The sequence below is a fragment of the Marmota flaviventris genome, chromosome 20 (genome assembly GCF_047511675.1).
Source record: "Marmota flaviventris isolate mMarFla1 chromosome 20, mMarFla1.hap1, whole genome shotgun sequence".
In the NCBI taxonomy this organism is placed as follows: Eukaryota; Metazoa; Chordata; class Mammalia; order Rodentia; family Sciuridae; genus Marmota; species Marmota flaviventris.
Genome location: NC_092517.1, coordinates 6,047,204 through 6,191,382, shown reverse-complemented (window position 1 = coordinate 6,191,382; position 144,179 = coordinate 6,047,204).

Sequence of the window (144,179 nt, the reverse complement as noted above, 5' to 3'; positions counted from 1 at the left end):
AATGCATTCTACTGTCATGTATAACTAATTAAAGCAAATTTAAATTTTTTTTAAAAAAATTGCATCAGGGTTTTTGGATTCTTAACTTATGATTTCATCGTTTGCTTCCTGAACACTTGGCATGAGCCGTAGCCTGGCAGTGGGGACTGAAGTGGGCTGCCCTCATTCAGCTTGCATGGTGGTCATGAAAACTAGGACAGGATTCATTGCATTGGATGGAACCAGACGTCAGAATCCCCCAGCCATGCACGAGTCCATATGTTCCTTAGAGGTGCATTTATTCCAGTCCCTTTGATTAACAAGGTAGGACTCTCTCCAGCCTGTGCTGCCCTAAGCATTGCTTGGATCCAGCTAGAATTCCCACCCCACTTGCTCACGATTTTAAGATTTTTGTGTTGTGCGCACCTTTTGGCGGCTCGTAGGTCTCAGTCATGCTAACTACCAGTTAGCACAGAAGGTTCTATATAGTTCGTTCTTTACCCGTCTCAACGGAAATCTGAAATCATGATCCATCTGGGCCCACCAACCCACGGGGAATACGTCCCTCCTCAGAAGATACCTTACGTTAATGATTGATGATTTCGTTGTGCACACCTGGAGCAATAGGCCATGCCATACTAGCTTGTCAAAATAGCCTTGCACACTCATCAAGATTGATGCGGTGGGCCTGACTTCATTACCGGAGTTTCCATGGCTGTGGCCAGAGCATAGCAGGGAGTTGTGATGTGACTAGAATCAATGACTGCCTCAGACCCTGAGGCTTGACTGGGCTTCGCTGGGCAAAGACATTCCAGAGAATCTTGCTGTAGCTTCCTGTCAGAGGACAAGTGTGTCCTGTATGATCCCAGATACAGAAGGACCCCAAAACCGATGCCTGATTGGGGTCTGCTTGCTGAACCTCTTCCTGGCTAGCTTTTTCTGTGTGCATTTGCTGTGATAAACCTTAGCCATATGCATAACCTGTGTTGGGGACTTCTTTCATGCTTTTGGCAAGTTACTGAGCTTGGAGTGAGATGGCCCTATTGATACACCACCCCATGTTTGTTTCTGCCGATAAAAAAGCTGTAGGAACTTTTATGTTTGTTGATTGGGTTTGCGTCTCCTTGGGTCCCTCCAACGCCTTCTATTTCAATCTTCCCGATGGTTTATCACTAGAGCCAAGTTGCATGTGTAGATATTTCAAGGAGATACACAAAAACATGCACTCGGAATGGGTTTGTATTTACTTACACATGTAAATTCCTATTTCAGGACAGGCTGCATGAGAAGAATTTGGCTTTTATGCTTCTGAGGGGGAACTTTTACGTCCTTGGAATTTCAGGGTTTTTTTCCTTGGAACTTTTACATCCTTGGAATTTTCATGAGTTCATACCCATGAGATGACAGGCTGGGACCTGGTTAGCGGGGAGGTCAAGCATGAGATTAGAGAGTTGACTTCCAGGGAGGACAGAGGGAGTTGGAGATCGAGTTCAATTGTGTGGGCAATGATCCAATCACTGCCGCCTATGTAACCTAACTCTAATAAAGACCCTGGATGTCCAAGTTCAAAAGGACCTCTTAGCTGATGAGGTGCTGAGGGCGAGATGCATACCCACTCAGAACGCAGAATGGCTCTGCTCATGGGGGAGGTGATAGCCGGTGACCTTTACTTCTTACGTAAGCTGAATTACAAAGTCATTCTGTTGCCCTTTAAAGGACACGTATATAAGAGACCCAAGAAAGTGGTGGGTTCTTACCACCTCATTGGTGGTGAGTCTGGGTTGGCTTTCTTCTTACCCAGCTCTGTGGGCAGTTCAGAGCATCTCTTAATTGACACAGATTCTGAGCAGGCAAATCCTCCGGCCATGAAGAATTCCCTCCTTTCATCCCTGCTTTGGAAAACACAGTCCCCTCTGAAGAGGAGGACCCCAAAAGGAGTTGCTGTAGACACATGATGGAAATAGACTTGTCTGCATTTCTGATTCTATTCTATCTCTGACCCTCCACAGCCCAATCTCCAAGGGGAAACAAAGGTTTGCCGGCATTGGGATTAGGGATTTTTTAGAAGTTATTTTATAAAACCATTAGTGCTTCACCAAAAAATGAAAGGACGGGTATTGGAGACATGGGTTTTTGGCAGGGGGAAGGCATCTGGGATTTAGACACATGAATAGAAGCAGGGTGGTAAATTTTGACTAATATCTGGGGACGGTCTTTAGCTATTATTTGGAACAGGTTCTCTTTCTTTCATGGGCAAGGGGAGGGGGGAAGAATTCTCTGGAATTCTTCTGGCCCTGATTGCTTTCTATCTTTGGTGGTTTCAAGTCATTTGCATGACTGGCCCCGAGAACAATTCATGCTCCCTCTCTTACACATCTGATTTTCTAAAGGTCGCCTGGCAAGTCGAAGATGACACTGGGCACTTTCTCTTGGGTGTCCCTTGTAATAATCGCACGTCCTCCCCAGAGCTTTGGGTGTCTGGCACATTGGTAATTGACAGAAGGATAACAATGTAACCTGGCTGGTTTCCAAGGCCACTTTCCAAAGAGGACTGGAATGTGTGAGGGGGGCTAAGCTATCCACATCCCCACCCCTCAGTCCTCAGGAAGGCAGGATAAGAAAAATGGAAGAGAAAGAAAGGGATTTTTCTGATTGGGGCACTGCTTCTGTAATGTAAAGAATAGATGCACATATAATAAACTTATGAAGCTGGATGAGCAAACTGTGGACGGGGTGAGAATACGCACGCCGTGGAAATTCTCTCCAGCTACCTTTAGGTATGTGCCGCCTGCTTATGCCTCGGACACTCTGTCCTTTCTCAGCACTTTATCCTAAACACTCTGCTTACAGAGAAAAGTGACTGAACTGTGCCCTGGCTTCTCGGTGGTGCTTACCCAAGCTGATCTGGGTACAAGCGCCTGACTCAAGAATAATGCATGAATTCCGGAGCGTTGAGAATTACTCCTTTTACACCTATGACTGGAGTGGGGTGGGGGGGAGGATAGAGTCTTTTCCCTTTTGAACATGGATTGAACAGCAAAGATGATATTTCTTTAGCACCAGAGGTCAGCCAGGCAATTATTTAATTTATTTTATTTTTTTAGCAGACCCAGGACACATCAAGACTGTCTTTGTACACCCTTTAAGGGCCTTACATTGGTCTGCAAAAATAACACATGGAAGTCGGGCGTGGTGGTGCACACCTGTAATCCCAGCGGGTTGGGAGGCTGAGGTAGGAGGATCTCAGGTTCAAAGCCAGCCTCAGCAAAAGCGAGGCTCTAAATAAAATACAAAATAGGGCTGAGGATGTGGCTCAGTGGTCGAGTGCCCCTGAGTTCAATCCCCAGTACCCCAAAATAAAAATAAAATAACAAAATCACACGAAAGTTTTATGTATATGTATAGTATGTGTATTGTTATAATATCAAGCATTTTTGTTATTGTTTTATAAAAATGCAAGGTGCTATGATAATGATGAACGAATATGTATTGAGTTTCTGAAACAGAGCAGATAATTAAGCAGTATAAATCTTTTAAAAAATTGGCCTTTAAATTGCTGCTAATTAGGTAAGTACATTAATTTGATTAATTATGGTTCTTTGAAATTTGATTAATGAGAAAACACTGTCTTTACAACTTAGCAAAACACTTTTGTGTTTTAACTGTTGTCCTAACTATGCTCGATGACTTCAATGGTCCCAAGTCTCCATCCCTCCTGGGATGCGGGCTGGTATATCTCTCCTTTGCCGTGTGACTTTGAAGTGACTGTGATCTGGGCCATGTCATTTACTTTAACTGATGGATGGGGCCAGAGGGACTATATACCTAAGTGTTTAATGTTTCTCTTGCTCTTCTCCTTCAGCTATCAGCATCACCAGAAGGGCATTTCTCAGGCAAGCTGGCGGGTTCCAGGAAGTGGCTTAGAGAAGCATGAAACACCAGTGTCCCACAGAGCCAGGGCAGCCAAACCCAGAGTCCCCAGCTGCCCTGCAAATGCATGATTGCAATAATGCATAAGCACTGTTTTCAGCCTCCAGATCTGGGGATGCTCTGCTCTGTAGCAATAGGTAAGTGATTCAGTGCTGGTAATTCAGTACTAGTAAGTACTAGTGACTCACTGTTAATAGCAAGGCTAGTTTATTGCTTTGTTCATGGTTTACTAAAGATTGTACAGCTATCCTGGATGGACCAAGTGCTTGATCCAAATTACATGCAAATCAGCATTCCATCAGACTTTAAACTCATCTCAAGGTTTCCAACCCCTGTGTGCTTTAACTCCAGGGAGCTCATCTAGAAACCTTGTATGGGATTCTAAAAGTGTGATAGACCTCACCCGGGAAATCTGTGCTATGATCCAGCCCTTCCTGCTGCCTCAGTTACCTTGCTCATGGGTGAAAGCCGCTGCGGGATCAGCGCTGTATGAAGAAAGCTCCGCCACTGTCTGATTCCCTGGGTCTCGGGAATACGCACGCGTCTTGCTCACAGACTAATACACAAGATTTGGCTGCAACCCTCAATTTTGAAAATAGACACAAGAAGGGCAATGAAGGGTTCAAGCATTGCTGCTTTTACCCCAATTCCACAGATCTTGGAGCTGAGATCAAGAGCTGTTAGACCTGAATGGATAGATACCTCCTATTTAGTACACCTCTCTTCACAGCCTGGGGCTCAGAACATTCCACACAGCTGGAAACATTAATTAAGTCTGCCCTTGTCAGAAATTCCTCAGTACCACGTAGGAAGTTTTATGAGTCACAACTAAAAAAATACAGAGTTAGGGCAAATGGAGGCCGCCTCATTTCATATGTTGGAAGAAAGAATTTTGCCAAAAGAGTGCAAGAAAAGCGTCAGAATTCAACTTCTACTCCGATATCCTTTATGTTTGGCAAGGGAGATATTTTATTTTTATTGATGGCATTTTATTTTTTGCTTTTCTTTGGGTATTTGTGTAGGAGACTGTGCTACTATTTCTTGTTAAAATCATTGGGGACACATCAAGAGCCTGAGACCAATAGAGTTACTCTGCCATTTTGTAATATATTTTGCAGATTCAGCTGAGAAAGTCCCGGTGGCAGGCTTTTAATAATTGGGCTTCCAGAGTTGCAAGCACGCTGACAGGTATATTCATGCACATAAATTTGACAATAGCAGAGTCATTGTTCTCCTGCTTTAACCACCGCCTGCACACTGAGGACTCCTGACTTCTTAAGTCTAGCAGAGACCTCTTCCCTAGGTTTCAGACTGCAATGCTTAACTGCCTTTGGGATACCTGCCTGTGATTGTCTGAAGGCACCTGGGAATTAGCATAGGTAAATCTAGCAGGATCACTGTCTCCTTGCACATTCCCTGCTTAGATTCTGTCTCAGCTAATCGCCTAAACCACCTTTCCAACTTTATTTAGAGGGGGGCGGTGTCTCACTAAGTTTCTCAATGCCTCTCTTTTGCTGAGGCTGGCTTTGAACTCACGATTCTCCTGCCTCAGCCTCCCGAGCCACGGGGATTATAGGCATGCACCACCATGCAGGCCAACTCATTTTAAGTCTCTCTGTTTCACTTTCTGCTGGTAACCCACCCTGACAGTCCTACCCCACAAGTATTTCTGGTATCTGTCTCCTCCTTCGTCATCCCTGGTTTCTCAAGATGTCTCCACTGAAATGTCACACTCCAGGACCTTCCCCACAAATCTTGCTTTAAGGGAAAGCTACACAGATGGCTTCCAGTTGTCTGCTTACTAGACTCAGGCTTCCTAGGCTACGTTTGCAGGGCCTGAGTAAGGTGGTCACTGCCTCTCTCGACCAAGGCCACTCTGGAGACTGATTGTCCAGGATCCTATTCTGGCTTCAGGCCTCACTAGTTATACAACCTTGAAGAGGCTTCTCCCCAATTCTGTGCCTCTGTTTCCTGTTCTGAAAAACGGAATCACAGTATACTGCTTATCTCAAAAGGCCGTGATGGGCACGGAAGGAGTTAATATGATAAATAACTTGGGGTGCTTCCTGGTACACAGCAAACTCTGTACCTGTGTCTCAGACCCCCCCACCTGTCTGCTTCAGACCTTCCTGTCTCCCTGTTCTTGCCCACATGATCCATGTTGCTCTCTAGGTGAGCACCTTTCCTTAAACTGCTTCCTCTTGTCCGAATGAATATCGCACTCCATTTGTCAGGGTGCGATATTCATTCGGACAAATTTGACATTTGAATACTGGTGACGTTCAGACCTTGTTTATGTCAAGATTCTTCTTCTTTGCCTGGGTATCCCTGTCCATCCTTCACTGAAGCGCTGGGGGAATGGAGTCAATTTCTCCTGCCTTCATACATTCACTAAAACTGTAATTCACCTGTCCGCTCTGACTCATGGTGTGTGAGGTTTGTGGAAAAGGGACCACAAACAATATGGCACTCTGGCATCAAGACATTTGTGGGAGGACTTTGTGGAGGGATGGAAAACATGAAGGAGCCAATTAAACTTAATTAAAGGAAGATGTATGGTGGTGAAGGAAAGGCTAGCAAGTCCAGAACTATCGATAGCTCTGGGTGGGGAGGTACTAACTCAGGTTAAAGGAGATATTTTGGGGAACTCTTCATCCAGGAAATTTTCCCTGAAGCCCAGAGAAGGTGTCCCTCCTCTGTGTTCTCAGGGCATCTGAGTCTTAGTCATCTTGTTCCTCAACAAGATTACATGAAGAATGTGGTTTGAACAGCTCATATTTGTTCCTCACAGATTGTGGAAGCTAGAGATCCAAGATCAAAGTCATGGCTGATTTTGTGGCTAGTGAGAGCTATTTTCCAGATTGCGGATGGTGATATTCTCACTGTGTCCGCACATGGAAAACAGAGTGCGCGGCTCTCTCTCTTTCTCTCCCTTACAAAGCTACCAGTCTCATCATGAGGGTCCCATTCCCATGAACTCTTATAACCCTAATGGTCCCCTAAAGATGGCCCTATGTCCAAGTACCATCACATTGGGCCATCAACCTAATTACCCCCTTAATGGCTTTGCATCCAACTACAGGAACTTTGGAGGTGGCACAACCTAGTACATAGCACCTGACTAGCCTCTGCCCAAAATCCTCAACTTAAGTTTTTGAAAATATCTATTTCTTTTTCCAGTTTCCCTTTTGACCTACCGTCCTTGAGGGTAGGCACCATCTCTTTTAACTCTGCAGCTGCAAGTCAGATACACCTGCAGAAACACAGATGGTGTCCAGCCAATATTTGTTGAACCACACTGCACGTTCAAGAGCTCACTCTGTGGGATTCTGTGGTTGGCCAAATCGTGCTTTACCTGAAGCTAAATTACATGATATTTGTGTACGCTTTAGAACAGCCAGCTTACATAATAATGCAACTGCCCTACCAACGTATTATATTCCTCAAAAAGATTTTAAATAAATCATTTCACCCTCTTGAGCCTCAGGTTGGTTTTTATTCTGTAAGAGTCAGGATCTTTAAGCAAATGACCAAATTTTCTTCCACCTCTCTCATGTGTGACTTTACCTCCTGACCACCCTCCCTGGGGCTCTTTTGATGGACATTCATTCTCCTCTTGGCCATCTTTCTGGTCTCCTCCCTTCCTCAGTCTCCTTTGCTATTTTTCCATGGGCACCTCCACCTTCAGTAATGGAAAGAGTTTGACTACCTCTTGCATCTCTAGTCATTTAGCTCCCCAAGACTGTGCCTGCAAACCAGGACCAGAGGCCAAATCCTCCCCCACTGCCTATTTTTGTAAAGAGAATTGTATTAGGATACAGCCAAACCTATTCATTTACTTTTTTTTCCATGTTCCTTCCAAATGACATTGCCGGGGTTGTCCATGCTGCTTTCAAACCATGGAGACAATATGGTCTGCAAGACCTAAAATATCTGACACTTTTCAGAATAAGTGTCTTCAATCCCTGCCCTAGGACATTGCATCCTGCCCATGGCTTTAAATGTCACCCACTGAATGATTCCTAAGTTTATATTGTCAAGATGTTCCTCTCCTGAGTTCCCTCTGGATCTCCACACCTGTCCAATCCCTGTTGCCTCTTGGTATTTGTGCCATCTTGGAATAGTGTAGTGGTTAAGGTGACTCTAGAGGCAGGTGTCCAAGTCTGAGTCCTGCCTTTGCTGAGTGCTAACAGAGTGGTCTCAGTAGTCGCTAATCTCCCTGTAACTCGTGTTCCTTGTTGGCACCATGCGGGTAGTGATGATGACAGTAACGTTTCATAAGGCTGCCAAGAAAACTGTGTGTGTTAATACGTCCATAGCACAACCCTGTTGGGGTTTGGGGGTTCAAATTTTAGGAGTTATCACTGAATTTCTTTCCCTTGTACCTCACATATAATTTATCACCAAGTTCTCTCATGTCTGTCTTTAAAATATTTATCATTGAGCTTGGCCTGGTGGCACATGCCTGTCATCCCAGTGATTCGGGAGGCTGAGGCAGGAGGATTGCACGTTTGAAGCCAGCCTCAGCAATTTAGTGAGACTGTCTTAAAATAAAAATGTCGGGGGATATAGTCCAATTGTATAGACTGCTGGGTTCAATCCATAGTATCATTTTTTTTAAATAGAAAAACAATTATTGAGCATCTCCAGTGCTGCACTGTTAATATCCTGCACCAAGCTACCAGGATCTATCACCTAAACCACTGGCTCTCCCAGTTGCTATCTCTGCTTCACTTTTACACAAAACCTTCTTCCTCTGTGATCAGCCAGCAGTTAAATAATCTTTTAAAAACACACAATGTTACAACCACACGGTGTCTTTTCCAGTTTGCTCTATTCAAACTCTACCTTTCATTACCCTCTCTTTGCACAGCCCACTTTTGGGTCCGTAACATCTGTCACTGATTGCATCAATTATTGATGGAATCTACACTTGTCTCTCTCTTTCTCTCTCCAGTATCCTGTAATTTCATTTCTTTTTTCTGCTCAAAGCTTGAGACAAACTAGGATGCCAGTCATTTTAAGCCTTGCATCTCCGCATCATTCCAATTTTTATCATGCTGATCCTTTCACGTCGTTTCTGGAACCTTCTTTATCTCTTCGTTGCTTGAGAGCTTCTTCTCAGTCTACAAGGAGCTGTTGAAGCTTGATCTGCTTTGTTAAATCTTCCCTCCATACCTCTTAAATTCTTAAATACTACTTCCTGGTTACTTAGAAATCTGAAAGGAAGTACTCAGTGGTTCACCTTCTTGCGGAGAAATGAGTGGTCACATAAAACAGGCCAGGCCAGCGAGTTGACCCTAGGCCTCGATTCCTCTCCAAATCCAAAGGCTGAAACAAACTTTGTACACTACAAAGTTATTTGAAAAGGGATCCCAGAGATAAGGAGTGTATTCTTTAGCTGGGTGGAGTGGTGCACAGTGTAATCCAGCATCTCAGGAAGCTGAGGCAGGAGGATTACAAGTTGGAAGCCAGCCTCAGCACTTTAGTGAGACCCTAAGTAATTTAGTGAAGCCTTGTTTGAAAATAAAAGACAAAAAGGGCTGCGGGTATGGCTCAGTGGTTCAATCTCCAGTACTAAAAAAAAAAAAAAAAGGAATAAGTTCTTACTAAATCTTTCCTATTCTAAGTGAAACTATATTTACCTTTGACTAGGAAAACTTCTTATCATCAAAACCCCCTCCTGATCATGTATTGGTATTCTATAGTGTCTAACTCAGTGACATCATAGAAACTCAGTAAATATTTCAGCGTTAGAATCATCTATGGGGAGATTTGCAAAGGCAGATAGGATGATTCCATCAATATTAATAATCTCTCCCTTTACAAAAAAATTGGATTACTACAGTACTAATGTATGTACATCCTTTCAAACCTCCACTGGTATGTAGATTTCAAAGCACCATACTGCAATGAGAAAGTTGGAATGTTCATACAACACGACAGAAAAGAATCAACAGCCGTCTCCCAGCTGTGCTGACAGTCGCTTTCCCCGAAAAGATTATTTTGACCCCCCCAGACAAAATATTAAACTTTAATCACTGCCGTACCTACCCCGAATATTTTCTTGTCTTGTTTTCTCCATCTGTTTATTATTGTACGCACTAGATTTTGCTGAATTGGGGATTCTAAAATGACAAAAAGAACATCTTTATTTCCGTGGTCGAAGAATTCTTTGAAAAAATGTTTTGCAGCTCAAAATGAGAGAGTCCACATTGCAAGAAGGTCGTACTTGACCCAGTGAAACCTCTTTTAGGCAGGATTCTAATTCTCCTGGTATCTCATCTTGCAATTTCTGAACGATGTGGGGAATCACAGTGAATATAAACCTCCTCAGGGCTCAGATCTAAGGGCAGAAAACTCTGGGATTCTGGTGCATCCGTGAGAAACTACTGCGGAGAGGTACCATGGCAACATTATCCTTTAGAAGTAGACCTCAACTCCGAGGTTCACATTTTAACAGGCGATTCTTTTACCCTGAACTCCTAGGTTTGTATGTTAACAAGAGAGCTGCTTTTCCTTCCATCTCACAAGTGACATCTTTCATTTTGAAAAGTACCTAAAGTAATTATGCAAAAATAAGAACAGAACAGCCTGATGATTTAAACTCTCAAAGACGGTCACACTTTATGGGTTGGTGTGTCTGCTTACACTAGGGTTCCTCTGCGTGCAGACCATATAGAGTTTTTATCTTGTAATATCAAAATGGGGTCCAATAGAATCTCATTGTATCAAGTGTTTAATATACAACTTTTTAAGCATAGACATTCACTGGGAATATTTTCCATCCTGTGACATATTTCTGGCAACATAATTATAATTTCCTTATAGGGTGTTTTTGTATAGCTGTGCCAGAAATAATGTATCTGCTGAAAACTGATTGCCTCAATGTTATTTGTCCTGGTGTGCAGAGTGGGTGTGCTGGGCTCTTATTTTTTTTCCCTAGCATTCTTTTTTTAAGGATACTCCTTATCCCCTAGGTACCAGAGAGAAATAAGTCACAGTACCCCATATTTTTCCACTATGCAGCTTTGGCTTAGCTAATATTTCATCCCTTCCCAAAAGAGATTGGTCTAAAGAAGGTAGACAACAAAGAGAATCAGAATGTTCCTTAGGATTGATAAGGAGATGTTGGGGGCAGGCAGCAGAGAGAACTCTAGTTTTTCCTTAGTGTTATGTTGGTAAATTGTTTTAATCTGAGCCAGGAGATCCCATAAGCTTTCTTCCAACATTTTTTAAGAGAACCATACTGGTAGTTTGGGACTATAAAACAACAGCAGAGACAGGCTGGCTGAGAAGTTAAAAAGAGAGCAAGAGTGTTAATTTTCTGGATCAAGTTGTGCCTGAAGCTGTCCTCCTCAAATTTTGCAGTTATATCAGACAATATATGCTTTAACTTTTCACTGTTATTATTTTTGCTTAAATGAGTTTGGCCAGGATTTCTGATAGCAGTTAAGTAAGAATTCTAGTACAACAGTCAGATACATTTTCGATGAACAAAAGATGCTGTCTTCATCTCATTTTCTCAGCGTAATTAGTTAAATGCACAATTGTTAGCTCCATATTTTTAACATGATCATGATGTCCTGAAAGAAACCTGGCCAATACTTGGTGCATGAGTTACATCTCCTTGATATTGACTTTTCCAAATGGAATAGGTTTACTTCCTGCAGACCATTATTTTAAGAAGCTATTTAGTTCCTTGACATGAGCCTAGCACATGGCAAGGGCCAAACAGAAATGTGACAAGAAAGTGAACAAATGCTTGCATGTGCTGCTCGAGGAGCCCCAAGAGTCTCTTTTTAAAGACATGTTGGTTGATTCCCTCCGGTTAGGACCAAACACCATATCAAACTCTGTGAAATATACACTGTTCTCTTTGGTCCTTCAATTTTATGTAACGGTAAAAACCAAAAGAACACAAAAGACTTCATTGTGTTTATCACAATTTCCCAACATCAAATGTAAGTTGAACTTTAAAAACACGAAGTTTTGCTCCTCGGGAAACCCTGGAAGGTCCCACGGAGATGGACACGTGGATGATGGAATTGTTGACGAGGTTTTTGGTTTTGGATTCCATGACAGTTCAATGAGCATAAACTGAAGGAGGGAGAAGGATCTTGGGCCACTCTTTGGCTGACAGGATCATATTTAATGCCCTACTGATAGTGTTTCAGGCCCAGAAAGAGGGATCAAGGAGAAAGATGTCACGTTCCATTTGGGCACCTGCATCAAGGAGCAGAGCTTATCACCAGTTTCTTTTCTGCATCACCCTTGGGTCTCTGCAGTTTCCCCAGGAGGGCTCGCTCCTTCTCTGTCTCCTCCCTCTCTCTCTCTCTCTCTCTCTCTCTCTCTGGATTTACTAAGAAGCAAACAGAAAAACCTGCATGAAGTTTGATTCTAATCACCATGTGAAGGTCCTTTTTTTTTTAACATCAGAATGACAGGTGTCAATCAATCACAACCGGTCATAAAGAGGCAGGTGTCAAAAACAAAGGTTAATCAAATGGCTAAGCAACATGGCTGGCAGGACTCAGCAAGCTATTAAACTCAGTGCTGCTTCCTTTTGTCAGGGGCCTGTCGGCTACAACAACGTTTTCCTTCTTGCAGTTAGTTTTTGGGGGTTATTTGTTTCTTCATGAAGCTCTGAATTTCTCGGATGCTGGACTACCATTTGTTATAAGTGAGTCAAACACACCATTGCTACAAGCAGCCCCATGCAGGATGCCCTATGCATAGGTCCAGAGTGTCCATGCTTGAAGGGAAATCCAACCCCGGGAGGCTCCCTCCAGCAGGGGCCAGGGGGGTCCCTGCCACCTCAGAGTGTAGTGGCACCCCCTCCTCTACCGAAAATCTTAATTAAGCTTCTCCAGGGACCCTCACCATAACTGTTCCTTAGACTATCAGCAAGAATTTTTTGCAAAAAGAGTACAATGCAGTTAGGATTCCTATTTCCTGAGGCTCTATCTTGCAATACTGAATTTGGCCAGGGGCCCAGAGGAGATGGGCACTCCAGATGCTGAGCACCCCCCTTCACTAGTCTTTCACCACATTATGGGGCTATCTGGTGTCACAAATTATCTAGTCTAAAATGATATATGTTGGTATGGGAGAGTTTTCAGGCCGGATGTGTGTTTAGAGAAGCAGAGTGGCCTCTAGCCTTGGGGCTTGGAGCCTTCACAGGGGCCTTTACACTTCCAAGGAAAGTGGTTAGATCCTAGGGAAAGTCCTTCAGGATCCAAAAGGTAAGAGTGAATGGTGCTAATTAGGTTCCTTGGAAACCAGCTGCGGGGTGGCAGAGGTGGGGAACCCTCTCTTTTCCAAGCACTAATTTTCCAAACAGAGTGTCCTTGGTTTATTTTTGTATTCAGGCCTAGTTAACCCCTACAGTTAAAAAACAAAAACAAAAAACACAACTATTTTTATATAGACTTCTGCAAATTGTGAGCCTCTGAGTCCCACTGCCTCTACACACTGGGTTAAAAGTTCTAAGAATTTCTAGACTCGGGGTTCAGAGGGATGAATTGATTTGGGCGAAAGTCCCCCTTTGAACCAGATGCAGCCCATAAACCTGCTTCCTGCTATTTCCTGGGTGTCCAGCCTCATCTGTCCCCCATCAAGAGCAAGACGCTGCTTCAGCCGGATGTCTTGCCTCCGATGGTACCACCCAAGGGGAACCCCAGAATCCAACTTCCCGTGGCAGGAGTCACCTCCTCCTCTTCCCGCTCAATACCAACGACCTCCAAACACCCTCTGCCTGACGTAGGTTGGCCATCACAAGGTGGAGAGGACTTCTGCATCGCTGCCCGCCCTCTGCTCCAGACCCTTTCCCGATTGCCATTTCTGAGCCCTGTCTCTCCGTCCCCATCGCTAAAGTCCTTCCATTGGAGAAGGAGGTCAACCAGCAGCCAATCCACACTCAGCCTCCTCAGCCTCCTTTACCTCCTGCTCTGATAATAACATTCTTCTCACTGAGGCCATCTAAGGGCTGGTTCTTTTCTCTTCTGTCACTCGTCACTTGTGCATCATGGCACCCGGTGACAGGGTAACTATCCCACCTCTTCGCTGCCACCCACAGACCATTCCTTCCTGCGGCCTCCACAGTCTCACTGTTCCACCCAACAACGGATTGCACCACCCGCTTCCTCTGATTCCCATCCACCTTCAGGTTATCCTGCATCATGGTCTGTTCTTCCTCCTCCTATTTGCTCAATTTTTTGGACATTACCAGTATCACAATTCTTATTAGTGTCTGTAGCCAGGATGACGTTTCCTAGGTACATCTCTTAATTCTGTGGCCTCTTCTCCATCGGCCTTGTTCTACTCTGTCTGGGGCTCTCCGTACCATGTTCCATGGACATAGACTTGACCATGTTATTTATCAAAAATATACCACATTCCATTCTCCAGCCACAAATGTTACTTTCCAGCTCCTTCTGTGTGGTACCCAAACCCCAGCGACACCTCAAACCCCCTAAGAATATCTAAGGCACCAAAACCACCAAGAGTTTACCATTCTTCACTGACTCCCCGGTCCTTCTCTTTCTTGTGTACTTTTTCTTAAATTTTATATCATTTACTATTTTGTTGTATTTTACGTATTATCATAGCCATTGTTTTGTAACTACATCATGATTCTCTTGGCAAAACCACAACCCGAGTTACACTCACATCTGGATGTGGTCGATGCTTCCACCCACACCACTGAAATTGCCTGGAGAGGACGCAAAGAGGTCCTGACTGATTTGATTTGAAATTCATCACTAATCTCAAATAGGCCTTTATTGCTTCCAGCCAAACATCCTATATATCCTTAATCCCTTCTCTCTCTTAGTCTCTTAGTGCCTCTCAAACAGTAATAGGCAAAGTGCACATGGGCACTTGGGTTGGGGATATAGCTCAGTCGGTAGAGGGCTTCCCTTACATGCTCAATCCCAGTACCACCAATAAAAAAAAAAAAAAAATCATATGAGCACTCATTTTTATTATCATCATTTAAAAAAAAAAAAAACTGGGAATTGAACCCAGGGGTTCTTAACCACGGAGTAACATTATCAGCCCTTTTTTGTATTTTATTTAGAGACAGGGTCTCCCTGAGAGCTTAGGCCCTCACTCAATTGCTGAGGTTGGCTTTGAACTCTCAATCCTCCTTGCCTCAGCCTCCCTAGCTGCTAGGATTACAAGCGTGTGCCACCGTGCCCGACTGCAGGGGTGCTCTTGATAAAATGCACATTTGGATTTTGCAGGTATATCTGGGAGACTATGATTCTGCATTCCTAACAAGCTCCTAATAAAGCCAATGGTGTTGGTACGTGGAGTTCAGTGTCACAGTCTGAATGCCTACTATAAACACTCCTTCCTACCTCAGCCTCTGTTATGTTTTTCCCCTCATCATTATTCACAAATGTTGACCTTGATCCCTACTTTTCCTAGGAAATAGAAGCAATCGAAAGACACATTATATAAATAGCATCTACCTTATATGTGACCTTCCTGCTCTTGGACCATGACCTCACCTTCTTACCTATTAGCAAGGACAGGTGAATCAAGTTTCTCGCCAAGATGAAACCTTCTACTTACTCACTAGATCCCTTTCTTCCTTCTCTCTTCCTATATCACCTTGTCCCAGCAATACCCCTCTCAGTGTTTCAAAAATATCTACGCTAACGTAATTGTGTTCTTCCTCCTATCCTTATTACCTAACCTCCCCTTTCTTTGATAGGACTGTTGACCTTCACATTTCCAGCTGTTGTGCCTCCTTGATGTGATTCCAGTGAGCTTTTTACTATTCTCTTCACCAAAATTGGCCTCTTTGATGTTAAGGATGACCTTGACGTCCCTAACTCTACGGAAGGTCGCTTCACATTCCACATATTATTGAACTGCAGCACTCAACACCATTGATCTCCTTCTCCTGGAAAACTTTGCTTCCCAGATAGCTAATTTCTCTCCTACTCTTCTAATAACTTATCCTCAGCCTCTTGGGCTGGTATGTCTGCATTTCCAGTCCTAAGTCCTCTCTGCTTTCTATTTACAGTCGCTGCTAGAGGACTCCAAGGGCTACCCCTGTAAGTACCTCTCTGCCCTCTGATGTCTCCAAAATTCCACTTTCCATTACAGCCTCTTCCCTGAAACCCGCATTCAAAGTCCAACTGTCTATTTGTTATTCCTACCTAAGTGCCTAAGATGCAACTCAAGCTTGAATGTAGCTAAAACTTAGATCACTATTTCTTCTTCTAACTCTTCCTTTCCCCTGATCAACCTTCTCATCCTACAGGACTTCTCTCTGGGTTAATATTTATTCCTTTGGTTCAGTTCCATAAGCTAATATCTTTTGTAACTCGCCTCTTCCACTGTCACTCCATACAGAGACAGTCATCAAATCCCTTCAATTCTAACTTCAAAATATATTCAAAATGCATCCAGTGTTCCTCTCTCTCCTAAGGCCACAGTTCTGGACCCAGTCAGCATGCCTGGACTATTGCAATGTCACAGTCCCCACTTATCCTTAGGGATCCATTCAGAGGATGCCCAAAACCGTGGACAGTACTGGCCCCTAGAGACACTGTGTTTTCCTGTATGCACATAGCTCTGATAAAGTTTAATTTATAAATCAGGTACAACAAGAGATCCACAATAATAACTAGCAATGAAATTGAGCAATTATGATAATACATTGTAATAAAGGCTACTTAAAACTTAGGAATTGTTTATTTATGGAATTTTCCACCTGCTATCTTCAGACCAGAGTGGACCGTGGGTAACTGACACCACAGACTGTGAAGGCATGTTGGGGGTGGGGCGGTCTACTCTCATCTCATTGATCTCTCTGCTTCTGCTCTGCAGACCTATTTGCCATAGAATCTGGAATGATCTCCTTAAAAAGTAAGTCAGAGTTGGTGCAGTGGCACACTCCTGTAATCCCAGCGGCTCAGGAGGCTGAGGCAGAAGGATCTCTAAAGCCAGCCTTGGCAAAAAGTGAGACACTAAGCAGCTCAGTGAGACCCTGTCTCTAAATAAAATACAAAATAGGGCTGGGAATGGGGCTCAGTGGTCTAGTGCCCCTGAGTTTAATCCCTGGTACAAAAAAAGAAAAAAAAAAGTTAGTTAGATCCTGCCAACCTTCTGCCTGTGCTCCTCCTGAGTTCTTACCCTGGACTGCGGGATGGGTCCTGTCTCCTGCTGTCTTTCTGATGGCACCTTCTGTTCCCCTGCAGCCCTTGCCCCAGAAGGTCAGCCTTTGATGCCGACATAGCTCAGCCCTTGGCCCTAGTTATCCTTCTTCCTGGAATGAGGTTTCCCAGACATCTGTCTGGCTGGCTCCCTCCATTCCTCCACAAATCTGTCCCAAACTCTGTTCTCAGTAAGGCATTTCCTGATTAGCTTGTCTAAAATTTCTTCCAGCCTGTTTTGACTTAAGAAGTCATTATTTTTTTATTAACCAATCCAATACAGTGCACATTTTATTTTTAGTTAATTGTCTTTCTCACTACTAGAATGTGCCCTTTAAGAGGATGGTGATATTTTTTTGTTTGTTTGTTGATTTGTTTGGGTTTCTTGCTATTATTCCCTCTATTACTGCTTCCTTGACACTCAGATCAGTGTTTGACACATACTATGAGATTAAAAAATGTTCATCAAGGGGCTGGGGTTGTGGCTCAGCAGTAGAGTGTGAGGCACTGGGTTCAATCCTCAGCACCACATAAAAATAAACAAACAAAAAAAGGTCTTAAAAAATTCTCTTAAAAAAAAAGTGTTCATCAAGTGAATAAAATCACCCCAAAACCTCATGACATGGTGCCAATCTACAGCCCTTCCCCCATTTTCTCTGGAAGATATGTTTTGAGACCCCCAGTGAATGCCTGAATCATTGGCCAGCACAGAATTCTATATATACCATGTTCTTTTTTTTCTAAGCACAAAGACCTATGATAAAGTTTAATTTAGAAATTAGTCATAGTAAGCAACTGATAACGATAATAAAAAAGAAAAGTTGTTGCAGTGAAATCTAAGGAAAGTTATATGCACATGAACTGTCTCCAAATATCATATTGTATTTTCCCCTTTTCATCAAAGAAAGCACTTCCTGACTTCTGCTGTAATATCACAACTGCTGGGGACATGCGTTTGCATTTTTGGGGCACTATGAAGTGTTACAAAACACAAGTACCACAATGTGTGCACCATCCATCAGATGACTGAGATAACTTGGCCATTACTAAGTGGCCGAGGAGCAGGCCCTGTACCCGGCATAGCTCTGCTGGCCCAGAAAAGATTCTCACCTTGGCAGGATGAAGAGGGACGGTGTGAGATTTCATCATGCTCCTTAGAATAGCACACAACTTAAAATATATGTATTATTTTTCTTCTGGGGTTTTCCACTTAATACCTTGGGACCACAACAGATCTGTATAACCCAAACCAAGGTCAAAGAAACTCCAGATAAGGGCATTGCTGTAGCTAACTTAAAGCTGTCTCACGTCTCTTTTGGGTACATGTTCAATAATAGCTTGATAACTGTTAAGGACAAAAAAAATAGGGTAGCTGTCTGACTTGAGCCAGGGCTGTTTTATGCATAACTCAAAATCACCCTTGTTTCTACTTTTATTTTTAAAATTTTTGCCTTCTAGAAAATGAAGGAGTGAACAGGGTATCAACCAGGGGCAGACAGACCTGCTGGGAGAAGGGAGGTGTCCGTGTCGTGGATTTGTGATTTTCCTAGCTTAATGCCAACTCTGTCTATCTTATGTTGAGGTTCCTGATATAATTGTAATCACAGACTCAAACTCAAAATCGCCATCTGACCCTGACAGCTTCCATTCTCATATATCAAGTTTACTATTATCCAACAAAGAGATCTGCTCTGACACGTTCCCCCCTTGCTCATGGCCCCCTGGACATGGTCCTCATCCTGGTGGGATCTATGATAAAGACAGAAGCATGGGATCCTACGTTTGTAGAAGCTCTTTCATAGTTAAAAGATTCTCTATGAATTTTATTTCCTCAAAGAATCATTCATATGCTCATAAACAAGTCTCAATCGTATGAGCCTTTCCAAGTGAAAAATTCGTCGGAACTTTCTCAAGTCAAAGTTCTTATTCATTTTTTTGTTTCTGGCTCAGTTGCTTAGCATCCCCATTATACCTTGCTAAGGAGACGGCGGGGTTCTCAAATGGCTGCTGTGTGCACAGTGTTTGTATAATAAATAGCGCTCGAGCGCTTCCAGCGTGCACTGAGTCATGGCACCTGAGGTTGTAAGAAACATTAAATCATTTACCTGACACTCCCCCACTGTTTTCTTTCTCTGATGTTTCCTCTTGAACATCTCCTGAAACACAGTACACACTGCCTCGTGAAGAAATGCAAAAGGGGCCCGCTAGAGAGTTCTTCTGTGTTGAGTGGCAATCTCTGTCCCTTTCATAGGACATCGATTCCAGGGAGATGCGAGAGAAAAGACTTGGATTCGAATGAGTTGACCTGGGTTTCCAACTTGGTTGAAGCACACCGCGTGGTGTAGTTGCTTTTGGACTCTCCATGACCAGCTGACTTTGACTTTCATAGTCTGTGGCGTGAACTAAGAGGCGTTAGCTGCTTTAGCAACACACCTCACAGCCGAATGGCTCAAACTTAGTCAAAGTTGAATTCTTACTACACAGTACTGCCAGGGTGGTTAGCAAGTTGGGAGGGTGTCCTCCTGCACCTGGTCAGCTTAGGGACCCAGGCTGATGGAACCACTGTCATAGTTAACATGGGTTTCCAAAATGGTGCTACACCTCTTCATTCTTTCTAACAGAGGGAGAAAGGCATATGGAATCACATTTGTAAGTTATTTGTGTGTGTGTGTGTGTGCGCATGTGTGTGTGTTTGTGTGTGTGTGTGTGATGTGTCATATGTGCAAGTGATCCCCTATTCTTTCATGAATAGTCTCTTGATGAGGCCTCCTTCAAATATCCACAGCTGATTGGGGCTAGGAGGTGCAGTTCCTGGTTTGCAGACCGTTCTCAGATATAATACCAGGGAAAAGGGAAACACAAAATTTTGGTCTCTGTCCAGCTGTCCAACAGGACAATAATTTCTCTCAAAGATGGGAAGTATTTGTGTGTCAGTGTGACATGCAATAATGGGGTTTCTGTTTTCTGTATTTTATGTGCAAACAAATAAGCCCTTTTTGTCTGCTATATACTCATCTTAAAATGCTCAACGTCATGCACCATGTGTCCTTTAAGTACTCTGTTCTCCTGGTTAAATAACTTCTGCTCAGTTTGCTATTCCCTGTTGGGCATCGTTTCAAGCCACTGAATGGCTACACTTTCTTTTCAGAAGCTTCAACTGTGCTGTACGCACCTGGTATGATACTTCAGGTATAGTGTGAGCAGCCCAAGAAGAAAGTGCCCCCCCCACTTTTTCCTAGTTGATGATTCTATGTCTCTTTTAATGCAGTTAATGATGAAGAGAGCTTTACAGAAAATCTCATCCTAGCGTTGATTCATATTGACCTTGCGCTGAATAAAACCCTTAAGTATTACAGTTAAGTTGCTTTGCATTTCAAAGATGTTCTCCTCCCTTTTGTCTGACATATATCTGAATTTCACATCCATTAAGAAAACATCAAATGATCAAGAGAATTGGGGGCTTAGGCTTTTGTGGAAGCATGCAGTCCTACAGCCTGAATATCCTTACTGAATATCATTGTTACTGAACAGACCTTTTAATTTGTCTTAATTTTTAATTTTGCAAATGTTGTACTAATACAGTATCATTTTATAATAATCAAGGAAGACAGGCAAAGTAAATGCCCTCTATGGCTTTGGAAATCCTAATATGTCTTGGCTCCTGCTTATTATAAACACGTATGTAAAGATGTGTATAGTTTCATTTTATAAATATAATTTCTATATACTGAATGTATTTTCAAGTATGAATATGTTTTAATGTCCACATACGTTGGTACACATAAATGCATGGGTTTTATTTTTAAATTAGGATTGCCTACTCTATGGCTTCAGATAGACCATTGAATGAACGTTGTGTTAAGAGGCATTTAAATTGGGTCTGGTTTTTGCTGTTATCATAGACAATACTCCAGTGGACCTCCTCAGTCTACCTCATTGAACACCTCTGTAATTTGCTTTTTTTATATTTAAACGTGTATTCAATAACTGAGCTGCCTAATGGAATGGTTTTAATTTTAAGAGATATAGAAACACTTTTCTTTTTTTCCCCTGAAAAGCGAATACCAATTTCCATTCCATTTCTCCAACAATGGTAGGAAATACCTGCTTTCTTGCAAACTTCACTGACGTAAGTTTTGATGTCTCTCTTTAATGCAGTTAATGACTGAGACAGCCTTTCAGGTAACCTCAGCACACCATTAAGTTTTACCATCAGCTTCTTAAAATCCGCACCCCCCCCAATTTTGTAGAAGACAGGCTTTCTTATAGTTTGGATTTGCATGTCTCTGAGAAGGAGTGCATTTAGGTGTCTTTTCCCAAGTGTGTTGATCATTGGTTTGTTCTTTCCTACTCACAGCAGAACCCTGGGTCTGATAGGGGACAGATATGAATAGTGGGAACATGAGGTTAAGGGAATAATTCTATAAATTTGGCCAGCACAATTGTGCTCACCCCTGCATGCTCTCACTTTTTAAAAAAGCAATTGACCTGCAGTCCTGCCTGGCTTACGGTGACACACTGTGTCACATTCCTCAGAAAACTACCTGTCATCTGCTGGAGAAATGTAGGCCCCCAAATGCCAATGACAAGGACACAGTTACCCAGACACTTTTGTGACTCTTCTACAGACCAGATTCCAGAATTGGGGAGATAAGGATAATTCTCCCTAACCATAAAATCTCTCATATCAGATTCCAATTACAACCATTTAGCATGGCCTAGAGTGGCCTAGAGTGGTTATGGCTATGGGGACTTAAAAGCCTAATGTCATCCTGCTGTCACTCAAAAGTCAAGAGGTGCACCTGGGCTGGATTCTCTGTACACTTCTCTAGGACATGCAATAAAACTGGACGGCAGGAGAGGCACACAGTTCCTCTCCTCTCTGAGAGGACCCACTCTCTCCCTTGGGAGTGTCCCCTTTCCCCATTTTATACCACTTCTAATAAACTCTTGCCTGTTACTCTGAGTGACATGTCTGAAATCTTTCTGATGTGTTCCTTCAATTTCCCAGAAGACCCCAGCCATGTAATCCCTCTGTGTTTGCTCATGCCCTTCTGGGTCTCTCTTTTCACCGAGCTCCGGTCACTATGCGGGTACCTGGTCTCTGCCTTGTCCTCAGCACCTCTGCAGAGCCTAGCACCTTGCATCACACAGCAGATGCTCAAGTAAAAGGAATCTCCCCACTTCCACCCCCCACCTCCCTTCGTATAAGGATCAGCAAGTTCTGTTGGCCCAGCGCTTGAAAGTAGCCACTTCGTTGTGTTCATTCTGTATCTCTCTTCCCTAAGAATTTAATTTCCATGCGAACAGGGGTGCTGTCTCTTGGGCTCATGCACTTATTCCCACCAAGCAGCATTTTTTTATGCTTTTAGCAACATTTCTCCTCCCCTTTGATGGATTTCATTCCTTCTCTTATCCTACCTTCAGAGTGCAGAAGCTTTTGGATTCCAATTTCGAAAGCATTGTAACAAGAAAAGTAAATGGATTTGCTTGTGTCGTCCAAAAAAAAAAAAAAAGTTCTCAATGTTCCTATGAGCCATGATGTCCTGGGAGGGCCACAGGTCCCTGCGGGGCACTCTGGAAGGCCCCATAATGCCTATGCAAGGGACATCTGAAGTGTGTGTGATTGTGATGGTGGGGACTTTGCCCATGAGAGCAAAGGAAGGGGTTTGAAAGGAGACCTTCCCGGATCATCCATGTGGGTGAGCACAGAGTTCCCGCAAGAAGGAGGCAGGAGCATCAGAGGCACAAAGGACAGGTGGCACAGAATGGAGGCTGGGAAGGCTCTAGGAAGGAGCTGACGGATTGGAGGTGACCTCTAGGAGGTGGACAGGCAAGGAAAGGGATTCCCTACTGGAACTTCCAGAAGGGTTAGGGTGGAGCTCCCAGAGGCCAGAGAGGAGGGGCTGGAAGAGAAACCCAACAAGAGGGATGACCACTGGTTGCATGACCATTCATTTTCTCCAATGACCAACAGTGTGTGGTTCTTTGCTTTTCTTGCTTAAGAGAGTGGTGCCTGACCCAGACTTTTCTCATTATGGCTTCTATGTAAGCAGACACAGAGTCTCTCGTGCAAACACCTTCCTGGGACAGGAGGTACACCAACCAGTGGTCACCCTCAGACATGTCTAAACTGTGGTGACACCCAGCACAGGTGCCCTTTGCCCCTTCCAGCTGTATTTTACCTTTCTCTTCATGCGTCCCATTTCACCAAGTGACCCATGTATGCCATCCCATTAGATTCTCAGCCTGACTCTCAGAGGAAGGCAGGCAGGGAAGATGGCTTGACCTCTGTTTGACAGACTCCAAAGGTACATCTTATGCAAGCTCATGTAGCCGAGGAGCAGTCAAATTAAGCTCTGAAAAAACTCTGAACTTAAGTGTTCTTTTTGGTCCACCCTATGTTCTTTAAAAGAGGCATGGATTCGTTTACTTCCACATGAGAAATTATCAGGACAAGGAGCAACCAGATGATAAATTATGAGGATTTGCTATTTATTATGCAAGGAAGCATAGCATTTTGCTGAAGGAACAGCAGGACTTCAATGGTGGCTCATTTCAATACGATAGTAACTCAATTTTTCTTTTTTAAAAAACAATCTTAAATAATGTAGTATTTTTTTAGCATATATACAAGGACAGTGTAATATTTTGGCAATTTGTAATAACGTTTCAAGTCCTACTCATGGCTACCTAAGGAACGGAACTGCAAACACTGGGTCTGTATTTTGCACAAAATCCAGAGCCAAGAATTCTCCAATGGATGCTAATAAAGTTTAATGAGCACAGCAACCAAATTATGCACCTAGATACTCCCATATGCACAGTGCCAACAGACAAAATGAAATTGACAATATTGTCATTTTTATTTATTAGCAATAGCTCTGGGGTAACAGGAAAATTCTGAAATAAGTCCAAAGTCTGCAAATTGAAGTTGTTTCAGGGACCATCTCCCACCTATCATTTAATTTTTTTTTTTTATTTCAAAGCATTTACAGAAAAGGCATGGCATTTTTCATCTCTTTCCTAACTACATATTAGAGCCCTTTATTATATTTCATGAATGGTTCAGAGTCTCAAGAGAGTGAAGCGGTTTGAATGGGTGAAGGCAAAGATACCAAGCCATTTGCGTTATGTTTGAGTCACATTACCAGCCTACTTGGTGAAGCCATGAGAAGGGCATTGTAGGTGCTGTTCAATGAGTGGAAATTCTAAAAATGTAGAAAATCGTGTTTTCCACATTTATACAGACTTGCATGACCTTGTCCTATTTCACATCAAATCCAAACCATCTTCTTTAATGATGTATATTTTAAACTGTAACAATTTTGTGTGTGATTTGTATCTTAAGGTCTTTCCCTTGCCATTCACTTTCATGATTATTGCTACAATTCCTTTCTTCTTCCTAGCCATACTAAGAATTCTTCCCATTAACTTATAGATTCTTTTTTGGTGGGCGGGGGCAGGTAACTGGGGTTTGAACTCAGGGGCACTGACCACTGAGCCACATCCTCAGCCCTATTTTAGATTTTATTTAGAGACAGGGTCTCACTGAGTTGCTTAGTGCCTCGCTTTTGCTGAGGCTGGCTTTGAACTTGCAATTCTCCTGGCTCAGACTCCTGAGCCACTGGGAAGACAGGTGTATGCCACCACGCCCAGCCAACTCATAGATTCTTATTTCTGACTTTGTCTTATTGTTGGGTGATTTACAAAGAAGAGTGCTTACATCTCTGCATGCATAATTAGCTTTTCTGATTTTCATTCAATTTATTATTAATGCTACTAATAATAACAACAACAGCAGCAACCAAACATGTATTTAGAATGATGTTATGTAATAGAAATTGAGCCCAACTACCTGTAGGCATTATCTCATTTTATGTTTAAGGCAATCTTATGAGTTGGGTTTAATGATCTTCTTTATCTCCCACAAATAGAAAATTCATGCTTTTAAAAAGCTGCTCAATTGGCTCATGCTGACATAGCTTGAACCAATATTTGAACCCAGGTGATAGGACTAGATTCTGTACATTTGCATCGAATATGCTGCACTTAAAAGATGGAATCTTTAAACTTATCAGATAAGTTTAGATATCGGGATCATTTAATAGAAAAGACAAAATTTAACATTAAAGTTCTCACTATTCCCTACCCTGAAGTGTTCAATGATTGCTCAGGATAAGGGGGTTCTTTTTCTTTGCAGCTCCATCAGTTATTTTCCTGAACAAAGATCATGCAAACCCAATGCATTTTCTAGCAAATGAAGACTTAAACCCAAGCTGTGCAGTGACGGGGTTGTCTTTAGATGGGAAGAAAGAACAGCATTTAAGCAGTGGAATGTGGAGTTTCACGCCTGGTATAATGAAGTCTGTGGCCGAGCAAATCTACACTCCTCCCAGCACTTGAGAGTTCCATACATGAAATAAAGGGGGCCTAGCTACCACCTCAAACCCCTCAAAGCTTTGGGAGTCTCTGTTTCTCTCTGGGTCAATGGTGCTACTTGCTTTTTCATGGGGATCTTTATGGTAGAAACAGTATATGTCTTTGTGTGTGTGTGTGTGTACCTGGGATTGAATTCAGGGGCACTCGACCACTGAGCCACATCCCCAGCCCTATTTTTTATTTAGAGACAGGGTCTCACTGAGTTGCTCAATACCTCTCTGTTGCTGAAGCTGACTTTGAACTCACGATCCTCCTGCCTCAGCCTCCTGAGCCACTGGGATTCCAGGTATGTGCCACCGCACCCAGCTGAGACAGTGTATGTCTTAATCTTCTCCAAGTCTTATGTTTTTTCCTCATGTAATAATCTAGAGCAGAAGTCCCCAGGGGCCATTTGACAACATCTGGAGATATTTTTGATTACTGGGAGTGGGGTGATGCTCCTGGTATCTACAGAATAGAGGATGCATCTACAGAATAGGTATGCAGCTACATACCCTATGTTGCATATGACAGTTCCCCATATGGAAGAATTATCCAGCTCCAAATGTCAATAGTGAAGCTACTGAGAAACCTTGAACTAGCTTGGAGTTTAATATCACTGCACGTTGCAAAGTGCTAATCTCACATTGCTACACCAAGTCAATGATTGATAACCCCGAAGGCCTCTCTTTTTCATGCTCTCTTTTTCTATTTGTAGGATGGTGCCAATAATGCTATGCAATTGGCTATCCCTATTGACAGTGCTAATGTGTAGCACTTGGTCATATCATTACCATTAAGAATAGAAATGCAGAAGTTGAACAAGTCTATTGCTGCCAATTTTATTTTTCTCCTAATAGTCAAAAGAGCTAGTTATAACTCTCTTTGCACCTGCTGTTTTCCTAACCCTGAATATATTTTCTTTTGAATTGTGAATTTGTGGTCAAAAACTACTGAGGCTTAAATATTCCACACTGCAAGATATCATGATGGTCTGGATCTTAATGACACCTCATTCTATCTGCACACAACAAAATGAGAATCCCGAGTATAAAGTATTGTTAAAATAACCCACACTTTTCAAAGTGTCTCTCCATTTTTAAATTGGCAGCTGAAGACCTGCTGTGGTTGTAGAACTACGTAAATGCTTCCAACATGAAATAAATTTCAAATAAGGCCTGCTTCTCATGGAAAGCATACTAAGGAAATGGAGATAGCTCATCACTGCTAATAAAAATGAGCTTATGGTAGAGTGAGAAATAAATGTTTGGCACGTTGGCCAGGCTGTGCAGAGAAGAAAAGCAGATTGAAAAGAAGCCATATTCAACCCGTTGGGCTAAACACGTTGCTTTGTGCTTTAAATTTGAATCAGAATGGGCACAACAAATATTTCAGAGATTTCTGTAAAAGCTGATATTCTAAAATTAAAGTTGGTACCCTCCCCAACTCCACAGAAAGGCTCATCCGTCAGTCCCCATCAGTCAGCCGGCTCCTCTTTGTTTTGTTATGAATGACTACAGTCAGGCTATTTAAAGCAACTGATGCATTCAGTTGTCAGTTATAAATGTCTGCAGAGAGTCCCACAAATGAACCACAATTTGATTTAAATCTTTTTTTTTCCTTCTTCTTCAGCAAAATGGCAGAATTTGAAAGATTCTAAAAAAATGCATCTGTTATCACGACAAAAGCTAGAGAAGCAATAAAGAAAAAGATGGGAAAGCAAAGCTACCTGCAAATAGAATTTAAAGACCTTAAAGAAAGAATGAGGAGGACAAAGCCTTTCTGGTCAGTTTCTCCGCTAAGACAAAGATATGTAGGAGTTAAATCAGAAAGCAGCTCAGCCTCCATGATTATGCAACTATGAGATACTGATCTCAACATAGCCATCTTTAATAAAATAAAACCTTTCTTAAAAGTTGGCTACATCTTGTATTCCTGAGGTGAGGCTGTCATTAGTCTTCATTTTAACGCAGTTAAATGGAATGAAGGCGTTTTTGTCAATCTGTTTCCCTTACTTAGCATAGCCAGCGAACGTTGAAGGCCTACTACGTGATAGGCTCTGCCTCAAGAATAAGACATAGAAGTTAGCAAAGCATGGTGATATCAGTTTTCTGATGTAGCAAACTAATGGTCCCCAAAATTTAGCACTTAGACAAAATAAATATTTAATATTCCACCCAGATTTCATGCATCAGGAACTCAGAGGCAGCCTGTTTGGGGGTTTCAGCTAAGAGTCTGTTTTAACACCATAACCAAATTATCAACCAGGGCTGGAGCACCAGAAGATCTGACGGTGGCTAGAGGACCAATTTCACACATGGTTCACTCACATGGTGCTGGTCATTGGTGGGAATCCTCGGTTCCTCCCTGTGGGGCACTCTCCATGGGCTGCTTGAATGTCCTCATGACAAGATTTCTGGCCTCACTCAGAGTGAGAAAATCAACAGGGAGGTCAGTAGTAGCCATAATTCCTATCATGGTGGAGCCTTGACTCTTATATGTTGCAATTTCCATAAAATTCATTAGTTACACAGGGAAGTCCTAGAGGGCCTTGCAAGGGTGTGAACACTACGAGGAGATGAATCACTGGGCCATTTTGGAAGCTGGCTGCCATCATGGCCAAGAGCTAATTGTTGTTTACAAGGAGTAGGGTTTTAGGATGAATCGTAAAGGCAAAGTGCCTTCTTTTGTGGAGCTTATATTCTGGTGGAGAAGACATATGAATAACTGATATAAATAATAGATTGTCAACTGGGTGGTAAGACTGGCGCATATATAATATATATATAAAAATTTGGTCCTTAAGCAAGTTCTTTCTCAAGTCAAACTGAGAACTTTGTAAAACAGATACAGAAGAGAAAATGGATTGAAACCATTGAAACTGTCTGGAGAAGTACTTCAGGCAACCAGAAATCATGGGTTAAAGCCTTTTAATGGACACTAGGATGGCTTCTTTGAGGCCCACAAAGGAAACCATGTGGTTGAAGATCCATGTGAAAGAGAGATATGGGATAAAAGAAAGGCATATGAGTGGGCCCTAGAGAGCTCACTGATGGTCTCATAAAACCATGAAGAATTCAACTCAGGTTGATGGGAGAAAAACAATTGGAAATCACTGGGTTCAGGGTAGGTGAGTGTTATGGTTTGGACATGTGGTGTTCCCACAAAGCTCATGTGTAATATCATACAAGAATATAAAGAGGAAAGATGATTGGATCATGAGACCCACAATATCATGCAAGAATATAAAGAGGAAAGATGATTGGATTAAGAAAGCTCAACCTAATCAGTGGATTAATCCAATGATAGGGACTAACTGGGTGGTAAGCTGTAGAGAAGTAAGGTGTGGCTGGAGGAGGTAGGTCACGGGGGTGGGGTATCACACCTTTGGGGTTTATATTTGTTCAGTGAGAACAGCTCTCCCTGCTTCCTGGTTGCCATGTCCTGAGCTACATTTCTCCATCATGCCCTCCTGCCATGATGTTCTGCCTCAGCTTGGGTCTAGAGCAATGGACTTGGCCATCTATGGACTGAACCTCTGAAACCATGAGTCAAAATCAATTTTCCTTCTCTACCTTGTCGTTCTTGTCATGTCTTATTGTCACAGTGGCAAAAAAAAAGCTGGCCAAAACAGAGAGAACACATTCACCAAGGTGAAGGGATCCGGGTGCTCTGATGGGTGTGGGTGTTTAGGTATGGCTGTGGAAAGCCAGACTGGACAGCTTTCCTTAGGTACCATGGACAGAGGCCCCTGAGCGAGACCTAAACAAGGGTGACGAGGTCCCAAGGACCGCGTTCTGATTCCTGGTGTTGCCTAGTGACTTTTGTTAAAATGGCAGGAGGAACTAGAAGGAAACCATATTTCTCTTTCTCTGGCTTCCTAGGGCAGTTGGAATTTGAAAGATAAGCTGCTGAATGATGTGAGTCTAACAACATCACCATGTTTGTTTGTCATTCTTTAGCTTTCTAGCTACTGGGATGTCTCTCCTCCTCTCATCTACACTCTCTTTAAGATGATGTACCCATCATCTGCACATTTTAAGCAATAAATACAGTCCTGATCCACAACATATGCTCAGGAAATATTTGTTGAATGAATACATGAATGGCTGATTCAATTAAGGCACCTAAGAACAGAGCAGCCTTTCCAAAGAAGAATGGTGCATCATTATGCAGAAATGCAGACCACGATCACATGAAAGTCACATCCATTATTCCAATTTATAAAAAAAAAAAAAACATTTGAATTTATGATGCAATGTGCAATCTCTAGGGAAACAGTAAAGAAGTTGGATCCAAGAAGATTCCTAGGTATGAGATTTAGATATTAAAAATGACTTCTCCAGGAAATAGCCAAGAGGTGCTCTGACCTTGACAGCACAGGCTCCTTAAATCTTCTGCAAAAAAGAATGTTTATCTGTGAGGCAAAAGACTTGCATTAATTTCTTGCTTCTGGGAGTAGATTTTGCTGTGCTCTTTTATGGTTGGATGCCACGTTTGTGTGTTTCCTCAGTGGAATTCATAATTACTAACCCACATATATACCTCCATTCATTTCAATCCCTTGGCTTGCTGTGGTCTTTAACCTCTTTTCCCAAATGACAATTTTCTTGTTGGCATTTCTCCCTCTCTACCTTAAAATTTGATTTAAAAAAAAAATACACATAATAAGAATTCTTTGCAAAGCGTGCGCTCATGTCTTCAGAGGAAGGCTCTCACGGAAACACGCATAACATCAAGGAAGATGAGACGCTGGCACATCAGATATATGAGTATCATTTATTTTAGATTTTAACCGTCTAAGCGATAAAGGTCATTGAAGGGTGCCTGGGAAGACAATTAAGGTCATTGGGATTTACTGGGGATTATTAGCTTTCCTGAAAATGGCACCAGACCTAATATGAAGCAAGGCCTGCAGAATGGCAGGAGCCATTTTTAATTATTAAAAGTAATTTCACATGTGGTTTAACAGTCATAATTGGAATTTTGAGTTATGCTTTCCTTGGTAACAACCCATTTCCTTTGTTTGGATAAACCTCAGGCATGGAGAGATGAAATATGATGTCCTTTAGTAGGTAATGCTTGAAGAAATTACACTGCACCAGCAGGCATTCGGCATTTCTGCAGCTGAAATGGAATTTCAGTAAAACGCAAAAGCGATTAGGTCCCGCCATTAATACATCTCCCTGGCCAGCTTCTGGGGCTTCAGTCAACAGAGGCTACCAGCAAAAGGCCTCTGTGTGCTCCTCTGAGGACAACTCACCTGGACCTGGCGATACATGGTCGCCATCACGGGGTGGCTCCTGGATCACAAGGTACTGTTCATGAGCTAACAGAAGCAGCGGTGTTTGGGCAACTCAAAGTCATTTTCAGGGAAAGAAGTAGTCTCATTCACTAAAAGCATACAGTCTCTCTACGGGATCCATTTCTACCTTCCCAGCAAAATGATTGGTCTCTGCTTCTTATGTGCTGGTGAAGCCCTACTCAGGTTCCAGGCCCATTTTAAATGCTTCTGACCTGGGAAGCTCTCCTCCTCCAGGTCCTTATGAACATTTACTTCATAGTGCCCATGATGTTGTTGATCTAGTGAGTAAACACTTGCTGAATGCCTACTACCAACTGGGGGCTAAAAAGCATGTCTGTTTATCCATGCATACATAGGAAGTAGCTGCTAGCACTTCTCCCATTAAGTAGTTGAGAAAAGCGAGGCATAAAGTGGCAAAGTAATTCACTCAAATTACCCTGCTAATCAGCAGTTAAGTTGACATTGAAGGTCCCATTGTTCTGATCACCAAACCTGAACTCTTTACCAATAGGCTCTAGCATCTTAGCATGGTATTGCATTGCAATGATTTTAGATTACACTGCATTCATTATCTTGAACATACTGTATACACACAGTACTGTGAATACATGCTCATAGGCTATGCTGTTAGGATGTATGATATGTAACATGATGCAGCAGATGCTATGTTGGAGCTGGCTCCTAACTCCTTACAATATTCACTCTTATCCCTTCTCCACATCCAGGGACACCATATTGGTGACCAGGCAGCTGTGGCAGGATCCTATATTTACGCCATGAGAATCTCAAATGAGACAGTTCTGGCTGTTTCTCCTGATGAGCTGGGTGATAAACATTTAGCAACCCTACCAATATCACTTTACAGTCACAGGTATAATGGTCCAGATTGCATCATTTGCTCCCCCAGTGAAGGCATGATATTTTAATAATATAGATTTTAGTATTTGCAGCCCACTGCCTAGCACAAAGTGGGTACTTGGTAAATTATTATTGCATGAATGCGAATGAGTGAATACTTTCGAGCATCTTTCACAGTTTTTGCAGTATTTACTTCCATTAGTCTAACAGTCTCAATGTTTGCAATATCACTACCATAGGTTGCCAGGAATCAAATGTATACAGCCTGAAGTGCAGTTCTTTGCTCCTCAGCTGAATTGCTTTGCAGGGAAGAAACACACTGCATATCAAGTACCTAACACTTATTTTTTTTTACCTGCAAGACCCAGGAGGATGCTGGCTGCACTAGGGATGAAACAAAGTCTACATCAGCTCAAAACAAATGACTGCAAACATGAAAGGAACATGCAGATATTCAAGCTATTTATGGATGCTTACCTTTGTTTGACTTTGCTTTATTTCATATCTTTCGTTTTCTTTCTCCCCACCACCATCTATTGCGCCCCCGTCTTAACCTGGTTTTGAGATAATCAGGCACTAAATCCTAGGTTCTTGTTATAAAAGAGAGTTCTTTCCACTCCTCCCAGAGAATGATGATGATGATGATTTAGTCCAGAAACTTATTGTTTTTGTAGGAAAATTTTTCAGAAACCATTTTTTCCCCCCAGTATACACAGGCTTTGAGGTCTAAAACATGGTCTATGATGACATAGGTAACCTTGAGCTTCAGTTTTTCTCTTCTGTAAAATAGATAAACAATGCACCTACTTCCAAGGAATCCATCTATGGACCAAAAGCCCTGTGCACAGTGCTTGATCTATAATCAGCACTCAGCAGGTGAATTATTTTTCAGCCTCTAGACCATTGCCCTTAAATTAATATAATTTGAATGCACGGTTGGATGGGAAAAACAATAACAAAGGCAAAACCCAACAGAGCCCAAAGGTCTGAACACCCACCTACATGCTTCCAGAGCTGTCTAGCAGACACTTCTGCGATGGCAGGGATGCTATCCATCTGCAGTGTACACTATGGTAGCCCTGAGCCACATGCGATATTCAGAACTATAAATTCAGTTCATTTAAATTTAATGCCCACATGTGTCTCGTGGCTACCATTTTAAAGTACAGTTCCATGATCAACTATAAGAAGCTGGATTATATTGTAGATTTAGAATAAAAATTTCAGGAAGGATTGCCTATTCTGGGAAGTACTAAGTACACCAATTTCTCCCCAAGAGGAAGCCCTTCTTTGGGGGGTCCTTGACTTTGGTCTCCTGTGATGCTGAGCTGCTTGTAGGATTTCATGCTTCTGAGAGCCAGCCCTAAGTTCTGCGATTGTAGCCATTCTTCAAAGTTCTCACCTGCTTGCTTGCATCTATTGAAGTGGCAAGGACATCTGACAGGCATTGGGGTCGCTGACCTGAGCAGGGTGGGAGGTGCACTGAGGTCATGGGTGGCTGGTTGTGGAGGCACAAGCTGTCTTCACTGTGCACATGTGGCTGCAGTTAAAGGTCAGGACAATTATACTGTGTGTTCTGCTGATAAAGTGACCCAGCAGCCGGCACCAGCTTCTCTAGCTGCTAAGTATTCTATGGCGGGTGTGGGGGGTAGGGTGGGGGAATACATAAATTTATCTGAGCACCCTGAGTGAAATAAGAAAAGATTCTCCATGCATTTAAAACAGATTGTGATTCAACCGCTGCTATTTGCAAACATTTAAAGCACTAAATCATAAAGCAGAGGACCCTTAGAAATCATTGAATCCCACACACTTATGGTATGATTGAAAAGGTTAAGAAGTGGCCAGACCAGCCCAGGGACATAAAGACAGCAGCATCAACTTGGACTAAAACCCCCTCATTTGCTGGTTTTCAGCGCTTGGTCTATCACACCCCACAGAGGGTTGTAAATAGAAAGAAACAATTGGATCTATTTCGAAGGACTGTAGGAATGTCACTTGTTGGCTGAGAAACGGGTGGGTTCTATGTAAATGTATTATAATGTGATGCTTTGGAAAAGGGGCTGTGTCATTTATGTATTTTCCCTAATTTTGCTCCCATTCCTTTATCCCCAGGCGCTCGTGGATTCTGATTTTTCTCAGAGGACATAACGCCCTCCTGGAGTAAATTAGGCAGGCTGGAACACGGCATTAACTCTTTCCACCCCCCAGGGAGCACATTTGGGAAATTCCTGCTTCAGAGCACTGATTTTCTTTCTCTGTGTGGATAATACACTGGGGAAAGGGACTCTCAGGGAATGCGGGCGAGGTCAGGGACCACGTTATCGTGACTCTATTGTCAGTGAGCTGAGATGAAGCCTGCTATATGTAAACCAAAGGGTTAACGGAGGGGCAGGTGGTGGCTCTGGCGGTGTCTCAGGGTCAGAACTGGACAGGCTGCGATCTGTCATCTTTCAGACACAGGCAGGGTTGGCAGCCCCTGTATTTCGCAAACCATCAGACGCTTTTCCAGAAACCCTGCACCTTGGCAATTCAAAGCCTGAAATCACTCAATCCTCAGGACTCATTCTACTCCCACCATCTAATCTTCTAAGGGATTGAGCCGCCGAGGTGAGCTCAGAAATCTCTGCAGTCATCATTTCTCCGAGTTTTGCAATTTCCTTCTTGGAGGCAGACACAATTGCAGACTCTGAACCTGGCCTTTTGCTCCCAGACTGGGGACTCATGTACTTCATTTCCCTCTTATCCAAGAAGAATTGCTTTAAAATTATATGTGACTATAACACGATCCTCCCAACACACACAGCAGCTCCGTATACACTATATTTGCTTTTTTTTCTCTCTAGGAAAAAAAATAGATATATATACACATGCCAAAACTGAGATTCTACTGGAAAAAGATGATCCTCACAGGCTGCTGTCTCAATTCCTAGAACACTGTTTTTAGAAAATAACAGAAGAATGTACAATCTCACTAGGGGAGCTACATGCACAGAAAGCCAACGCTAAAGGAAGTAATTCCTTCATTATTAACCTTCTGGAATCTTCTCCACTCTCCCAGTAGCTGCAGGCTGACATGGAGGATTCTGTGAGGCCCAGGCAGCTGAACACTGAAGTTCATTAGGCATGCATCTCATTTTGGCAGGAAGCCATTCTCTTTTAGCAAAACCCAGTCACAGATAAACGGAGGGCAATCATCTCTGGCCTAATAAATGCAGGGCTGCAGAGACTGGGCTGCCAATCTCGTGGGACCAGGATAAAAGGGGCGGAGGGAGCCAGTAGGCTTTGCATTCTTAGGGTCCCCTAGCGTACAGGAATACAGCCAAAGCAGGAAGAAGGCCTGCACCATCTCTCAGAGGCGGGATCCAAACTGCCTGTAGAAACAGGAATAGGGCCTGAATTTGGCCTGAGGAGCGCCTCTGTCCTGGGGAGTTCAGTGCTTCCTAAAAACCCTGTCCCTTAAATCCCTGTGGCTTCCTTGGGGAAGGAAGGAGCATGCCCGCAGACTAAGACCCTGCCACACAGCATTAGGTCTGATTGTTAGGGTGAGGCGAAATCATCTTGGTGAGGTCCACGAGCAGATGACCATACAGGACTGAGGGACGCGTTTTTGCATCTCAGATGTGGCCCCTGAGAAAAAGCTCCAACAGTGCGGCCGACACATTTCCAGATAAAAAAAAAATAAAAATAAAATAATGACACTGTTTGCTGCAGCCAGGGAGGATCGTGAAGGACAGATACAAGAGGGTTGTCTGATGACCGGGGCATCGAGGGCTTTTATCAAGAGCAACCAGAAAGCCGGCTATTTGGGGTGGGCTCTGCTTCTTTTTATATATGGGTGATTCATTCTGGAATCTTAAAAGGCAGGGCCAATAAAGCATGACTTTGGTTCCCCACCCGTCAGGACCTTTGGCCTAGGCAATTAAACATGACTGCTGATGGTTCAAACCTGTCCTTTATCCCACCCGAGTAGGCACAGCAAGGGTGGCTTCCCTTCCCTGTGTCAAACAGGACAGCAGTGACATCCCCGCTGCATACCTGCGACACAGAGTCAATGCTACCATACAAAGGAACCCAGGCCCCAGAAGCCAGGAAAAGATACAGAGATGCTTTAGAGATGAGAAGTCAGGGCCATCCATGGGTAGAAAAAAACAAAGGACCAACCACCTTCAAAAAAGTAATAACAAAATATGTTCATAATGCCCTGATAAGGAGTCTGATTGTCTGATATTTTGCCACTATCGTCACCAATCGATTCTCTCCACAAACCCTACCTCCGTCTCCACCCCATGACCCACACACATCTGCCATCCCCAATAAGTCCCTGTAAATCCCGGCATATCTGTCTGTCAGAAAGCTATCTGGGTATTCGCATCTTCGCATATATCCTAGAGAGGCTAATCCTTGGGATTTTTTTATAACCCTTGCGGGTGAGAGAGGCGGAAGCCTACCAATAAAACCCTTTCTGTGTTAAAGGGTGATAAAGCAACATCCAATCCCCAGGGTCCACGATACAGAAACCCTCTGGTCCTACTTTATGTGGGTCATATATCTTAATAGGTTTTTTGAGCAGTTCAGAAGACAAAGACAAGGCAGTTGGTCGGGGCCAATGGACAAAGTCCTTGTTCTGGACTCACACGCCCGCAGCCTGTCACAAAAGCCCATTGGGTACACACAAGCCTTTCCTGAGCATGACAATGGTCATGCATCTCAGAAACTCCACTTCAGTCAAACATGGAAATATTCTATTTTCATAGAAGCATCATTGTGTTTATTTTATGGCCTGCATCTGTTCCCTATTTATTTTTTCCTCTTAGGGCTTTTAAAATGGCCACTCTGAGCCAGGTGAATGCTAGCCGCTTCCTGTGTGGCTGTGGACACAAGGGCAGGAATAAAGCTGCAGGTCCCCAGGACCTCATTCTTATATTGTCCGTGGTTCCATGGCAATACTTTTTATTTATTTATTTTCTTTCTTTCTTTTCACCAATTTGGAGGTAAGGAAGTGAGAGCTGGTCCTGCATGTGATAATAATTTATCTCAGCAATTTCGCATTATGCAAATCTAAGGCGAGCTGTGCTCTGAAGTGAGCCTGTGGGGTTCAGCGACAAAAAAAAAAAAATCATGACAGGGTAATTCGCAGGAGGAGAAAATGAGTCTTGCTCTTCAAGGTGCCTTCTGCTCTGGAATACCTTCAGGAAAATTAATCAGTCTCTAACATCGCCGTGTTACTCTCTCTCATTACAAATCAGAGTAAACAATTACTGCATTAAGCACTCTCTGAGAGGTTTCAGAGGCCACTGGTGCTTACTGCTGATTTTCATAAATGATCTTCAAGGAGCTTCCCTGGGGATGGGAGATCTGGGGAGGTCCGGGGGAGAGGTTAGCAAGGACTGCATCTCATTACCATGGTGATGAGATGCAACCTGCAGCCTGGCGGTGCAATCAGTCTCCTCCGTGAGGGTGGGCTGTGGTTTTCTGCTGTTGGAGGGAGTGTCAAGTCTAGCTGATGGCCGGCTCCCTGGGCACTCCCTGGGCACTCGGTGCTTCTGCTCTGAGGGATGATCGCAAAAGCATCAGCCCTGGAAGCAGAATCCTAGCTCCAGCTTGTAGGAATCCTCTGCTTGCGTTAGTCTGCTTTATGTCATTGTCACAAAATACATTTAGATGCAAATGACTTTTAAGGAGGAAATGTTTATTTTGGCTCACTGTTGCAGAGGCTTCGGTCCACGGCGCTCTGGGGGTCTGCAGCAACTCATCCCATCTTGGCAGAGGTAGAAAGGGAGAGGAAAGCAGATCACCTCCTAGTGGTCACGAAGCAAAGAGAGAGGAAGGGGACAAGGTCCCCAAATACCCTTAAAGGTGATGTAGTTCCTCCAACTAGCCCCATCGCCACATGTCCACCACCTCCCAGGGGCACCATGGGTCGGACACCACACCTTTGATTTGTGGCATATGGGGGACATTTAGGATCCAAACCATGGCAATGACTTGGGTGGGCGTGTTGAAGTAGGACAGCAAACCTCTGTTTTCATAGGTTGTTGAGGGGACCTCCTGAGATAAAGAACTGTGATCAGTGCTTGCCCTGGAACGAGTACTCTGTGGGGATCCCTGGCTGATTCACTTACTTATTTTGACCGTCTACTGTCCCCATCAATGAACACCTTCAGTGAAACCAGGGACTGTGTTTCTATCTTACTCAGGGATCCTTTCAAAGTGGCAGCTGTAGAACAGGAACTCCGTGGCCATTCTGTCAAGCAGTGGGCCCAGGAATGGAGGTTGGGTCTTTTCTCTGGAAAGAGGAACAGTTTGTCTGTTCCACTTATAGAGACTTAGGAAAGAAATTAAGAGTAGGACGACTCAATTCGAGAAAATCCAGTACTCCCCTTGATTCTGCCAAGGGTGGAATAGACCCAAGAGAAGACAACATCAAGGTATGGAGTCCTTCTCGAGGTGAATTAGTCTGAGGAGAGCAGATGCCCGGAGATGATGGAGGAGAGGGATTGTGGGAGGGTCAGGTTCATGCCTTTTTGGGGGGGTATGATTGACCATGCCTGTCCACCTCTTTCCTGGGGCTTTAAGTCACAGTGATGAGACAGCTGTCCATCTTGGAACCTGTTGTACAAAGAACCTATAAAACCAACTGTTTCATTTATTACCTCTGTGGCTGACATACAGACAAGTGTATCTGAGAGCAGAGGGGGAAGAAGAGAATTTTAATATGCATCCGTCCTGAGAAGTCACCCCATTACGTGGGTGAGCATTCTTGTTTCACCATCACAGAATTCCATTTTTTTTTTGGGGGGGGAATGAAAGCTAAGTTCTCTGATTCTGTGAATTGTCCATGAAGGCACAGGATAGAATGTCCCTAAGTGGGCACACCGATGCCCAACCACAGGTTTTGAGCTCCTAAACTGGCTCATCACAGGTCACCCACAAACAGCCTATGTGGGTCCGAGCGACAGCCACAACTGCTTTAGCTCAAGGTAGCTTAGCTGGAGTGTATAACTAAGGAGGCCAAGGGTAGTTCTGGAGCCAGTGAACGCTGTCCCACATCCCAGTGGGACACAGGGCAGATCAATAAGCAGCTCGAGTCAGACATCGCTCCCAGAACTGCAGGCGAGTGATCAGGAAGTTCATTTTTCATGACTGAACTTTGTAATGACCTCTGTGTTTATTCATTTGCATGGTTTTCCAATCAATGGTGTTTGCTGAGTATCCACCACACGTAGCCTTCTGGTCCTCACAGGAGAGAGACGTCCACAGTCAGCCAGGCCTTAGTGCTTTATCCAGGGACATCAGCGGTCTGACCTCTGCTAATCATTCTAGCTCAACTGTGCATGCTCCCAGATGCAGGATCCAGCTCTCCATCCTTAGAACTGGACCCACAACCTGATTTAGGATGGGAAGCCTCAAAATGCCCTTCTGGCTTTACTGGCGAAAGCACTGTCCATAACCGAACGTGCCCAGGCATTACTTCCTCAAAAGGGTTGACTGACCTCCGCTCTTTGCCTTCTGCACACAACGGGTGTGTTGTGAACAGACACCTGTGAAACACCTTGCCGTTGTCCATGCTGAGGACGACCATATTCCATCCCAGTGAGTATGTCATCTTACGTGGCTACAGTGTCCCCAGCAATGTGACTAAGTCACAAATCTCGAGATGGGGAAATTATCCTGAATTTCCAAATGTCATCACAAGGATCCTCCAAAGTGAAGAGGGAGGCGGTGGGGGGGGGGTGTTCCTGAGCTAGGGAAGGGGTGGTGAAGGAAACGGGTTGACGTGATGACATCGCTGGCTTGGAAGACGGAGGGAGCCACTAGCGAGAACACAGGCAGCATCTCATAATTGGAAAGCAACCTTTTTTTGAAACTTTAATATTCTGACAGCCATTTCAGGCTTCTGTCCTCCAGTCAGATGAAGAAGATGTTCAGGCACTAGGCACTGGACAATTCATTCTTTTTTTTTAAATTTTTTAAATTGTTGATAGATCTCTATTTATTTATTTATTTATATGTGGTGCTGAGAATCGAACCCAGTGCCTCACTCATGCCAGGCAAGTGCCCTACCACTGAGCCACAGCCCCAACAATTCATTCTATTAGCAATAAGATATTAATACACACACATATTATGTTATTGATTGTTTTGTTCCCATGTTTTTCTTCTTGCAGGGGACTGAACATGCAAGAACAGTGACAAAAACTACCCAGCCTCTAGTAAGGAATTTCACATTAGGCCCTGTGCTCAGATATGCACTATTTAGCTGATGTCTGGTGCTGTTGTAGGACACATGATGCTGGACTCCTGAGGAATTAGCAGGAAGCAGGCTTATTTAAGCTGCAGCAGTCCAGAGGGGCTAATGTTAAAAAAAAAGTCTCTGGACCCTTGGTCTGAAAATTCTTCTAGATTTATACTCAGTGGGGTGGTTACATGCCAGGGGGTGGGCACGTACTCTCTGTCCCATATTCTTAGGCTAGACAGAGGTTTCACAAGTTTTTACCACGGAAGACAGACTGAGTATGTTTAGCACAGCAGCATGCTGGATGGTAGACCTAGCTTTTAGGTGAAAGAGAAACCCAGCTTTTGCAAGGAAGAGGAAGCTTCAAACCACACTGAGCTCCCTGCAGAAATCCTGCTGACATTCTTTGTAACAATCTTTCTGATAAGAAGAGAAGCTTATTTATGGCAAAGGTCATTGGGGGGACTACTCCATTTCTCTTGGGGGCTCCTCCAGCATCAGATAAGAAAGCAGTGGGCACTGGGGGTGTAGTACTGGATGAGGGGTCCTAGACCCCTGGGCTATCAACTCCACTGTATGCAACGTCCTATGATTTGTGGGAATTTGTCTTTCCTCTCCCACAAGATTCTCATCTGCAGAATAGGAATAATAATGAAGGTTATAAGGTGGTGGTGAGAACCAGTTGATTGATATAAAAAACTCAAAACTGATGCCCAGCACATAATAGATATTACGCAGGGGCTGGTCTAAAGATATCATCCCCTCTTCTGAACTGTGATAAAATGGAACCCTGTAGGGCTCACTGCACTTACCCTATAGAGATGGGAACCCAATAAGTCCCATCTACTTAACTGTAATTCATAAGAGCCTCACAGGTTTCCTACGTGGACATACAATGGATTCCTAATGCTCTCCATCTAAAGGGGGAAGGAGACTTACAATATCAAAGAAAGTACAAAGAATGCCGGTTTCTGACTGTTTGAAGAGGTGATTGAAAAGGAAATGCATTCTGATGGAAATAAGAGAGACAATCAGAGGTGTCATTTGGAATGCAGGTAGACAGTGGCCACATCACATCAGCTAATGATGTACAGCGTGCCAGGAAGGGTTTTTTCTTTTTCTTTTTCTTTTTTTTTTTGCTGAGAAGATGATTGCTTTGGAGGCATTTGTACATATTAAAATAATCCTTCACCCTGGAAACTTGGGTGAGGACAGAAATCAGCAGCACATTTCACAGATGTCACAGAGGGACAAGACCTTTCTCTGCTCAGCTTTTCTCTGTGCAGGGTTCTCAAACCTGATTGCATCAGATGGCTGGGTGCCCACGCTCTCCGGTGGGGTGGCAGGTTCAGTGGGGGGCTGGGGACAGGCTGGTTAGGAGGCGGTGCTTAGACACTCATCTATAGCAATGGTTTCCCCACCGTGTCCCTCCAAGATTACATCTGAAAAGACTCACAAAAGGAATTTAATTGTCTCAATCTAACGTTTCAGGGAATTGAAAGGGAAGTCCTGTCTGAGGACCGGTAGCAGCGTGAAGCCCATTAAAAGTACAAGACTCTGAGAAGGCAACTCGGATTTATTCAAGAAACCTTTTAAAGGACTTGCAACAGCAAGGAGGCGAATCTGAGGTGACGGCCACCACGTATCACTCTCCGTGCTCAGCACAGAGGGTCCCTCTGGGTAGAGTACCTCCTGACTTAATCGACTCTCTTACGCTGGACACCCAACACCAGGCTCATTGATTTGCTCCTACTTGGGGATGAGATTTTAAGGATGTAATAGAGAAGTCCGAAAGAGATTTTCATACGTTTTCTGTACTCATATCTTGGCCAAAAAGTCAGAAAGCTAATCCGTCCAAGAAGCCTAGTGCCTAATGTGGATACAGACACACACTTGGGCACTCTCCAACAGAATGGCTGGGGTTCTCAGTATGATCCTCCAACACCAGCCTCATGGAAGAGGAGGAGGCAGGGGAGAGGCAGGAACGTGTTTGCAATCATTTATTTCTTTTCATTCCCTTTTCAGATTTCTCATCTAGCCAGGAAATAACTTTGAGCTCACATTCACAAGTGAATGAATTAAGGATTTTAAATTAAGATGATGAGATATTTAAACTCTTCTACTTAAGAAGATACAGCAAGAAATCGATTTCTGGCCCAAAATTGAGAACACCCATTGGGTCGGATGATGGAAGAGAATGAGTTTGGCACAGCATAAAAAAAGTCCTTCGCCCGTCTTTAAAATTATTACTTTCCAAATGCAAAAGAAAGAGCATGTTTCATGATGTGGGTTATGAAGACAGATAGATACAGCCACGGGAATATCAATGATATCACAGGCTCTTAATTATGAAAAAAAAACTATATTTGGATATTCTAGGTTTGGCAACAAATTATTAAAAGACCAAAGGCCAAATGTTTTCTCTGATATGTGGATGTTAATTCAAAATGAGGGAGCCCTAGGGAAGAATAGAGTTACCTTAGATTAGGGAGAGGGGAGTAGTGAGAGGGGAGGGGGTTTGGGGACAGGAAAGATAGTGGAATGAAACAGACGTTATTACCTTATGTACATATATGACTGCATATCCGATGTGATTCTACAACATGTACCCTCAGAAAAATGAGAAATTATACTCCATCTATGTATGATATGTCAAAGTGCATAAATGCATTCTACTGTCATGTATGACTAATTAAAACATATTTAAAAGTTTTTAAAAAGTTAATAACAAAAAAATCTCTCTTTTGAGAGAAAAATTCTGAGTGTTTAATTTTGGAAAAATAACTCATGATTTCTTCCCCAGCAAATTCTTAAGAGTAAAAGCAGTTGTAGTTTATTGAAAACCTTTGAGAACAAGATGAACAAGAATACCTCATGCATTTTGTTACAGTCTCAGCTGCTGAGGCATAAGGAAGAAGAGACCCACGTGTACAGGTGTAGTGACATTGACTGGCATAAATTCTTTCTCACTTTATATGAACAGAGATTAATGTATGGCTCAGTAAAATTAAAAACCAGACTTACTCCTCTGAATATGCTCTTGTCTGTACGTTGGCCAGGTCTTTCCCACCATGCTGACTCATCTTTTCCGTCTCCGGGACAGTGCACCTAAGACCCTACTGTTCCTTGCAACTTTGGTCAAGGTAACTTTGCCTTATTAGTTAACTATTTTTCGGTGATGGATGAAAATGCACTGGACGGTGGGGTACTTACTGAGTCTATTTTCAGAGTAAAGCTTTGATTGTGTGGTAGTGAATTAAATCATTAAAAATATTTAAAAATAATTAAATAACATAATTAATTAACATAATAATTTTCTGCAAAGCAAAGAATGGTTCGGTTTCTTAACAGTCATCTTAGCAATTATCTCTAATAAATTCCCTACCTGGATAATATTGAGTAGTGTTTCGGTAGAAAAGTCTTATGAATAGAAAGGTTATTGTTTTGTTTTTTTTAACATATTCTTTCCTATTCAATTTGGAGTCGGGACTGTTGGGATCCAGGCTTGAAAACCATATCTGAGATTGTCAAATGGACTTTAGAATGAGCTCTGGGAGGGGTGGCAGGCTGCAGGTTGAAGCAAAAGCAATTAGTTACCCTTCATGGGGTTATTGATCTTCCCGTCCTTTCTGTTATCAAGACTTGAAAGGCAAGATTAAAGTGGCTACTTCAATACATCACAATATGGAGTAAATATTAATAACCTTTAGAACGCAGGGACTGCATTCTTCCACGAGACAACCGAGAATAACTAGCTCTGACCCCTGCAAAGGGGAGGTGATTGTCAACTTCAGGTGACACCTTTTAATGACGGATAATTTAGAAGAGATATCCGGAAAGGCTGAAATGCCACTTGGAATAACTGACGTGAATCAGAAATCAAAACAAATGTCTCACCTCTGGATGTCTGATTTTAAAAGGCCTTTTCACCTCCATTTTTCTACGGAGATTTGACAACAGAAGTCTTTTAATCACAAGGGCTCCTATCTGATTTCCACATTCTGTGCCTTGCACATTTGGGGAGAGGGTTCTAACAGAGTCAGAGGCTCACAGGAATCACAAACAAAGAAAATAAAATGGCTTCACAAAGATCATGGCCTGATTTTCCAAACTCTTGTGTTGCCTCCATCTCCAAGTTCAATATTTCTGAGGGCTTCTATTAATTAGCATTTATTCAGTCGATCATTCTACCACCATGGATGTCAAAGGTTGGCAATCTGTAGCCCGGGCCTGTTTCAATAAATAAAGCTGTTTTGGAACCCAGCCTCACTTATTCCTGTATGATGGCTAAAGACCTGAAATATGAAGGTCTGCAAACCTAAAACATCTACTAGCTAGCTCTTAGCAAAAATATTGCCAAGTCCCGTTATATTATGGGAATTGCCAAAAAACTCCCCAAATTGTTAAGTAAGTGGGATATTTTATAGCCATAGCTCGTAAAAACTGTGCAATCTTTTAAAGTATCATTGAGAAAAATACCTTTAGAAAATACAGAATTCATCAATGATGCCAAAGCTTTCTTCAACCCCAATAATAGCACTGCGATCTATTCATGCTTTGATAAAAACTGAGAATTATTTTTTAATTTGTCTTTTTTAAAAAAAAAAAAAAAATACCAGGAATTGAACCCAGGGGCACTTTAGCACTGAGTCATATCCCCAGCCTTTTTTTTTTTTTTCTTTTGAAACAAGGTCTCACCAAGTTGCTTAAGGCCTCACCAAGTTGCTGAGGCTGACCTCAAATTTCGGTCCTCCTGCCTCAGCCTTCCGAGATGCTGGGATAACAGGGATGTACCACTGTGGCCGGCTATTTGTCTCTTTTTCTTTCTGTGGACATGGACTTCATCAGCAAGTCTCTTCATAGCTACGTTTGTTGCCTTCAATTTGTGTTCCTAATCCATCCAATCCCAGGCAAAGGAGCATCACTTCTCAGTGGAATGACAGCATCTGCTGCTGTGTCTCTCCAACATTCACACACTGAAACTCTAAGGTCAAGGTGATGGCCTTTGGAGGTGTGGCCCTTGGGAGGTGATCATATCATGAGTGTGGGGTCCTCCTGGGATCTGTGACCTCATGGAGAGAGACACAGAGTGATGACCACTCCTTCCATCTCTCTCTCTCTCTCTCTCTCTCTCTCTCCTCTCTCTCTCTCTCTGCCATGTGATGATACAGCAAAAAGACAGCTGTTTGCAAACCAGGAAGAGAGTCCTCCCCAGAGCATAATCAAGCAGGCACCTGATCCCAGGCTTCTAGCTTCCAGAATAGTGAGAAATAAATATTGTTGTTTAAGCCACCCGACCAATGGTGGTGGTTATAGTAGCCTAGGCAACCAATAAAAACAAATTTCTTTATATTTCCTCTCCCCCTGTTCCCCACAATTCGCTTCCCTACAGCCAATGGGATCTCTTTAAAAAACTCAGCTCTGATTACCCCACATATCCTGTGCTTAAATCTTCCTCTACCTTCCTATCTCACTTGAGAGTAAAATCCAGCCTAGGCTTGGAGGATCTAAATGGTTTCCTCTGCCTCTGCCTCCTCGCCCGCTTGATTACAGGGCTCAAATCACTTTTTCCCCCTTCTCTTCCTTAAAGAAATCACCAGGTTGGATTTGGACTCTCGACCCAAGTGCTATATCCCTGGGGCTATTGTCTAGCTCCTCCTAGTCAGGTCTGAACTGTCACCAACACTCATGAAAATGTACCCTGGGCTGAGATTGTGGCTCAGGGCACTTGCCTTGAAAGTATGAGCACTGAGTTCAATCCTCAGCACCACATAAAAATAAATAAATAAAATAAAGGCATTGTGTCCCTCTACAACTAAAAAAAAAATATTTTTTTAAAAAATTCTCTGAATTCCTAACATCTTGTACTTCATCTTCAGGGTCAAGGATTTCACCTGGCTAACTGCACCGGGGAATTACCATCATGGGAAGTGGTCTAACTTAGCCATGTCTTATTTCTGCTTTTTCTTGCTATATGGAAGGTCTGTGCATAGCTGGAGTTGGCTCTCTGCTACGTTTGCACGCCCAGCCTTGCACGTTGTAGGGACTTATCTGTATTTTATTGAACAAAACTAGTTTTCAGGGATGGGAGAATTATGGTTTAATGGAATAGAAAGATACCTGAAATATTTACTCACTTAATCTAAGAATTATATATATAATGTAAATGTCAAATGGGATACTGAGGTCCACAGGGGGATCAGAAAATGAGAAGTACCTGGGGACACATGGGTAGAAAGGATCTTTCAGAGGAAGAATAAGATTCTAAAGAAGTTGAAGGGGAAGAAGCAGGAAGATCTCGAGGATTGGTACTTGCAAGCACAAGATAAAACAGGAAGAATTCCCGGAGATTAACCAGATAGGAAATTTGCAGGAATAACAGAAACTTTATTGACCATAAAATCAAAATTAATGAGGTGGGTGAAATCACGTCGCACAAGAAGAAGGATTATTTCAAATCAAATTACTTAAGGACGGCAGACTCCATACCGGAGTCAGAGGTAGACATGAGGAAATTTTCTGTCCCCAATACCATGACGTAGGTGGCTGCACATGACGGGCTAAGGTCCCTGCATATGGGAAGAGGTGGGGACAGGGCACTTCCTCGCTGCCCTCTCTCTTCCCACTTCTTTCTTCTTTTCCTGCTCATTCTGCAGTTGCCTGAACAACTTCTCAAAGAGCGCTTCATTTTTGAAGGGGACAGACTGCCTGATATCTGCTCCCCTTCTCTCTAAGTTAGGGGCTCACACTGTGACGCAGCAGGGCTAAGTCAATGATAAGTTCTCAGAACTTCTCAGGCGATGCCGATGCACCCTGCACTGTGAACAGCTCTCTTCCCTTCAACCTCTCTCCCCGCCTTGCTCTGCCTTGTACATTAACTTTCCCTGGATTTGCACAAGTCCTGACGTTCTTGTTCTGGAAAGTTCTTTCCTTTGTCTCCCCTCTCCTCTTTACAACTGATTATTGTTTGGATGTGTGGCGTCCCCCAAAAGCTGATGCGTGAGACAATGCAAGAGAGCTCAGAGGTGAAATGATTGGGGTTTTGAGAGCCTTAAGGTCATCAGGGCATTAATCCCCTGGTAGGGATAAACTGGGTGGTGACTGTAGGGAGGTGGTGTGGCTGGAGGAGGCGGGGCTGGGGCTGTGTCTTTGGGGTTTGTAGTTTGACTCCGGTGAATAGTGTTCACTCTGCTTCTTGACATCCAGGAGCTGAGCTCTTGTCTTCTTCTACACCCTTCCACCATGATGTTCTGCCACACGTCAGGCCCAGAGCAATGGATCAACCATCAGTGGACGGAACCTCTCAAACTATGAGCTCCAAATAAACTTTCTCCTCTCATTGCTGATGTCAGGTCTTTTGGTCACAGTGACCAAAAACAGAAACTAAAACAAAACTAACAAAACTTACCTCTTTCTGCTCAGATCCAACTTTACCATCATTTTTATATTTACTCTAATAATAGCATATAGAGCCCAAATATTTTCTGTGACCAAAATCATACCTAACAGTTCATGCCTGCAAATATGTTATTGTTTTCGTCTTTGCAATTACTTAAGCATCACCCTTCTCTTTTATAGAGGAAAATGCTGAAGCCCAGGGAGGTTCCATAACTTGCCCAAGATTCAACAGTTCTAAGTGTCAGAGTCCAGACTTTAATTCAGGTATGTCTAATTCAGTCTGGGCTAAATGACTGCACTGTAATGTGAAGTCAGCATGGGTCACTTTCTTCCTTGAATTCATGTGTAGTCATTTATTGTATGCCCTGTTCTACCATAATGTTGACGGCCTCCAGGAATCTGTTGTGATCGGTCCATACCAGTGTCATGTTCATCCTGGAATTCTGAATATACCCATGCTTTACCCACTGTATTGCGTTTCATGTGTCTTGCCAGAAAAAAATAGAATAGGTGCTTATTATTTTTACAACAAAAAGCAAGATGAATGATTGAAGCAAATATATTTTAGCTTCTGATCATTTAATTTCTCCATCTACAAAACTGACTGTGAGCTTTCCTGAAAGCAGGGACAAGGGATTCATGCATCCGTTGACTGGTTTTTCATTGCTCACAATTCTTCACACAGGGTGCCCCTAATGTTTGTTGGGTACTAGGCAAAGTCCTGGGCCGTAGCGAGAAAACAGAGCTGGTCCCCAGCATGAGCGAGCTTCCAACCAGGGTTCAAATCCGTGTTCCTCTCTGGTATGTGATAAGTGGCATCAACCTACGGTGATTGATGGAGAGCCATACGACAAGTTTGGGCACAATGGTCGAGAGGCACAACACGGGACACAGGGAATAACTTCAGCTGTGACAGAAAATTTATTTTATGAAATTACCCAAATGGGGGTCAGTTAATCCAAAAAGTAGTTTAGGGCAGGAATTCATAAATTAAATTATTTAAATGTTACCTGTGTGTGTGTGTGTGTGTGTGTGTGTGTGTGTTGCTGGATGTCATATCCAGGGCCTTGCACATGCTAGGAAAATGCTTTACCAATGAGCTATCCCTCCATACTTAAACCTTATACATTTTACTTTTCAATACCATAACTACCTTTGGGTATAATACCAAGGACTTTTCTTGAAGTGTGGGTCACCTACTTGGTGTTTTCTGTCATCAACCTTACATAAGCCACATCCATAGTGACCTATCTTTAATTTCCATTTTCAATTTTCATTACAAAGAATAAGAACTTAAAGATTTGGAGATTATATATTTTTTTGTAAATATTTCCCTGTTGTATTGTCACGTTGTGGTTTAAAAACAATTTTTTTTTATGCAACTTTCCTTCATTGGGTCTTTCTAGAACATTGCAATTAGTTTCCATAGCAACATAACTCTATTTTCACACAGATGTTTATATCAGTTTACATTATATTAAATTAAATTATGTAATTATAATAACAAGTAAACAACTTAAACAGGTTTGGGAACAAATGGCAGAACAGACTCTTGATAAACACAGCTCAACTGTTGGGAGTAAAGTGTGTGACACCCCACTTCTTCCTAGGTACCCACACACAATGTGTAAGTGGACTAGTTCCCTGGGCTTTGGGAGCGAGCATGGTTTCTTGGGATCTGGACTTTTTGCTTTAAAGCCAGGGTGTATGTTTTCAGTTAGCTATTTCAACGCTGTGACTAAAAGACCCAATCAGGACAATTGTAGAGGAGGAAAAGTTTATTTGGGGGCTCATGGTTTGAGAGGTCTCCATCCATAGAAGGTCAGGTCCATTCTTCAGGGCTGGAGGTGAGGCTGAACATCATGGCAGGAGAGTGTGGCAGAGGGAAGCAGCTAACATGGTGATCAGGAAGCAGAGAGAGAGAGAGAGAGATCTCCACTTGCTGAATACAAATATATACTACAAGACCATGCCCCCAATTCCCACCTCCTCCAGCCACACCCCACCTGCCTTTACCACCACACAGTTAATCCCTATCAGGGGATTAAATCACTGACTGGGGTAAGGCTCTCACAACCCAATCAGTTTTCCTCTTAACCTTCTTGCATTGTCTCACATCCAAACCATAACAGTGCATTGGGAATACCAGGATGCTTGCTCTCTTTATCTGTGGGTGCCAGTGATTCTGCTTGCTGGAAGAGAAGCTGGACACTGGTAAATCTGAAAAATTCACCAAGTGGAGTTTTACCCAAGAGAGTTTACAGCCAATTAGTGAATGGACGCCACTAAAACCTCAGGATGTCTTCCGGCCGCCATGTTCTTCCTTATCCCTGCCTGCCTCCTTGAGAAAAGTTAACTTTTGCCCAATGCTATAAGCAATCACTGTGCTCGTCCCTCACAGGCCAGGCCAAAGTCCCTTCTAGCCCCTCAATATGCAGAAGGGAGTAAGTTGTCCATTCTGTACTTGAGTGAGTTTACATCAACCTCCATAACCTGTATCTATGCCAATGGTGGCCAATAGCACCAACCATTCTTCCTAAAGATGTCCCACCATCCCTCCACGGTGTAGTCTGACCCAATGGCCCCAGTGAGAAAAGTACAAAACCTGCCATCTCTCCACCTCTCCAACTAGTCTTAGAGACCTTCAGAAAAAGAATTGCTGTCATTTGGACCAGGCTTGAGCTATGAGAGACACAAGCTAGCTTCCATGAAGGGTTTCTCCATCAAGGGATAAGTGTCCTGAGGGTCTGTAAAATACACGTGCATTTCTGATGATCTGAGCACAAGAGAAAGATGTTGATGATTTCCCACGTGATGTTCCTTGTGGGTGTCGCTTTCAACAGTGAGGCTGTGACTGACATCTCTAGTGGCAGGACTATTATTGGAGGGAAATTAGTATCTCTCCTCTCACCTGGCAAAACTGAACTAAATATGCAATTTTTAACCCGAGGACCAAATGTCCTTGCTTTATCTTTTGATGACAGTAGGGAGATAAATATTCTGACTCACACGGAAAAACAGAGCAAAGGGTACCCTGCTGGTTCCAAGCATAACTCCTTTGAGTTATTCAAAAGAAGGAAATTTGCATTTCTTATTCAGCAGATGAAAGCACCTCCAGGTTTAAGACGTTCCAGTCTTGGGATCCAGGGGAATTACATAAGAAAAAAAGCCCTGCCTGGGATTACTATCATTTTAAAAATCCTAATTGTATGAATCGAGCTTTAATTGACAGTTGTTAAAAATGGCATTGGTGGCGAAATCCACGTACATCCGTGCTGTCTCTCAACCTCTCCCCAGAGGTCCCTCAGTGGGAGAGAATATAGCCAACTCTGCCTTTTCAAGACTGCCTCCAAGGTTTTATCCTAGACGATAGAAGGGTGCTCTGTCTGTGTGTGCGCCATGAGACAAGCAACTTTTAAAATGACTATGTACTGGAAGCTTGGTGTCAAACAGTGGCTTCCCGTGTTGAAAGTACTTGTTACTCTCAGTGTTCAAATTATCAATAAAATCTGTGTGTATGTCTTGGTGAGAGAGGACACTATGAATAACATTACCGAATGCCTGAAAGGCTGAAGGACTCTGTCACAAGATCTGGTTGGTCGGTCATCTCTGCAGACCGGAGCTGTGGGAAGAGGGCCGTGGGCGATGCAATTTTACAGGGAACATATGGGCAGAAATTTACAAGATCCTTGGGGAGGGACTTCTGTTACCCAGATGGTTGCCAAAATTCCTGATCCCTGCACTCTGGAAATGAGACTGGGAGAGTTAATCGGATTAGTATGAATGATGATATGGGAATTCGGGTCCCCAGTCTCAGACCTCTAGTGGATGCCTTCCTTAAGTCCACCTCCTCGGGAACCTCTGAAAACGTGGAGTCCTCAAACTGCCACACCATTGTCCTCTCCTGAGTGAGTCACGAAAATGCACAGATCTTAATGAGCAGTGTCGGGAAGGATAACTCAAACGAACTCTTCCTTCCAGTGCTCTGAATAATCATTATTTTTAAAGGTTATGGTCAGAGTTGTTAGAACACATCATGGATACGTAGATTTGTGCCTGCACGGAAATGCTACAGATTTGGGATCAGATTCACAATTTGGTGAAAAATGTAATATCCATGAAAGTAAAAATAATCTGAGCCATTACAATTCACTAAAAATTCACCAGTAATCACCTCCTTGTCTATATAGTTTACCACAACAATCCTGGGATTTAGTACAAGGTGTGGTACACAGTAACAATCAGTAATTTTTTTTTTTTTTGGTGGGGAGAATTAAGTCTGGCCATTCACTCATTGTTTTTAGTAAGGAATTATTGAAATGAGCATTCTACATTACTACATTGTAAATATTCTACATTACTACATTGTAAATATTCTACATTACTACATTGTAAATATTCTACATTACTACATTGTAAATATTTTTGCTTTCTACTAACAGTATTAGAAATTATACTTCCTGCAGGTCTTGGTAATGGGCAAATGTATATTCAACCGGAAACCAGGAATCCTGGGTTACGCTGTCTGTCTTTCACCTACTTCTTAGCTGTTTGACCTTGGGCAACCAGCTGGGACAGAAAGGTCTTGGCTCTGCATGAGAGAGTCTGTAAGCCACCCTGATTCCTCCCCATTCTGAATCTCAGTGCCCTCGACTTTCAGGTGATAATACATAACCTTTGCGTCAAAGAGCTGAGGTCAAGGATTAAATAATGTTCCATAGTCTCTGGAACCCAATAGTATGAGACAACTTGTATACAGCATTTACAAAATGCCAGGCACTTTTTTTTTTTTTTCATGTGCATCTCATGAATTCATTCATTCACTCAGTCCTCAAAACAACCCTGTGAACTAGGAAATACTATGACTTCCATTATATGGATAGAAAAAATGATTGCCAGAAAGGTTAAGTGATTTTTCTCAGGATTACACAGCAAATAAATGACAATAAGAGGATTCAGTCTATACTGGAGTATCTTTATGATCTGAGATCGTCTCTGTTTACCAATAACAGACGCTGACTAATAGGTTTCTTTTCCTAATTGCAATATTGTATTTTGATAATCTTTATGTCCCAGTGTTTTTAAAAATACTCTCATTCTCTAATTATCAGTAATGTGAATGAAGAAGCAATAAAGAGATAAGATACTCTCCAAGCAGGCTTGATATTGTTAAAATTCAGGCTTACAAGTCGCCAGCCAAAGTCCCTTTCTGAGCCCTCTACCTGGCAGATCCCCACCTCGCAGTTGGGAATCTCACTTATGGCATCTGAGGCGGTCCCCTGGACCACTGGGCACAGATCTCCCGTGATTTCTCATTCTGCCCTTACTCTGTAGTCCTGAGACGGTCAGGACGCCGTCCTTTGCCGAATCCTTCCCCACAGCTAAATTCACGACTATTGCCTGAGAAGGGGGCTACATGCCAACTGAATAGCTGCTTCAGCAGTAGAGACACCTGTCTCCTCGCCGACGAAATGAGATCACTGAGTCATTTACATAAACCAGCAGATGGGGAACCCTGGCCTTGGTTATCAGTTTTGGCTGGATTTCAACCAATTACATGGACTTACCATGCTTGGTCTTTGATTGCCAAACTTCTAAGCTATCCACTCTCTGAATGCACTTTGTATAAATATGCTCTTTAGGATTCAAAATAATAACTGCATCTGCTTTATATTTTCCCCCTTAACTGGCCTCTTCTATGCATTTCTTATATATATATATATATTTTTTTTTCACTGTAATTCTACCACTAATTTCTGTCATGAAAACTATAAGATGGAATCTTTCATCTCACATGGTCCTTCATGGTGGTTTCTGAACCTTTGTGGTTTTTAAAAAACAGGCATGAAGTTGGGTGTGGTGGTGCATGCCTGTAATCCCAGTGATTCAGGAGGATCCTACCTTCAAGGCCAGACTCTGCAACTCAGCAAGGCCCTGAGCAACTTAGTGAGACCTTGTTAAAAATTAAAACATAAATTAAGAGGGAGAAGAATGTGGCTTAGTGATTAAGCACCCCTGGATTTAATCCTCAGTAAAATATATACATATACATACAAATATAAATATATGAATGGAGATATATATATATATATATATATATATATATATATATATATATATATATATATATATATATATATATATAATTGCAATGGCCACAAGCACCAAAAAACAAACCAAAGCAAATACATGATATCACTTACTCATGTATTAAAATGTTTCTCCCTATTTTTATCCCCATGCCAAGCATAGTGCCTGAAGCATAATCAATATTCAATAAAGACTGACTGAATGACTCAGTGAATGAATTACAGAATGAATACTTGAACTTCTAGCATTTGAATACCATTTTCGCAGCTACAATGGAAAGAAATGAGAATTTCAGAGACCCCAGTGGGGTCCCCGCGGGGGAACAGCAATCAGTCATCCACCCCCAATCAATATTTACACATTGTGAGCTCCTCCAGGCTGGGTAGGAGCAGTGTCTTTCTCATCTATCTATTGGAGGTTGTTAAGCAGGGCCGGGTACATGGCAGAATTTCAATAAATGCTTTTAAATGGCCCACAAAAGAAGGGCAGGAGTTGACCCTTGCCCCCAAGGAATGCAGAATCTGTATGTTGGTGGTAGGAAAAACTGGCCACCACACCTTGTGGACTGCTTCCGAATATCCCTGCAGGTCAAAGTGGACATCAGTATGACATTTACTGACATCTCTTGACTTTCTCCATTGTCCAAGACGATTGCCAGCAAGCCCCTTTCAAAATCCAAAGACACCCACTGTACGCATCTCCCTATGATTTAATTCTCTGACGGCGATTCAGAAGGAAGAATCGCCGCGGCATCTACGTAGGACATGAAACAATCCATCTTTTGCCATTGAGTTGTGACACTTGCCTGCATGTGGCCTGGGTTCCAATGGATTTGGCTTTGTCTAATTCCCTGCGTCATTAGCTATGCAAGCATAATTATTTTCAGCTGTGCAGAATGACTTTCCTTTGCTCATCCATTTTTTCTCTTCCCTTCTTCGTTGCATTTCTGCATAGATGGAAACCATGAGCACACCATCTGGTTCTACCTGTGCGTGGGGCCAGTCCAATAAAAGGCCGCCACAGGAGGATGCATGGATTTCATTAGACGCTTTCCTGTGCTACCTTCGGTCTCACATCATTTCCTATCCCTGGAGATTTCACTTTAAGAGTCCAAGGGCTCCCCAAGGCTGAGGAGATGCTGACCTCCTGCCCCGGACGCCTGTGTCCTCTGAAGAGCTGTCTCTATGGAGGGTGATACCACTGACACCCAGTTATGAATAACTGTATTTGCAGAGAATTAGCATTTCCTGCATGTCTACCCACTGACTTTGGCAATTATAGAGCCAGCTGCCAAATGAGGATTAGCATAAGTGGAAAAGCTTCCCTGGGTCTGAGTCAGCCCGTCCTGGCTGTGTGTGGCACCCTGAATCTAGTGCATTGACTTTAATTTCCAAGAAGTTCTTTCATGTGCAGACAATGCCCCATCTTGGAGCAATTGCCTGGAATCCTGCTCAGTAGAAATTGTACTGTGGCTTGTGCAGAGCAAATGAATCAGAAAGATGTTGGCTCCACTTTTCTATAAGCCCGTGAATTACCTTGAGGCAAACTATTTGATCTCCATGAATATCAGTGAAATTGATACATTAGTTCCTTTTGGTATTCTTCGCAGCTTTATTTAGTGTCACGAGGAAAAAAAAAATGGCATTGAAATGCAAGTCAGAACACACAGGGCTGAGTTTAGCTTTTGGATTGTGCAACCTGAGTATCTGACATCTGGGATTTTTGAGTTGGTCTTTTCAGGGCTGCAGAGCAAAATCATCTTCAAAACGTGGTCTATGAGCACCTGCCTCAGAAGCACCTGGGATGCTTATTCCAATGTACATTCCTGAATGACTTCTGCTCCCAGGAATATGGAGTAGATATGCTTTTCCCTCTTCCTCCTACTCAGTATACAACCGTAAGCCATACAAATACCAGGCAAACTCTGCAAGGTGAGGAGGAGCACACACAGGCTGTGGACTAGGGGCTCAAAGAATGTCATGGGGCTGAGTTCCATGGATGTTCTTTTGGCCTTATACGTCCCATACCTGGAGCTAAAGCCACTGTCTTCTGAAAATACCAATGAGGAGAGTCCATAGCCCTGGACAAAAGTCTACTCACTCAACACAAAGGAGGAGGAGGAGGTTAGCTGAGCAAGTCAGAAACCCTTTGGTAAATAACCATTCTACCCCTGCTAGCACCACAGAAGGAACGGTTGCCCTGTTCCTAAGGGCAGAGGCCATTAGGACAGGTTGGACTTACCATCTCACCATGCCAGACAAGGTGTCTCAATGCCCCTGCTGGCTCACTGTTCAAAAGACTCAGAATCAGCATACCACAGTGATGAAGTCCTATCAGTGTTTAGAGCAGCTCAGCTCCCAATAGCTAAACTATGGAACCAACCTGAGTACCCTTCAACAGATGAATGGATAAAGAAAATGTGGCAAATATACAGGATGGAATATTACTCAGCCTTAAAGAAGAATGAAATTGTGGCACTTGCTGGTAAATGGGTGGAAGCGGAGAATATTATTTTAAGCAAAATAAGACCATCCCAAAAAACCAAAGGCCAAATGTTTTCTCTGATATATGGATGCTAATTTACAATAAGGTTGGGGTGGTGGTTAGGAGAACAGAGGTATTTTGGACTAGACAGGGGAGTGAAGGGAGGAGAGGGAGCCTGGGGGTAGGAAAGAGAAGAGAATGAGTCAGACATTATTACCCTATATCAGCTTATGATTATAGGATCTTTATTTTTTTTATTGGTTGTTCAAAACATTACAAAGCTCTTGACATATCATATTTCATACATTAGATTCAAGTTGGTTATGAACTCCCAATTTTACCCCAAGTACAGATTGCAGGATCTTTAAAATTTAGGTGGAATTCTACATCATGTACAATCCGATGAATGAGACGTTATACTCCATTTATGTATGGTGTGTGTCAAAAGTCATTCTACTGTCATGTATAACTAATGAGAACAAATATGTATATAGAGGCCAGGTGGGAGGCCAGGGAGGAGGCCAGTGAGGAGGCCAGGGCTCTCATCTACACTGGAAAGCAATGTGGTCATGTGACTCCACTGTGTCAAGTGAGACCCTCTGGGGAACTGGAGTTCCCATCCCACCCAGCCAGAATGGGGACCCATCCCCACGTGGGTATCCACAGAGACTGACCCTTCAATTGCAGGGAAAGGGTCGTGACCTCCTCTTCCTGGGCACGCAGTAGGGATGTCAGAGAGAACCAGAGGAAGAATGCACAGGTCTACCCACAGCAAGATGAGAAGAGACGCCGGAAACATCAGGATGCGATTTTAAAACTTCCATGGTGGACGTGCCGTCTAGAGCACTCAGCCGGCACCAGCGAGGCCCAGGATCCATCCCCAGGGCTGCCAAGAGAAAAAGAGAAACAGGAAGAAAGGGGCTTCCTTGAGCAATCATGAGCATCCATGCAGTAAAAGAAAAACAAAAACAGAAGACTTCTGTGAAGAACAGAAGACATAAAGAATCAAAAGGAAATTCAAGAACTGAACAATGCTAAATATGAAATAAAGATCTTATTGCAGGGCTTGGTGGCAAAAAAGGAGGAGATTGGGGGGGGGGGAGGATTCATGAGACTGAACCACAGCAATTATCTAGTTTAAAAAGCAGAGAGAAAGAGTAAAACAATGATCAGGCTCCCGGAGATCTGGTGGATTGGAGCAGAAGTAAAATATTCATACGGCTGAAGGAGCTGAAACACATTGAGAAAGAAGGTAGAACGGAGAGCGCTCAAGTAAGTAATGGATCCAAAGTCCCAAATTCAGCAAGTCATAAACCTGTAGTCTCAAGAAGAAGATCACACATTGAACGGGAAAAGCCCCCAGAAATGCACACAAGACACAAACAACTAAGCTTCCGAAAACTAAAGACAGAGTCTCCAAAGAAGTGAGGGGGGAAAATGGCATTTTTACATATGGAGGAAAAAGCAATTTGAATGACAATGGATCTCCCATTAGAACCATGGGCACCAGAAAGAAATGACAGCATATTTTTCTAGTTCTAAAAGAACAGCTTTATAGTTGGGTGTGGTGGTGTAAGCCTGTCATCCCAGCGGCTTGGGAGGCTGAGGCAGGAGGATCAGGAGTTCAAAGCCAGCCTCAGCAATGGTGAGGCGCTAAGCAACTCAGTGAGACCCTGTCTCTAAATAAAATATAAGATAGGGCTGGGGATGTGGCTCAGTGGTCGAGTGCCCTTGAGCTCAATCCCCTGGTACCGGAAAAAAAATTCTATAGCCAGTATCAACATCCTTCAAGAATAAATCAAGATATTCTGAGATGAAAAAACAAAGAGAATTTGCCATTCCTATGCTTACCTTAAAAGAAAGTTCTGGAAACAGAAAGAAACAAAGACAGTGGATTAATGCACTGATATGGATTAACTGGGTGGAAAATGTAGGTTGGTAGAATGTGACAGGAGAAAGTGGGTCAGTGGGGGGTGTGACTTTGGTTGTCTACATTTTGTCCCTGGTGAGCAAATTGTGGGCATGCTCTTCATTATAACCCATCTGTATGTCAATGCACCCCTCCCCCCAAGGACATGACCCTTACCAAACACTGTGACACTCACCGGAAATAACCAGAAAATGACTAAAAAAACAAGGTGCCCAATTTTCCAGATAATCTCCACACATTTCTATTTCTGGAATTCTAGGCCAGAGACCCAACTTTGCAGGGAGTCCCCATAAATCAGTTCTGACTAGTTAGACACCAAAGAGAGCAAATAAAGGAATGTTGAGAAGCAGGAAAGAAATTGAATAATTGTAGCTGAGGTATTTGCCCCTCACCAGTCACGGGACTCACCCCTGGCCCCCGAGACTGAAGAAGATTCTGTGACATCTAAGGATTCTTATAAAAGACGGTTGCTCCTTTTCTTGAGGACAGTGCCTTTGGGGGATGGAAACATTTGAACTGGCTTTGGCCACAATGTGAAAGGCAGAGGCTATAACTAGCCGATCAGATCCCTCCCATCTCCTTGAGGGAGAAAAAGCATGGAAAGATGGATCTTGGACAGCCCTGGTGACTCACTGGCTGTGAGGCACGGAGCCTGGGGGTCAAGTGACTTCTTTGCCTCCTGATTTTTTTTTTTTTTTTGAGTACCAGGGATTGAACTCAGGGGCACTCAACCACTGAGCCACCTCCCCAGCCCTATTTTGTATTTATTTAGAGACAGGGTCTCACTGAGTTGCTAGGCACCTTGCTTTTGCAGAGGCTGGCTTTGAACTCTCAATTCTCCTGTCTCAGCTTCCTGAGCCGCTGGGATGACAGGCGTGTGCCATCTTGCCTGGCTGTCTCAGGAATTTGAAGAATAAAATCCATGGACACAGGGGTGACAGCAAAGTAACAGGATTTATTAGAGAATAGAAAGAAGGAAAGAAAGAGAAAGGAGAGAGAGAAAGGAGAGAGAGAGAGGGAGGGAGGGAGGGAGAGAGAGGGAGGGAGGGAGGGAGGGGGAGGGAGGGGGAGAGGGAGAGAGAAGGAAAGAAAGAAAGAAAGAAAGAAAGAAAGAAAGAAAGAAAGAAAGAAAGAAAGAAAGAAAGAAAGAAAGAAAGAAAGAAAGAAAGACCTAAAGAGGGAGGGGTCCCAGGAAAGGGAAGCCCACAGACGGCTATTGTCTAGGGGCTTATATGAATCTATAGGTTTAAGGAAGTCAGACTCCAGCTCAATCCTGGATAGGGCACTCAGTGTCCACGAGACATCCATGCAGACTTGAGTCCAATCAAAATATTGATCAGGCGCTTTTTCTTGGAGAGGCTGAGGATGCTATGTCACCTGGGTCCCAAATTCCAGGTCACATAGGTCCTGATTTAAGAACAGCCTTTATGAGGCTGATTCATAGTGGGGTAGGGAGGGGGAGCATAGGAGGAATAGATGATTTCTAGATAGGGCAGAGGGGTGGGAGGGCAGGGAGGGGGCAGTGGACTAGCAAGGATGGTGGAATGTGATGGACATCATTATCCAAAGTACAGGTATGTAGACACAAATTGGTGTCAACCTACTTTATATACAGCCAGAGATATGAAAAATTGTGCTGTGTACGTCTAATAAGAATTGTGATGCATTCCACTGTCATTTATTTTTTAAAAAATCAAGAAAATAAATAAAATAAAGTAAAAACAGCCTTTTTGTCAGTGTCTCAGTAAAACTCTGCAGCTGCTGTTTGCGCTCTGTTCCTCAGGAAGTCACCCAGGGGCCCGGTTCCCTGTCTGCCCAGCCTTATCCTCCTGATCTCAGCTGCGCCAGCCACCAAGCCCGGCTTACCCCTTATGTATTACATTTCCTTATGTCTTAGTTCCTCTCTCAGTTATCACTGGGACCAGAAAAATCCCCACCCGTCTATCAAGAAAAACCACAATGGTAAAAATAAATTTTTAAGTATTCTAGAAAAAATATTTCAGGAACGGAACATCATCCACCTGGATTCCAAAACAACAAAAATTAACAAATCTCTTGAATTTTGATCCTGGTTTAAAAAAATCATTTTGTAATTGTAAAATCCTTGTCCTTGGACAAATACAGTAGATGATTTATTGTTCATTTATTATATTTTGGCCCAGCTCTTTCAGGATTTTAAAGTGTGTTTTATATATGTAGATGTAGATGGCTCTGATCTTGGTAGTTTTGTGTTGTTTTAAAGAATTTTCTCATCTCTCTGTTTTTTTTTTTTTTTTGTACCAGGACTGAACTCAGGGGCACTCAACCACTGAGCACATCCCCAGCCCTATTTTGAATTTTATTTAAGACAGGGTCTCACTGAATTGCTGGGCACCTTGCTTTTGCTGAGGCTAGCTTTGAACTCATGATCCTTCTGCATCAGCTTCCTGAGCCGCTGGGATTACAGGCATGTGTCACTGTGCCTGGTATCTCTTTGATTTTTATCATTAAATATTTCCCAGACCTCTCAGAGCCTAAGACTCAAGGAGTTTGGTGGAGTGTTCATTGCAATCCAGTTAACTTGTGCGTTCTCAGTGCACAGGAAAGCAGCGCAATTCACAATAGCCAAAGTATGGAACCTGTCTGTGTGTCCGTCAAATGGATGTGTAGATGAAGAAGAAGTGGTATATATATACACAACGGAGTTTTCTTTAGCCATAAAGAAAGGGAAGGTGGAGTGCTGGGGAAGTGATATTGACCAAATCCTGTTGTCACCGTATGTGCATGTGTGCGAAGATGTAACAACAAATCCCACCATTATGCACAACTATATGCACCAATAAAAAAAACATGGGAATAAAAGGTATAGGAAATGCAGAGTGGAAAGTACATGCATGTCATGTATGTTATGACAAATGTGCTGTTGATTAAAGGAGTGCATTCAATTTGGCCAGAGAGAGAGAGAGAGAGAGAGAGAGCTAAAAGCATGCTTAGAAGCATGTCACCCAGCGAGTCCCTGAGAACAGTGAATTATTTATCAGAGCACAAGCTGAAATTAAGGAGGTAAATTTTAACTAGCAATGAAGAAAATGATTCCTGATAGTAAAAATAATTGGGTTGCAAAGTCCTATCCTGAGAGAGGGAGAGAGAGAAGGCATTTATCTTGCGTCATTTGCGGTAATGGGAACACAGTGGCAATATTCTGGAATGTCCCTGTTAGGGAATTAGTTTATTTCCTGGCCTATTGTTTTCCTGTGGCCCAGGGAGTCTGTGGTTTCTCTCTCTTTGAAATAAACTGATGAAAACAGCAAAATTGTCCTGCTAAAGATAGGAAGGAAGGCACGTGAACTAATTGTGGTGAATAGGCATGTATTCAAAAGAACTTTTGGAATTATCAATTTTTTTTTCATTTTATTGTTTTTATTTTTTTTAAATACATGACAGCAGAATACATGACAATTCTTATTACACATGTAGAGCACAGTTTTTCATATCTTTGTATTTAAAGTCTCAAGCAGGATCACACAGGTGCTGAGTGTCTGGGTCAGAACCTCAATCAACCCAGGGGGCGGCTCAGAAGTGGAATTTCTCAGGAGGCCAAGGATGGTGAGGTCCAGAGGGCCATGAGGCTGTGCCCGGTGGCTCTCACCTGGCCAAGGACAGCACAGGTATCCTCAGGCCCGCCTCCCCCCTGCAGTCCAGTGCTCTTGACAAGCACTTTAGGTAAATGTCTCATCTCAGTTGACAACTGGGATCTAACATCAGGACAGTTAGGGGCAGGCCCAAGCTGAACCTGCTTCTCTGGATGCTGGTAATTAAACTGCTTTCTTGCTTTCTTTCTTTCTTTCCTTCCTTCCTTCCTTCCTTCCTTCCTCCCTCCCTCCCTTCCCCACCTTTTCCATAAATAACTTTTTTTTTTTTAAATGTTGGTTACAGCCTTAAAAATGTAAAACAGTAAAAATCAATAGACTCGTTCCAGCCCTCCTGGCTACATGTCTGGAGAAAGATAATATAGCACTTTTCCTCGGACAGAGCTGGATCCATCGCTCTTTCTCTGATTTTTCTTCACCTGGTGTTTTACATTCTCCCCCACCCCCACCCTTGCCCTCCAGTGCCTCTGCGGGGCCACTCAGGGACCCGTTTCCTTCCTTCACGTCCCTCCTCTCCCCTCCACCTGGGTGCACTGAGCCTCCTCCCATGCTGAGGAGCCCACCTCTGCCCCATCTTTGTAAGCAAGTTCTGTGTCTTATGTCAAATCTGCTCTGACTTTCCTGTCGAGAAGCCAGACTCCCTTCTGGTGATCCATTCCACATCTGTCCGGATCCTGGGCCTCCCTGGGTGGGGAGCTAGTGCTGTTCTCACAAATGGGAAAAGGCCACTCGTTCCATTGAGTTTAAGTGACTTGCTTTACAGCCTTGACTTCAAGCCACCCACAATCACAAATCCAGGGGTCTATGTATGACAGGCACTGAGCCCAGGACTTAAGAAACAATAAAAATTCAAGAAAGATGCCCCTAATGTGCCCTCCAAGTCAAAGAAAGAGACTCTTCCTCCACTTTCTTCCTTTCCAACTTGCGCTCCTTTTCTTCCCTCTAAGACCACATTCAATGATAGGGTTCTCTCTTTCAGTTGCAAATGAAACACTGGCTCTCTGTACTTGGGACTTTGCACTCTTGGCAGGCCTTGCCAAAGGACATTTCAAAGCGGGACTCAGAGTGGCAGAGGGTTTCAAATTCTGGAGACATCACGGAATGATCCCTTATTGGTAGCAACTGGTAAATCTATTGGCCAGGGAACCAGAGCAGCCCCTTGCAGAGGGTCCAGGGGAAAGGCCCTCTTGAGTTTTTCCATTTATTAAATGAAAATAGCATATGGTAACAAAGAAGGTGAACCGAATCTCTTCGGGAACAGAGTAATATCCTCTTGTTTTTAATTGTATCCACATTGAGGCTGTTTGGATAAAAACAATGGGGAGGACCTTTTATTTGGGGTTTTATGGAAGCTTTGAAAACACAATGGCCTTTTGTTACATATCCCTAAGAGTACAGGTTCCCCCTGGGGCTAGGTGGCCAATATTCATAATGAAGAAACACACACACACACACACACACACAAAAAAAAAAAAAAACACACATCACAGCAAACAACACGGCAGATACCCAATCTAAGAAACCCTATGCCGAAGTTTTGGTTCTAAAGGGCCCTTTTGAGGAGGAATATCTTCTCTGTCCTGAACAGGAACTCACTGCACAAGAACAAAGCTCTCTTCAAAGATTCTGGCTCAGGCACAGATAGCAGGAGACATCCAAAAATCCCTGATAAACACACACGGACTTTTTTGCTCAGTGGCTGGAAGCAAAATCTTTTTGCAGGGTGAATGAAATTTTTGGATCTCAGAATAAAAACGCCTGCTTGCCCGACAGGAACTCCTGAAACCCAAAGGCTGATAGAGTCTCTGCCGTCTCCATTTAATGAGGGGGATGATATAGGGCCCCTTCCACAGTGGCCGATGTTCACGATTGATTTTTGTACCTCTTCAGTCACTATTAATAACATAAAGAGACGAATCAAAACACATGCAGCATGACAATGCTGCAGAGAGGCAGGCGTTTGAAAAAGGGAAGCTGAATTTGGTAGTTTGGGAGACATGGAAAATGAGACCTCACAGAAACCCCAAATATAGAGGTTTATGCAAGAAAAGCAGGGCCCCCGCACAAGCGGACAATCCTCTTGCTAGAGTCACCTGGATCATTATGTGGAAGATGTCTGTGTTTTTCAAAGCCACGTCTCTCATGGAGATTGGTACAGACAGTGAATTCCAGACGGTGGTGTTATTCTCAGGCAGGAATATTCTGAGCCTTATTTGAAATTCAGTGGCAGGTGGGTCATCTGGAGGAAGGCGGTGCCTATAAATCACCTCAGTCCTCTGAAGACTGTTCTGATCATCTTCACTTCGTATCCCTTGAAGTCCTTTCTCTCGGTTCTTCCTCTGCCAGGTTGAAGGCTGATTTACTAGGTATTCTGCAAGATGGTGAGGCCCCGGCTGAAGGGAGGAGGAAATCTAACAGTTCGCGAATATGAAAAGACTCCTGGCATTTCTTGTTTTACTCTGCTTTGAGCAAGGCTTTGCCAGGGTTTTGTTTGTTGGCTTGCTTGCTTCCTTTTTTGTTTATTAAATTGTTTGAGGAATTTCTCTAGAATCGGGTCAAATACTATTTCTTCATTTGTTTTTAAAAAATTTATTGGGTGCAAAACAATGTCCCAAGCACATAGCATACCCGAGGCTGGTGATACAATGACAGACAAGCACAGGTCAAGGCAAGACTTACATATGTATGTAAATGCCACAGTGAATCCCCTGATATGTACAATTGATGTGCATTAAAAATAAATTAATTGAATTGATGTATGTGTCAATCAATCAATCAACCAATCAATAAAAATAAAAGACACCCGTAGGCCCTGCCTTCCTGGAACTTGCATTACTATGGGACAGAAAATAAGAAAAAATATCGCCATGGATTGGATATGAGGTGCCCCCGCAAAACTCAGGTGTCAGAAACATGAGATCCGATGCAGCCATGTTCAGAGGTGAAACCCTTCGATTATGAGACCTGTCATCTTGTTGTGGATTAATCCACTTGATGGACTCATAGTTTGAATGGACTTCTGGGGGGTAACGACAGGAAGGTGGGCTGTGATTGGAGGAGTCCTTCACTGGAAGTGTGGCCTTGGGGATTCTACCTTGTCCCTGGTTCTTTATCTCTGTGTCCCAACTGGGAGCTAGGCATCTTTCCTCTACCATGCCCTTCCGCCATGATACTCTGCCATACCTCTCCCAGAGCAATGGAGCCAGCTGACCATGAGCTGAATTTCTAAAACCAGAAGGTCCCAAGTAAACTTTTCCTCCTGTAAGTTATTCTCATCCGTTATTTCAGTCTGATGATGTGACATTTTAATTTCCACCAAAGGAAGAATGAGAGTTGAGGTAGATGGGCAGGCCAGATGGAGCCAAGAGAAAACACAAAGGCCCTGAGAAAAGAAAGGAGGTGGCCCAACAAAAGACAAAAATTAAAACCAGCAAGTCCAGAGCTTGGTGAGCTGAGGAGGAGAGTGGCTTCAGCAGAGATGCTCAAGTAGGTGCCAGATGTCCCCAAACCCCTGGCCCACAATGGCACAAGCTGGGACTCAGCATGGAGGGTGCATGGATGGCTGTTACCTTGAAGTTTCCAAGTGACAAGGTTCCAAGGACCCCACTGAATGAACAGGGCATACCCGTGAGAGATAGGCTGAGTGACACCCAGGAGGCCATCTGGTCAAGGTATTGGCATCTAGTCACGTAAATGAGTGGCTTTATTGAGCTTGGGGATTTGAAAGCTACGGACCTTCTTTATTATACCTGTTCCCTTATAGAAACATTTCAAGGCATAAAATGGTAGCATGTTAGGCTTAGGAGCACCCTGGAGGTCATTCTGTATGACAAATTCAAGGTCACGTAAAGCTGAATGACATTCAGAAGCAGGACTAAAAACTAAGTTTACTGAGTACCATCCTCACTGAGGTGGCCATGCTGTGTAGCTAAATGGAACGGGTGGAGGTGGAGAGGACAGAGGTGGCAGGCGGCGTTAGGCTCAGGGTGCGAGAAGAGTCATGAATGGAAATTTGATGGACAGTCTTTATGTGGCCTCACTTATGAGAAAGTGAGAGGAAACAACCTCCATTTCCATCAAGAGAAGACAACTAAAGAAGGTTGGTAAGTTAGTAGGTTCTTTCAATGGGATGTCATGTCGTCAGTTCAACGTGATATTCACAAAGAGGATTTGTTGATGCTTGAAAGTGCTTACGACATAAACGGAAAAAACAAACATAAACAGGTATACCCACGAAATCCATCATTATCTGTATAGTGAACAGAAAAAGGACTACATATCCCCATACATGTGTAAACATAAGATTGCATAATCAAATATTCCAGTTTGGGGAGTTGGTTATTATGTGCCAGGCTGTTCGTGGAACCTTGTGCATCATCTCATTGATCCCAACGCCCATGCCAAGAGGAAAGTGTGATGACCACATGGGAGGGAACTGGGGCCACGTCCCTGGAGATCACAGGGCCAGCAAGTATTGTCAGGGGACCAGTCACGAACTATATCCTTTTCAATCATTTAAAAAAAAATTATGTATTTTCCTATTTTTCACTGTGGGGGTATACTACATTAAAATTTAGTGCTGGGAGCCATTAGCCAAGTAGGTATGACAATTTCCTTGCCAGCGTACCCCATGTTGCAGTGACATTGAATGTAGGTGACCTTGTTCAAGGACCAAGGCGGATTAGGGCGTTCCCGGTTTAGGTTCCAGGTTTAAGGTTTAAGATTATTCCTGCTGGGAATAGGGCATATCCTGCTGCCTGAGTTCCCCTTGAGTTCTCAAGGGATTCAGACAGTATATTTTGGAGATAGAAGCCCAGTGGAGGTGGATTTGGGCAGAGAACGTGGATTTCCCCAGAACGTGATTGTAGACGGCTGGTGTGAGTTCGGGAATAAAGAGTTGCTGTTTGAATCTACAAGCTGTGTGGTGGCTCGTGATTGTGTGCCCAGCCAGACTGCGGCATTTGTGCCCAGCCAGACTGTGGCAATTTAGGACATGAACCAGGTGTTGATTGAACTAAAGAGACGTAACAGCAAAGGCTGCCGCCCACCACCACCTTTCCTCCCCTCTGCAGAACAGTCTCTGTAGTTGGCCTCCCAGTCTGTTCTCAATCCATAAGTGTTTGCCGGTTGTTTACTACATCTCTGTTCTGTTGATTCCCTTCACTCTCAGAGCCCCTGGACATGGGACACCCAGCACCAATTTTCTTTGAGTGCCATGACCTTCTATCAGGGGAATGGCATCCTGTGCCTTTGGTGGCTCTGACTTGTTGGCACTGGGTTGTCTGAAGAGTTGCCTAGTGGGACTGTGCTGTCTCCTGATTGGCCTTCAGCACACTCCTTACATTTATGTGAAAAACTCTGGTTGCATAGTTCCGGTACATTCTGGCCTCACAAATTTCTCCTCTCTGCCAAGCAAAGAAGAAGCTTCTGAGACTCCAAGAACTGCCAACTTGAGTCCTAGCAGCAACCTTATAGGTTTTGGTTGACTTTTCTTAGCAATGCTCACTTTATTTATTAATGGGAGGGGGTTCATAGTTTGCATAGGATCAAGTCACTTTTTTTATATTTCATAGCTTTATCAATGGATTTGCAATTGTGAAAACTATTTTGAAGAATGTTATAATTATTTTTGTCTCAATTTAGGGCCTCACTTTTAGAGACGGCTAGTTTTATGAAGTTTTTTTCATTTTCCTAAAAAAGAAGAAACTGGGAACCACTGTTTTTGTTTTGTTTACACTGATGCATTTATTATCTAGAATTTTTAAGTTTGTGAAATTTATCATCTAGAATTTTTTAAAAAGTCTTTACTAGGGTGCTATATTTCAGAAAATTTCTCTTTTTCTCTCTTCTTTTTTTGTGAGGGGTGGGGCGTGTTACTGGGGATTGAATTCTAGGGCACTCAACCACTGAGCCACAACCCCAGCCCTATTTTGTATTTTATTTAGAGACAGGGTCTCACTGAGTTGCTGGAGCCTCACTAAATTTCTGAGGCTGGCTTTGAACTCAAGATCCTCCTGCCTCAGCCTCCCAGGACACTGGGATGATAAGTGTGCACCACCATGCCCAGCTGTTTTCAGAAAATTTCTAAAGACATTTGTTAAGTATTTAAAAATCAAATAAAAGTAAAAAAATCATAACTGCAATGAAAGTAAAAAATATTAAAGCATTTATATAGGCCTGATACCATGGATTTTTTTTGGGGGGGAGGTACATGCAGGAACTGAACCCCATGGAGCTATATACCCCACACTCTGTGGTTTGTTGCTTCTTTTAATAAAAATATTGTCACATGAAGTGTGGGTATCAGGTCAGTTCTTTGGAATCCATGGACACATAATGGGGAGTGAAAAGTACCGGGATGTATCAGAGTATTAGAAAGAAAGAAAGGGAATCTCTTCAAAAGGGAGGGGTCCCGAGAGAGGTCGGCCAGTGGATGGCTACTGTCCAGGGGTTGATATAGATCATTAAGGAGGCAGTTGCCCACTCAATCCTGGGTAAGGTACTCTGCGTCCATGAGACATCCTTGCAGCCACTGGTCCAATCAACATATTGATCGGGCACTTACTTTTCCTTCTTTGGAGAGGCTGTGGGCTCCAGGTCAGGTATGTCCCGATTTAAAAATAACCTTTCTGCAAGTTTCTCAGCAAAAATATATCTGCAGCCTCCCTCTGTGCTCTGCTGCTGAGGAAGTCCCCCAGGGGCCAATTCCCTACCTGCCCAATCTTCTCTCTTTCTCTTGACTTCATTATAATTCATCTAATCCTCCAAAGGTATGAGTTAGGAATGATTATTGTCCATTGTGTCCATGAACTGTTCGAAATTTGGAGAGGCTGTGGCTTGTCTCGGGACACAGGATAAATAGCAGTGCCAGGATTTAAGCCCAGACCACTCCTCGAACCTGTAACTTCCAATAACCATAGCACACGGCACGATTAGATTCTATTTAGCTAATGAGAGGGCATTTGTGTCCATTCATTCTTAAATGAAATCACAGCTTGGAAAGCCAGCAAAGTGTTATTAAGATCTGTGTTCTGCAGTGAAGCTTCTGTGAGTCCACAGACAGCGGCTTCCGAATTATTGATCAAAGCCCATAAAACTCACAACAGGAAAGAAGCAGCCGCCGGCCGACCTCATCCATCGACCCCAGGTCCCTCAACGCAAATGGATACAATCAAGTCAATCACCTTATTTTAATAAACTTTGTCTCCACATACATAATCAATCGTATGAATGTAAACGAAGCTGTCTCATGCTTTTCACAAGAATGATAGCCCACGTAGCCCTAGGTCAGCATTATAGGTGGGCACATGGGAAACACGCCTTAATTGTAATCAACATCCAGTTGGAAATGTTTTAAGTTAAGCATCACTTGAGACGGTAGAGATGAATGTGTGGTATGAGGATCTGTGGGTGGGGAAAGGTTGATCGATGGGCTAAGTTATAGTCAGATGGGAGCAAAAAGTGCCAGTGGGCTACTTGTGCAGAAAGTGACCACAGATGGTGATAATTGACTGACATTTCAAGAAACTAGAAGCAGCTGGGGGTATAGCTCAATGGTAGAGGATCTGCTTAACAGAGTAAGGTTCTGACTTCAATCCCAGCCCAACAACAAAAACATCATCATCACTGTCGTCGTCATCATCATCATCAAAATAAGAAAGAAAGAAAAAGCCAGAAGAAATTACTTTTTGAAAGTTTCTGTCATAAAAAAATGGTAACTGTTTGAGCCGATTTTTTTTTAATCTTTATTTATTTTTATGTGGTGCTGAGGATCGAACCCAGTGCCCCCCACATGCTAGGCAAGCGCTCTACTGCTGAGCCCAAGGAGATGCGTTTAACCTGATTTAAACTTTAGGCAATGTATGTGTCAAAGCATCACGGGACACCCCGCTCCTAGGTATAATGTTTGTATTTCTGTGTGACTTAAAATAGAAAAATAGAATTCATTTCAGAGATGTTATTGATCTCCTTATCGAACTCCTGGTTTCAATCAAAATGACTACCCTGAATTCTCAGACAACCACTTGTCCTGCTACGTGGGGTACTTCACATGCCTGTCCCACCTGATCGTCCCAGAGAGGACGTGTCTGAGACACAGCACCACATAAAGGATAAAGCATTTGCTGCAGAATCCACAGTGTTAAAGTACCTATGTCAATTCAAACTGACTGTGACGGCGTACATACTTCTGCTCTTTCCACTGTCTAAATGTAAGCCCACCTGAGTAAAGACATGGCCTTGACCTCAACCGGCTTGCCATTTGAATCATTCCTATCCCAATATCTCATCAGAGAATTTGGACTTACTCAAAGAAAAGCAGGAAGTACGCTTTAATGTATTTTTTTGTCACTTAAGTTGCTTTGTTTCACTGAACCTTCTAGTCTAGCCTCAGTTTAATTTGTGTGTGTGTGTGTGCAATTATTATGTACTCCATCTCAGGCACCAAAATTACATCTGTGAAGATGTTTGGCCAATTTGAGAGCAATAACTCATGGGTCTTTGAACAACAGCAATGATACCACCCATGATTAATGAGCAGATAAGGGTTTCTCTCCATGGAGAAAGGAATGTTCTTGGAGGACACCTAGAAACAGATCCTGGGAGGAATGTGTAAATGGGTCACCAATCCTCCATCTCTTTTCTGGCTATCTTCACCTTCTCTACAGAGTCTGACGTTAGTATTTACTTATTTTTTTTCTTTTTTGGTATCTGTGATTGAACCCAGGGGCGCTTAACCACTGAGCTATATCCCCAGCCCTTTTTAATATTTTATTTAGATACAGGGTCTCCGTGAGTTGCTGAGGACCTCACTAAGTTGCTGAGGCTGCCTTTGAACTGGTGATCCTCCTGCCTCAGCCTCCCAAGATGCTGGTTCCCACTGCCCCAGAGTCACAGGCACAACCCTGGAGGGCACCACCACATTGTGATCCAAGGGAGCAAGACCTACCCCAGAGCAACTGGACGCTCACGGTCCTGGGAGCCCTGTGCCTGGGGCCGTGGGTCCACATCTCCATCTCAGCTGGATTTTCCTTCCCCATCAGGCTCAAGCTTTTGTTATTCAAAAGTTTTCCTCCATTTCCGTGATTAGCTTTGCAATGACTTGGCATTTATATTGCCAAAATGAACAGATCTGTGAGCCTCTATTTTCATAAAAATTTTCCCTAAGATTTGATATTGTCAGTTCATGTCCCACGTCTCCCTGACATCCTGAGTGTTTGGCTTAGTGCTTCTCCACTGGCTGCTCCTCTCCAGCCCCACCGTGCCTGGTGTCTCCCATTGGTAACTTCTCCGCTCTCTTTTCAACAGAACCTTGACTCTGTGGTCACCTCTCTCACCATCAGACTGGTAATAACAGCCTTGCAATATTGGCTGAAATCTCGTTTAAATGCTTTATCATTTGACTCCCATCTCCATCTGAAAACACAGCTGATATCCAGTCTCTTTTCGATAGGTATGACATTCAAGAGAAAAATGTTAATTTGCAGAGGAAAGGTAGAGTTTGGAGAGTTCAACCAAAGAGCAACATCATCTCATGAACAGATCGATAGTGGTCCTGAATTCATACCTTGTTTCCAATGATGACAGGCACCGTGACTTGAAGCAGGTCTTTCCTTCCTCCTTCATCTTTCTCTCCATCTCACCTCATGTCATAGGGAGGTTAGCAATCAACATAAAATAATAGAGCCCCTGGAGCCCAGAGCTCCCCAGGAATGTGGTAGCATAGCCTTGAGGTGGATCAGACGACCAGACTCTGAGGCAGAGACCTCTGAAGCAGCATGTGAGGCAGAGTTTCTCTCTCCCTTCTTCCTGTCCTCCTGCCTCCCACCCCTCATCTTCACCAAGGTAGACCACAGACACTACTAGAAGCACTCTTCCACAAGGTCATACAAACCAATGACGCTGTTCCTCCACACCAGCTGTAAAATGGAAAAAGATCACTCTAACATTCCCTCGACTTGCAGTGTGAAGAGTAGGGCATCAAGAGATTCTTTGACCTACTTTGTTCAACTGCAGGACATAAACCTTCATGCCAGATAGGACCGTGCCCCACACTCAGGAGGGAACACTGCCCCCGGCCCGAAGACCCCAAGATGCATCTCAACAGGCGGGGCTTGCAGGGTCCCCCCTGAGCCTAGTGACAGACCACACCCTTCCTGTCCAATTTTTCTTCCACAGCGCTGTCTACGCTTCATCAACAAAAAATGGATAGTTCACTCTGGGTCTGTATGTGTTCAATCCATAGGCTCCTATGTCATGGAAAACCCTGGTCCAATAAACTTGCTATGCTTTTCTCTTGTGAACCTGTATTTGTTGCCAGGTATGAGCCATGGCATTGGGTGACGGACAGGAAAGGGTCCACCCACTCCTTTGGCCACTCCTGCCACTTCCCTAATAATACATCATCTCAGTATTCTAAGTGGAAATGAGCAATGCAAAATGCACTCTAAAAAAAAAAAAATAGAGAGAGAAACAGCCATGTGTTACCAAGAGTTAAGTTTTCCGTGTACCACGGATTGATCTCCTTCTGAAAAATACGAGTGGGCTATTCCCATGTTCTGCAGGTTGTTGGGGACCCAGTTTGCCATCCACACCATCCTAACGCATGCATGCTCCTGTTTTCCCAGGGTTTGGCTCAGTCCCTTCCTCGCTTGGATGCAATATTTAGGCTGCCTAATTGGGCTTTATGAATCAAGTCCTCCTGGATTTCAGTCATTTTTTTTTTTTTATTCCAGTTACCCATTTAGGCTTTTTTCAGGAGCTTGGCCTGGGGCCAGAGGCAGGCCAGGCCTAGGGTGAAACTGTCCCCAGAGAAAGCATGTCACAGGTGTGGAGGAGCCTGACTTTCCTGGTTATCTTGCAAAACTGCATTTACTCCTGGCTGAGAGCAGACTGCTCTCCCCTCCCCTGACTTCCTCCTAACTGTGAGAACAAAGAAGCCAACTCCTCTGAGAGAGGAGGTGTTTGGCAGTGTTGGAGATGACTAAAAAGAAGAGAAAGATTCCTCGTGGGTTTGGACAGGGCTTTCCCCTCCCCTTGGTGGAAGCTGGTGCTTTAGACAACTCAACATTCTGATACCAGGCAAGGTTTACAGGGAGTCTGAACCAAGCCTCACCAAGAACAAAGGATTTCTTCCTGCCATGAATCCGCTGAGATGCGTTCTTGGGGGCTGGGTGCTCTCCCCTTTAACCACGTCCAGCACATGGGTAGCTCTGGGTCTCCCGAGTCCACAGGGTGTCTTCGGGGAGTCTCCTGTTCAATCTGTGTGTGGACCATGTAAATATGTGGTTTTCAATGTGATTCTTTGCTGCAGAGTCACCATCAATCAAGTCGCATTTTTAAACTTGTTGTTGGAGCAGTGTTTACGTGCTATGAGTATGTGGGGGAGAGAGGGAGGGAGGAAGAGGGTGACCTTTCAGAAATGTGGCCTTTGAGGCTATTGGGGTGAGGTCCTGACACCAATCTGCACATTTCCAGGGGGGACTTCCATTCAAATCAACAAGTATTTGCTGAGTGCACACAGTATCATTCAAAATGATTCAGGGTCATGCTATTTGCTTAATGACAGGGGTGTGTTCTGAGAAATGTGCCATTAGCTGATTTTTGTCCTGACGTGACACCAGAGAGTAGGCATCCAAGCCCAGATGGCGGAGCCTACCTCAAACCCAGGCCATGGGGCAGAACCTATTTTTTAAATTTAATCTGACACAATAGTGAGAATTTTCAGCCAAATTTTCTGCCAATTGACAACAAGGATCCCCTTCAACTTGTGTGCAGTTACCCGTTTCTCATTTCCCCCTGAACTCTCCCAGCAGTGCTTTGAATGTCCATGTTTCCACCCACCTTCTGTGTATGATCGTCTATGCATTTCCTAAACCCACAGATGACGTCCTCGCCATGTTGCTTGGCTCCCTCTGGTTACTGGCTAGACTCTCCTTCAGATTTATATTTCTACCAAGAGCCTATTCAAGGAAAACTAGACTTTTTTCTATCATACTTACCCAGGTCCTTCCATCCTCTATCTATTACCCAATTGCAAAGCTGCTTCCACATTATTAGGAATTCATGACAGCAGATATCAAAAATCTGTACTGGATCCCCACTGGCATCATAACAAATTACCCCATCGGTTGGCTCAAAAGAATAGATATGATCTCCTAGTTCTGGAGCCCTGAAATCTGAAGTCGGATTTTTTTGAGTTCCCATTAAGGTGACCCCAGGCTGTGTCCACACTTCAGGCTGCAGAGGGGACTCTCTTATTGGCCTCTTCCAGCTCTTGGTGTGTGCAGCGATTCCTTGGCTTGTGGACCGATGATTCCTATCTCTGTCTCTATCTTCATATCACCCACTCTTTCGTCTGTCTTCTTCTCTGTGTGTCTGCGTCCTAATTCCTCTGCATTTCTCTTGTAAGGATAGATGGGATTGTATTCTGCTCACAATGACATAATTGAGGTTAAGGTCCTCCTGCAAAGATTCTTAACATCTAGACTGTGGGTGCAACTCCGTGGTAAAGCACCTGCCTAGCATGCAGTAAGGCTCTGGGTTCAATTCTCAGCACCAGACCATAAGAGAATATCCATTTTTGCCATTTAAAGCATTATAGTAAGCACTTTAAATTAGATTTCACTTAGTACCTAAATAGGGAACTTAATGCTGGGTGCAGTGCCATATACCTGTAATTCCAGTGACTTGGGAGGCTGAGGAAGGAGGATTGGAAGTTAGAGGACAGCCTTGGCAACTTAGCTGAGGCTCTAAGCAACTTAGTGAGATACTGTCTCAAAATAAAATATTAAAAGGACTGGGAACATAGCTCAATGTTAAATCACCCCTGGTTCCATCCCCAGTTTAAAAAAAATTGATTAAAAAAAGATAACTGAAAATGTGGCTTTTATTTACATTTTACCAATGAGGGAATTAAAACCAGAGAGGCCATAACTTCCCAGAAGTCCCACAGTTGATTGTTCTGCTTTCTTAAACCGAGACTTTGCCATATTTCTCCCACCTTTACTGTGGTTTAGCAGTTGACATTCTTATTTTAAAGGAAAAAAAATACATATTCACACAACCTTCACGGGCTCAATCAATACCTAGGCCTGCCCCCCTTTACTGTTAAAATAACCAGTAAAGAGAGTGACCAATGGCAAGTACATACATCAAGGGGTTGCATTGATTTCTGGATTCCCAAGTGTCCATTCATTCTCCTGGTCTGCCCCAGGTGAAGGAGGCCTCGCTGTCTGGGGGTCGTAGGACATTCAGCAACAATCGGACTCCGAGTACCTTAAAGCACCACTTTGCTTCGTGTTCCCCATTTGGAGAAAGATTTACGGCACGAACCTGGATGAGATGAAGGACTCAGGCTGGCCAGTGTGGAGGGTCCTCCGAGCATCGATAGTCACCCATGAGAGGGACCAGATGAAAGAGGATGGGATTCCCGAGAGGGAAGACGGGAAGCGCAGGCACATTTGAACACTCATGATGAAAACAAGAAACTCTGGGCTGGAGAGGATGCGTTGGAAAGTAAGAGGTCAGCCACGGGCAGTGGCCTGAGATGGAAAAGGCTAGTGTGGAAAGTTGGCGCAGACGCCGGGTTCAGCAGACACATGCTGCTGGCCGGGCAGACAGAGAGCAGAAGGAGATGATAGATCATGGTGGGGTTTTGTGGGGCTAGAGAAGAGCTCAGGGACCAGATTGGAAAAGAAGACAATTGGGAGAATTTTCTTAAAACACTGAAGTGTTTTCTTACTTTATAAAATAACTTATTACCATTAGCATAAGCAGTGACATTGCAATCATAATTTGCACGTACATGTGTGCAAACGTATGCATGTGGCTCTGTTGTAAATATGCAAAATGTTACACACACCCCATGAGGCAAAAGCATGAGAAATAAACATCACTGTCAGCATCACTCACAGAAATGATCACTATGAACACTTTCTTCTAAGTCTTTCCTATTGTGCATACTTATTCATATCTATTTATAGACTTTTTTTTCTGCTTTGGGATTATGATATACAATCTCTCCTAGAGCCTGATTTCCTTATTTAAAAAGCTTCTATGAAGATTTTTCAAATAATTATTCCTTAAAACATGATTTTAATTATGCTATAGCTTTTCATCCAGCATATGTATATTATAATTAATTTAAACAATTACTTACTATTGTATATTTAGATTTTCTTCTGTTTTACCCTTTCATGAACATTGATCTGATGAGCAAATCTGTAGCTATATATTTTGCCCATGTAAATTAGATTCCCCTGTTTTAAATTAGATTTCCCCTGTAAGGCAAAGGTAGACCCAGAAGTTATTCAATATTAATATTCTCTCCTCACCCCACCATGTGTATGTGATTTAAGATATTTTACACACACACATAAGTATGCATCTATATGTATGTATGCATGTATGGATTTATGCACACCCCACACCCACAAATACAAAACCCTGCTAAACAGAGAGCAATACACCAGAGAAACCTAAGACGTAGGTGAGCTACAAACATGCAGGATTCAAACTCAGTCCTCTCTAATGTGAACCTATAAGTTCTTTCCTTACAACACTTCTAATAGCAGCAATAACTTAATACTAACAAAGTACTAAGCAAAGTACTAAGTACTCTATGTAAACTCACAGGACAAGCAAACAGATTTGAATCTGGCTCGAGGTCCCACAGCTAGTTCCCATGTTTTTCCAAGAAGTCTCAGAGAGTGGAAATAGATATCAAAACCTGACTTTGTACTTGAAGATGCTCTGTGTGTTTGAGATGGAACCCCCTTTGCATCTATCACAATCCTAAAAATATCCCATGGTGGCAGTAGTGGGTATCAGCTAACAGTACAGGCTCAATTCAGATCTCAGCTCTGGCACACCCAAGCTGTGTGACCTTAGACAACTTAATTACCATCTCTCTGCCTAAGTTTTTAATCTCTACAGTTTGCATAATCATAACAGGGCATTGATAAAAATGGATTGAAACCATTATACAAAATGCCAAGTACTCCCTTGCCGTGTAGCTCTGATAAATGTTAGCTAATATCCAAATAAGTAATAGTAACCATGGCAGAGCATCATATAAAGAGTTCTACAGGCATGGAGAGACAGTCTGCCATGGGAGCTAGGCCAAGGGCTTTGGGGCAGTGCTTCCTCACTCCTCCAAATCAATACGTGCACGTCCCCACGCTTGCTGTCCTCTGCATATCCTAAATAAGACATCTGTAGCTCATCTGGTAAGAAAGAAGCCGGGGATGCAGCATGAAAGCACTCTACACTTATAAAGGACATTGGTCCAAGTACATGAAGGCGGTGGGGGCTCTGGGGGGACAGTGAATGATTCACACGAGGTGGCCGGAGTCCACGTTTCCAAACTCAGCTCAGGGATTTTTACTGCACCACTTTACTTCATTTGTGGAGGTGTACAATTGTGTGCGTGTGTGTGTGTGTGTGCACCAAAATGTGTACTTACAAAGATGTATCATGTATGTGTATTTACATGCATATATGAAATGCGTATATGCATGACTATGACTATTAGCAGATATATACATGCATGAATATATGTATGGATATCTGTGCAAACACATACACACACTCACACACACACACACACACATAAGCATATACACATAGATATTTCCTTCTGTATACTCTATCCAGTACCTACTGGCAGCTCGGTTGCATAATTTATGTCATGAATAATTGATACTATCTATACAGCAAGTTGAGGTTAATTTACATCAAGATGTTTCTTGCACACATTTAGCAATTTTTCACAGCTACACGTAGCACTGGGTGAATTTAGACTTGGTTTTCGTGTTCATCAGCGTGGTTTTGCTGATCCGGTGCTGAACTACAGAGATGTTTTCAGAAGAGCATCTCTCAGGAAGCAAAATCGAATGTCATTGTCACTGAAGTCTGCATTTTGGATACGGCTGTATCCCTTTGCTTCTCTGTCACTGGGAATAAGACGAGCTGGGCTGGACTGTGTCAGACAAAAGAGCCAGAGAGAAAAAGCCAGGAGAGACTCTGCTCCATTTCTTGTCTATTTATTTACTCACAAACCATGTGCAAAACCCTGCCCTCCTCGTTTCCCCTCACAGGAGTGGAGCTTGTAATCCATTCCTTTAATGAAAACTAGGCTGCACTGTACCTTTCACTGAAGTGAACAGCCAATGTCACTACCTCACTCTGTTTCCCTTAGTAACCCTCCTTCATCTCCTCTAATATCAGGGTAGCATTTCCTTCTATCTTAACTCTTTCTTTTCCCTTGTGTAACAAACCAGGCTCAGAGGTGGCCAACGAAGTTGGGTCTGTCCATCAAATGCCTCCATCTCCTAAAACTCGGATCTGCGGAAGTCAGAACTCGGCTCGGGAATCCTGACTGGATTTGACTTCTTGGCGTGGAAATAGTGCTCCCTCCCATCACCAGGATGTAGAGGGGTGAGGAATGTTGGCACGTTCTCCTGTTTTGATCTTCCTCAGAATGTGATGCTGGGGATCTGCTTATGGGCAATTTCAGCCTTGTTACATGAATGTGTGTGTCCTGGCAAGAAGATAAGATGCTCAGCTCCAAGGTGAAGGCAATCACGTGCCACTATGTCGAGAGGTGGCATACCATGGTAGTGTGGGGAACATGACTGACAGGTGGGCAAGACCTGGTACACAGCCTGGCACTCAGGGAATCCGATCAATGAATGGGTTGTTTCATTCCCAGGCATCACTGGGACCATTAATTACTCACTATTTTTGCACAAAATGACTCACTTCTTTTAATTTTATGCATGTGTTTTAAAAGAAAGTTGGATAATTCTAATATCTCTTGGCCCTTCTTATGTACACAACAAAAGAAAATATAGCACTATTGATTTGAATTCAGTAGGTTCCTTCTATAGACAATGGCAAGACATAGAACAGCACCTTGGGATGCACTGAGGTTCAGAAATCTCTTAGCTATTGTCTAAGTACTTCCTGTGTCCAAGGCTCATTAATTTAATCTTTGTAATAATCCTAGCAAGAAACTGTTATTCTTCCCAATTTATGTGCAAGGAATGATGTTCACCAAAGTTAAGAACGCTTGATTTAAGAAAACTTAAAATGATAATAAAAAAATTATCTTTGAGCAGATTTTTTTATATATGTATATTTTTAGTTGTTGAGGGACCTTTATTTTACTCGCTTATTTACATGCTGTGCTGAGGATGGAACCCAGGCCTTATGCATGCAAGGCAAGCACTCTGCCACTGAGCCATAGCCCCAAGCCTTTGAGCAGTTTTTTTAATGCTGAGGTTTATTAGCAAAATCTTCTTTGATTCCCACAATAGTCCTATGAGAGGAGGGTTGCTATCGTCACTAACAGAGGAGGAAACGTAACTAAATTCTCCATAGCTCACTTCCTAAGTACAACAGCCAGCCTGAGCCCACTTGCTTTCTCTAAGCCTGCAACGGAGGTCTTGATCTCACAGAAACTGCACAACCCCGTCTTTGGAACCCAAAGCCTCAGAATGGAGAAGTAGCAGGGTTGCAGACATGCCAGTCCTGCTGTCATTGAACAGGGTAAAACAAAAGCAGTGCTCTGGAAATGAAATTGCAAAGCTCATGAGACTGTGCTTTCGATTCAATCAGAAGAGCTAAGCCGTTAGGAAAAAAGCAAAAACACAAAAATCAAAGAACGGAACCATTTATTGGATAAGGTGGCAGAGACCCACTCGGCCTCGGAGAAATAACCAGGCACATTCGGGCTGATAACCAGGTCTGGAGAGTGAAGTGTACACAGTACCCGGGAGTTTGTTTGTCTAAAAGAAGAAGAAAATCTCCCAGCTCCGAGGGCAACGGAAGGTTACCAGCTGACCTTTTTGCCAACTTTCAGGAAGCGCCGAGGAGCAAGGAACCATCAGGCTCGGGGAGAATAGGATTCACAAAGTGCTGTTTGTTTTCTTCCATTTGATTTCTATATTCAGCAAAGCACTTCCTTGAAACAGACACCCAGAGCTATCACTTATCCACTTTGCCATTATCACATCTGAATCCCACAGGCCACTTCAAATGCAGGCAGATACACACCTGCAGGTTCTGAATGGATTTCCTCAACAAAGCCGTCCGGTGGACGCACATGGACACATACTTTGATCGACCCATCTCTTTGTGACATGAAACCAGATGTACCAGCAGAAGCTGCTCTAAAGAAAGATCTGCTTCTAGGACCAGACACGTTGCCCTTTCCAAAACAAAACAAAACAAAAGCAAGCAAAAACAAACAAAAGGATTATCTGTCTCTTTTTAGAAGAAGATTTAGATGCAATGGAAGATTGATGGATGCTCCTCTGTCGGGCAGCTACCTTGACACAGGTGCTCTCGATTAATTTCACTGTTCACCCAGTGGTCAGACAATTAAAAAATAATGATCTGGGTGAACCTTCTTATGTCATCCCATTTGAGGACGTGAAATGGCACTTATAAACATTTCACTCATCAAAGATTTCGTTTTATTCTAAAAAACTAAATCTGTACCCTAAAGACTTAAAAACAGCATACTACAGTGACGCAGTCACAGAAGCTCAATCCGCAATTGCTAAACTGTGGAAGCAACCTAGATGCCCTTCAATAGATGAATGGATAAAGACACTGTGGTATATACACACAATGGAATATTACTCAGTGTTACAAGAGAATAAAATTATGGCATTTGCTGGTAAAGGGATGGAGTTGGAGAATATCATGCTAAGCGAAGTAAGCCAATCCCCCCAAAAAACAAAGGCCAAATGTTCTCTCTGATAAGTGGATGCTGAACCATAATGGGGGTTATAGGGAGAATGCAGGAACTTTGAGCAAAGGGAGGGGTGGAGAGGGAGCATGGGTGCAGGAAAGATGGTGGAATGAGATGGACATCATGTGGTGTAACTACATCATGTACAACCACAGAAATAAAAAGTCCTGTTCCAAACAACAACAACAACAACAAAAGATTTAGTTTTATTCTGGTATATAATTTAATGAACAAAACTATTGATGTTGTAGAATTGAAAGTTCCATCAGACAGGTCTATCACCAAAACCAAAAAGAAATATATCTATTATGCAAAATGCACAAAACATAGAAAAAAATGTACAGAAGAACTCTAATAGACAAAAAATGCTTTATTTCCCCTCTAATTTTGCCTATATATATTGACATAGATGTAGGACAACATCATATGAACGGGTAACACAGTCATTAAAAAGCAACCAACCAAGTAATATCTGTGGTCATTGAAAACTAATTGCAAAACACAGTTAAGTAAAACATCAATGTCATTTTTCTAGCAGCACAATATTTTGACTGATATCCGTTATTTCTGTTTGCTTTACAATGTAAAGGACCTTATTTACGTGGCGATGGATTTCTGTGTTTGTTATAGAGCCCATGTGCCCTGGGGAAGAATTTTAAATATCATGAAACTGAATTCCTTCCAGTTTCCTTTCTCATTAGGAAGACGGGAGAGACCGGCCCCTTAGCAGAGATTTGACTGAGAGAGAAAAGAGACGATTATGTGCTCTATTACCAATTCTGATGGACGTTATGGTATTTACAATGAACAAGGCTCTCTTTGTCATTTCATTAACACGATTCCTTTCCAGAGAATGAGCAGTCTCATCTACTCCCTCCATTTTGGAAAAACAACCCAATTTTTCTAAAGCTCATTTGAGAGGACAACAGTAGTTGATCTCTTGATTGAGGATCTGCAGGGTTGCTGGGGGTACCCTGTCTGTCACTTATCTCAGGCTGCCCTCCTATAAGAAGGGCTGAACTCTGTGATTCCAGAAGAATCATTTGAGGCTTGTCAGTGCAGAACATCCTAATCGTAAACTCAGTGTGAATTTTACCGCATTTGTTTTTCTCATTCTTCCTTTTCTTTTCCCTTCTGGGAAGCGAATCTGGGATCAGAATGTACTGTTTCAAAAGAGTTCATAATTCAGCAAGCTGGATTTATTTATTTGAAGTGCACCCCACTACAAGGATTTTATTGTTTGCCTATTATTTTTATTGTACCCTCAGAAAATAATTTTATAATCTGCAGTTTTGCAGAATAAAAGTCATGCATCCAAGTTGGCCGTGCTGAAAGAAATGTAGGATAAGAAAGAATAAAAGTAACGGATCCTTACGAACACTGGGTTTTTCTTTTTCTTTTTTTTTGGTACTGAGGATTGAAATCAACCACTGAGCCACATCCCCAGCCTGATTTTGTATTTTATTTAGAGACAGGGTCTCACTGAGTTGCTAAGCACCTTGCCATTGCTGAGGGTGGCTTTGAATTCGCCATCCTCCTGCCTCAGCCTCCTGAGTTGCTGGGATTACAGGTGTGCACCACCACGCCCGGCTGGGCTTTTCTTTTGCTTTGTAATATCTGAAGAATTATCTAGCCTCCAGAGAATTACTTACTCCAGCTCTGGAGTTGATAGGATCGCAGGTGCACCCCACAACCTGGCCCATGCCATGCGGTTCTGAGGACAGATCTTCTCACATCTTTCTGCTACTGTACAAAATACCCACTTGCATAATCAGTGAACCACATGCTATCTGAGCCCACCCTCTTGGCATGATTCTTCCAAGAATGAAAAGAAAGAAATCAAGATGAGCTGCATCAATGCTAATTAAAACAAAGGCCCAGATATCTGCATAATTCAGTTCTTGAAGAATAGAGTAAAAATGGAAGCAAAGTTTACCTGCTCTTTTGAAGAGAAGTGTGTGGAATCCTTTGCAATTGCCTAAGTTTCTGGCCTAGTTGACCTTGGCCTTTGGTCAGCAATGTTATATCTTGCTTTAATGTGGCTTCTCCAACTTCAATGAACCCCCAAGGCCCTCACTTTGCAAAAACAACTGATTCATTCTTTTGAATAGAGGTGGAGTCACATTTTGGGGATCTGAGGCTCACATAGGTCAGAGGGACTTATTTTAAGAAAATGTAAAACATTACAAATACACAAGGTATATGGGAAGCACATCTTGATTAAGGATGAGAAAATATATCATAACACATTAGTGTAGACTTGAGAGTCAGACCATTTTCCTCCAAGATCTCCTTAGGTGTTTGATCAGAAATTCTCAAGTAGAAACCATTCCTGGTTGCATCTGGATTTCCCTCCCTAGCTTTAATAGTTCCACTATTAATGTGGATGTGCACCAGAGGGAGATCAGGGATGGAGGCTTTTACAGCATTAAGGCACACGCCTGTCTGAACTGCCCCTCCCGCAAGCAACCTTCCCTACTCTCTGTCTGCTTCTGGCCTCCGGCCCCTCCTCTGTGTCCTGTGACCTCTTCTATCTTAACATTTGCCACCTTGGGTACAACAGGGATCTTTGGAGTAGGAAATGTGAATCCCTCTCCATTTTATCTTCGGTTGCTAGCACAGTCTATGTGGTGTAGCATGCATGAATCAATATTTCCCAATAACAACAAACAGTTGCATAGCGGTCACTATGTGTCGCACTCTGTTCTAAGCATCTGACACAGGAACATTATTATTGATATTATGTAGATGAGGAAGCTAAGAAGTAGAGAGCTTCGATTACTTACATGCGGCCAGACAACTAGCTCAGGTCAGAGCCGAAATTCAGACCTACACAAAGTGCCGACTCAGTCCCTGCTCTTGACCTTGTGCTATAAAGCTAATAAAAAGGAAATGCTCTATGAATATTTCTTCCTTCCTGTCTTTGAGTGGCATCTGAACTCCAGGCCTTAAGGCATATGCTTTCTTACAATGGTTGGCTCCTTAAGAACTGATAATCCAATTTGTGGATTTTTTTGAAGATTTGCAGCCTCTTCAGGGGCCCCCCTACAGTTTCTTGCCTGTAGGAAGCATTTACACGCTTGTTACCATCTCCCCAGAGATGCTGGAGGGAGGGGGGTCTACATTACGGCCATTGTCTGCCACCCCCTCCAGTTATTCTAAATGCTACTGGGGGACCTGGGAAGCTGTCAGAATGTGTAGTTCCAGATGGGAGGCAACTCTTCATTAGCTGTGCTTAGCCTTTGCTACCCTCAGGGCCGGTGGTCCAGACCAATGCAATCACCGGAAAGGTGTTAAGTACACAGAGGAAGGTCAGAGGATACCCTTTCAGCAAAGTGAGGAAAATCAGGTAGCAGTGTGACAGGATAAAAAACTATATTTAAAGAGGATTAGGAGACAAATTGCAGAAGAGGAAGAAATGGGAGATGGTGAGTAAAATAAAGGACATCCGGGTTTTTACACGGTAGGAGTTTCCCATGTGCACAGGCACCTATGACAATCAGTTCTGATATGTTGCTTTAAAATAATTATTTGCCCAAAGAGATTTTACTGTCGTCCCCTGCCCCCGCACACACACCCCAATTTAATGAGTCTCATAATTTACTTTGAGAACCTTCCTTGTGAGAAAAATGTTATTTTAGTTCTGAAAATAAAATCGTCTGCCACTGAGTCCCGTCAAAATAACTAAAACTTCTGCTTTCTAGACAGCAAGCAAGTTTACTAAAATTCTTCCCCCCCCCTCCTGCATTCAAGGTTGATTTCTATGAGGTCGAATTTCCCTTTTGTACGAGTAAGAAATATTAGGCCACGGGGAGATTTTTCTTGCAATTAAGGGCAACTAAAAAAGGGAAGGCTTCTCTGTTCAAGGGACAGCTTTTGTGATTTTGTAACCCAGACGATATATGCTTTCTGCAACATTAATCTGCCTCGTTTGCCTCAGATGAGAGGTTTTATATGTCATTCCCAGGAAAGAATTGGTGACCTTAACTGTATAATGGAGTTGAGTTCCTAGAAACTCACCAGGATGGGGGTTCCTGGCATATTTCAAAGCATTTGCAGAGCCTGGCAGACATGGGCAGAATTATTTCACAGTAAAATTTCACTCATTTAGGAGGCAGTCATTGGAGTTTACGATCATGTGGAAATGGCAGCCGTGACCTTAAGCGGGGCACCACCTACCCAGAGCAGCTGCATAAGCCGATTGAGGGAAGCGAATTATTCTAAAGCATCTGCTATCAATTTACAGGCACCCTTTTAAAGACTGGTGAATTAATTAAATAATAATTGGCTCTCCTGAAAACTAGTTCTTCTCGCTTAGTACGAGTTCATTTATGTCTTAAATTTATTTCATTTACGTCAAAATTTGTCCACTTTGTTAAAATTCTAACAATGCCCGTCACAGAGACCCCCCTGCTTGATGGGATGTTATCTATGTTGGCTTAATAGAATAGATATTTTATTCACCTAAAAATCAAACCTAAGAGAACAAGATAAAATACCCAGTGACATTATCAGAAGTTAGGCATTTGATAGTTTTCTAATAGGTGGCTGTTTTGTGGACTGTAGAAGTGGATTTTTTAGATAATTCAGTGGCTTAGTGTTTGAGTCAGGTTGTCTTTTGGTAATTCCCAATTTTCCTTCGGTCCTTTTTACAGGATAGGAAATGCCTCTCGGTGGACATGAGACCCCTTTGTGTAACAGGAGGGCCTAATCCTTGGCTCGTTATTTTTCATGGGAAGCGCATGCAGGAAGGATTCCCTAAATGAGTGATTGGGGCCTTTATATGTGTGCCCTACATTTGAAGGCAATAAATGGGGAGACTAGAGAATCCTTTTCCAAGAAGATCCTGACAAGGGATTTTTATCTATGCAGAAGGGAGCCAGCAGGTGGCAGATCCTAAGCAGGCAGAGAAGCAGATTGCAGGAGGACACAGGCAGGAACCAGAACACAGGCAGAGCAGGTGCAGAGAGTCATCAGCAAGAGCAGCGCCACAAGGCAAATCCAACTGGGAGCCCAGAAAGGGCTTCACCCAGAAACCAGGGAGAGAGAAAATAGGAGGATACCTCCATGTTTGAGAACCTGTGCACACATTCATTCAGCTTCTGACACAGTGGTTCACCTCAGCTACTTACTGGCTACTAGTATTCAAGAGAGGGTATCACAGAGTCTGGCATTCCGATGGTGGCTCAGTGGCTTCTTAGGACAAGATTGGGCACGCTCAGGGCAGTATGGCCGTAGACTCAATGGATGCTTATGAAAATGAATTGGTTGAAGACAAAAAGATAAACTGGGTAAGTGGTTCTGGAACAAGGGAAAGAAAAATCAAGACGAGATGCCCTCGTACTTGGCAAAGAGCCACAGGTCTCCCCCCACCTTGCTCTCCAGTATATCTGTGACAATGGTTGCATCCATTCTGGCCCAGAAAGGTTTTGCAATTAAGCACGCAGTTGATTTTCTATTTACATCTTCTAATATAATTTTCCACCAACCTTTCTGTTCCTAATGTAGGAGAGCGAATCTGAGTTTGAGAAGGTGGCATGACCCTTAGAGTCAGACTCCAGGTGACCCAAGGTTGTAGTGCCATCCGTCCTCAGTAATGGCTGCAGTTGAATTAGCTACGACCGGATGAACATAAAAGCATACACCATTCGCCAACTTGTTATTACTTTCATTTTGACCAGCTAATCTGTGTGAACATAGAGATGAAAGAGCAATGGGCTGTGGAATAAATTCAGAATGTTCCCGTCTTTAAAAATATGTTTTCTGACTTTTTTTTCATTTGACTACTACCCTGAGCAGCTAAGTCTTACGCTGTGATAATTAATCAGAAACCCACAGATCTTCTTGTTCTTCTGGTTTGACCCAAAGACTTAACAACTACAATTAATCCAAGGGAAAGAATTGTCATTGTGTGTCTTCAGAGTCTAAGCGTATTTGGCAAGTAGGAACCTTATCTAGCATCAGCTGACATGAATGGATTCTGGAAAATTCAGACAGATCTGGGAGGTGTCCTCTTGTTGGTAAGAGATAGAGCATGGGGAAGGGGCAGAAAAGACAGAAAGAAGGCAAAAAGAGCTACCTAACGTGCTGCCAGAATCCCTTCCAGGGCCAACTTGCAGTTAAAGGAAGCAAGATGGTGAAGCACAAAGGGAATTCCAGGCACTGAAGGGAAAGTCCTGGATCTTGAGCATGCGCAGTAGCCCAAGGAGCTGACCTGAAGTTAGCCTGTTGGCTAGTTATCATATTATTAATATCGGATTCACTCCCCCTGTGTGCATTTTCCCAGGGAAAAAGAAATTTACGCATGCACAGTAGAAAAGCAATTATGTTAGATTCAACTGTCAATCAAGGTGTCAATCAACCTCAAATCCTCCCAGGGGAAAAGGGGAAGAACTAGTACAGCCGAGTAAAAGCAAGCTCCACTGTATAGACGGGGCCTTGAGCTATTTTGTAGCTTAGCTCCTTCTGTTCTCCCAGAGTGAACTTTTGCTTCCAATAAACCTTGACTTTGCTTGCCAATTCTCAGGTCTTGCTCAATAAAGGGTTCCCGGGGAACCCTTCCCTGTGTACTGGTAACACTTTAAACCTCTACTCTAGTGTAAATCACTCTGCCACACTAGTGAAAGGGTAAAATAAGGGATAAAGAAGAAGAGGAAGGGTGTATCATGCTGAAAGTGAAGGAGATATTCAATCAAACCCGAACCGGGTATGGAAGATCAGAAAGACCAGCCAGCGATCAAGGGCAAACCAAGGTGACACTGCAGCCATCCTATTGATCAAGTCAAATCTCTGACTCTTGGTTTTGACATTGTCATCTGAAGCACATAATCTGCCAGCATTTCTTTCCAAGGAGTTGCACATACTCCTCTTGAAGAGGGGTTGAAAGAAGCCCAGAAAGTCTGTGTTTCTTTGAAATAATAATGGGAAGCTCTTTTCCATTTTTTGTTTTATCATGATGTCAACATCACTGAATGTTACTTGGCAAAACAAACGTGGCTAGCAATTTTTGTGCAGTCTGCATACTTTCGATGTCTGCAGTGTTAATGGCCATTTTTTTGAAGCATATTGTTTACTCTTGGATAATCTAGAATTGAGATGTTTTGGTCTAATGTGGGAGCAAATCAACTACATGAATGTGTTGCAACCCTGAACTGGTGGAGAAATCAGTTTAAAAAAATGTTCTTCAGGAATGTTCAGTGACAATCAATAAGGGCTTATGGTAAACCTACTATGTAATTTAGTGGCATGCAGAACTCAGTAAAAATCTCAGTCTTTCACAAAGAAAATAGAGGGGAAGAAAAGTAACACGTGAGTTGGCTCCTAATTGTAGAACACAGACTAAAATTTTGCAGAATTTCAGAAGTCTCCAGTAAATAGTTCTAAGATCAGGAGGTCAGACCTGATACACATTTGGCCCCTGATTTGTTTTCTGGCCTCTCTGAGAGTCAACTCAGTGCTTTTTTGCAAAATACTCACAGACCAGAAAAAGCTAGTTTGGGAAACTAACCACACCAGAAAGAGGAAGAAGAAGAATGGGTGGAAGAAGAAGAAGAGAAAGGGAAATAAAAAAAAAAAATGACTGTGCCCCAAACACTAAAAATATCAGAGAAAGCATTTTAAGGTAAGTCTCAAAGGCGAGCAGTTGTCTCTGAGGAAAAGAAAGGGGCTCTCAAAGTCTACTCTGGTCTTTTTGCCAAAGAATATTAAGTTTACATTAAACACAGGCATGAAATGAACTTCATAAAGATTATATAAAAATAGTTCCTTTAAAAGAAACTATTGATGCTCTTGAAATGGTCATATTAGTAAAAGATCATATCAAAGACTATTTTGTGCCTTTCTTTTCCAAAGAAACTCAAAGTCACTTGTGATATTACCTGGGAGCCAAAACCGTCACATAACAGAGAGACAGGAAGAACACGGAGCAGTAGAAATAAATGTTCGAAGACTTGCTCTTGACTGACCAATCCTCTAAGGTGCTTTTGGTTTTGGGTAGAAAGTGTTTGCGCAGGAGAAATGCACAGTAGGCCAATGAAATCCGGTGAGCTTCCCCTGGGCTGCCACACAACACGGTAAACAGAAGTGTTCTGGGGAAGGGAGCAAGGTGAAAATGGCATTGTCCCCGGCTGGAGTTCAAAGCTCTTCACTTTGAGTTGAAAGAGGGTGCAAGCCACCGACACCCTGTCTTGCGCAGAGAAAGGTGTGAAACTGTGAACAAGGTTCTGAAGACAGTCTGTCCAGTTCTCTATCTTTACGCACACACAACACACACAATTGAAAATCGCCTCATCTACCCACCCAACTCCACAAATGCACATACACAAGCACACAGGTACCCAGATGAAGGACACACACTAGCATATGCTTGCACATGCCTGTGCACACCCATCCTACAGGAACACACCACAAGGCACATCTCACACTCACAAGCATGCGCACACTTAGAATACAGGCTCATGGGTGATCATGTCCATGCATACATACTTCACAGAGGTACACGTGCACACCCTTTAGCACATGCAGTCCCACTTAAGGCACACATGCATGCTCACAAGGAGTCATAGGGCAATGATACTAACACAACATAACATGCACGTATTGTACAAGCCCGCCCATGCTCACCGCAATGCATGCCTGTGCATAGCCCCATGCACACAGATGCAGTCACTCACAGAAATCCTTACAGACACAGGCACACGAACAGCCATCCAAAGACTCTTGAGAAATTAAATACAGAAAGAAAAAGGAAGCGAGTGTAAGAAGGATGGAATGAGCACATTTTCAAGCTCCTGAGACTTCTTCCTTTGTAGAATAGAGATGATACTTAAATTCACAAGGAACTCTGTACAGATGCCATCTGTGTTAGGATAGGTGTGTCTGAGTCCAAAACCTCCTACAGCCCTTGCTTAATCCTCTGAGCACACAATTCAGTTCCCGGCTGAGTTGAGCAATTTGATCAAAGTCACCGAGAAGAGTAAACAGGAAGAACTTGACTAGCATTTAAGCATGAACCACAGGACCCCTCCCTAAAATTCACTTCAGTATTTCACTTAACAGGAAAGGGACCTGGGTTTAAAAATAGAGGCTTCACTATATAAAATCCTTTGTAATTCATCTTCCTAGATTAGCAGTCTGACAGTGACAAGCTGCTCATCCTTGATATGTGGATTTGTTGCATTTAAACATGTTCATACACATGGAAGATTGAGATGTGCTCTTGTAACTAACTGGGGTTCTGTGCATTCAAGACACCAGCTTGCACTGGAAATGCTAAACAATGACGTTTTAAATATTAACCACAGTAAATTGGAAAGGAAAAAAAATCTCCAAAGCTGTACTTTATGAAACATTTTGATGATCATGTTTTGTCTGAGAATGAGACCACCGTTCTCTGGGGTGCCTGTTCAAAGCCTAATTCCTTGCCGCCCTCTAGTGGTGGTTTTAAAGAACAGCTTTTAGGTCATTGAAAATCCTCCTCCTTCCTGTTCCATATTTCTAAGAAATAATGAGCCACTATAAATACTTTAAGATGAACAAAAGAGTTTTTGATATCTGAAAATTTTTGATCTACAAAAATGTTATGGTCACAGATATAGCTGGAAAGTCTCTTCTTGATTGCTCAAATATGGGCTACATCTAAGCATAACTCATGCACCATGTACTTGGATTTGTTTAAATTAATATTCTAAAAGAACTTCTGGTCTATTTAAGGGTGACCAGAATTTCCCCCTACTCTTCCAATCCACGTTTTATTCATTTTTGACTAACATGGCTTTCTGAGCCAACAGAGTTGGAAGCATTCCTGTGCTCATACCTGAGCCTTTTCTGTTTCTCTCTTCTTAGGGGGTCTCCTCTTGCCTGATTCATGAGCTATTTATTCTTTGCTTTCCAGATCAGTCCATCTGTCATGGACATTTCTAATTCCTTTGCATCTCTGTCTTCTTTCTCTTCCAGTGGCCATCCCCCTGAACCTAGACATTAATTGTTTCATACTTACTTTTTAAAATTTTCTATTTCTTCTGTTTAGTTATACATGACAGTAGAGTATATTTTGACATACATGGAGTATAACTTCCCATTCTTGTGGTGGTACATGCTGTGGAGTTACCCTGTTCGTGTAATTCATATATGAACATAGGAAAGTTATGACCAATTCCTCTACTGTCTTCTCATTCACATCCTCCATCCCTTTTCCCCAACTCTCCTTGGTCCAAACCAGTGAACCTCCACTCCCCTGCCAACCTCTGTCTATTTTGAGTCAGCATCTGAATATCTAAAAGAACATTTGGCCTTTGTTTTTCTGGTATTGGCTTATTTCACTTAGCATGATAGTCTCCAGATTTATTCATTCACTGACAAATGCATTTATTTCATTCTTCTTTATGGCTAAGTAATATTTCATTGTGTATATATACCATATTTTCTTTATCCATTCATTTGTCCAAGGGCCCCCCTAGGTTGGTTTCATAGCTTGGCTATTGTGAATTGAGCTGCTGTAAATATTGATGTGACTGGGTCCCTGTAGTATGATGATTTTAAGTCCTATGGGTATAGACTGAGGAGTGGGATAGCTGGGTCAAACGGTGGTTCTGTTCCCAGTTTTCTGAGGTCATGAGGGCAGAGGCCTCAGGCATGACTAGTGCCTTTATAAAAAGAGGCAGAGGCAGTTAGCTCTTGTATGCTAGGTAAAGATCCAAGAAGGGGTTAGCTGTCTGTGACCTGGAAGAGGACCAGAGTCACAACGCTGGCACACTGACCCTGGACCTCAGGGCGCCATTTATTGTGAGAAATAAATGCTCATTGTTTAGATCACCCACTCTGCAGAAATAGGCTAAAGGAGTCCAAACCAATCAAAGCACCCTTTTGTGTTCATTGACTTTGGCTCCATACAGCAGATGCCCAAAAGGCAGATTTATATGAGAAACACAAAGCTTATTAGGACTGCACATCAGTCAGGGGTAACGCAAAAGGGGTGTGCTTTATATTTAGGAACCCCACCAGGTTCTGGGGGAGGAGACCTGGAAAGATTCCCCTGCTGGCTCTGGCTGGGGAAAGGAAGAGTAATCACTGTGAAATAGCCCAGAGTCTTATCCATAACAAAGGCTGGCTCTCTGGGGGCATGTGGGGCGGGGGATGTCTTTAGTAAAGATTTGCCTCTGTTGGGAGAAGGTCCTACCACTGAGGCTCCCTTTAGCTCCTCTGAGGGAAAGCAAAATCAACAGCAATGGAGACTTTGCAGGAACTCATTGAGAATGTCTCAGAGCAGGGAGCCCTGAGCTACGCTGTGAAGGCTACAGTTCCATTAAAACAGCGAGATTCCATCAGAGCATTATATACTCCTTCTCCCGGACCCCTTCCTACAGGTCCAGCGCTGTCCAATAGAGCCCCAGTGGACTAGAGACGAAAGGACTACACAGCCTCTCTTTGCAGAGAAGTACTCAGGAAACCCAGAGTCAAGAGCTGATTCATCAGCTGAGTTATAGATGCTACAGCTAAAGGGGATATTGAAGACAAACCCTGCCTTCAGACAGACTGACATCAGCCAGTCTTCACAGTAAAGGTCCATTCCCATTGGCTTCTGTCACCCCCACAGATACATGTCTGACTCCTACCATGACCGCTAGGCGTGACAGAAGAAGAAGAGCCAGAATCCAAGGAGACAAGGCCATCACCAGACTAATATGTTAGGGGTTCTAAAGAGAAGGGTAGGGAGCCTGTATGACCAGGTGGGTCACATAAGCAGAGAGACAGAAGCTCTAAGCAACCAGAGGACGTGAGGAAAATCAAAGGTGACTTACAGGGATATGAAGAACACCAAGTATGGGTGGATCTGTGGGCGAGACCCAGTGACCCTCAAGACGCATCTCCAGAAAGTTCCCTGACTCAAAACCAGCAGCAACAGCATCAACAAACGGAACAAAACCAGAGCCTCAAAGAACTAACATGTCAGGCCAGGGGAGCCAGATTTGGACTCACCAAATATTATAAGAAAGAAAGAAAAAAGCTAATCTGATCGATTTTATTCTGATTGTAATTCTATCTTAATTCCAGATGATTTAAAAATGCGGGGCCATTTCAAAAGGTAGTGTACGCCTTACTGGAATACCAAAAGGAGAAGAGAGAGAGAAAGGAGGACGGTACACGTATTGGAAATTAAAAAAAAAAACAAAAAATCCTTCCACAACATTTACAACTACTTACATCACCAAAGCTCCTAACAAGATATTTCCAAAATTGATGGGCCACAGCGTGAACACCGTAGGAGGGTAGAAAGCCTGAATTTCCAGGAGTCATGAGCCCCTTTTAATTATAGCAGATGGTAACCCAGAAATGACCCTGGGAGAGGGTAATGCTGGAATGGCCAATGAGGGGGAGAAGGGGAAGGGTCATGTAGACCAGCCTGTGTCATTTAGACTTAATGCAAGATCTGTGGTGAGTCTTTGCTTAAATAGAGATTGTTATTATGCATTCTAGAGGCAGGCAAGGCCGGCATGCCTAGAGATCGTCATAATTACTACTGAAGTCCAACAAAGGGGAATGAGAACAGGGTCGAAGCCAAAACTTTTTCTAGAGCTGGAACATGGAGTGACTCCTATAACCAAGTAGGAATCTTGGTGAGGACGGTGGGCACATGAGAAGAGTCCAGATGCACCCTGGGCAATCCTACTGACCATCAGTGGTATGGAGCCGATCTCTAGTGCAGGAGCCAGAATTTCTAGTGGAGTTATCAGGCCAACAAGGAACTAAAAAAGACATTACTCCATGCACCTTCCAGAAAGAGGCAAAGATCTATAAACGGATAAGGAAATGCACTTTAACTACTGATGGGACCTTGAAAATCATGGAGAATGCTGTCCACATATATGGGGCTGGAAAATGCGGAGGTGGCTGTTTTTAAAATTTCTGAAGGACGACCATGAAGGCATCTTCTCCCCCAAATGCAGATGCTGTGGGCATCTGACTGCAGCCTGCCTGACTTCAACTCCCTAATTACCAGTTCTCCCGACGGGTGAATTAGCTGAGTAGCTCTCTGATTTATCCTGATTGATTGCCATCAGGGTACCACATTCGCAGATGGAATAATCAATGAAATGCATTTTTAGCAATAGCTATTCTGGCTTCCTTTAACGTACGTGTCGTGTCAAGGCCTGGTAGTTATATCTTGCATATTTTAAGGCAGCTTCCTCTTAAGAATCACATCTATAGAGTCTGAGCAAAAAGGCTTCTGCAGCTCAGTATGTGTGGGTGCTACCTCTACCAACCTGATCAACTGCGGATTGGAAATATTTGGGGGGAAAATCTTATCTGTATGAAACATACACTGACGTTTCTTCTCATCACTTGTTTTCCTAAACAACATAACATCCTAACTATTTTACACAACGCTTACATGGTATTATGCATGAGTAATCTGAAGATGATTTAAAGAACACAGGAGGAGATATGTAAGAAAAGGAAAGACAGTGGAATGAATCGGACATAATTTTCCTGTGTACATATATGACAACATCACAGTGAATCCCATCATGGTGTACACCCACAAGAATGGGGTCCTAACTAGAATAAAATATAGTCCATGCTTGTATAGTTATATCAAATATTCTGCCATGTATAACTAAATAGAACCAATTAATTAATTAATTATACAAGAGGATAAGTGTAGGATGTGGCCAAATATTATATTGCTTTACTTTTTTTTTTTTTTTTTTTGCTGGGGATTGAACTCAGAGGCACTCAACTACTGGGCCACCTCCCCAGCCCTATTTTGTATTTTATTTAGAGACAGGGTCTCACTGAGTTGCTCAGCACCTTGCTTCTGTTGAGGCTGGCTTTGAACTCAAGACCCTCCTGTCTCAGCCTCCTGAGCTGCTGGGATTACAGGCGTGCACACCCAGCCACTTTACAGAAGAGACTTGAAAGCAGGTGGATGTTGGAACTTGCTGGGCATTTTGGAACCATTCCTTTTCAGAAGCTGAGGGACAATCTACCTGTACCCCTTGAAATGATACCATAGAAGGGCAAACATGATTATGTGGCCAAATGGTCTTTCGCTGCTTCTATTATAAGGATTTTGTTTGGTTATCATTCATCACATCATGCAAAATCTCTTTTATGTACATCTCTGGGAAGAATTCTCAAAATGCTGTTGATAGCTGCTGGCCTGTTGTTTTTCTGAGCAATTGGTCCCTGTCTTTTACATCTTTGGCACAACATGCTTCACATAAAAGCCCATATTTCCTGCTTGACGGGTCAGTGTAAAGCTTAGAAATAAATATGTGGGGAGCTTTTACCACTTGTTGATCAAGAAGTTCCTGGAGTCATAAAGACAGAAGCGGATATCCCCATTGTTTGAGGATTCCGACACGGTGCCATTAGCAACAACTGGGATTCATATTATTCACCCTGGAATCTCCAGATATATCATCTCAAAACCAATAAACTTACTAGTAGCATCAGACAACCAATTTCCTCTGAGGAGCTGAAAATCATGTTTGAGAATATTGAAACTCTTGAGTTTTAGCAGGGTGTCAAACATCTGTCTTTGATACCTGCTCTGCAGGGCTTCCAGACTGAATCTCATTTATCTCTACTCTGCATCTCCAGGCTGCACCTCTTTCAGAGTCAGCAATTTAACACAGCTACAGGTGTGTGCAGAAACAGGCAAGTGAGGGGAGTGGCCCTCTTGGAACCCACCGGAGGGAAAACCCCCTCCCACTGTATTCAGGACTGAGCAGACCTCTGTCTCATCACCCTTCATCCTGCAAGGAGAGACAGCTCATGATCATTGCTAAGAAAGAAGTGATGAAATTGTTTTCAGCTTGTAGCATAAGACTGCATAATCTGCTGCTCAATTTAAAATATAATGAATTCTTCTGTTGGGGATTGGGCAAACTGAGTACTTCTCAGGAATGAGGTTACATTTTCAGAGAAGAGCGATAGTTCCAAGCTTCATCAACCCTCCAAAAACACAATGCATGTTCATAGAAATATCTTAGAAAAACATCCTGAGGATTTTTATCTTGGTGGGAAGTGGAGCACACTCCATTATACGGGACAGAAACCATTCTGAATGTACTCTGAGGACCATTAAATTCCCCAGGGCTGGCGATAATGAAGATAAACAGTTTAACCTTGGCTAGACTTGAGACCTTGGTTACCACAACGTCTCATTAGGAAGAAACACACTGGGGAAAAATGTGGATAAGTGTATTCTACAGCACCATGCATCCAAGTGCACTCCACATAGGCTACCCTTATGCTCTAATTTCATTTTCTTCTAGCCATCTTGCTATTTTCTACAGCTATGGAACACTGCTTCTGTGAAAGACTTTTGTTACCAAATTCTTAGCTTAGGTTTGGAGGGTCAAAACCACCAATGCGTTGAGAGAGTAGCTTGCAATATATTCTACAAATGGGAATTCTTTAGGGACAGACATTGGGATGCTCCAAGCATTCATTGAAAAAAATGCTGCTCACATTTGATCTGCAAATTATCTAAAACTGCACGTTTAGAAAAGGGTGGTGAAGAATGATGTCGCACTTCTTATGATGAGTATATCCTATGACAAAAGTAAAAGCAAGTTATAGTTTTGTGCTGATCATTAGACCCCGATAATACACTATAATAGTATCTTCGTTTCAGAGCAAGTGATGTCTTTCCCTGCTTCTCTGAGTAGATCTCAGGGGGAATGCATCTGTGAGAAGTCTTGCTTCAGATCCTCACCTTGCAGGAGACAGTACACTCAGGGAGGGACCCTTGCTTCTTTTGATAGAAATACGGGAAACATTACGAGGTGCAGCTCTGGAAGGAGAAACGCATCCTTATTTGGAAGAACCAATTAGCCTCCTGAGGTGTACCAAGAAGACTCAGAAAGTTAAGTCACAGTCTGAGACGTTCAGAGATGACCTAACCTTTTACCTATTCCCAGAAGAGAAATTAAGGCCATCCTGTCTAGGAATAAAGGCAGGTAACAACCTGGCAAAGATGATGTCCCTCGCTTATTCCCACAAGGTGTCAGTAAATGAGACACTATTGTAAGAGTAAAAGGGGTAAGAGTTTAATGCAATAAAATCACATGAGAACATGAGGAATGGAATAAATGATTTTATCATGTTTCTAAATCCTTTGGTTTAATCATGGATTATAGAGAATTGTCCCACCATTTTTTCCTTGGCATGTCTAAGATAGGACAAGAAGTGGAGCTTCAGCTGGTGGGTACAGCTCATTGGCAGAGCACACATGTTTAGCATGAGTGAGGCCCTGGGTTCAATCCCCAGCACAGAAAGAAAGAGAGAGTCTGAGAGTTAATTAGTTAGTTGAGCTTGGGAGGACCAAGCAATCATGAATACAATATAACCCAGATATACTTAGAATTGAGAATGGGTAGTTTCTTAGAAGTTCAGAGAGGAAGAACTATCATCAAGGCAAAAATAGCATAAATCATTTTACCCATTCAAATAAAAACAATGTTATCTTTGCCTTTAATAAAGAGAGAGCCACCGTTTGACTTTGAGGGCCTTCAGGTACTCTTGCTTGGTGGATCACTTTCTCCAAAACCATATTAAGAACTGTAGTTTATAATTGCATTGAAATAAAATGAATATTAATATTAGTTTATTAATATTATTATATTATTTTTTTGACCTAAAAGTTATTTTTTTCTACTAATAAAAAGCAGTAAAATATTTTTCTTGATTTCCTGATGTACCATGGGCCTCCGGCACTGATAGAGAAATCAGGCCTGCCTGGTATGCTACAATCTTTGCTGATTCTCTTTGAGACTTATCAGATTTTATCAAATGTCCCCCAATGAAAGCTCCAATTCTTGTAGTTTCAAGCCTTTTGAAACTCTTACAACCTCCTGTGAAAGTGCAATTCATCTCTGCATCACAGATTTCTCTCATGATATCAACAGAATTGATCAAGATATCAGAACTGAAGCTTCACAAGAGCACAGACTGTTTAATTTGTTGTTGTTGTTGTTTATTGCTGGATCCCAAATGCCTAGAACTGCAGTCTACCACCCAGTGAATGCTCAATGTTTGAGTGAATAAAGTCAGTCAAGGAAACATCTTTAAAATCCATTTATATTGTACATTCCTGAACTCGGTTAATCACCACGGAATCTCCTCAGTTAATCCATCTGTCTCCTCCCATGGGATTCCCAGAGTATCCTTCCTAAGCTCTATTCTGAAGATGCCACGTTTTATTCAAAGTCTTATGATAGTTCCCCATATTCTTCACAAACACAAGAATCCAAACTATGTAAGTGTGAGGCATAAAGAGCTCTTCAAGGTCCAACATCAGGCTGTATCTAGCCTCATAGCCAAAGAGGCTGCTCAAGTCTTTGATAGACTCTGCTGTGCTCCCAGCTTCTAGATGTTATACTTCTGTTGACTCGACCCTTGCCAAGCCCCTATTAATCTCACCTTCCTTTTCCTGCATCCTACCTGGACTATTCCCAGCCTGTCATCTCCAGCGCTTTCCTTTGGGAGCCCTGGGCCCTCTCCGATGTCCTCCCACTGCACCTGAAACCTCCCTCCTAGATAGCACACCTTTGGCTATTGTGGCTCTGCGTTTAGGCATCTGTTTCTCCAGGTGGAGTGTGGGTTCCTTCAGGGCACGGATCATGGGCCACATTTTATCTCTGGAAACAGGCAAAATATCTGAAACCCACCAGGAATGCCATCAACAAAAGCATAGGAAGGACTTACTAACTAAGACTTCCTCAACTTTAAAGGGAAGTTGATGTATTTCATAATGTTAAGAAATTAAGGTTATGATTGCCACTTCTTTTATGTATCAATGATATTGCAGAATAATAGGAACTATTTCCTATTCTTAACAAGAAATAGTAAGGACAATCTAAATTAACATCATGACACAGAGGTGTCATTTTTAGAATCTATGTACCCTCAACATGGGGAGGCGTGTTGGACAATACATATTTTTATATGCTATTTAAAGAAGGCAAAATTGATATGTCCTCTTTAGGAAGATATTTGGCATTGTCATTAAAAAAAATGAAACTCACAGCTCCTTTCACTGGTCAATTTTGTTTTCTAGAAAAATCACATGTTCACCGACTGTGTTAGTCAGCTTTTCATTGCTATGACAAAAAGACCTGACAAAAACAACTTAGAGGTGGAAAGGTTTATTTTGGCTCATGGTTTTAGAGGTTCAGTCCATGGCTGGCCAACTGTTCTGGATGAGAAATGAGGCAGAACATCAAAGAAGAAGGGTATAACAGAGGAAGCAGAGAGACAGAGAAAGGGACACTCTTCCAGGGCACACCCCCAGTGACCCCACCTCCCCCAGCCATGCCCCACCTGCCCACAGTTACCTCCCAGCCAGTCCATTCAAACCTGTATGGACTAAGTAGGTCACAGCTCTCACCGTCCAATCACCTAACCTGCAAACATTCTTGCATCAACACAGGTACTTTTGGGGGACCCCCTCACATGCACACCATAAAACCAGGAGACTTCAGTAATTCTCTAGAGCACTGGCTGATGGTAAGAAGCAGGAACAGCATGGATGTACACCTGCAGGATGATATCCATAACAACATTGTGAAGCAGATAAATCTTAAAACACCATGGTGATTGGAAAATTGAAAAAGGATAATTACCCTGTGCTGCTCTCTGCCTAAATAGAAATCCCCCAACCAACACTGTACTTATAAAAGCATTAAGTTTTAAAAATGCAGAAATTGGAATGAGATAGGAAATGACCCCTGGATTGAAGTTGCCTCTGGGCAGGAACATAATTGATGAAAGTTAAGAAGTAGTCCAAGAGTAGATCTTTATTTGATTTATAGCATTTTAATTTCTTCAGAAATTAAAGTCGAGCGTCAGAGATGGAAAAGTGGGCATCTGTTATATAGGCTTTGTCCTTACCCATGTGTCTTATATTTCCTACCAAAAGGGATTATAAATCAAGCAAGGCTCCAGAGTTCCGGAGTCGAAGCCAGGTCCTGACAACTGACCATACGGAACCCAGCCGAGGGACAGGGTGGCAAGCTGAGATGCACATGCGTAGGAGATGCACATCCTGAAAGATCTCAGAGACACTCTTGAGGTAGCTGGGCAGGCTCATGAGCAAGGTCAAGCTAACCACTTGGGAAAATGAAAGGCGAGGGATTGCTATGGAAAGAAAGAAGAAAATTGGCTAAATGATTGCTGTAGCTGAGGCTGGAGAAACATCCACCTCCCAGTCTGATCCTCACAGATAAGATGCTTTGTGTAAGAGTCGGTGCATTGAATATGCCAGTCCTCAGTCTGGGGTCTTTGCCTCTTCTACCGTAAAGCATCCATCAAGGCCCGAGACGTCCACGGTGTAACAATATTGACAGGCTTCTTGCAAGATGATCCAAAGAAACTGTACTCGATTTGCTTACAGTAAAATAAAAGTGGCAAGGATAAAAAACATGTAGGATAGAGGTTAGATAAAAGAAAGAAAGAAAAAAAAAAGGTTTTCCAACAAATGCATATTCTGCTGACAGCAGGAAAGACAGAGCAAAAGAAAAAAAGTCAGGATTTCGTAGATGATATTAACTAAAACAGCCTTTTGGAATTAGCGCTGTGCTTGTATCAGTGTGTTTTTTTAAAGCACAATGACAAAAATGCAGAGTGATTAGTGACTCATTGTTAATTTATTAACTGGGGCCATCTAAACCTGTTAATACATTAGTTAAGGATTTCTAAATTTTTTTTTCTTTGACAGGTAATAATCATACGTATTCATGGTGTGATGTTTAAATACACACACACATATACATATGTGTGGGAGGGGTGTGTGTAATGGTTAAATTTGAGTAATTAGCATGGCCCTCCTCTCCAACATTCATCATTTCCATGTGGTGACAACACTCAAAATATTCACTTCTAGCTTTTTGAAATATATTCTATATAATTGCTAACTAGGGTCACCCTACTATGAAACAGAATGAGAACTAGACTGTGAATTTATTTACTGGCTATTATAAAATCCAGAAGGTGTCCAATTGTTAGTAAAATATTGCTTTTTTAATGCTGGAAGTTGAGAATTATGAGCTTACCCCTCAAGAACAAGAAACAATAGTAGATGGCAATCCAGATGATGTGACTCTAATCCCAGAGGCTCAGGAGGCTAAGGCAGAAGGATCGCAAGTTCAAAGCCAGCCTCAGCAATTTATCGAAGCCCTAAGCAACTCAGTGAGACCCTGTCTCAAAAAAAAAAAAAAAAAAAATTAAAAGGGCTGGGGATGTAGCTCAGTGGTCAAGCATCTCTGGGTTCAATCCCTGGTACCAAAAAAAAAAAAAAAAAAAAAGTGAATGACATATTTATCAAGCCAAGGGACCAAGGGAGCAGGATTTTGTTCTAGCCCTGCCATTTGTTTCAGTGAGCCACCAACGAATCTGGGTCTCGTGTCCTTAACCTGAAAATAAGGAAATAAATGATCCATGACATCCCTTTATATACTAATATTTTAGAATATTATGAAATCTATGGGCTGTGGAAATTAGAAGAAAGAGAAAAGCATATCAAGGAAGAAAAAGATTCTTCTAGTAAAGAACAGAAGGTGCATATTATTACATGAGTAAGTATTTAAGTAGTATGTGCTCTTAATATTACATACCCAGAGGGTCTCATGGGTGTTAGAAAATCACTCGATTACAAATTTGAATACGGAAATTCACTGGAATTTTACTTTCTGGCTTTTGGTATACCAGAAGAACTGCAAGAGTTCTCCTTTAATTTCTGAAATGATTTGAAGATTGGGTCCCCCACCCCAAGGATATAGAAACTCACGCTGGAATTACTGATGGATTTAGCTTGGGGCATAAAGAAAGAACAAGGTTTATTTTGAAAGAAAAAGGAAGAACTTAGGAGGAAAACACCATGAACTTGTGAATTGAATCTGGAGATATCACAGGGTCCTATTGTGGGGCTGGGGTGGGAGCATAAAAGGAAGGAAGCAATTAAAGGGTTGGCAAAGCAGGAGGGAAGGTCTCCGTGTGCTCGAAGCGGAAGAGTATTGGGAAGGAGGTGAGCGGAAGTTAGATGCAGGACACCCCAGGGCCCTGACAGCCCCCACCTATGGCACTTGGGCTCATTGTGTGGTCTCACAATGACTGCACCATGGATAGCCAGACCAGTCCACCTACATAGCATATTTGACTCTGCATCTGCAAATTTTATGAAAAAAAAAATATACATATATATAAGTTTCCAGAAGATGTAGTTTAATTAAATGTGCAATATATATAATATACATAAATATATAGAATATATAATATAAAAATATATAAACACTTATATATTTAAGTTTATATATACTTATATCTATGAACACTTACATATTTACATATCCTATATATATAAAAATATATGTAAATTTATATTTATATTTTTATATGGTGTTCATATAAATATATTTATATATAAATATATATAAAAATAAATATAAATATATTTTTATATATTTATAAATATATATTACATATCATATAAACAATTATATATTTAAGTTTAAATACTTATATCTATAAAAACATATATTTACACATTATATATTTTATATATTTATATAAAATATATTATATATATAGCACATTTAATTTTTTAAACTACATCTGGAACCTTATATATTTTTTCTTTCATAAAATTCACAGATGCAGAGTCAAATACACTATGTAGGTGGGCGGGTCTGGCTGTCAGTGCTGCTCTCATGGTGAGCCGACTCAGCAGCCCAGTTGAGCCTGAGTGTATTTTATATATCCATACACATTTAATATGGGTAGAGAAAGACTTACTGATTGGTTTCTGTGTCTAAACCACAATTACATAGTAGCAGGAACCCTGAAATTCCCAGAAAAGACAATTCACCCATTGTCCAAGTATCCAGAGATATTAAGCAAACAGAGCCTTTCCCCTCTCTGGGCCTCAATTAACATACCCGCCAAACAGACACATGGTTCCTGCACCATTTGTGCTATTGTCATCTGGCTGTGCCATCTGGCAGTTGGCCCTGGCTTCCTTCTTGCCTTTCTGTGGCCTCTTCTGGGTCACAACAAGGACCCATACCCTACAAGTTGCATTTCTCCTTGAATTCCTCAGCACCTGGGTTCCCAGAGTGGATGCCTACCGCAGGAAATGGGAAGGAGGAAGAAGGCAGAGGTAGCATGGTGGCAGCAGAAGACAGTTCTAGGTCCCGGGTTCCTGTGGAGGCTGTGCAGTGCAACAGCAGCAGTGGTCACAGACCCATGGGCAGCCTTGGTAGGTAGCACTGGGAACATGGCAGGCTGTACCTGGAGCTTCCGAGCTTCATAGCTTCAGATGTGTCCCCAAGAAAACCGGCTCCTGGCTCTTAGCAAGTAGGACGGCTGCCACTCCAAAGCAGCTACTGCAGCCACAGGTGGCCCAGCAGCCCAGACGACATGCTAGGCAAGGGGGCTGGATCATGTCATCATTCACTGCTAAGGGTAATGGCACGGTGCCATTGCTACTAACCCTCTAGGGACCTCATCTTCCCTTTCTGCTCCTCCAGCTCTTCCAACAGATTTATCAGTGTTTCCCTGCATGATATCCCCTCTGTTTGCAATACTTGTTGTTAGAGTCTGTAAGCAAGTCAAGATGGCGCCTGGCATTTTGCCAGAGGGAGTGGTGTGTGAAGTAATGCCAGCGAGCCATTAAGTGTGGAGATTCCTTATTGGTTGACTGCTGTATCTAGTTTATGTTAATTAGATAAGCTGTGTGGAATGTATATATACCGCTCCTGTCCTACAATAAACAGCTCCCACTCCTGCTGTATCAATGTACACAAGTTGCTCCTCACTCCCCGGTTATTTTGCTGCAGCCGGACTGCGGCACTTGTACTCACTTCTGTTTACTTGGATGAACACTGGTTAAGATCAGACGCAAGGACAATTTCATATTCTGAATTTATTTCATTACTACGATCTGTATTTCTGAAATTAGAAACAACTGGAGTGCACATGGAGTGCCTTACTGAATTCATCACACTGCCCACCAACTCTCACTGTTGATGATGAGGAAATAGATTCTATGGGATCAAGGCTCCCAGAAGGACCAACTAGAGAAGTTGAGTAAAAGAAATCCCCGGAGCATGATTGAAATGGCTGAGAGCACTTCGATGCAGCCAGTGTCCTGGAAAGAAGGGAGCCAAACAAGGCAAACCCATCCTTGCCCATCCAGCCCAGCGAATTTGTTAAATGGTGCAAGGTCACAGAGGATACAGGTGACACACATGCAGTGGTGAAGCTTCCAGTGATCTCCTGAGAATAGGCAGAAAAGGTGTGAAGAGTCAAATCCTGCAAGAAGGGACATGCAGACTTGAGCACTAGATTAGGGACCAGTTTCCCCTGAGGAATTTTCTGGTTGCTAAATGGAGAAGAGCCAGAAGATAGAAGCTGAGCAGAGACTGACTGAGAGGTGCTTTCAATCCATGTGTAGATGAAGAGGAAAAAAAAAATTAAAAAAAAAAAAATTAAAAACAGAAAAAGGAGCATAGGGGAAATAATAATGGAATGTTCCAGTAAGTACTGTAGAGGCCTGATGAAGACTGTAAGTCAGACTGACCTGGTAAGTGGTTTGCTCTTATTCTGACTGCCCACCATGGTTTCTAAAAATTTTTCACTTACCATGTTTTGCTTGCAATACAATGACTAGCCGCATTTAGTAACGTGACCCAAAAATGAGTCAATAACAACTCAATCACATATGATTCACGGGGAAGCGTAAAAGTTAGGGATTTTAAAGCCACTCTGATGTTATGTTCAGGAAAACAAATGGTGAGATTGCAACGTTCTTTCATCAGATAATTGGAATGTATTCAAAAGAAGGAAACAAAAACCATAGAATTAAAAGTCAGAAGGCTAAAATGAGCCTTTTCATGTGGAAATTTCAGTCGATGGTTTTTAAAAGGATCAACAGGGAAGCCTTGGAAATTGTCACTTAGAGAATGAACCATACCACCGAGGACAAAGACACTGTCCCCAAGAGCACCAGCCGATTTCTGTATCCCAGAGCCACACCTAAATCCCAACTTTCCACAGAAGGGGACAAAATCAACAAAGAAACAACCACAAAGAGCCAGGACTGGGGCTCTGCTGACCATCAGTCAGGAATATTATTCTAGGCTGGGGACCTAGCTCAGTTGGTAGAGGGCTTGCCTCACATGCAGAAGGCCGTGAGTTCAATCTGCAGTGCTTGTGTGCACGTGCGCACACGCGCACACACACACACACACATACACACCCCAAAATAATAATAATAATACTATCCTTTTTGGTAGCTGCCATCACAGAGAATTTTGTTTATTTTGAAATAAATGTGATCTACCTTGGTTTCAAGTCTCCTGAAGCCAGACTATTTTAATATATTTCAGAAGCACTGTAATCATGGGGGCTATTCTGTCCTTCACATTAAAAAAAATGATCTAGAAATGACCCCCAAGCTTGGGTCATTTTTTCTCTCACATAAATACTTAAAAAGTAAAATAAATAAATAAATATAAAAAACAATTTCATTCTACCTGATTCGCACAGTTTTCCAAAGTGAGATGTTTGTTCCCTTGCTGCATAAATGTAAAGCCATAAAAAATACTAAATGGTGACAGCTTTATTCCTCCTGAAATTTACATTAGGTAGTCACTGGGCTATGAAAGGTACGATGTCTAAGAGAGAACTCATCAAAAACACAGATATAAAACATATACCTGCCTTTTGTCTCTGAAGGCTGCATGACTTTTATCTCTTCCCATAAATAATGGAGGCATCAGCACATTTATCAGCACACAATAACAAACCCCAGCCTCCTGGTAATTGTAAAAACACTGAAGCCTGTTATTGACCTTGTGTAAAAGAGAGGAATGGGACAAAAAAAAGACAAAGAAACTTTTTGTCTGTCTAGAGCCACATCCAAAGCCCCATCAGACACTTTGAAAGCCATTAAAACTAAAAGTAAATGATGTGAAAAGGAAGAGGAAAATATATTATCGAATAAGGCAACACGGACAAGTTAAATCAAAAGATCCATCCATCCACACTGTGTCACTCGGTACCCCTTATTCTCCCTGCTGAAGTCGCTTTTGAGATATTTGCATGAAGGGACGGCTCCCAACTCCAGATCTTAAACCTGTGACTCACAGTGTTGCTTAATCCATTCCTTCACGGTGCCCACTCGTTTTTGCAAATGAGTAGTTTCTATGGAAACATTTCAAAAGTACAAAACCTTTCCCGGGTTGTTGAAGCACGTGTGTTCTGATTCAGTGATGGTACGAATTATTAGCAAATATTTGTGGATGGACATTTGCAAAACCTGACCATGTCCCGCAACTTCTGCCAGTTTCCCTGAGCAGGGGCTCAAGAGGACACCACTGGCCAAAGCCCTGATAAGCAGATGCATACATTATGGCTAGGTGACAGGATTAGAGATGAGTCACTCAGCTCCCCGTGAGTAACACACAGTAATTACCATAGCCATTCAGAGAAGGGAGCCATAAATACCCACTGCAGAAGGGAGAAGAGGGTCTGCAGGAGAGGGCATGATTGCAACTGGGTCTTCTTGGAGGTTGGAGAAAATAACAAAGAATACATCACAATGGAGCAGGTACAGGCACGCAGTGTTGTGGGGAATTGTGTGTTAACCTGTGCTCCAAGGATGAGGTGGTGAGTTGTCTTGAAGGATGTGAGTTTGGACAAGGACCATAAAGACCAGTCTTCCAATAGAGGCTAAATAATGATCTTGATTTGAAAGGTGAGAGTCAACAAATATTCCAGATGTTTGTTTGTCAGTATTTTGTCACTGTGACCAAAACACCTGACGAGAACAACTTAGAGGAGGCGTTGGCTCACAGTTTTAGAGGTTCGGCCCATGCCTGGCCAGCTCCAAGGGAGAAATGTCTTGGCAGAAGGGTGTGGCAGAGGAAAGCTGCAGAGATCATGGCGGCCCAGAAGCAGAGGGAGAGGGAGAGTGAGAGAGAGCAGGAGAGAAGAAGAGAGGGAGAGGGAGAGGGAGGAAGGGTCTGGAGAGAAGGTAAACCCTCCCAGGGCACCGCCCCAGTGACCTACTTCCTCCAGCTAGGTTCCATTCAGCTATCAGTGAACTAATCCATCAAATGGATTAATCCAGTGATGAAGTCATGATCCACTTGTTGCCTAAAAACCACACCTCTGAACCTTGCTGCATTGGGGACCATGCTTCCAATGAACTATTTTGAAGGACATTCCAGATCCCAACTGTAAAAATATCTCAGTTTACCCTACCCTTCCAAAGGCACCATGATGTTTATGTCAAAATGCTCATCTTCGAGCTTACCTTTCCTATGTTCATATATGAATACACAACCAGTGTAACTCCACATCCTGTACAACCACCAAAGTGGGAAGTTGTACTCCCTGTATATATAATATGTCAAAATCCATTCTATTGTTATGTATTATTAAAAAGAACAAATTAAAAATAAATTTTAAAAAATGCTCCATCTCCTTGAAACCAGGTAGAACCCAAGACTCCTTAATTCCTGAAATTAACAAGCTATCCAAATTGGCTCATAAAAGACATGTCTTCTGCCATCCTGGGTACTGGCAGCCAATTTGAACCCGAAAGCAAGAGATGAAAATACTCCACTAGGGAGGAAACAGAGTCAGTGAATTAAATATTACTGAAATAACCCATGGAAGATGTGCTGAAGGCTGAGAATGAGAAATGGCGTAAGACAGAGAAGAGTGTTCACTTTAACCAGGTGGGAGAGAATGTCTCCTAGGTAAGGTAAATAATACAGCCTCCACCTATTCACTAAATATTTATCAGAAATTTCATATGTACCAGTCTAGGACCACCACATTGGTAAAGTACATCTGAATTCATTCTTGCAACATCAGTATTTTCTGTTTTTATAAAAGATAAGAAAAATGGCTCAGAGAAGTTCAATTTGTTCTAAAAGAAACATATATTCTCTTAGTTCGATCATACTTCTTTCTCTGACATGAGATGAAATATGAGGGGAAAAAAAACATGGGAAAAAAAATCCCTACCCTAGTTGAATTTACATTAAAAGGATGCATTGGAGATATAACCTAATTATCTGTACGAAAAAATGTTTAGCATAAAATAAATTGTTTTCATGATTCTTCCAATTTTGAAAATTAAATTGCTTTTGTAATGTGAGTAGGAAGAAAAATCTATTAAACTGGATAGCAAGAAACCTAATAATATCAAATTTTACTTAAGATGATAAGATGATTTAAAGAGTCTTTTTAAAATTCATGTAAGGGCATATAATCAAAGAAAATGAAATAAATCACTTATGATATATGGAGTCCTCTTTAGACTACCTAGTGTTATTTATTTGAGCCATTCAGGAAAAAAAAATAACTGAAGACTTTTCTTTGTTGTTATTCTTTGCCATTCTTACAAATAAATGGGTCAATTGATGCCTATTTCAATTCTCTGGTTCTGGGTCTATGAATTTGCTCAATGTCTGTGGACTGACTAACTGACTCATAGTTTGTCAGCACAGGGGGCCAGGAATAATAGTTATTGTTCTAGAAGAGAAAATCACCTAGTAGCTTAAAGTAATGCCATTCCTTTTGTCAAAGTCCTTCAGTCTGAACACTACTAGGTCATGGCCCAAATCCTTACTGTAAAGAAATTCCAAGATCTGACTCTGCGTCTGCTCACCAACCTCCTCCTCTGACCTCATCTCCACCTTAGCTCTCCCTAGGTCTCCCCAGGGTCACATGCACTGGCTTTTTGCTGCACCCCAAAGCCTCTTGCTAACATTGCTAAGATCAGGCATCAGAGGTCACTTGAAACCTTCTCAACATGCCAACCACATTTATTAACTTCCAGTGAACTTACACAGCCCGTAATTATTCAACAGTCTGATAGTATCAAAGTATTTTTAAAATGCAATATTATTTTGGACTTAACCTTAGCATTAGATTCTAGCAAATAAGAACAATCTCCAAGTTATTAAATTCTCTGAACTATAAAAATGTTCCCTGGGATGGGGGGTCGGGGGGGACAAGTAGAAAAAAGTGCATTTTAATTTGCTGACAAAAATGGCAAGAACCTCCGCCAAGAGAGGCATTCTGGCCACTGTCAGATGGTCATGGGGCCTGAGATAAGCTTTTTAGGGAGGCTGTTCCGCTCACTTTGAAATACGGTGTCTCAGAGAAGCCAAAAGAAGGGAGAGTGAGGCTTTGGGAAGCAGAACTGGTGGAAACAGAGATAGCTAACCAAACCACCTACGTTCTATGGTATTTATGAGAGCAAAAGCAGTGGCCTCCCTGCTTTGACAAGAGAGGAATTTACTACTGCACTTTGGAAGTCTGCTTCTTCCTGCCAGATGGAGGAGACTGCGCCCATCTGGAAAATATTCTGTGGGGGGCAAGGGGGACTACTACCAGGCTCGGTTTTCTCCATGTTTTTTGGTTAATATTTAAAAATTTCACCTTAGAATTTTTGTTTATGAAAATAGATTTAAAAATCTATTTTAAAAACATAATATACAGGATTTCCCATTCCTAGGAAGTGCGATGGCCACAGACTTTAACTTCCCAGGTGACGTGTACAACCCAGTGACATTGAAGGGCCTGGTAATTGAGACAACGGAATCCACTTTCAGCCACCTTTAACCTACCTGCCTTTATTTTTGCCTTGTTAACTCTCCCTACATCTCCATCAGTGATGTCTTCTGAGACACAAGAAGCAAAACTTCAAAGTCTTGTGTTCCCAACAACAACAACAACAACAAAAAACCCACTAAAAAACAAAAAACAGTGTGTTCCTTGGGGCATCAGTTGTAGCAATGTTTTTAGATGTGACCCAGGAAAAAAGTATTTGATGGATAAATTTGATAGTATCAAAGTATTTTAAAATGTAATATTATTTTGGACTTAACCTTAGCATTAGATTCTAGCAAATCTAATGTTCCATTTAGATGAAACAGATTTCCTTTCTGACAGGTTTCTTACAATTTCTCACTTTTGGGTGTGTATGTTGTCAGACAGGTGATCTCTCAGTTTTACAAAGGTACCTGACCAATTCTACTATTTCCTTAGAATACTTTAAGGTCTATTTTTCAAGGGCGCATACCCTAGAAAAGACAGATTATAGCTCTACAGAACTGCTGTTCTGATTTTTATATCTTTTGGCATTGTTTAAGTCTGTTTTCCATTACTATAATGAGCTACCTGAGGCTGGCTACTTTATAAAGAAAGGTTGATGGTTTAGCTCACAGTTTTTAAGGTTTAAGGCATGGGGCTGATTTCTTCTCAGCTCTGGTGAGGGACCCCCTGGGCTGCATCCCATCAAGTGAATGGCGTCATAGTGGGAGAATGAGCAGGAGGGACAGAGCAAATGACAAGACAGGAAGTCAGAAAGAGCACAGGGATCAGAATTGCTCTTTTGTAACAACCCGTCTCTGGGCCTGCCTTGCTCCACCCCTTCTGAGGGTTACACCTGTGTGACCTAATCTCCTGGGACTAGTCCCCACTTCTTAATGGCTCCACCCCTCTTCCAAGCTCTGCCACACTGAGTACCCAGCTCCCAGCACAGGAGCACTGAGGGACAAAGCACATCCAAACCATCATATCCAAGGCCAACAACTTTTTAAAAAATATTTGCTCTGACATTTCATCATCTTTTCACATGTGCCATCTTCCTTCTGAACCACCCGCCTCATTCCTGCTGTTCCTTTCGGTCACTTGCTCAGACTTTTACTTTAAAGTCTTGTCTCTCTTCAGAAGCATCTGGGACAGGATGCATGTGAACCAAGTGAGAAGGAGGACAGAGGTTCATCATCCTAAGTAGTAAAGAGAAAACCCCAAGCATATTGAAAGAGTGCCTTAGAAGAGAGGATCATGTGCCAGGAGAGCACTCCATGAAGGTTCTAGAAGGGCTGTCCAGGGTGCCCCCTGCAGCCTCCCAGCCCCCAGGTCAGCACGACCCATGAATCTGTAGAGAAAAATAGATGGATCTCTCCTCCTGTTTCTGGGGTCTCTTTATTTTGTCCCCCACTCCTACCCCACCCCATTACTTCCTTAAAGAACAGACCCTAAGAGGAGATCAGGGAACAAAATCCACTCTGTCTGAAGGAGACAATTCCCGGCTCCCCGCCAGTGCCTGGTGACTGGATCAGAGGCCATCAGCTACCACACAGGAGCTTCTCAAGACAGCGGGCATCTCCCTTAGATCTTGGTCTTCAGCAAGTCAACACGGAGCACCGACATTTGACAAAAATGAGAATGTCTGCACCCTCGGTACCTGGGGGTAGGTAACTAGCCAAACCCACCGGCATTGGAAAGACTTTCATTTTTACAAGGAAACTTCAAAGACATTTTGATATTGTAGTGTAATCAGCAACTGCTAAAGTCAGAACTTCAAAAGCTGAGCCCTTTGACACACCGACCTAGGCTCCCTAGGGTTTTAGGAAATGGAAAACTTGCTTTCTTTAGATAACCAGGGTGCTGGTCACCATCTCCTTAAAGCAGGAGGCCAGTGAGGGTAGTTTCAATAAACAACACAAACAGTCGATCACTTCTGCACGTAAAGTCCAGGGAGACCCAGGAGGACAGGTTGTTGGAAGGCAGCGCCTGCCTTTGACCCGATAACCAAGCGTTCACCCCTGACAAGTGTCCTGGACTTGACTGTGTCCTGTAAAAAGTCCTGACCTCTTGGACCTGTGATGGTGACCTGTCTTGGAAATAGGGTCTTTCCAGAAGTAATCTGGTTGAGACCCAGGGAGCCTGGACTAGCATAGGCCTAAACCCCATCCCTGGCATGGGTAGGAGAAGTAGGTGTGAAAACACAACCAAGGCCAAAAGGAAAAAAATGTCTCATAAAAACAAAGAAACTGGAGGGATGTAAGTATAAACCAAGGGGTACCAAGCGTTCCCCCAGAAGGCACAGGAAGCTGTCAAGGGCTGCAGAAGGGCGTTTCCTTGAGGCCTGCAGAGGACACACAGCTAGTGCTGCCCAACTCCTGGTTCCAGGGTTCCAGAACCTTTTTTTTTTTAAGCCACATACTTGGATAGTTTGTTACAGTGGCACCAGGAAGCGATGTGCACAAAAGTCTGTTTGCATGAAAATTCAAGAAGAAATAATTTGGAAAGAATGAAACCCAGATTAACATCCTGCTCTGTTAGGCTCAGCAATGTCTTCTGATACACAAGCGGGAAACTGCAACCAGAGACCAAAGTCCATGGAGGTATGAAGTGCCTCTTGCTTCATGCTAAAAGCCCCCGGGGCTCAGCCTGCGACATACGGGAATTAATAATGGCCTTGGAGCTAAGAGTTACTGTGGCCAAGTTTTCATTTTGCATGTGACACTGTAGCACAGAAGGTGAACCGGAGGGAAACAGGGCTCTGTGTCTAAGGACTGGACTTGAAGCTGGCTGAGCCCCATGGATTGCGATGTCAGCATGGGAAGGGTGAGGACATGGAGATTGAGCCTGCACATGTCACCTTCTAGAGCCAGGTCAGGACTGGGGGTCTCTGAGATCTGCTGATGTGCCTTCCCAGCCCCAGGTCGCCTCAAACGCATGGAGTCCATCCGATCCTTACCAGGGCCCTTCCTTATTCACTCTTTCACAAGGGAGTAAGTTATGGGTCTTTGGTAGTCGTCAATAATCAATATTCCTAGAAAACTGAAAGCTATTCCCTGGCATTTTCCATGAATGGCTTCCTCCACAGGAATTGTCCACATAAAATGCTTGAATAACAGACTCTGAACCGCAGGAGGGGAGAGCGGCTCTTCTCTTGGAATCCAACCATGGGTTCCAAGCAACCCATCAGCCCGTCTCATGGCAGTGAACCCCCGTCAGCAGAACCCGAGCCACCTCTGCACGTGAGGTGCGAGTTCTGTCATGTAAGACGCCGGTGATCTGCTCCTCTTCCACTGCAGGTTTTCCCAGAGTGCGGAACTCATCTGTTTAGTCAAGGATGACATTGATTTCCCTTTGGTTCCAAGCTCACGTCTACATAGTGCCCTCTTCTTCCTGCCTAGTCCTAATTTTTCTTGACTTCACAACCCCTCGGAGTAGCCAAGTAAGTGGTCGTCCTTAGCTCTGCTCATTAGATAAAGAGTGATGTGGCTTTCCTCCAACACAAATTTTTTCCCAGGCTATCTTTTCATTAAGTCTCAATCTGCTCTCTTCCTACAAAGCGGTGTACCAGCTGAAGAGACTGCGTGCTGAGCCGGGGTAGATCAGTCATCCCCTGGGTGATGGCAGCTAGGACAATTTCCAGGGAGCCTCACATTCTAGAACACTTTTGCTTTTGATTAATACAGTGCTTTGTTTCGTTCAGGCAAATATAAACATTGGATCTCTTTCCTACATCCAGAGATGATAAGGCTTGAAACTAAGTCTCTGTAGAAGACGGAGAAAAAAATAACACAATGGGCGCATCCCTTGAATCCTATTCACTTAAAAATGTGCGATAGTGAGAACTCAGGTATGCTGGGGTAGGAATTCAACCGGACTAGCTTAAGAGAGAGGAATACTTTACCTTATGATATCTAGAAATTCAGGGGTTAGAGGTAAAACGCTTAAGAATCTCCAATAAATATTTTCAGTGGAGAAATTTTGCGAGAATCAAAATGGAGTCACTTTTGTCCAGCCCTCACCAAGAAAATACACAAACACAGCCGGGAGGTGGTGAAGCAGGAGATCGCCCTCGTGTGTATGTGACACAAATGAGGCACAGAAGAATGCACAACCTTGCTCAAAGGCCACTGTGACCTCTACAGGATGATGTGGCTGCCTGTTCATTCTCAGTCTGGAGTCACCCTGGTTTCTCATCCTAGTCAAGGATAATTGTTTTAAGACGTCCTACGTGGTCCTCCTCCTTCTGCCTTTTGAAGGGAAGGGAGGGCCACAGGAATAGGAAAGAGAGTGGAATGAATCAGACATCACTTTCATATATGAATACAGGACCCGTGAAACTCCACATCATCTTCAACCACAAGAGTGGGATCCTGGAGTACACTCCACTGTCACACACATCTAAAACGAACAAATAAAAAATAAATTAAAAAAAAAAAAGAGGCATAAGGAAAAAAAAAACCAGAAACAACAACAAAAAACCTCTTCCTATACGCTCACGGTTCACCATGGTGCCTGTAACCCCATCATCATGATGCTCGGCTCTTTCCAACAAAGTATCCTTATTCTTTAGAGCATCTCTCTCCTAAATAGGTTGACGGGAAATAAACAAGAAACACTTAAGAGCTTCCAATGATACGTTTGGTCGTTTCTCATTTTTCTTCCTCCAGGTTCGGGTTACCCTTTTTTCTATTTTATTGTCATTCTCTTCTTTTGTGAAACTGTTGAGTCATGCAATACAGGCATAGACGCTGACTTTTTTTTTTTTTTTCAGTGAGAATCATTCCAATTTAGAGCTAGGGAAAAAAAAAGCATCTCTCCCCCAAATAGCCATCTAGTCATCCATAAAGACTCTGAAAAAAGTACTGTGACTAAGTCTTTTGGGCCTAGTTTCTATTTCTGAACCAACTGCTATGGCTACCGACCAGAGAGATTGCCACAAACTAATCAATCCAACGTGCAGAACAAGAGCAGAGACAACTTCAAAGAGGACAGGGGATGTCACCAAGGAGGAGGTGACATGCTGAGCTGAGAATACATGGAGGAAGCTTTCATTAGAGTTCCAGATCCCAGACTAGTCTGAGAAAAGGCAGACTTCTGCCGGCACCGTGAAATCACAAGGAAGACAGGCCGATAGGTCCGTGGAGCATCACAAAACCACGGAGATTGGACGGCATCCTCACTTCCAGCCCACAATTTCTAACAGGAAAGTTAACCCAGGTGTGCAAAGCCCACACTTCATCCAAGCTGACATGTGTTTGTGCACACACCCAACGTGCAAATTCAATGTACAGAAAAGTCTGATGGTAGCAGTGGTTTCTGTAAAGTCTTGTGTGTGCAGAATTCTGCATCCTAAGAGTTTCGTTTTACCCATCTGGGAGCACAGTAACTCCTCAATTTTTTTGCATGCTTACAAAAAAATAATAAGCAAATTAAAAAATGCTATAAAGACAAGGATAAGTGTGGTAATCTTTCTTTCCTCAGGCAGATTTTCTCACTTCCAGAGACAACTTCTCTATTCTCCAAACTTCCGGAATGTTTCACATGTACCGTGTGTAATAAAGCTAGCACATTGTGTCTCGGAGTCTCAATTCTGACATTTTTACATACCCTGTTTGGAAAATGTTTGGACAGCATCTACTCAGAAGTTAACAGCAAGGATTTTTGAATCCCTGCTAGGTCAGGTTGTGGGCTAATTGTGTGTGGCTAGAATCCCACTTAGGAGATAATATCTGTCCTATTCTGAGATGACAAAAGGGTGGGTCACAAAGGCAGACTCCTTGTCCCCAACCAATTGCTAATAAGAAGCAGAGCCAAGATTTGAAACCCCTGTATGTTATCCCAAGCAGGGGTCAAGATCAGAGAAAGAGAGCCCATTTAGATGACTGTGACTATAGGCCAGGTGCCAGAAGACAGACTTGGAATATGGTGATGGCCATAAAATTGAGGAAACCTAGCTGGATTTCAGAATAGCTCAAGGTGGCAGCTACTCTGTCCACCCAATGTTCCAACCTTTTGCAAGTTCCTGGATGGGAGGTGGGGACTCTGTGTGGGTAAGGTCATAGGGCCATTTATTTATCCCTCTTCCACCTTGAAACTTGTTCCTGAAATTCTCAGGCACTATGTTCTTTTTAAAATTTAATTTAATTTTTTATTTTTGCAGAGCAGGAGTTTGAACCCAGGGCGTTCTGCATGCTGGGCAAGCACTCTCCCAAGGAGCCCACCCTCAGAGGCCACTCAACATCTTGGATGGGCCAAGCCCTCAGGGCCCGGGTTGGAGAAAGAGCCTTGGAGACTCCAGCAATCCACCAGTGAATCCCGAAGACAGAACGCAGCAAGTTCCCCCCTTCCCTTGGCGATGGTGGCGAGAAGCCCCTGGGTCTCTGTCCCCTGCTGCCCGCCCCCCCCCCTTGACCTTTGCCTTTTGCATTCTGACTATGAAGATACTCTGGACAAATGTGTCACTCCCCCTGGTGACGAATGCCAACTCACATGCAGGTTTTACTTCCCGGAAGGCACGGGGATCACTTTCAATTGTATTAATGAACAACAAATTAAGGTTGGGGAAATCTTGTAAAATTTTCAAGACCAAATTTAACTTTCCTAGGACCACGATACGCAGCCATCCGTTAAAGTGGTAGTCATTGTCCGCGCGTCTAATGTCACTTTAATGCCACCCAAAGGCCCCGACGCTAAGTGGTTTCTATTCTGGGGACCATTTTCAGATTAGAGTTGAAAATGTAAAATGAAATAGAAGAATTCATCATGGGTTAGATGCAGGATCCCCAGCAGGACTGTCACAGGATACATACATAGTATCTTCAGGATAGATATTTTTCCCTCCCTTTCTTCCTTTCTTCTACTTCTTCTGTCTCTGCCCCTCTTATTTTTCCACCCTCCTCTCATCTTTAACTTTGTTTTATGTTCTTTCCAGAACAACCAGCAGAGGGTGAATGTTCTTTGCTTAATCTTTAAAAACCTGGAGGAGAGTGAGTCCTTCCAGCCTGCCTTCCTCCTCCTGCATGTGACTGACCTTGGACACTCCCACTTAACTGGGTGCCTAAGTGCTCTTCTCTTGCAGAGCATAGCTAACAAGACGATGATGGAATAAATAAAAATTTAATCAATCTCTCTCTCTCTCAACACCAGTAACCTGTTTGTTTCTACAAAAAAAAAAAAAAAAATGTGCTTCATGAGACCAATATTTAAACCAGTTAAGAATGAAGTATCTCCAAGTCTAATTTGAGGTTGCTATAAAACTCCTTCCCCTACATACCTACATAAAGCACCAAATAGTAAGGTAAGAAAATCAGGCTGGTGAATCAATAGTCCACCGGGAGAGACCAAACGGCATTGCGGAGGTGTTACATGAAAAGCCCGTAGACGTTACAGCTCGATTTTAATCAGCATAATGGGGTTGTTTTGTGTTGACGTCTGTGAACAGTCATTTATTTTTTTCATCTTGCCCTCTGCAGAGGAAGCTTCTGGAATGACATGGGAAGATGCCGGAGCTTTGGGGGCAACAAACTACTTTTTAATTCGTCTTTACATTAGAGAAAACGCACATACCTTTGTGCTTCTCATAAAAAGATAGTAAAAAAAAAATATGTGACTCATTCGGAGGAAAATCATTTCAAGGTTCAGAATTTCATCCGTTGCTCTCTCACAAGCCCTATCTTAATTGAAAATGTGTGTTTGAGGACTATCCATAGTATATTTATTCTCAGTTCTGCATTGGGTTGGTTAGTTTTAATTTTATGAAGGGTAAACACAGTGTCTTCAAGTTTTAGCGGAAAAGAAATACCCAGGGTAAAGCCAAAGTTACTCACTCATTCACAAAACAGTGACACTGAACTCCTGCACAACCACGATGCCCGGGGCAGGTGGTGGTTAATTTGGTGGGGAATAGACTCAGGGTCCCTCTCCCCAGGGAACTATCTTCTAGGGGTTCTGCACTCTTCTACTCAGTGACCAATTTGGGACAGACCCTTCTATACCATTTGATATCTATTTTCACATGGGTGTGACCTTTTTGGTTGTGAATGCACATTTTTATGTGGGATTCCACCATCTACGTTGTACTATCTCTCACTTGGCTTCTCCCCCATCATTAGCATTTACTCCAGTATATGCAGCCAAACCGTATGATATTTTTTATCACTTGTCAGAAACATATAATATGGATGTGTCACAATTTATGTCACCATTTCCTGTGGGTAACATAGACCTATTTTACATATTTTTCCTGGTGAGACTAATAGGACTTCTGCCGTCCAGTTTACCCCATGTGCTACCCCAAGGTCAACACTTCTTAGATCTGATGGGATCCACAATCCTTCCATTTGGCCATGGTGGCTCATGTTCCCCCATTGTCCAGTTTATAGTCCATAGTCACTCAAAAAATCACCCACCTGCATCCTCAGATACCTTGTGCTTTTCTGATTCACTTGGTGAACACTATCCCTGGGTAGCTTCAAGTTTCTCCCACTTTCTGTCTGAATCTGTTCAGCAGCATGTTTGCAGAAAACCAAACAGGCTGAACAGTTGAAATTCATTTCAATCCTCAGACTAGTCTATCTGGCTTCCTGGCTATTATATTGTGTGTGTTAGTCAGCTTTACATTACTGTCACAGATAGATCTGAGATGATCAACTAAAAAAGAAGAAAGGTTCATTTGGCTCACGATTTTGGAGGTTCCAGCCCATGGTTGATTGGCTCCATTGCTTTTGGGGCCATGGTGATGAAGCACATCATGATGAGGAGTGTGTGATGGAATAAGCTGCTGACCTCAAGGCAGCTGGGGGAAAAAGAAAAAAGGAAGAGATTAGCATTCCCCAATCCCCTTTGAAGACACACCCCCAATAACATAGAACCTCCCGCTAGGCCCCACCTCTTAAAGGTCCCACTTCCTCCCGACAGCCCCAAGCTGAGGACCAAGCTCCTTTGGGGGAGATTTCAGATCCCAACTCCAGGAGGGTTTCCTGGTCTGTTTGTTCTCTGTGTCTCCTAGATGATGGTTCCACGTCTTGTATCTTCTCAAGATCTCTGGCAACCCTTCCCCTGAAACTCCCTCTCACTCACAGCTGGGTGCCTTACCCCTTACCCAACCAAGCTAGGAAAGCATTCAGGAAGGCTGGACAGTAAGTCCCTTCTGCAGCCACTGTATGGACCCCCACCCCTCTGTGCCTCTTTGCCAAGAGGTCTTGATTTCCCACATGACCATGTGGCTTCCCCTTTACCTCTTTCACAGGCACAGTCAGACTACAAAACCAAATATTTACCTTGCCCCATACAAGCATCCCGCATGGCTGCTAGTTCCACTCCTGTCTCCATAACTCACTCTCTTGTAATTTCTTTTCTTTTTTTTTTTTTTGGTACTAGGGATTGAACCCAGGGGTGCTTAAGGACTGAGCCACATCCCCCAGCCCTTTTAAATATTTCATTTAGAGACAGGGCCTCACAAAGTGGCTTAGGGCCTCACTAAGTTGCGAGGCTGGCTTTGAACTCGAGATCCTCCTGCCTCAGCCTCCTGAGCCACTGGGATTACAGGTGTGCACCACTGCTCCCTTCATATAAATTTTCTTAAAACTGTACTTATTGTTTGTCTTCCCCCCATAGAAAGTAAGCCTCATAAGTACAGAGACCTTGGTTTCTTTCACCTGTGATGTGTTTTGCCAGTTTCTAGCATATTTCTTTCACATAATACATTCTCTATGATTTCAGGTAAAAAAAAATATGAATATCTCTAAGTACAGAGGTATAAAGATTTATCTCAAGAGCATCCCTAACAGTGGAGTTCCTGTGACTCATGGTATGTCCAATTTAAAATCTGATTGTTTCTATTAGGTTCTCTTCTAAAATGGAGAGGCCAATTTACAGCCTTATAAATGGTAGATGGATGTACTTGTTTCTTTCCCATCTTAAGAACGTGGCAGATTACTAGTTTGAGTAATTTTTATCCACTTAATGAGCCCAAAGAATGAGCCCTCTATGCTTTCTGTTGCTTTTCTTAGATTACTTCTTGACTTGAGCATAATTTCATCTGTAGGCCTTATTTATAGTTCTTAACAAGTAGCCTGGATGTCTAGGAAGTCTTTAAGAATCCCAGAGTTAGGCCTTTGTCTCTTACATATACTATGAAGGTAACCATTACATTGAATAAGCAGGACTCGGGGGTGTCATTTAAGTCAGCATCTTCTCCCCACCTTTTCATTTTCTGTTTATTCTCTGACGCACATTCTTCCCCTGTCTCTGAGCAAAAACTTGGTAAACTTTTAGATCACGCAAACTGTATAGATTCAGAAAGCACCGAGAGTAGGAAGATAATATAGAACTAGAAAGTGCGGCATCTCATTCGATAATCAAAGATCCAGGTTGTTTTTAAAGCTCCGGTTTGTGTTGGAAAGAGAAGACTCTGATTGGAAATCGGGGTGTGGTTGGGTTTTCATTCCTTTTCTACTCTCTCACAATGGCTAACTTTAGGACCCCTGTGGCTGAGGTATGGAGGAGGAAGGAAAAGTTGATGGGGGGGGGGGGGCAGAGGCCCTTCATCATTGGACACTGCCACAGGATGGACTCTTGCTCTCTTAGCTTGGCAGATTCTGCAGTCAGACTCCCCTGTGGCCGTGCATGAGCCCTCCTGGGATCTCTCCTCTTTGGACCTGGGGCCCTGCAGCCCATGTCTAGGATACGTCTCTGTCCTAACCACACATGGATCTGGACACACTGCCCTGGTACATTCTGGGACAACAATCAGACACTACGGTAAGAGCAACTCCTGTGGCTCACCAGGTCAGCTTGGGAGCTCAGCTCTTAGCCCGGATAGTTCTCCTCCAAACGCACCAGAGAGGATTTCCTTTTGGTTCAAGCAAAGCCCCTCCCACTAGTCTTGGAGTAAAGGGACAAGGATGGGGATGTTTAGGACAGCAGCAGTTACCCCCAGATATTCCTTGGACAAATACTTCTTCCAGTCTCCATTCCACCCTTCCCTAGCCCACCACCAATGACTGCCCAGATCCTTTTATAACGCAAGTTAAGGATCAAAAGATGTCACTCGTATTCAGATACCTGTTTGGAATGTTTGTATTTTGACTTGACATTCATTTTTGAATATCTATTATATCTCGGGTTCATGGATCTGCCTCTAGTTTAATACTATGTTGCACAAATACTTATTTGCTATTCTTTACTGTATTTTTGTCTTGCAAACTCTTAAATAATCTTACCAATCAAGCATTGCAGCCTCTTCCCTGAGATACATAGTTTATTGAAGAAAACTCTCCTCATCGCAAGGTAATGCCAGTTGTTTTCTGTACTTTCCTCCAAGTTACTTACTGATTAATTTGTTTGTATTTAAATCATGACTCCATCTGGGGTTTATCCCCTGTGGAGGGGAAAACAGAGGTCTGCAATATCAGAATATTTCATTTTTTGCCAGGTTCATTCTGCTGGTAGTTTCCCATATATTTGTATTTTTAAAATACATTGTGCAGTGAATGTCCTGTAAAGTTCTTATGAAGCCCAATAGTGACAGAGTGCAATAATGGCCCAGGAGGAGTGGCACATGCTGGTCATCTTAGCACCATGGAGGCTGAGGTAGGAGGATCACAAGTCTGAGGTCAGCATCAGCAATGTAGTGAGGCTGTAAGCAACTCAGTGAGACTCTGTTTAAAACTAAAACATGAAAAGGGCTGGGGAGGTAGCTTTGTGATAAAGCACCCTGGGTTCCATCCCCACTAGCAACAACAACAACAACAAAAAACAAGTGAAATAATGCCAATTTCCTTTTCATAAGCTACTTTGAAGGAAATAACACTCAGACTAAAACCATAATGAGAAGATGCCACAGTATGCTATCTACACCACATTTATCTAACAACCAGTCCTTGTAAGGATGAAGACTTAATTAAAAATTACACGGCAATCTGTTAGCTGGAAGTTGGAGGTCAGGCTTGGCAGATAAAAACTCAGAATTTCCTTTACCATATGTTTGAATTACCATGTGGATTCAGGAAGAATTTATGTGGCCGCGGATGGCATATATTTCAAAGGAACAGGAGATGGCTTCAGGGAAGCCACATGGTCAGAACTAAACCTGGGTCTGCGTGCTGTTGCTGGAAAGAAGGTACAGCTGCCGGTCGATATTCAAGAGGAAATACTGGTTTGATGGCTACAGGAAGACAGGTGAGGAAAGGAAATGCATTCCAAATTTCATATCCACGAAAATCAGACCCATTTCAATAAAAGAGAAACAGAAAAACAATTCTAAAGGGTTCTTTTTTTTTTCTTTTCTCTCTCAAGGAAATATAAAAACCACCCAGTTATATCAGTTCTTGGGCCACAATGCAAGAGGACTCTGTGTCTCTGGCCTTGCTCTTGAAGCTGCGGGCTGTGTTCAGTCCTCTCTGCACCCCATGGCAAAGGTCAGCTCTCTCCGCCACTCTGTTCTTTGTCTTCAGCCACCTGAGGAGCTGCCCGGGGGCCTCCTGTGGAGGAGACTCATGCATCTGGCTCCCATCAATCCTGCTGCTGTCTGAAAAGGCTTGCAGGGAGCACCCAGGCCAGACACGGGTGCAAAAGCAATAATCATAGAAAACATGCACCAGTAATAAAACTGCTTTCCTTCTTGGATATGGCATATACTGTCTGTGCTCAGCACTGCCTGTGAATTGTCCTGCACACGCATTCCAGCACCTGGATGAGGCAGGCACTCATATCACTCCCAATTTTGGAAAGGTGGTACAGAGGGAGTGGACACAACTCATAAGTCACAGGAGTTGATCGAAAAGTCCAGGCCCCTTCTCTGCCCCACTGAGTTCTGCTTGTCCCACATCCTTGGGAACTGCAGTAAAAAAGATGTCACACTGCAGCTTCTATTATGTCTTCTATCTTTGGTGTGAAGGGATGATGGGCAGGAGGAGGAGAGAAACAGTGGGGTTCAATGCTGTTCTCTGAGAACTGGGCCAAACCTAAGAGGGGTCATGCATGGTACTGGGCTTGTTAAAGAGGTGAGTACCAGACCTCTACTCTCCAAAGAAGCTAAAAGCATTGCTTCTGCCTCATGTGTGTGAGGCAGAAGATGCTTCCCAAGCCACCTTCTCAACATCCAAACACAAAGCTCTTCTGAGGGGCATCCCTCATCACAACAAAGGCTCAGAATCCACCCTGAAGAATGACCCAGACAGGGAATTGGCACCAGATTTAAGACAGATTTGAAACATTTCAGTATCCACCCAAATTAAGAAAATCTTTGCAGGACTGTTTTGCAGCATTTTGGCAAAACAAAAACAAAAGAAAGAACGAAAAGATGTGCATTAGACTTTTTCATAAAAACCTTGTTTCAGGGAGCTGGTATGGGGGTAGGAGACATGGTGGAATTAAATGGATGTCATTACCTTAAGTACATGTATGAGCACACAAATGATGTGACTCAACATTGTGAACAACCAGAGATATGAAAAACTGTGCTCTGTATGTGTAATATGAATTGAAATGCACCCTGCTGTCAAATATAACAAATGAGAATTAAAAAAAAAAACACCTTGTTTCAAAGCTTTCCAGTGGTGAATCAACTAGAAAAGCAGGAGTTACCTGATTTGATGAGTTATACCCAGAGAAGAGATAATTTGTCTATAGGCATCATTCATTCGTCTTCATTCATCATTCATTCACTTAACAATCATTTCCAGAGACTCCCTTTAGCACGGGATCCCTTTATAGCTGGGAGTATAAGTGTGAACAAGAGGGAAGAAAATCTCTGCTTTTATGAGATGGTGTTATAATGGAGGCTACAACTAATAAACACACAAATGAAGCAACAGAATATCATGTGGCAGGTGACATGCTGCAAATAGACAGCAATAAATACAGGACAGTGACAGAAAATGGCTGGGGGCCTGATTTAAATTGAGCAGTCAGATGCATTTATCTAAGGTTAAAAATGAGACTTCAAGAAGTCGCAGGGCTCAGTGGCAGAGCACTTGCCTAGCATGTGTGAGGCCCTGGATTCGATCCTCAGCACCACATAAAAATAAATAGGCAGAATAAAGGCATTGGATCCATCTACAATGAAAAAAAATGGTTTTTAAATAAATCAATAAAAGGAAGAGGATGAAACCAGCCAAGAAGACTTCTGGAAGAAGAGTGTGCCCAGGGATAGAAGAGCTCTCGTACAAAAGGTCTGAGGTAGACACAGGCAGCCAGTGTGACCAGCACCCAAGGAGAGAGAGAGAGATGTGTCTCAGGAGAGGGGGCTGGGGAGTTGGGACGGCCCCACGACACCCCAGCACATGAACGGTCTGAGCAAAGGTGATCATCTGATTATAACTTCAACAAGAAACCACTGCAAACTTTTCCGTATAATTTTCATATAATTTATCGTGCAATTGGCATATTTTAGAGAAAGATGTTTTTCCTGATGAGGACATCAGGACAGAAGACACAATCGGGGGCCACCCTAATTGAAGTGGGGCGTATGTTCACTCTGGGTTTGCTGAGGTGAGCCAAGATCTGATTGCAATTGTTAAGTGATTGCTGGGTGTGGTCGAGGGTCAGTGGATGTCTGTGGATTATGGAGGGAAGCAGAGAGAGCCCTGTTTTTCATTAGCCCTGACAGTGAAGGGGCAGCAGGCTTGGTAACCTGGTCACTGTGAAGATTCCATTTCAGTTAAACAAATGCAGATGAACGGAGCAAGGCGAGGTGAACTTGAAGGTGCAGGCAGGAGCGTCTGCCATGAGGGGGCAGGGCACCCTTGGAGATAAGGCTGATGAAACAGCTGCTCCAGGATTCAGATGTCAGGAATTATATGGGCGACACTGCCATGGGGATGTGAGTGAGGCAGCATCCAGGGCAGGTGGACAAGGACGGTTTTGTTCATCCTGAGTGAGGGACACCTGTCAGACAGCTACCTGGAGCTGTCAGCCGTGGGTGGGGTATGGGTGTGAATTCAGGGAAAGAAAAATCTGGAGATGTGAAGGTCACCTCTCTATAGACACTATTATTATTCCACCTTGGTAGCTTTCTCTGACCTTTAGGATCCATTTGCAGGTTTCAAAGGCCAAGGTCGTTCTTAGTGCAAGAGTCCTCAGAGTGTGGCCAGCCACGTGCTCCAGTCGAATGATCCTGCTATTTGCAAGTGACTGGGTTTTTGAGGCTGCCACGCCAGATACTTTGACGATGCACGCAGTAGGGCTATGGCACCCTCACTGTGAACAGGTGCCCCGGGGAAGCTGGCTGGATACTGTTGTCCTCTTTGTGGTGACATCACAGTGCTCTCCAGTGAGGCAGAGAGAACCAGGCTGCCATGCTGCCTGGGCTGGCGGGGTCTCTGGGGATGTGTGTGGGGCAGGTGGGAGCAACCCCCTGATGCGTCTTCCCCTAGCACCTTAACTCTGTCACCATTATGACTGTGTCACCATATGACTGCTTGAACCTCTGTAATGTTACTCTGATGGCATTTTTTTTTTTTAATTTCATGCAACGCTCTGTAACCCTGTGGTTCTCCAGTTGTGTTTGAAGTCTTTGATTTAATCTGCATTTTGGTTACTACTGAAGATTTTTTTAAAAATTATTTTGTGAATTTTTTATATATATACCCAAACGATTTAAAAACAGCACATGGGCTGGGGATGTGGCTCAAGCGGTAGGGCGCTCGCCTGGCATGCGTGCGGCCTGGGTTCGATCCTCAGCACCGCATAGAAACAAAGATGTTGTGTCCGCCGAGAACTAAAAAATAAATATTAAAAAAAATTCTCTCTCTTTAAAAAAAAACAGCACAGTATGGTGACACAACCACATCAGTGTTTACAGCAGCACAATTAATTCACTATAGCTAAACTACTACGGAAACAACTTAGATGCCCTTCAATAGATGAATGGGGGTAAAGAAATTATGGTATATATACATAACTGGATATTACTCAGCCATAAAGAAAAATGAAATTATGGCATTTGCAGGTAAATGGATGAAGCTGGAGACTATCATGTGAAATGAAATAAGCCAATCCCAAAAAAAACCAATGCTGAATGCGCTCTCTGATAAGTGGATGCTGATCCATATTGGGGGGGGGGGTGGGAAAAGTGGAGGAACTTTGGATGGGGCAAAGGGGAGGGGGAGAAGGGAGCAAGGGGGCAGGAAAGGTGGTGCAATGAGACAGACATCACTACCCTAGGTACACGTATGATTGCACTAATGGTGCAACCCTACTTCATGTACAGAGAAGTGAAAAATTGTGCTCCATTTGTGTACAATGAATCGAAGAGCATTCTGCTGTCATGTATAACTGATTAGATTAAATTGAAAAAAAGTCTTAAATTATGCATTTATTCTTTTTTTTTCTTTTACTTCTGAATCTTTCATCACCCACATGATATAGTCCTTCCTCTTCAGAGTTTCTCTCCACCGGAGGCTTCCAACCACTCCGTGGTTAAGCCCCTAATATTGGGACATGTCTATGTATTTGACTTCCATCACATTACAGCTGTTTGTTCTCATTTTATGCTTATAGAGAATTATGAGAGCCAACGTACATTGCCGAAGCTATACATTAAACTTCTGCAAATAAAAAAAAACATCAAAATTTAATTTTGATTCATGGGAACCTTACTATGTTCTCTAGAAAAGGAACTGTCTTCCTATTAACCTTTAAGGATATTTTCTTCAATGGTACCTGCTTTATGAAAAGGACCTTATCAAATGAAATGTTCAAATGAAAATATTTTTCAAGACTCTGGGATAAGCGGCTACTCATTGTAAGCATCCTACATTGCTCTGATTTTTTCCAATTCTAAGTGAAGTAATTCTGAAAACATGATAAACCTGGACAGATTACCTAATGGAAAAAGAAATATAGGTACAAAATGAAATAAACTACTTGATATAAGTGGGAAACTATTCTTCATTGTTATTAATTATTTTTAGGTGCTCTCTAATACTAAAAGCTTCTATATATCTCATCATTTGTTTCTTGGAGTAGCTCTATAAAGTAGATAAGAGATAATTATTTTCATTACATATCTTGAGAAAATTATTGACTTGCCCAACATCTTACACAGTAAGTACTAGATCAAGGGATTAAACCCGGGTCCTTTCACTTTAAATCTGAAGTGTCCTCCAAAGTACCTAAAAGAATCTTTTCAAAACACGTGACCAGTGTTTTCCCTAACAGGATGAGTAAGGTTTCCCCTTTGCTTCACAGTTGTTTCTGAGGTACTTAGAAGAGGCCTCCTGAGTTGATCAATCTGTTTTTAAAATAAAGTCAAGAACTCCATTATTCATAACACTTTTGATGCAAAAGACAAATCCCACCTCAAGCTGGCAAGGTCCAAATGGCATTTATTTTGTAACCTAAGAAAACTCTAGGAATTGGAAGTCTTCAGGTATAGTTGGATCCAGGATCTCAGTGCTATCAAGACCAGGTCCCTCTGTAGTCCTTGACTGTTCTTCTCTTGATGGGGATAGGACATGTCTTCAGGGTGACCTCTCAGCACTCCTTGTCACATTTCCATGGTAGGAAGAGGCAGCTCCTTCCTCCCTGGCATCTCAGCAAAGGTTGGAAAACACCTTGGATTAATTCTGCATCCATGGCCCTGGGGAAACGGCGGCAATGTTCTGGCAGTTTAAGCTGTGATCTTGAGCTTGCCTCTTGTTGTCAGAGGTTCTAGGATAGTAGACATATGGGGAGAAAGAAAGGACTAGATACTACAGAGGAAATTTCACCTAGTGTTTACTATATTAGTAACTGCAGAGAGTATTTAGCTTAATTCTCAGTATTTCCCGAGAACTAAATGATCCCAGCTTGTTTTTTTTTTTTCAATATGAGAAGAATTTGGGATTTTATAAGTAGTGTCAGGAGGCTTTCAAATGCCAGTGGTCAAGGTAGAATTGGTTTAACCAAACAGTTATAGAAAAAAAGGCTTTTCAATTAGTTTATCTCCATCTCAACAGGTGAAGGTGCTGGGATAGCCAGAACTTAAAAAGTTTTAAAACATTGCAAAAGCTCTAATGCTTTGAACTTAGACTGCAGGGGCTATTAAAGTCAGTCATCGTAATCAATTTATTATACCATGGTGCTTGTACATGTTCAATGCCAGACAGATTTCAGATTTATGGGCCATCATACATTATGTATCAGCTATAAAAAAAAGTTTTATGCTATTGCACTAAATTTCAAGAAAATAAAGATTCTGACAAAGAGGATGCTACCTTAAAAAAAAATAACCCTCTAGTTCATGACCGACGCCTTGTAGTTGCTTCAGCCATCAGCTCTGTGTTTAGATCCTCATAGAAGCACACGAGACATTAATAGCAGTCTTCAGAAGCAAAAGTGGTGTTTAGAAAGAAGAAAGCTTTCGTTTAGAAGGAATTGAGTCAATTTTTCATTTCCAAGTCATGAAGGTTTTAGTAGTACTAAACCTAGGAACCACTCCAGCACAGGAACATTAGTCCTGAGAAAAAAAGCACATCTTGGCTTTTCACTTGGATGACAGAGAGGAGGCATCGGACACAGAACCGCATTTTAAAAATCACGATTAATAGGGAGTAAAAAACTATCATTAAAGACTGACATAACTCTTCACAGAGGAGGGATTTCTGCATCCACTGCAAACACAGGAAGACGGAGACCAAAGTGAAATGAAAATAGTGCTTGTCACAGATTCATAGTAGGGTGAGCTGTCAAACTTGAAAAGTTAAAAAAAAAATTAAGCATTTATAAAATATGCTATGCTGGACCCCAACTTATGCCAAGCTGAAATCTAACAAGTGCTTAAAAGACCTCGCATATTGCTATTTGAAGTCATTTTCATACTTAGACAGAAAAAAGATTTTTTTTAAAAAAAGGGCTCACAATAAAATGGTTACTTTAAATTTTTTTTCTAAGATGCACAAAAATATTTTAAGCATGAAAAGTCTTCTCACTGCCACTATTTACATATTCATATATATGTATTATATGTATATGCCATATATATGCCATATATGTATATATACACACACACATACACACACACCACATATATAAGTGGTGTATTCGCATGTTACATATATAAGTGTAATATATAAATAATATATTAGTATGTAGATATATATATATATATATATATATATATATATACATATCATTAAATAATACACATGCATTTATAGGTGATTAAATCAGGGGTTTGCATGGCTCCCTCCAGGCTAACCATCCCAATTATTTTCTCTCTACTTCTCTCTGAAGAATGAGTTGTAGCCATGATTTCCTATTGCATGTAAATTACTCTGTATTTCTCATATGACTGTAATATAATTATTCAATTAGGAACTCAACATTGAAACATCCTTTTTTTGACATATCATATTTCATACATTAGATTCAAGTGGGTTATGAACTCCCATTTTTACCCCAAATACAGATTGCAGAATCACATCAGTTACACATCTACATTTTTACATAATGCCATATTAGTAACTGTTATTTCTGCTACAAAAAAAAATAAAATTTAAAAAAAAAAAGAAAGAAACATCCTGGTAGCTAATCTGTGGTCATCCCCCTTTGAATCAAATTTCAAATTCAAATTTTCTCAATTTTCTTACTAGTGGTTCTTTTTTTTTCCCAGGAAAATAAAAAAAAAACATTTTCCTGTCTGGAATCTCACCAAGGTCTTACACTGCTTTTGGCTATAATTATTTTCTAGTTTATTTTAAGCCGGAACAGTTCCTCGGTATTTCTTTAACGTTCATGACCTCCACTTTTGAAAATACAGAACATTCTTTGGAAGCAGACTGTCAGGTTGGGTTTGTTAGATGTTCCTTATGATTAGATTCAGGCTACCCTATGTTTTGTTTTGTTTGTTTGTTTGTTTGTAACAACATCACAAAGAGACACTGTGTCTCAGAGCATTCTATCAGGGACATGAAAGACCACATCATTAAGTGTGATCTTTAACACTGATCATTTAGTTAGGATGGAACCTGCCAAATTTCTACACTATGAAACCACTGTTTTTCCTTTTGAAATTTACTGTGCGTCTTTTGAGGGAAACATTCTGTTCTTGTCCAACTTTTACTTTGCAGTATCAGTGACAGTTGGTGGTGTCCGTCCGAAATGACAATGATGCCCGTGTTTACCACATGGTGACTTTCTAATTCCACCACGACTTCTGTACCCACTGGTCCGCTTTCTAGAGTAAGGGACCGTCCTAGTCCATTCGCCTGCCTACTCTTTTATATCATTAGGGACTTATGGATAATTATTCAATTCCATATTCCATTACCATCTCACTATTTATTTTAATGTTAAAATTTCCAAGATTGGCCACATTTGCATTTCTTTAACTCAATAACAAAACCATCCTGAAGGTCAAGGAAAGGAGGTAGTGTAAGTAAATATGAAGCAGCATTTTAATCACACACTCTTATGTTAAAAGCTAAAAAAAAACATTCAAGGAAGCATTGAACTCTGATTTGTAGGCATTTTCTCGCTCTGGATGAATAAGCAATTCTGAGGCTACTTTTGGTGATTCTAGTCGAGTCAGGAGGAACTTTTACTTCTGCCAATGGGAGGTTCATGTTTCACCACTGGAGAAATGAGCGACCAATGTGCAGAGGCTAGAACAAAACCACTTTATGGCTGATGGAAATTGGAGGTATTCAGTTTAAGGTTGGTAACCTACATAAATGATGTGGAAATAAATTCATGCCTATGTACGTGAGTATATTGAATCTGAGCACAGCGATAGTCTGACGTAACAATCCAACTCTTGACAGACTGTGTATTCTTTATGTGTACCCTTTATCACGTAGCCAGTAACTCTCATTAAATGAAGAATTATTTCACTACTTTTGTAAAGTTAAAAACAAAAAGACGTCCCAATTACGAAATAGGATGACATCCATAACGTTATTATTGATGACAGCTTTTGTGGTTTTGTTCTGGCCTCTCCACATGGGTTGCTCGTTTCTCCATTTTTTTTTGGCCCCAAAGAAGGTGTTCCTGGGAAGTTAGAAAGGAGGCAAGTATATTGACTCTCAGAGTTAAACCATAAACTGCAAAATCAGCCTACTGAAGATCAAAGGAGAAATATGTAACGCCATACGATGCCAACAGGGCTCGATCGCAACCTGATGGAATTTTTAATATCCCTGCGAGTGTGTCTAACAGAATGTAGAGTAGGAAGAAATGCAAATGAGAAGCAATTATAAATGCATGGATTGTCTGTCCCTGTCTGAAGAACTGTCCAGGAGGGGAAATTGCCACTGTGATCCCAGGAATTAATAAGGTCAGTCTCAGTGGGTAGTGCTTCCCTATAGTTTGCAGATGCAAGCATTATACACTTAGGTACAGTTGAAATCTTATACCTCCCATCATTAATCCCTTGCCCACCATGTGATTTTCAGATCACAATTTGGCCTAGGAAATAGAGCCTGAGAGCCAGTGGACAACATGTGAGACACCATTAAACATTCTCCAAAGTTACAGCTCTCACTACCAACTAGCATATCTGCAAAGCCTTCATCTATACATCAGTCTCAGGCACTGGGTTACTGTGAGTCTGCCCCCTGCACCCTCATTTTAACTTCAAGATTATAAACAGGCAAGCTTTTAGGGGAGAAATAGGCCAAGTTCAGTGAACAAAACCCTCTGGATCTCCAAATTAGGTTTTCGATAGCCTCCACAATGCCAGAGCCATGAACAACCCATCTTTAGAGTCCCCATCTACTGAGTACCCATTCTCTACTAGCACCATCTTCATAGCAGTCTCTAGCACCTCATACCTCTAAAACAGGGCCTGGCATAAATAAAAAAGTGTTTAATAATAATTCTTCATTGAACAAATGAGTTCGTGAACTTCATTGTTTTCAGTATAATTTGAGTTTTCTAATGATGTATAATAAGCATTTTTAAACTAAAAAACTGCAATGAGGATTATCTTAATTCTAGGACATTCCTCTTCTGTCTCTCATAATTAGTTGTAATTACCAACTTTATTTGTGCTACTTAAGTTATTGGGAGAGTCTCACCTGTCCTGACCCTGCTCTCTCTCCATGCCTACCTGGGATAGTTTGAGAATCTCACTGATCCTAACTTAGACCAAGGTGCTTTGGCTGTGTGTTAGATGAGTGGCGTCTCCTTGACTTTAGACAGAATTTCCATTGCTAATCGGTCTTTTGGACGATGCTAACTAAGTCAATTCTGATGGAGCTCTCCAAATGCCTTATCCAAAAGGAACCTATCCACATCTTCTCTACCTATCAACCATTTTCTGTCCTTAGCCTACAGAGGAAATTATTCTGGTACACATATTTCTTCTTAACTCTTTCCTTCTTCACCTGCAAAGACATAACTGCCCAAACTCAGACTACAGCCACTTCACCCTCTCCAACAACTTCCTCCTTCAGTGAAGCTACCTGATAGACAAGGACTGTACCATCTCTGTCTCCAACCTTAACTTCAACTCAGAAGGCCAGATTTTAATGGTTCAATAGATTTTTTTTTTTTTTACAATCCACTTGGATGCCCAAAGGACATCTCCAAATTAATTGCCAAACAAGATCCTTCAGTCTTTCCTATTTCAGATAATATTGGTGGGTACTGATCATTTAGGCACTCAAATCAAATATAGGGCATCGTCTCTAGGTCATCTCCTTCCTCCACATTCCACGTGCAATACATCAGCAAGTTCTGGCAGATTTATCTCCAAGACATTGAGAATCCTCCCACCTCCCACCTTCATGGTGATCACCTTGGTCTGAGCAACATGTGACTTTCTGCTGAGATTCACCTGACCTCCTGTTTCTTGGGTCTCATCCCTCTCTTCCTATTCTATTATTTATTCCAGCCAGCAGAGTGCCTTTTTAAACTAGAGACACAGAGTCTACTGGGTTTCCCTTTGCAATACCTAACAGCTTCTAATTACGGTTAAAATGAAATATAAATCAACAACATCTATCAATGCTTCAACTGCCATTGAAAATCCACTTGATGACCTTTATTGTCCTTTAATACAGCACCAACTCCCAACCTTAGCTCCCTGTGTCCCCCTAGACAAACAGATCCTCTTGCTTTTCTGAATGTGCCAAGTAAGCTTCCACTCTCTGAACTTTACACTTTGTGTTACCTTTGTAAAAAACACCTTTCCTGCAAATCTTAACATAACTGACTCCTTCTCCTCCTCGAGTCTCTGTTTAAAGTCTCACTTCTGTAGAGAGCTATTCCCTGACAAACGTTTCTAAAACATGACTCTTCACTGCCTTGTATGTTACTTATCCTTTTACTGAAATTTTCACTATGTCACATTACATTGTATATTTGTTATCTTATTTATTTTCCCCCAGAATGCAGTTTCTCTGAGGGTGGCCACATCACAGGAATGCCACAAATGTTGTTATTTATTTATTATTCTTATTATTTTGATTGAGAGGTAATAATCGGAGGTTTAATGTGACAGTTCAATTTATATATAATGTGTAAGGATCAACTTAGAATAACATAACCCTCATCTTAAACTTTTATCATTTATTTATGGTGAGGACATTCAAAATCCTTTCTTGTAGCTATTTTGAAATTTGAAACGTATCCTTGTCAACTATAGTCTCTCTGCTATGCAATAGAACATCAGAACTTATTTCTCCTGTCACCTGCCACACTGTGCCACACCTTCTCCATATCCCCACTTTCAGCTAATTTCCGTGTCTCTAGGAGCTACTCTTCTCTTCTCAACTTCTTGAGATCGATTTTTTGTTTTCACATTCCACATGTGAGTGAAATCATGTGGTTTAATCTTTCTGTGCTTCGCTTATTTCACTTAATATTAAGTCCTATGGTCCCAGCCATACGGTTGCAAAGGGTTTCATCCTTTGTACGGCCAGACAGCATTCATTGTACACAAGTTCCATATTTATCCATGGGTGGGCATTGAGGTTGGTTCCATTCCTTGGCTATTGTGAATAGGGCTGCAATAAACATGGAACTGCAGGTGGCTTTTGGACATACAGGTTCCATTTTGCTTTACAGCTAGTGGTAGGATTGGTGGACCTGATACTAGTTCTTTTCTTCATTTTTTAAGGAAGCTTCTAGAATGGCTGTCTTAATTTACATTTCCACCCGAAGCATATGAGTTTTTCTTCTGCATCCATGTCAGCATTTGCTATTTTTGTGTCTTTTATTAGTAGACATTCTAATTGGAGTGAATATGCTGTGGTCTTGACTTGCATTTCCCTGGTGGTTAGTGATGTTGAATTTTTTTTTTTTTTTTTTTAAGATCTGATGTCCATTTGTATATCTTCTTTGGACAAATGCCTACTCAGACCTCTTCAGCCCATTTTTAGTTGGATTATTTGTTGTTGTGTTTTGTTTTTGCTATTGATTTGAGTTTCTTATAAATTCTGGATATTGCTTTCTTGTCTGATATACAGTTTGCAAATTTTTTCTCCAATTCTTTAGGTTGTATCTTAGCTCTGTTATTTTTTTCCCCAAAATTGATTGCATTGAACCTCTATGCATTTTCTTTGCCTGCACCAATAGGAGCAATACCTAAAAGTCTGTATAATTGAAGTATATAAACTAGGAAATATCCCAGGGTCGTACCTGCATTTTTTTCTGCAGAGTTCAAGCAGTGGGGTCATGGTCATCTTTGTCCATATATGACTTCTTCTTTCTTCCATGGCTCCTCAGCACTTTTCCTACATATTTCTTGAGCAAGGAGAGTAAGACTATACCCTGACCTTCAGACGTTGAAGTCCATTACCAGTAGATTAGGCAGTTAAAGGCATTTAAGGCTTAATATGCATAATTTCTTAGACAAATTGAATTGCAGATCCTGTGTATGTTGTTTTGTTTTGTTTTTGTTTGTTTGCATAATGCATCACAGCTTTAATCTCAATCTTAACAGGGCCATTTGTCTTCATCAATGCTAATCTCCAACCTTGAAAAGAGATCAAAGTCAATGGTCCTTAACACCTGGTTTCCATGCAGCTAAAAATATTTATTTGTTCAAGAAGCCAGAAATTTTGATTTATTTCTATTTTTGGAATTCCAGTGTAAAATAGGTCTCTCCAATATTATATGTCAATATCCACCGGCTATAATTTCCTAAGTAGTGGAGAAACTGCAGCCAAGACACATTCCGTGTTCCAAAACAGCCGGACAGGAGAAGGGATTCAGGATCTCCATGCTTGTTCCCAGTGTGTATGTGAATCTTGTGGGTCTATTCCTCCTAGCTTATGCCGTTTCTACTTTCAGGGAAAAATACACAGTAAAGTCATACATGATGCAAATACTTAAAATACAAACTAAGAGAGCCACATTTTCCTGATCCTACACACTAAATCTAATTACACACTCTGAAAATAATTAAAGGAAATTGACAGAGAACTCCAGTAGCTGGAAGCAGAAGTCTTACTGGGCAGAGCCCTCAGAACTTGAGGAAAGATAGCATGATCAGTTTTCTTTTTATCTCCCATATTTCCTAGACAAGGCACCTCAGAGGCTTGCAGTGTAGATGTGCCTAACAGAAGAGAAAATCAGGAACTGCTGCTCTCTGGGGGACAAAGAGGAGGAAAGGGAAAGTCCAACAGAGTGCTAGTGGGAAGTCCCGAGCTCTCCTTCACAGGAGCAACCAGGTTAACCATTCTGTAGCAGCATCACCAAAGCCCAGGGGGGCAACCCAACCCCTGATTCATCTGGGTTCTGGTGGACAGTCTGATCTGCTCTCAGAATAAGCAGCAGGACTCTGATGGGACAGTTTGTGCAGCACTAATGAGCCCTGGTGCCCCCCTGCCCTTGTTATGCTCAAATTCAGGACCCCCAAAGAACTACCAGAGACCAAGATGGATGTAAGCAGCAAAGAGGCATTTATTGTGAGCTAGCTGGGTCCTCCCTGCTCACACAGCAACTGGCGATGCTGAGAGGCCCCGAGCCCAGGGATTGCAGCCGTTTTATACACTCTTTGGGGAAGGCAGGGACTTCACATACATCATAGCATCTCTTAGCAAATCATCACACACCGCGGGAAAATCATAAAACAACTCTAAAACATGATTAGCACATTCACTGGTGGGAACAAGTTGGGTAGGGGTGATTGGTTAGTACCAGAAGGGGATTCATTTGAACTGATTGGTTAAAGCCACGAGGGGTGTACCTGCTGAACTACATAGTTTCCCAACTTGTTATCAACCACCATAAACTACTGGGGGGTCATCTGGCATCCCTGGTATTTTCCCTGTCTCATGATGATTGGTGGTTGCTAGGGGATTGCTATGGATCCTCACCTAGCCTGACTGAATCAGGGACACCTGGCTCCGCAGATCTCTCCTGTTATTTGTAGATAAACAACTCAGCCGGGTGGGTATGTGCCTAGGTGTGCTCTGTGGGTCTTTCCAAGGACAAGGGTCACACCCCCTTCCTTGGAGAGGCTTTGCTCTGAGGTAGAGGCTGGTTTTTCACCCTCAATCTAACATCATAAGAAGAGCCAGGTGTGGCGACTTCCACTTACCTCTTTACTGCAGAAGGTGACACCAAGATACCCAGGGGTCCAGGGAAGCCATGGCTGCCCTCCCAATCAGCACCAGCAGAGATTGAGAAGCAATGGCACAATTGTTAACTATAACCAGATCACATTTATATGGGCTTTCACAGCTAAAGTGTCATGGAAATGTCTCCTACACAAAGGCCACCATCTTCAGGAGAAACCTAACCAGGGTGGACTCCTGATGAATAGGAGACTTAGGAAGGATTATGGGCTTCCTGACTTAATAACCAGGTATCCAAGGGACAGCCCCAAGTCACTCAAGAGCCAGGAAGCTATAATTTGAATGGGAAAGATAGTCCACTGATATGAAAATCAAGATGAATACGTGGATGTACACACTGGTGTAACCCAAGGTGCATTTTTAAAGCAGCTTTGATAAAATCATTATGAATTATCTTGAAACAAAAAAAATTGAAAATTACAAAGGGAAAAAAGTCATAAAAATAACCAAAGAGTACTTAGATGGATGAAAAACACAGTGACTAAAATAAAAGCTTCCCCTGGTGGAATCAACAACAGAACAGAAATGGAAAAGGAGAGATTTGGTTAAGTTGAAGACAGACCAGCAGAATGTCCTCATTCTGAACAACAGGACTTGGGAGCTTGTGGAACAATAAAAGAAAATCTGCTAAGCCCGTGAAAATGTTTGAGAAGAAGAGGAGAGAGAATATAGAGATAGAAAAATACTCAAACTATAATGGTTGCAAACTTCCAGAATTTGGCAAAAGACATTAATCTATAGGTAAAGAACTTGAGTCAATTTTTAGTTTAAGAAATTCACAGAAAACCACCTTGTGATTAAACTTGTGAAACTAGAAATGAAGAAAACCCTTAATAACTATCGGAGGGAAACAATGCATTATTCACGGAGGAGCTGATTCAAATGGCAGGGCATTTATCTTTTGAACCCCTGGAGATCCAAGGAAGGGGCACAACAGTTTCCCACATGCTGAAAGAAAAGTACTGCCACTCCTCGGTTTATACCCAAAGGACTTGAAATCAGCATGCTACAGGGATGCAGCCACATCAATATTTATGGCAGCTCAACTCACCATAGCTAAACTATGGAAGCAACCTAGGTGCCCTTCAATAGATGAATGGATAAAGAAAATCTGGTACATATACACAATAGAATATTACTCAACCTGAAAGAAGAACAGAATTATGGTATTTGCCTGTAAATGGATGAACCTGGAAAATATTATGCTAAATGAAATAAGCCAAATGCCAAAGGCCAAAAGTTCTCTCATCTTCTCATGGTGTTCGCACATGGCAGGAAGGGGCAAGGGAGTCCTCTGAGGTCTGTTTAATAAGGCATTAATTCCATTCATAAGGTCTCTGACTTAATGACTATTATAATCACCTACAAAAGTCCCACCTCCTAACAACATCACCTTGGGGGTTGGGGTTTCAGCACATGAATTTTGGGGGGGACATAGTCATTAACAAAGGAGCATCTGTTACAAATGACGTCAGCCAACATTATACTTAATGGGGAAAGGCTCAATGCTTCCCACTAAGGTTGAACACAAGTTGAACACTTCTTTAGAAGTATCTTTTACCCATTGTTATTCACACAGTGCTGCAAGTTCCAGCCATCACAATAAGGCAAGAAAAAAAATATAAAGGCCACGCAGATTATGACGAACAAAATAAAACTGTTCCTACTTGCACATGAAAAGAATGTCTATTTAGTAAATTCCAAGCAATCTACAAAAGTCTCCTAGAAGCAAAAACATGAACTTAGCAAGACTGTAGGCAGAAGTTCAACACACAAAAATCAATCCCATTTCTATATGAGAAGGAACATGCAGAAATCTAAATCTAAAGTACAATACAAGTACTCAAAAGGAAAAAAGAATGAAAAGATCAGAAGGAAGCACTTAGGTATACACTGAAGGGAACAAACAAGATCTGTCTGGTAAACAGTAAGATATACTGAAGAAAGAAAGAAGTCTTGAATAAACGTAGACACATTTCTTATTCGTGGATTGGGAGACAACATAATAAAGATGACAATTCTTCATGAATTGGTCTATTTGTTTAATACAACTCATATCAAAATTCCAGTAAGGTTTCTGTAGACATAGAAAAACTTATTCTAAAATTCATATGAAAAGACACGGGTCAAGCATGCTAAAACAATCTTGACAAAGGAGAATAATGTGGAAAGATATAGCCCACAAATTCTGTCTTACTATATGTATCTATAGAACCTACAGAATTTAGTCAAAGAGTCATTTGCCAAAAAAAGGATAAATAGTTTAATGAATAGAAGGAAAATCAGAAGTAAAATCACTAAAACATGCAAAATTAATTTTTTTTTTTACAAAGAAGCAAAGAAATTCAATGGAATGAGGAAAATATTTTCATCAAATGTTGTAGAAGCACCTGGATATCTACAGGAAAAAAAAAAAAAACATAAACAAGCACAACCACAAAAATTGACTTGATAGATAAAATGGATCATGAACTTAAATGTAGTATTCTAAAATGTTTAGCAAAATGAGAGAGAGAGAGAGAGAGAGAGAGAGAGAGAGAGAGAGAGAGAGAGAGAGGAGAGAGAGAGAGAGAATAGAATATTTAGGATGTAGAATCAGAAAAAAAGAATTCTTATGCTTGACACCAAAGACATGATTCACAAAAGGAAAACTTCGAAAATCAGATCACATCAAAATTCAAACTCTTCATGTGGAAAAGACCCTGTTAAGATGATAAAAATATAAACCATGCACTAGGAGACAATACACACAAATCACATGTTTGACAAAGGACTAGTAACTAGAATACATTCTACCTCATCTGGTGGAAACCTAGTGCAGGTAGAACACCCTGGACGTGTACCTGATCTTACAGCTTTTCTCAGGGTTGAGACATTGAGTGTGTGTTACTCATCTTTTTATTGCTATGAATAAAAGACCTGATAATAACAACTTAGAAGGAGAAGTTGATTTGGACTCATGGTTTCAGAGTTCTCGATCCATGGTCAAATGTTAGGGTCTGTAAACAAGTCAAGATGGCGCCTGGCATTTTGCCAGAGGGAGTGGTTTGTGAAGTAACGCCAGTGAGCCATTAAGCGTGGAGATTCCTTATTGGTTGACTGATGTATCTAGTTTATGCTAATTAGATAAGCTATGTGGAATGTATATATACCCCTCCTGTCCTACAATAAACGGCTCCCACTCCTGCTGTATCAATGTACACAAATTGCTCGTCACCCCCACCCCCCAGGTTATTTTGCTGCAGCCGGACTGCGGCAGTCAGAGGACTCCATCCATGGTCAGAGGACCCCACCTATCTGAGTCTGAGGTGAGGCAGGACATCAAGGGTGTGGTGAAGGAAAGTAGCTCAGCACATACCAGCTAGGATGTGGAGAGAGAGAGAGAAAGAGAGATGGACACAGGGGGGGGGGGAGAGACAGAGAGAGGAAGAGAGGGAGGAAGGGAAGGAGGGAGAGGGAGAGAAGAAAGAAGGAGGAGGAGGAAGAGGAGGAGGAGAAGAAGGAAGGAGAAGGAGGAGAGAAGCCAGGGGCAAGATATAATCCCCACTGGGTATTTTCCCAGTGACCTACATCCTTCAGCCATGCCCCACCTGCCTACAGTTATCACCCAGGAATCCACTGAGATTATTCATCAAATGGATTAATCCACTGATGAGGTTACAGCTCATAACCTCGTCTTTTCACTTCTGAACATTGCTGCATTGCCTAACACATGAGCTTTTGGGGGGGACATTCCAGATCTGAACAACAACAACAGAGTGTGACCATATTCGATGATTATTTTAAACAAAGCAAAGAGTGACTTAAAGAGAACAAAGAAAAAAATTTTCTCATGAGTTCTTATTATATCACACTAGAATTAGTTTTTTTATAGTAGAAAAAAAAATGGATCCTTAAAATAGAGATATCTCATGGTCATTATCTCCACCAAGTTATCATATGGCAACATTAACAGGGCAATAAAAAGATACCATATGCTTCCTGATATGACTTAGTAATAAATACCATTATTTACATATTAGGTTAAAACCTGTGGCCTGGCACAAATGATAAGAAACTGCCCAGAAACTGGGTGTGGTTGCACATAGCTATAAACCCAGCACTTGGGAGGCTGAAGCAGGAGGATCGTGAGTTCAAAGCCAGCCTCAGCAAAAGCAAGGGGCTAAACAACTCAGTGAGACCCTGTCTCTAAATAAAATACAAAACAGGCTGGGAATGTAGCTCAGTGATTGAGTGCCCCTGAGTTTAATCTCCTGCAAACCATTCCCACTCCAAAAAGAATAGAAACTGCCCAGAAAATTCAGAGTGAGAAAAATTCTTCAAAACAACATTAATCTCGACAATCGCAGCAACAAAAATAAATTTGAAGTCTCAAAAATTAAGTAATGCAGCTAGTTGCAAAGGCACATACCCCTAATCCCAGCAGCTGAAGAGGCTGAGGCAGGAGGATGGCAAGTTTGAGCCCAGCCTTCAGCCATAAGCAATTTAGCAAGTCCTTGTCTCAAAATAAAACATGAAAAAGGGGTGGGGATGTGGCTCAGTCATTAAGCGGCCCTGGGTTCAATCCCTGGTACCAAAAAAAAAAAAAAAAAAGAAAGAAAGAAAGAAAGAAAAAAGTAATATAAAAAATTAACAGAAGCAGCAAGGGGATTGTTCCAGATTAAGTGTAACTAATATCATAAAAGAAGTTCCGTGCATGCCTCTGGTGGATTCTGGATGAACTTTTGAAAGGAAAGAAATATAAAAATTATTGGAGCTAGATGGGAAAAATTTCTATGACACTTACGTAATATATTATTTTACTGATGTTAATTTTTTCATATTTTTTAGTTGTACATGGACACAAAATCTTTATTTATTTTTATGTGGTGCTGAGAATGGAACCCAGTGCTTCATGTGTGCGAGGCAAGCGCTCTACCACTGAACCACAAACTCAGCTCTTGATGTGAATTTTTTAAGTGCCATAATGGTATTGTGGTCACAGAGAAAACTCTCTTTTTCTTAGAAGATACACAGCAAAATATTTAGAGATAAAAATCTTAACGTTTGCCAAATTCTTTCTTATGATTCATTAGACAAAAGCAGAAAAAAGTTCCTACGACCAGATAGATACAGGGCAGGGTGATGATCTGAAATCTAGAGAAGGCGCCAAAAAACATGCATTGGAGAAAAAAGAGCCTCTTCTACAAATGGTGCTCTCTTTTAATATTTGTTTAGGTTTAAACATTTTTAATGTCAGGAAGTTGGGTAAGGGATACATTTTTTAAAACTAGTCTACATGATATAAACAGGTATTACTCATATACATAGTATTTTACTTTGTTATAAATTACGATGCTCCATGAGAGTTTTCTAATTAAAATAATAGAGCAGCCCAGAAAAACAAAATGATGTTGTTCTGTACCTTTTTCACAACATAGTTGGAGGTGGTATCTGTGGGCTCATCAGCTGCTAATTTACCCTGAAGCCTTACCACTGGTTACCTTAGATTCTCTATGCTTCTGTCTGCTTGAAACAGTTCATTAAACTGTGAAACATTTGTAGTTGCCAAGCTAAAATAAGAGTAATATACATGTTGCAAAACTAATTGGGTGAGCGTAAGACGGACTTATAAGGACTAAGATTTTATGAGGCCAAAGAATAAATGGGTCAGTCTTAAGGAAACCGCCACCAACTGCCTAACTAACTAAAGAAGGTTCTTGGCACTGTCTTAAACAACAACCTTGTGAGCCAGAGAAGATCCTGGCCAATGTAAGAGCCATGAAACCTCGCGGAAAGGGTGGTGCTCCCTGTGGGATCCGACAGCACGGATGGACTTTATTAACTATGCCAAATGCTGAGCTCCACCCCCTGCCTGTTGCCTCATATTCTATGGGACTCATTCCCAGGAATGGATCTATTTTTTAAGTACTCTTGGATAATTCCAATGCACAGCTGGAAATAGGAAAAAAATACCAACTGCCATCACAAGACGGAAACAGCTTCCCTTTAAAGAACGGTCTTCTCCAGGCTTAAAATATTTATGCTAAAATATGAAATATTCAGAATATTGCCTGATAATAAAATAACAAGAATAAAGGGACTGCGTATAGAAATCGGATAACTACTTTTAAATCATGTCTTTGCAATTCACCATCTCCTTTATGGAAAACAAATCATTTTACTTCTTCAAATTCCCCTGGAAAGGGGAGGATAGCCATGGGACAACCCTGTCTATAAGGCCAAGAGTTGGCAACGAGTTACATTGTGAAGTTTATGCTTGTGTAAGAGAGCTGTTTTATGACTTTCCGTTAGGGGAACTCGTGTCAATAAGAATTGGACGATGCAGAACAGGTTTATGTGCAATGCTGTGACATACAAGGAATACAAATTTAAATCTGTAACATTTGACCCAGATAAATGGAAACTGCATTTTCTTTCACACTTTTCTTATTGCTTTCACTTGAGGGTAAAATAAAACTCTGGGATCGTAAACATCTATAGCTAAGTCATCTGTTTAAAGAACATATCGTGCAGGCATACCCGCTTCTTGGTGATTTAATCAGAGGAATTCAATTGATCTCATCACAAAAATGAGAGAATGACTTCTTGCAAAGTCAGCCTGCTCAAGATGACACATGGGGTTTGCATCAAGCTTTATCTGCATGGCTTCAATTTGCATTTCTATTTATGTATTTGTTTTTTTTTAATTTTTGTTTTTTTTTGGGGGGGGGTACCAGGAATTACTCAGGGGCACTGAGCCACATCCCTAGCCCTATTTTCTATTTTATTAGAGACAGGGTCTCACTGAATTGCTTAGTGCCTCGCTAAATTGGTAAGGCTGGCTTTCAACTCACAATCCTCCTGCCTCCACCTCCTGAGCCACTGGGATTACAGGTGTTATACTGGGGATTTAACCCAGGTGTTTTTATCACTGAGCTATCCCCAACCTTTTTTATTTATTTTATTTTATTTTATTTTTATTTTGAGGATAGGGCCTTGCTAAGTTGCTGAAGCTGGCCTTGAACTTGGGATCCTCCTGTCTGAGCCTCCCAAATTGCGGGGATTATAGGTATGCACTACCAAGCTTGGCTTAAATTTGCACTTTAAAAAAAATTCTTTTAGTTGTAGATGACACAATATCTTCATTTATGTATTTTTATGTGGTGCTGAGGATCAAACCCAGTGCCTCACATGTTCCAGGCAGACACTGAACCACTGAGATACATCCTCAGCCCTAAATGTACACTTTTTAAATGTAAAAGTAGTAACAGTTTGGGTGCATCTAAAGAGATATTAGTGGGGTTTAAAGTATATTGTGCTTTCTAAGGGGGTGCTCTTAATCACAGCCTAAACATCGCTTACAATTTTTAATAATTTCCAAAGTTGTGTCTTAGGTTACTACCCGAAATCTCTATATTTTAAGAGTTCTAAGATAATTCTCTTTGCAATTAACTTCTGGGCATACATAAATGTTGAATAAAATAAACCGAATTCCCTTCATACTTAATGCATTTATTAAAGAGTCATCAAAATGCTGGGAATTCAAATTTAATTCTGTAGAAAATCAGGCTCCCAGAGGACAATGATATAGTGCATATGAATATAAATTTTGCCCTGTTTTGAAAATATACACATATTTTTGAACAATCAGGTGTAAATGAGAATTAGGTCTTAAAACATGAACTTATTAGAATAAGTTGCTCATTGAATAACAAAATTTAAATGTGTGCTTTAAGGCTAGATGGTGGGGGAAGGAGCCGTGTCATCTTTTATACAGTGTGTAAAACCATGTTGATAGCCAGTAAATCTCAGCACAATTAAACAGAGAAGTGAAATTTCCTGTTCTTGGGAATGTTTTCTTTCTCCCTATTGTCACTGCAGTCTACCATAAGGCACACACGTTGTCACCCATGTGCCCTATGGTTTATGGACCTCATCTCAGCAGATGCTTTGCCAATCATAAATTAAAGGAAGATTTTATTGCCTCTCATTTCTCTGACATTATTAGTCTTGTCACAGGTGTAGATACAGCATTTTATGAAACCTCTTAAATTCCTGTTGGTCTTTAGTTACATGTAACCCTCTTTATCCTCCCTTCAATAACTTATTAACACACACACATTACACACATACACACCACATACACACACACACACACACCTACCTCTATGGTTTGAGCAAAATTTATAGGCCCTATACTCAGAGTGTATGACACTAAACTCAAATTGGAAAAAAAAATCTGAATAGCTTTGATCATGATAAAATTGCTACTTGAATGCCAACTGTCTCTATGAAAGTGGAAGTAATTCAATCATACATATTATCCTCTGAGAGTATAAATGCATGCAAACATTTATAGTTCTTAGGTGATTTTCACTTTTACTATTAGATGTATTGGAATTGAGGAAAGAACAAAGAAGACACATTTCCCTTTGAATAAATGAGCACTAAAAAAAGTGGCAGAAGATCATATCTTGAGTTCTGTATCGAAACAGAATGACATGGGACAGGATTTGTGTCAACCTTTAACTTACCACATGCATGCTTTCATTCAAAGATCTGAGAGCTTTTAGGGCACTTGGCGTATGAATTATTAAATAAACTCAAGAGGGTTGAAAGATTCTGACTCAATCAATTCACCATTGTTATGCTGGGAACTCTCCAAACTAGATGCTTCTTCAATTCCTTGCCCCAAATTCCGTAATTCTTCGCTTTCTTTACAATGTGTGGTTTCCCATTATTAAAAGGTTAATGGTAATAGAAACCCATTGGAATCTTTATTCAATGAGAATTTTCACCCTGACCTGTGGATCGAAAATTCAGTGAGAACTTTCACAGTCTCTTAGTAAGGAGTTGTCCATTTATGTTGGTA